The sequence below is a fragment of the Furipterus horrens genome, unplaced genomic scaffold (assembly GCF_987537825.1).
Source record: "Furipterus horrens unplaced genomic scaffold, mFurHor1.1.pri manual_scaffold_6, whole genome shotgun sequence".
Lineage (NCBI taxonomy): Eukaryota > Metazoa > Chordata > Mammalia > Chiroptera > Furipteridae > Furipterus > Furipterus horrens.
In genome coordinates, this window is record NW_028327176.1 from 24,446,528 (window position 1) to 24,590,706 (window position 144,179).

The window sequence follows — 144,179 nt, forward strand, 5'->3', positions numbered from 1 at the left end:
ATAATGGCGAGGAGAAACAGACTGTGTCCGGAGGAGGAGAGATGAGTATTAGCATTTAATCTGAGGATGTGCTTACTTGCTCCTCGGTCATTAATAAACCCAGGAAGTTCCTATTAGAATAGATACCACAGCAGAGAGGGTGAAGCCCCATTGCTGTTGAGCTGTTCATCATTTTTAAATTAAAGAAAAAAAATAATAATTTAAACACAGAAAACACTGTGAAAAAGAATATAATTGATACTCATGTACCAAGCCACATTTAACTGTTACCATTTTGCTATATCAATGCTGGTTCCTCTTCTTCCTTCCCCTTCTTCCTGCCTTTCTTAGAAATAAAATGCTGTGTGTAGTTAAATCTCCATATTTCTACCCCACGGTTTATTCCTTTCTCTTCCCATCCAGAGAGAACTGATATCGTAGCATTAGAATTTATCTTTCTTTTTCATTAAAATTACTTTTACTATATAGATATATATGCAGAAAGAATATGTAGTGTTTTTTGGGGGGGCCTTTTAATTTTAATCCTTGTAGCCTATTCTGTATGCTTTTAAAACATTTTCACGTTGGACATTATGTTGTGATTTATCCATGTGGCTACTAATAGATCTTGTTCAATTATTTTAACTGCTGCATCATATTGCTTTGGATGAGTAACTCCAAATTTATTTCACTCTACCCTGTTGATAAAACATGTTTTTCTCTGCTGCAACACATTCTTGTTGAGGTCTCCTCAGGCCCATGTATGAAGTTTTCTTTTCAGGGTCCGTTCCTAAAGCGTGGAATTGTTGGGTTACAAGGTAAACTTTCTTCAATTTTGCTAGCTATTACCAACTTATTAAACTGTGCACTTAAAAAATAGTTTACATAGCATTCTCCTAATGGTTAGACTAAAAAGGAATAAGCTGTAGGAGACCAATAGCAATAAAATGTTTTAAAAAACTAGTTGAATCAGGCGAATCATGTCTATTTCCTGTCACCTGGTCCATGATACCTATGGTTGTATTTTCCTTCTTGAAATAAGAATAGAATATGATCTTTATACTACGAGTTAAAATAGTGCCTGGACTAGCATCTCTGTATTATTCTACCCTACACAGACAAAAGGCAGGTAAGCTAGATTAGAGGCCATAATATATCCCTCTGAGCTTTAAACTTTCATTCCATGGCTTTATTTTCAAACTTAGTTGAAATATACACCCAAGTTGGGAAATTAGCTTCATTTTTCAAATAACCTAAAGTCCCTGGAGAAAGACAGCTCTTGAAAAAGGCAAGAGGTACAAAGCCCCTGGATGGTCTCAGAGCATCAGCTGTGGCTCATGGCGATCTCTGCCACCAGGAAGCGAAACTGAAAAAGGTATTTATTTCACGTGTTACCAGTTTGTGTGTATGTGCTTGGACACATTCATGCTAATGCTCTAGATAAATCTCTGTCTGCTTAAGCTGGATCTCTGACACCTTCCCCCAGAGACTCCCCTAGTTATTTCAGGTGTCCTCAAGGTGTTGGTATATCATGCATGCTCAGAAACAGGTTTATTCATGCGCTCTGGCTACTTTTTCAGGGGCCCTGGTCACTGTGATGGATGACTAGGCCCTCAGTGATAATGGGACCCCACTAAACACATCCATAGTCTTTTCTTCCTAGAAAGCCCAAGGTGCTTTGTACACATGGTAGGGTTGGGGAAGGGAACCCTGCTGCCAGCTCTGTCTCCTGGGCTCTAAAGCAGCTTGCGTGTGCCTAGATTTCCCTGCAGTCTTCCTAAAGCTTCTGGCATAATTCCTTTTTACTTTGAGATTCAAAATTTGTCCTTTGTGACAGGGTTGAGGGCAGCATGAGGGAAAACATTATCATCCTATTTTCCCTTCTCTTCCTCTAGACACCCCACATCAGCACTGCCCAACTTTGTCCAATCTAAGGCCAAAGGCCGCAGGCTTAGCACTTCATGCAGTGGGGAGATATAACTGAATGCCTCTACTTTCAAACATATCTAAATCCCTGCTGTAGTTCAAGTGAGACACCCTGTTACAATAGAGTCACTAAGGATGTGAAGAGGCCCTGGGGGGGACAGTCATGGCTTTGGCCAACCAACAGCAAAAGCACATGCAGAAACCAGACTTATTGTACATGGAAAACAGAGCTGTAGACGTATAGAAGAAAAAGCTTGATAACTACCCCTGCCCAGCCCACCCAACATTTCTGAATCATGTTTGAAGAGTTTCTAGATGTTATCTAGTTTGTCACCCTATTTTTGTTATTAACTGTTGTGTAACAAACCGCCTTGGGTTGTAGTGACATAAGATAACAATGATTTATCACAATTATGTGGTTTGGCTTAGTGGTCCCACTGCTATTTTCACCTGGACTCACTCATGTGACTGTATTGAACTGGGGTGTGTGTATAGTGGGGGATCCAAGATGACCTCATGTACTGGTCTGGCAGGTGGTACCGGCTGTCAGCTTGGGTGCCTTGTTCTTCTCCATGCAGTCTCTCACCCTAGTTGGCTAGACTGGGTTCCATACATGGTGTTCTCAGGGCAGCATTTCAGGACAGAAGAAGCTGCAAGGTCTCTTGGGGACAGGGCTTTGGAATTCATACAACACTTCTGCCACATTTGATCGGTGAAGACAAGTCACAGGGCCAGCCCAGATTCAAGGCAGAGAAATGGACTCCACCCCTTGATGCAAGTTGTTGCAAAATATAGTGGCCACATTTTTCAGTCTACTACACCACTCAGTCCCTGCTATGGCATCTGTGATATTGTTCTACTTGAAAAAGGCTGATGAAGGAATCCTTTTTTTTTTTTTTTTTTTTGAGGCAGCTTGCTTCACTTGTCCACTTTCTCCCTTGGGGAGGGAGTTAGTCAGAAAGAAAGTGTACCTGGGGCTATATATCTCAGGAAATTAAGTTGTCATAAGTAGCTGGTTGGCCTGAGATCCAGGGGAGGTGAGAGGATGCTACCATAGTTTTGGTCTAGTGCCTTCTTACTCACAGTGCATTCATTGGACCACCAGGAGAATCTTGGGCCCACCCTAGAACTACTGAATCAGAATCAAAATCTTAAAAAGGTCACTTGCTGGCCTTGAGAACCTTCCTGAGACTATTAATTCATACCCCATGAGTGGTCCCACATAAAACTGGCCTTTATTCCAATAAAGACCTGTGCTTGGGAACACTTATGGCTTTCTGAGAACAGAGAGGGCCCAGTCTCACTGTCTGGGGGCACCCAAGTCTAGAGCCCGTTTTGCTAAGCAGGAGTTCTTAACCATTTTTTAAAAAAGGCTTATTGAGATATAATTCACATAGCATGCAATTTATCCATGTAAAATTCAATATTTTTTAGTATATTCACAAATATGTGTAACCATAACAGCCAATTTTAGAACGTTTGCATCACCTCAAGAAGAAATCTTGTATCCTTTAACTACCTCCCCTCAGCCTTTCATTTAGCCCTCTTCTCCACTTCTGACTTGAGTAACCACAATCTTTCTGTCTCTATAGATGTACCTGTTCTATACCTTCATACAAATGGAATCATGTAATGTATAGTTCTTAACTACTTTTTGTATCACAAACTTTTATTGAAACTCTAGTGGAAGCCATGAACCTTCTCCCCAGAACATGCATGCCCAAGTATATTTATTCCAAATTTCATAAATTTTATGAATCCTCTGCAACCCTGGTCTAGGGAGCCAAGCGTAAGAATTCATGCTCTGTGTCCAGTTAAAATGGGTGGTTGTCACATGCAGGTCCTAATCTGGTTTGAGTGTCACTGGCAGAAGGGATGGGACCATGCAGAAATAGGTCACATAGGGTTTTCACCACCCCAAGGCAGAAAGTGATTTAAAGCAACAAGCAAAGGACAGGCCATTAAGTGTTTACAGAGCTGAAGAGACTGTGTTTATAACACATAGTTTGCCAAGGAGGGGGTGATGGTGAACAGATGTGTCATTTGCAATTATTCCTAAAGATGTTAATTATGCAAATAGAATCTCTGATTAGGGTTCTAAAAAAAGAACCCTATATATCATGGGGTGTTGGGTGTGCACAATCAGGCATGCTTGCTGACTGTTCCTCCAGGTAATCACGGTTGGTGCCAGACTCATCACCTGGGACTCTTGTTTTCAATGTGCCATCTTGAGAGTCAGAAAGGGATTCTGTGGGACACTTTCCAACTGCAGAACCTTAGAGCCGGAAGTGATCTTTGAGATCATGGAGCCCAGCTCTGTCCTTGGACAAAGGCAGAAATTGAGGCTCAGAGAAATTATTGTCATGTGCCACTAGCTAGTGAAGATAAGAGCTCACATGTTTTATATTATTGATTCACTTTCCCTTGCCTTCTTGATTCAAAGAGGACATAAGTCAGCTATCAATTTTCTAGTCAGGGTCTACTTTAACTGTATGTGGAGCAAGGGTCTCTAAGCTACTTAGGGTGGGTATGTGAGTCTATGTGTGGGGAAGGGAATAGCAAGTAACTAGAATAACACAGAGGTTATTTCTAAGTTGTGCTATTCAATGGCATAAACACTAGCCAAAACACTAGCCATCTGTGGCCATTTAAGTTAAAATTAAATAAAATTAAAACTTTAGTTGCAGTAGTCACATTTCAAATACTCAGTAGGTACTTATGGCTACTAGCAACCATATTGGACACCGCAAAACATTTCCATTACTGCAGGAAGTCCTGTGAAACAGCTTTTTGGAGTCTAGAACCAAATGTTCTGAGTCTGAATCCCAGTTCTGCCACTTGGAGTAAAAGCTCCAGTGCCTTATTTAATGTTTCTAAACCTCAGTTCCCTTATCTCTCAAATAAACATAAGCACGGAATCTGCCTCGTTGGTTTACTGTGAAGATTATGAACATAAATGAGATAATGTATTTCAAGCGCTTAGTAAAAGAAGCTTACACTTATTAAACACTAAATAAATATTATTATCACCATGAAGCATCTCAGCATCCTGCTTAAGACTGTGTTGTCTCTTTTAATTGGAACGATGCAGCTGGTTCCCTGGCGAAGTAAGAAATTACTTGCCTGGGGCACTAGGACCCCAGGAGGCCAACGTCTTGGTAGGTTGATAGTGGAAGGGGGCCAGGAACATGGAGATGGAGGCTGAAAGAGGTCGAGGTGGGGGAAGATGATCAGGGTTCTGGGGACAAGGAGAAGACAAAATGGTGTACGTTGTGAGAAATGATGGAGGGCAGTGAAGGTCACCCCACTTCATAGATTTGTCAGGGGCTAGCCTGACAAGTGCCACGAGTGGCAGACGCATCCATCCATCAGTCTGTGGGGCCGTTTAAGGATTTTTCACTCCTCATGTCCATGCGGCTAACTGCTTGCCTACTTGTCCACAAGGGGGAGACAAGGGAAAGAAGTGAAAGAAATCCTAAGTCCAGTTGGTTCCTGACCAAAGGTTTGCTGTCCAGGAAGCCGAAGTTCCTGATTAAAAGGAAACTTCCTTTCATGCAAAAGCTCACAGGTCTCAGTTGTGTCCTCCTCGAATCCATTACCTCAGTAGGCAGTACCCTTTCTGAAGGCGCTATGTTATTCAGAAAGTCATACTTCATGGCCTTCAGGGTTGGGACAATTTTCACACCCGGCTAGAGGCCGTGCCAACCTTCTAGCAACCCCTCCCCAAAACAGGTTCACAAAAACAGGACACAGAAGGTGTGAGCGAGGTGGAAAGAGGTGGCAGTTATCTAGGTAATTGAGCCACCGTGGCCTGCCACCACACAATATCAACCGCACTGCCAGGGCTCATACAGCATTGTGTTAGGCACTGGGAGAAGGTATTAAAAATAATTCTCTGTCCTTAGGGAATTTTCATTTAAGTCTGGAGCTAGGTAGCCAAGGGACAAAAGGGGCTTAGGAGGGCAGAGGGGCAAGAATACCACAATAGTACCTGTGGTTGTATATTATTTCTTGGTCTGCCATTAATTAGTAGCATGACTTTGGGCCAGTTATTGCAATTGTCTGGGTCTCCTCATTCTCATCATGAATAAATTTAAGTCAAATTCCAATTCAGATGTGGGGGTGTGAATATCTATGCCATGGAGGGAGATTCTTCCATTAGGGCTGTCAGATTTATCAAATAAAATTATAAGATGTTCAGTTTCATTTGGATTTCGGATAAACAATAACTTTTAAGTGCACATACCATGCAATATTTTTGGTCATTCTTATACTACCAAATCTGGTAGTATACCTGACTTGTTGTTTACCTGAATCCAAATCTAAGTGGGCATTCTTGTACATGATTTGGCAACCTCTGTCTTGCACCGAACATGTCTGTCCCTCTCACCATGTGGGGAGGGTGTTTCTGCCTCTCTCCTTTCTCTTGCTGGGACCTTCTGATCAGTCTGATTCATCAGAATTTGCAACGTTCCTTTGCCTGACAAGGATGAATGGCTTCCACTTCGACTTTCACTGCCTGGACCCAGGAACTAAGAGCTCTCTTCCTCTCCCTCCCCCTTGAGAGAGACCGCTGAGCAAGGCTGCCCATGGCAAAGAGGTTAGTAACTCTCCCTTTGTCCTGGGGCTCCCTTCAGACCTCATACATTCTAATGGCCGAGTGAGTGGACTTGTTATTGGTTCTGAGTGCCCATTCACAAAGGCATGCCTGAGTTTTCAGGCCCCAGGGTATAGATTTGGGGTGAGAGTAGAGGCCCCATTTATTCTAAAGGTTAATATTTTTTTCTCCAGTATAGCTTTTACCAATGAACTCTGCATTTGGGGCTTATTGGACACTTGCTGGCCTAGTAATAAGCTGATGCTTTTATTCCCATTGGGCCAATACATTTCTGTGTTTTCTAGTTTGGCCTAGAAGGAAGAAGCTTTGAGACTTAGCTCACAAGCCTCTTGACATCATTGTCATCTCTATGAATTAGACTTATTGGCCCATCTAGATTCAGCCTCACTGATTATTTTTTTAAAAAGTAGACAAAATGTGATATTTTTAGGCTGGAGTAGGAGAAAAGGATCAGATATAGGTCATCTTGAGACAAGTCTTATTTACATCTAGAAATGTTCTGGCAACTTTATGCTGTGAGGAACTGCTTATTGTATGGAATAACATGGGGAGGGCTCTAGCCTGGGTATCCAGCCCTCACACTTTTCATTACAGACTTTTACAATGAGATAGTTATTAGAAGATACCTCTTGAAATCCTTTGCCAGTGGATGCTGTCATCATAGTCACTGAGATGTTCATAGTTCAGGCTCTTATTTCTTGCCGAAACCATTGCCACACACAGCACTGTAACTCCTTGCCTCCTATACTTGGTTTTCCTAAACACAAACCCAATTATGTCACTGTGCTGTCTAAACACTTGCTCTTTCCTACAGAAGCAAGTCCCCACCCCCCTCCTTAGCATGGTACCCGAAACCTTCCAAGACTGATATGTCGTCGTCGGCAGCCGTCCGTCTCGAGAGACGATGGTGTAGCTTCTTAAGAGTCTATCTGCACTGCCGAGAATGGTTGTGCAGTCCGACTCGGGAGTGACACGGTATCTGTCTCCTCCCGTGTTGAATCGACATCTTGCGATGACGCTGGAGTGTCTTCTCCAGTGAAGCTGAAGCTACAGAGCCTGGGCAGGGTGATATGGAGGGTCTGCTGTTGCCCATGCAGCAGACCCCCCCTCTCTTCACAGCTGAAGGGTCCAAGGGAAAGACGGAGTCAATACAGCTTGGCTTCAGGTGCGCCGCAGGAGTTGCCGGTGTTGACTACAACGTCAAACCGCCTTAGGGACTCCGGCTCCGGATTTTTCTGTCGGGGTTTACTCCCTTAGCCTTTCCCCTGAAGAGGTATGCCGCAAGGCAGCGGAGGTTTTTTGGAGTCAGAGTTTTCCTTCTCTGATGTGCCCTGACTGGAAGATCGAACCAGCGACACTTAGCTCGCAGGCCGATGCTCAATCCACTGAGCCAAACCAGCCAGGGCTAAGACTGATATGACACTCTTTGTATTTCACCTTTTCTCCTGCTACCACCTTTCCTGCTCCCAGCACTCCAAGTTGTAGCCCAAATAAACTGATAGTTGTTTCCTAAACCTTCTCCTTCCCATCTCCAAAGCTGTATGCATATTGGTCCTTCTGCTTCTAATTCCCTTCTTTTCTCTCTAGGAATGTTTCCTTGTGAGAATTAACTCAAACGTCAGCTCTCCAAAGCTTCTTCAGTCCGCCTGTTCCTGGCTGAATGACTGTTCCCTTCCTTTGTGCTCTCAGACTCTACCGTCTTGCATGGTAAGCACTGGACCAACTACCTATTTCTGCCCCTTGTCCAGGAGCTCCATGAGGGCAAATGTCCTTTGTCATTCACCTTTGTATCCCATCTTCAGTGTCACATGCCTCTCCTAGTTCCACTATCGCAGCACCTGGCATAGCAGGGGCATTCAATAAATGATTGTTGCCAGCATGAGGACAGTAGAATGTGGCCCAGGTAGATGATTATTTAAGTTAGTTTGATTGTGTGAATTTTCAGATGAAATAAATCTTCAGGGTGGAAGTGACTGCATTGAAATGTTGCTGTAGGGACACACGGCAACCCATAAAAACCCAATACATAGATACTGTCATTTTAACGAGGGATATTAAATCTTTATCTCAAGGCACAAATCAGAATACAGCCACAGCGTGAGACAGTTGTAATAGGCTAACATTAGCATTAGTATTAGCATTCAGTAATTTTTCCTCCTTTTGATGACTTTTCCCTCCTTTTGGCTAGAGCATGTCTATTTGGGTATCAAACCAGATCACATCAACATGTGTTATGCATTATGACTTATGAAAGGAATTTTCTCCTTTTGTTGTGTAAAATTCAATGCATCAGCAAAATCTCTTTGTTGACAAGTGCTTTGTGAGAGGCTGTGAGATTGATCACAGGGATAAAAGGTATTTATTTGGTATTTTGCCTAAGTGAAATCTGGAGTGACATGTCTTCTAAACACTTTATTTCCTTCAATACACACTGAGCATAAATTTAGCTCCGAAAGTCTAAAGATCTTAAGGAAAACAAACCACAAAGCTGGAAGCAATCTAAAAAGCACTGAATTTGATAGCACAGTTCTAGTCCCAGCTCTGTCACTAAGCAGATGTGTGATCCTGGGAAGTCACACAACCCCTGAGGGCCTCAGTTTTCCCATCGTTATATTTCAAGGGGGGTCTACTAGTGATCTCTGGAGATATTTCTCTGCTGTATCAGTGGATCCTATGTGCTTCTCTGCAGGGACAAATTGTGAATTTAATGTATCTTAAGCATCACAAATATTTGCTTGTACAGTTTCTTCCTAAAACTGTGGTCATATATTTTTGTAAAGCTTCAAAGTAACATATTTTGATTGAAATGATTAAGAAGCTGTCTCTTTCTATTCCTCCTTTCCCCTCATTACAATTCTCCAAGTGTGGGGTGGCCTTGAAGTAGCTGCAGGCACTTTTGGGATCCAGATAAAGGGAAATTAGGTTGGAAATATGTTGATTTTGAGTTTAATGATATAGTTTTATATAATTTATAAAGTTCCAAATAAAAGATTTTTAAACAGGCCTATGCCTGTTATAGAATCAGCTCAAAGCCATCAGGATATTGTCGAGCAGGGGCTAATGCTGCTCTGTAACAAGTGAACCCACTTGGGGCCTGCAAAGGGACTAATCAATGATAAGGATTATTAGCAGAAGCCTTCATTTTCAGAAGTGTTGGCTGTCCTTGGGTGAGCACAGTGGGTGAGGGCCGTAGCCATTGGCACCAACCCTCTGGCCTCAGTGTTTCAAGGTCTCATCTGTGACCAGCCTGCAGGCATCATTAGGCCTTTACCCACTGACTTGAGCTTTATGGGGGCTTTCTCATCAGAGCCTTTGCCTGTCACCTTGGGAAGAAACACTGAGATAGCTGATTGCATGTTGCTTAAGTTAGAGAAATAATCTGACTTTTGGAAAACAATCTGATAGCACTTTCTGGAAACTGTGGGAGGTGGGCATACCCATACCATGAGTGCACTAAGCACCTTGCAGACACTGGCTCTTTCATTTCTTGGTGGGTACTTACTCACTCCCCCACTCTATTCCCTGCACTTGCCAGAGGCATAGATTCTTAGCTTAGTATAGATCAGATTGCATAAAGTTGTGCCTTATGAGGGCCTGTCTTTATCTTTGGCCACACACTCCCTACTTGCCGGGGAGCCCTCTTAATCACTTCTGAAATATGCCTCATTTGCAGGTTTAAGGCAGCCCATCATCCAAGATAAGGATGGTAAATTTGTTTCAGTACATATTCCAGCTCTGATTAATTGCTAGCATACGCCTGAGAGAGCTGTATGATAAAGGACTTTGAGGCCTCATAGGGGCTCAATAGGAAAGGGTGCTGTGATTGATTAGTGATGTCTGCCAAGAGCGTAGAAGGGAAGAATAGGGTAAATGGACATCATATTTGCCATCCTTCCCCTAGGATTTAACCTCATGTTCCAGCAGACAATAGATAAGAGTTATGCCTAGGTAGTTAGTAATTATCTTAATTTCAAAACTGTCTGACTGGTAGTATCTCATGTCTGTTGTTCTTATTTATTTTAATATTTTTTGGCACGTATATGTTCCCTGACTACTGACAAGAAAAGAAAAGAAAAACAATGAATATTTATTGAGCATCTACTAATGGTCAGTTTCTTCTTTTAGGAGTTTTATGAAATATATCTCACTATATGTTCAAAACAATTCTTTAAAATCAAATGACTACTCCCCTTATTAAAATAATGAAGAAATTAAGCCACAGTGAAGTAAAATATTTGCCTAGACCATAATAGAAAATTTCAAATCCAAAGATGATACTCATTCTGCTACTCATTCTGGGCAGTGGTTCTCCACCATGGGAACATGTTAGAATCTCCTGGGAGGATTTTAGAAACATCTGAAAATACCAATCACTGAATCTTGTCCCAAATCAGTTATGTTAGAATCTCTGGGATAGGGGAGGTTCAGTCATAGGAGGGCTTAAAAAATTGCCCAGTGTTTTTAATCTGCTACGCCAAATGAGTAGGAGGCAGGATAATTAACATTTATAACATGCCCACTCTGAGTCTAGCTTTTTCTTCTTCCCTCCCCATATTCTATCAAAGTCTCATACAATGCCTTAAAAGAGGCATTATTAGCCCCAGTTTCTTATGAGCAACACCAAGGTTCAGAAAACATGAGGAAATTGTGGAAGATCTTGCAGTAGAACTGCGATTTGAATGCAAATTCATTTGCTTCCAAAGCACTTGCTCTTCTAAGGCATCATGCTTCTTCAGTTCCATTTCTGAACCCAGGCTCCACCTTTACCCTTTGTGTTGAGTAAATCTGGATTCCACCTTGTTTTACCCAGATCTTACTCCAGTCTGTCATTTCCTTCCATGGAAGTGCCATTTATAGTCTTAGCCTTTGGTTTCATGGTAGAAAAATGTTAAAGGCACTCTCTAAAGTTACCACCATCTATTCTGTGGGTGTTGGCAGTTCAGGGTGAGGCTGTTTCTGAAGCACAGTGATCTTGCCTCAGGACGATGTCTACATCTAGGCCAGGTACATTTGCAGTCCCCTCTTTGGTCCCTTGGGAGTTCAGAGAGGTATGAAGGACTTGTGGTCTGACTTCCTAATTCTGTGAGTTGTGGGCATGTGTGTTCCTGCTTTAGCTATTCAGATGTCACAGTGATGTCAACTCCTTTGGCCAGAACCACAAGTCTCCATGAGATAATTGAGTAAACCATAAGAACCTTAGGGTTGGAAAGGACCTTCAAATAGACCTAGTTCCAATGCCTGCCTAAGGCAAAAATGCCCTCTCTAGCGTTGTTATCAGAAAGGAATTACTTAAATACTCCCCAGGGAATCACACAATCTCTTGCATTAATTTTCATAGTGTTAGGCAGTCCTGGTAACTCAAAAACTTTGAAAAATTAAGCGCGTATATTGCTCTCTCTAATTTTCAAATTTTTCAGCTGATTGATTTTCCTCAGTCTTATTAAAGTCTGATTTTTATAAACCTGATCCATCAACCAAGTATTTTATATAAATTAGGACAGATTAAGCAAGATTAGTTCCAGGTAAAATTATCAATAAGGTTTTCCAGTGGAGTTTATTTTCAGTGTTCTTTTTCTTTTAAAAAAGATTTTATTTATTTATTTTTAGAGAGTGGGGAAAGAAAAGAGAAAGAAAAGGAGAGAAATATGTGGGAGAGAAACATCGAACAGTTGCCTCTTGCATGCCCCCAACTGGGGACCTGGCCTGCAACCCAGGCATGTGCCCTGATCGGGAATTGAGCTGGCAAGCCTTTCAGTCCACAGGCCAGTCCTTAAGCCATTGAGCCACACCAGCCAGGGCATATTTTCAGTGTCCTTAATCATGCAGTCTTTTTAAAGGTACAGCCACTCTCACCACCACGCAGCTCTAACTTTTCTTTCTCTATCAGAATTCCAGCTGTTAGAAAAAGTTTGGAAACTCAGCCAACATCAGGTGTAAGTGACTGATAAAACATAATTGCCCCTCCTAAAAGCATTAAAGGTTCATTAAAGATGAAGCTTCGAAAGGTTTGGCAGGAAGAAAGAACAGATTCAAAATGAATCTTAGTCAGCAGGTAGTTTGAGGGGGTGTGGGGCTTGTGGAACATAGCTTCCCAGTGCTTTTGATACTACCTTGTGTCAGGACACCTGACTTTCCAAGATGTACCTGCCCTATGTCTCTGTCTTGGGGCTACTGACTGGTCTGATGCTGCTCTTCATGCTGTGAACACTGGGGCCTCCTGGGAAGATGAGGTGAAGAATAGGGAGATTAGGGACCTGTGTTATTTGAGGTCTAAATGCAATAGAATGTGGCCTGTTGGCTTAAATTAAGGTCCTGTAGGATTTAAATAGCCACCCTGGGTTCGACTGATGGTCTGCTTTAATTCTCTCCTCAAAGATGCACCTCCAGCAGTACAGTCTCTCCTCGACCCCTCCCACTGCCGAAATTGGAGTCCGTGATCATTTGAAGGGAAGTTTTGCTCAGAGCAAATGGCTGTCTCTTGATACAAGGCATAGACATTCCTTGAAAGGCTTTCTGTTTGAAGCAGGCAAGGTCCCCAGCCCGCCTTCCTTTCAGAGAGATGAAAATATCACAGCCCGCTGTGGTTGAGGCTGTCCTGGAAACGAAAATCTTTAGCCCTGAGATACAGGAACGGGCATGTGTGTTTTATTTATCATTCACTGAGAAATCTGTCCAAACACTGCATTTTCGGAACTGGTAAGAAACCCTGATGAAAATATGAGCACCTGCGGCATAAAAGAGCCTTTGAAACTAGGACAGACTTTCCTTGGAGCCTGCCTGGTGTCTGTGGGGGAGGCAGTCTGTCTGCACTACTCTCTCATCCTTACAAATCAATTTTTAAACTTGGTTTAGGCTCCAGGAAGCAGTGAATTTGGGGATTTCAAATGAGCCTCTCTGTGCAGATGTGTCCATAATAAAAAACCACTGGGCAGTAGGGCATAATTAACAATCTCTCCTTCAACGAGTCCACAGAATAGCATTAGTTTTGCCAACTGGGCTTAGTGTGAATTGGCTAGAATGTCTGAGTTGATTTCCAGCTGCTGCTCATGTAGCTCTGGCTTCCAGCAGAATTTGCATTCCAAATAAAATGAGGCCTGAAATAGATGTGTGATACATGTTCAAAGCTATTTTTAATCCATGATCACTGGGTTTGCTGTGAAAGATTACCAGCAGGTCACAATCCATTAAGGATTTTGCTGCGTCCTGCAGAACTGATGTAAACACACACAGACTTCAGCTTCCCTTGTGCTTTGTCAGCCCATGGATAAAGGGAAGGAGGGCTCTTGAGTGGATAGGAGTAACACAGATGTGCTCATATTTCAAGTACCAGAGCTAAAGGGCCACTTACTTGGGCTAAGTCCCTGTTTAAGTTTTCCCAGATTCCACAGAGAAAGTTGGTGGAGCAATCAGAAGCTCGAGGATTCCGTACCCTGAATATTCATCCTGAAACTCACCCTGTTACTGTCCAGCAAACCAATCAATTTCAATTCATGGAAGAACTCAGAAAGAAATGTTTATTTTTCCTTAGCTCCCTTTCCCCTGCCCCCCACCCATCTAGCTGTGGGGATGCTGTGAGCAGTGCACATTTCTTTATAGACAGCGTCTTCCTGGAAGCTTGTGATTTCTGTAGGGACTGCTGCCAATATCACCCACTAGTTGTTGTTGTTGTTTTAGATAATAGCACCTTACATTTATTTAGCATGCTTACTGTTTGCAAGCAAGTCTATAATCGCATTTGCAAAAGGTATTTACATAGTATAAATACTTAAATACTTATGATTGCATATTAACTTTGTTTAACAGAATATGCTAATATTATCCGCCCCCCTTCCTATTTCTCCCTTTTGTTTTCTTCTATAAGGTGTTTTCCATCTTGATCCAGCTCTTCTGATTTTTTTTTTACACATGTGTTGGCAACTGTATGTTAGCTGCACCAGTTTTGATCCCTAGGACCATTAGTTTTAATATCTTATCTTACTACTTAATAAAAACCTCTCTTTTACTTTGAATATTTATTTTGCATTTTGCCCTTATTTTCTATTCTTCCCAAATATTAATTTGTAGCTTTCCAAAATGTTTCGTTGAGGTTTATTTAGCATTCAGATGTGGCCTTGTCATTTTTTTTAATAATAATATTCTCAGATACATTTCTTTTCTATTTTTAATTTTATAAGGATTGATCTGTCCATTTGTCAAGTATACATGACCTTGGTGATAGAGGAACTTAGCCTGGTTTATTCACCATTTTTTCCTGAGTCCTGGCATAAAGTAGATGCTCAGTAGAATTTTGTGGTATGAATAGAATCAGTGAATGAATACACAAACAAGTAATCTGAGTTCAGGAGGATGAGAAGATCTGGGCAGTAAGTGGGGAAAGTGTTCTAAGAAAGAGACAATAGAAAGGAGTGACAGAGACAGAAAGCAGCACTTTGAGTAACTGAAAGAAATTATGGCTGGATTGTGAGGCCGTGAGATTGAGAAATGAGACTGAAGAAACCGAAGGGTCAGGCACTGGCGGTCTCTTTCTGTGTTAAGAACTTGGGACATTATTCTGAGGGCAACAAGGAGGTAATAAGGGAGGAAAGTTATATAACTGTATGTGTAATTTTTTAAACAAAAATATAAGCATATAGTACACATCATTTTTAGAAGCCCATTGTTTTTATAGTAAAAGTATTAAAGTACATTAGAAAAATACAGAAAAGCATCATGACAAAATTATAAGTCACCTAAAATTCTAAAACCAAGTAATGTTCTCTGTGTGACTTATATAATAGCAACCATCACAACAGCTAACTTAGATTTAGTGCCTACAAAGGTCCAGGCATTGTTCTAGGTTCTTTATATTTAATAACCCATTTAGTCCCCCTGGCAAAACACAAGTCTGGATGGAAGATAACATATGAAGTATTAGGGCCATTTGGTATAAAATTTTAAAATATAGAACTTCTTCATATTTCTTATTAATGAAGATGACTATATTGTTCTAGATGACTGTCTTTGGGGAAAAGAAGAACTTTTAGTTAGTTATTTTCCCAGCCCCATGAACAGTTTAGACACTGGTAACAAAAGTCAGCATTGAACAACATCAACTTTTGTTTTTAACTTTTTACTTTGAAATAAGCTTAGACTTACAGAAGAGTTACAAAAAGAATACAGAGACTTCCCATATACCTTCCACTCAATTTCCTCTAATGCTAATGTTTCACATAACCATGATGCAATTATCAAAACTATACAGAACAATTAACTGAACTGCGGATTTTATTCAGATTCCATCAGTTTTCCCACCACTGTCCCTTTTCTGGCTTAGGAGTCAGGCATGGTCTCATTGCAGGTAGTCTTCTCCAGTGTGTGACAGCACCTCAACCTTTCCTTGTCTGCCATGACTTGGGCACTTGAAGAGTCTGATTGGGAATTTTATGAAATGCCCTTCTATTTGGGTTTTCCTTGTGTTTTCTCATAATTAGATGCAATTATACATTTTGAGAAGGATACTATAGGGACTATGTACCCTTCTCAGTGCATTGTATCGGTAGATACATGATTCACTATATTTTATTACTTGCGATGGTAACCTTAATCACTTGGTTAAGGTGATATCTGCCAGGTTTCTCTACTGTACAGTTACTATTTTCCTCATTGTAATTAATAAATAATTGTGAGCAATATTTTGTGGCTATGCAAATATTCTCTTTCTCTTCAAATTTCCACTAATTTGAGCATTCATCAGTACATTTTGTAATGATAACAGAAGTGTCCTAATGGTGATTTTTCTGTTTCCCTCATTCCCTCTGTATTTATTAATTGGAATTCTTCTGTAAGGAAGAGTTGTCCCTTCCCCATTTACTTATTTATTGCAGATGGACTTGTGGATATTCATTTTATTCTTTGAATTATAACCCCATGCCATCAGTATTTATTTTGTTATATAAGTTGATAGAGCTTTGGCTACTGGGAACTCTTTCAGATCGGCTCTTGTGTCCTTCTGACATACCCACATTTTGGGTTTGAGAACTGCCTTAGTTATAGCACCAAAAGATGCTAGAAGACTGTTAGAGCAGTCTTAGGTTTACAAAAAGAGTGAGCAAAAAGTACAAAGAGTTCCAATATGCCCCCAATAGTAGTTTCTTACTATTAACATCTTGCATTCATATGGTATATTTGATACAATGGATGAACCAATATTGATAATATTTAATCTATTTAGTCCACAGATTAAATTAGGGTTCGCTCTTTGTGTTGTACAATTCTACAGGTTTTAACAAATGATTAATGTCACATATCCACAATTACAGTAGCGTAGCAAAGAGTTTCTCTGCCCTAAAAATCCCCTGTGGTATCCATCCCTCCCTTCCCTGACCCAGACTGATGGCAATCTCTGATCTTTTTACTGGCCTATATAGAATTGCCTTTCTCAGAATGTCATATAATTGGAATCATAAAATATGCAGCCTTTTTAGACTGGCTTCTTCCATTTTGCAATAGGCATTTAAAGTTTTTCTACATGTTTTCATGGCTTCATAGATTCTTTCTTTCTCTCTTACATTTTTGCAATTATGAAGTTTTATTTCATGAAATATAAAGATACCCATGTGCCATGCAACATTTACAAAAACTGTCCATATACTAGACTATAAAACAATTCTCAATAAATTCAAATATTGGTAATCTATAGACCACATACACATACAGCAAAAATAAATAAATCAATAACCAAGGGTAGCTAAAGGGTAATGAAAAGAAAGATGGCAGGCTGGAGGGAAAAGGATTTTGGGGAAATAAATATCAACTAACAATGTTTCTGAGAAGCTGGATGTGGACAAGCTCAATATTGATGGCTATACTTATGGAAAAGTCTTTACATCTTGCCTGGTTCTGAATCAGGAGTTCCCTTGAATTAGGCTAAATTTGGCACTTCTGTACAAACTTTCCAGAATTCCCTGTAACTTGGGCAAATTACTTATGGATGACTCTTTCTTTGGAATTCATAAATAACTGCATTTTTTTTTCATTGTCCTAAAATCCATAGCATTTTAGCTTCCTAAAAGTAGCACTGGCCACTGGGTCTGTCAAACTTGTTCTGAGTCTGGGTCATCTTTGGGATGCTTAGGGCTGACCTGAATTTAATTCTATGGCTGGAAATAGGGAGTACCTTGGATTATCCTGGTCTAGGTGTTAATTATTTATACTTTTTTGCTGTGTGGCTGGCTGACATGGCTGTCTTAGGGAACCAGAAATATAGCTCATTTTCCATTGCTGTATAATATTTCACTGTCTGGATGATCCATAATTTACTTACATATTCACCTACTGAAGGATGTTTTGGGTGATTCTACATTCTGGCAATTATGAATAAAGCTGCTATAAACATTTGTGTGCAGGGTTTTGTATGCCAAAAGTTTTTAACTATTTGAGTAAATATGTAGGAGTGCAATTGATAGATAGTATGGTGAAACAATGTTTAACTTTGTAAGAAGCTGCCAAGCTGGCTTCCAAAGTGCATGTACCATTTTGCATTCCCACCAGCATGAATGAGAGTTCTTGCTGCTTCATATCCTTGTCAGCATTTGGTGTTGTATGGTACTTTGGATTTTAGCCATCCTTGTAGCTATATACCAACTATAATGTTTAACTAGTCAAATCCAGTAAGGGATGCCATCTGAAATGCATAATGGAGGATATGACTTGAGAATCAAATTTCTTGGAATTGATAAAGTATCCAAAGCAGAAGCAAAGTTGCAAAATGAGAAAAAGGGACAAAGTCTCAATCCAGGAAGGCAAGATCTTCCTGAAAGCACAAATAAAACTTAGTTCCCAAGCCTAGGTCAAACCTGAGGAAAGGGATGCCACTACTATTTTTTAGTATCCGGACATCTCCTTTTTTATATATTAATTATGCTTAGCTGGACTTCTTCTCTGGTACATTTTTCAAAAAAGATAGGTGGATAGTATATTTTCTGATCCCATGAATATTGGGAATGCCCTCAGGCATAGATGACAAGTATGTTGGAGTGACGGAACATCTGTTTTACTTTTCTGTTCAGCATCCTGCTTTTTACAGCTGAGAAACATTTACTCCCCCAACCCATGTATTTTTGGTGCAATTATCGCTTGAGAGTGGGTACATACTTGGACGTGGTTGTGACAATATTGCCCACAGCGATTTATGCAAGGGGTGGGCATATAATCCAAACAGACCAACTACGGCCCCTGAATTAAATTACATGTATGGATTATGAACCGTATGGATTTAGGGTTAGGATGCCAGTGGCCATCTTTCCTGTCATGTGAACAGAGCCCATCTATGGCAAAAGAGAATGAGACCAACATAAATAAAATGAAACAAACAAAATAGAAACAAGCATATCTGAGAGATGGAGAGAGAGAGAGCTGGAGGGTAGAGATGACTGATGATTTTATGTTCCAATAGGAATTAAAGTGAGCATGGGTCAAACTGAATTGCTTGAGATCTTTCATCCAGCTGTTTTTGAAGTCTCACTTTTGGACATTTGAGTCATACGATTCAATACATTTCCTTTATTTTTCTTAAAGATAGTTTGAGTTGATTTTCTATTCTTTACCACTGGGGGAAAAAGCCTAGAATTAGTGCCATTGCTAGAAACAGATGCTACAATGAGGTTTTGGGTGAGTCTGTGCAGAGCACAGAAAAAAAAAAAAAAAAAAACTGTACCGAGGGCAGAAAAGTTGACAATCTTTGTTATGATCTTCTAAAATATATAATAGAGTGGTCACCTGTTGTTTATTTTGACTCAGACCAAGTGCCTGCTGAGACTGGAGTGTTAGAGGAGTTGTCAGGATTTTAGGATATTGTCTTTCAAGAAAAGAAAAAGCTTCAGAATAAATTGGTCCCTCTGAAAGCAGGAAGGGAATAGTATATAACTTCGTTAAGAGACACCTTTTCCCTATTTGGATGTGAGCGATAATTTAAGACTCTGTGAGTCAGATAATCATGCACCTCATGGAACTACAAAAAACCAACATCCCTGCCCCAAGCTGAAGTTAGATTTGGCAGAGGCTGAGAGATGGGAGACACAGTGGGGGATATGACTGGGATTCAGGAAGATTATGGGAAATCTTGAAGCCTTATCCTTTAAGCTCTGTCCCAAACTATCCTGTTTAGCACTTGCTAATGGTGAAGGTAACAGTTCATTCCCTCGTAAATAGTCAATCAACAGGTTCAGCTAGAACAGAGCACTGATTAGTTCTGCCTCAACACCTCAACCTGACTCGTTTAGGAGGCATTTAGCTGAAGGCTAAGAGCTGCTGCTAAGGGACAGAAATGCAAGTGTCTGGTCTATAATCAAGGACAGTGGTTTTTACTTATAGAAGTAGGCACAACCAGTAGGCACTCATCAGTGCCTTCTCTCTTTTGAAATATTTTAAGTCAACTGTTTTGTTTGTTTTTGTCTAAACTCTGCATTTCTTGAGGACCTTGATCCAACTATCTCTTCTAAAACATTTTGCTTCATTCTTTTCCTAAGAGTTTTAGTGTATACCACTCTCTGACTTCTTTAAAATGGAATAAATGATCCCTTGAGACATTCTTCTGACATTCTTTAGTTACTTCATATTCCTATACATCTCCCATATTCTAACTCCATATGTTATCTGATAGGCAAGTTCCAAAGAAGCCAATTTGAGTTAAGAGAGTGGGAAAATTAGTATCTATCACTTTGCAGAGTTATGTTCTGGTAGTTTTATTGGTTCATTTCCCATTTTTTCCCAAGTTTTTAGGAAATGCATTCACGTGAATATTCTTCAATTCTGTATTATTCATATTAACTTCAAAGACTGTGATTTATTATTTCCAATCATATTGCCTTTAGTTGAAGGGTAGTCAAGAACCTCTTCCCATTCTAATGCTTCTTTTTATACTCAGGAAATTCACCACTTGAAAATATTTACTGATAACAACAACCATAGACAAATGCTAGAATTCAGGGACACAAAGGTAAACAAGAGACTGTCTACCATTTAAGGAACTCATAATAAGTAAGTTGTTCCTTTCTTATTTCTTTAAAAGATATTTAACTCCTTATAATTTTATAATCATTATACTTGGCTTCTTATATAAATGAGTATATACTCCTACATTCTTGGAATAATTCTTACCATCAGGATTTTTACCAATATTAAGGTGAAAAAAATTAGATGGGTCACAAGAGAAGTGGTTTATGGTTTGGGTATAATTTACTTAATATTTATATATGCCTATTTAGAAAATAATTGTTTCAAGTTAAACACTATGGTCAGAAATGAGAGTGGACTACTTGCTTCCTGTTAGGCTGCCATAATGGATATAGAGTGCCTATTTCAGAAACCTACAGCCAGCAGTAAGTCAACAGTTAAATGGAACAGAGAAGAGGGGGAAAAAATGTCTCAAGAAATCTTCTAAGACACTAATAGCCTTCGTGTGGAATTTTCCTCTCTTCTACAAGAGCTTTTGCATTTAGAATGCAGTGGGAGCAGTCCTCACAGAGCCTGTGGATGGTTTCTCCACAGCTGCCCCATGCGCTGCTATTTCCCTTACTGCCCTTTGAGTTAGAGCATGGAAGCTCCCTCCCCCATCAAAATAGAAATCTTTACCCATAGAATTTTGCTGCTGCAAGGGATATTATAGATCATTATACCACAGAGGTTCCCAAGCCTTTTCAAATGTGAGAACCCCTTTTCAACCTCAACATTTCTCAGATTCCTATGCAGTAGCGCTTAAACTTGTAGCATCCATAAAATGATAGTATGTCACTATGAACTGAATAATCATTTTATGTGAATGTAAACTTTATTTATAAGAACAGCAATTATGTATATTTGAAAACAAACAGCTATATCTATGAGTGAGATATGTTATTTGTTTAATCTATAACTTACTAAGCATACACATGGATTTGGAAACCCTATGGATTTGGAGCCTCTCAGGGACCTGCATACGGGAAACACTGATCTAGTCTAATCTCCTCTTTAACAGCTGAAGATAAATATGGCTTATGGATATTAAGTGACTTTCCAAGGACACAAGTATCTAGTGATAGAGTCTAGTTCTTTGATACCTTTTCTATTGCACCAAAGCTGTCTTAAACTTTTAAAAAATCATTATTCATCCAAATTAGCAGAGAGATATATCATATGAACTAGTTCAGAGGAAACTATAATTGTGTACCACATACAGGAGAACGCATTCCTGTATTTTTTTTTCCCCAGGGTCTTGATCCACATTCCTGTATTTAATACAAGAAAAAAAAAACCCACCTTTCAGTTAATTATATTGTCTATAGAATTCTTGCATAACTCGTCCCACTTGATAATTAAATATCTCTTGAGAATTGCACGAAGGTAGAGACCCATGATAGGTACTTTTTAAACCATAGAGTAAACTTAAAAAATATTGAATGTCTAGTCCAAGAAAATATGATTCCCCCAAAACAAATGCCAAGAAAAAATTTAAACACCTTAAAGATTATGGATTTTTGGCAATGTACAGGCACAGAAGTCAGCAAGAATGGACATCCTCAACTCCTGCCAACTCAGAAGAAGCAGTCTGGCTGCTGAGTTGAGAAAAAAAAAATGAGAAAAATTACCAGCCAAGTAATACATTATAATATTGGCAGGCAGACATAGGAGGAGGAGTGTGTCAAAGATATTAAAAAGCCATTCAGTAGTAGAATAATTTGATTCATTTGGGGAAAGATGAAAAGAACAATTAATATTTCTTGGATATTTTTTATCATTTAGATACAAGAGGGTCTATCAAGAGTAGCCAGGTCTTCAGCCCAGGGTTTCTCTGAGTGACTGATATGAAGTGAAAGATGCTGAACTGAATACTGTTCAGATCCACGCCCTCCCTGGATGACCCATTTCTGCTTTAGAAAACTTCAGGGGTTCAATAATTTAGCTTTAGGCCTCTCTTGATCTGAATGACTCTGGGGAATCTGAATTGATCCTGATCCCCATTAAAATTTGGGTCATTTTGGGGTAGATCTTGCATGGTAAAATCATATCTTTTATATGGATATGATAATAATAAGGGTTCATTCAGCTAGATTCAATAGTGTCTTAAGAAGTTCAAGGCTGATTATCTAGATATTACTATGCATGTCTATTTTTTCATAGATAGAGGATCTATCTTACAAATAAATGTTATCTTCAGCCCAACCAAATGATTCAAAACTAAAAGTTTCATAAGGAAAGTTAGGGAGGATAGGGCCAAAACGTGAGCAAATCCACTTCCACTACCAGAAGATGTAACTCACCCTGCTTTGTCTTTGGGGGACAGCACATCTGAGTCTTAGAGAAGCAAAGAGTTGATATAATTGGTGTTGACAGAAAAGCTGTACAAACAATTCATGATTAATTATACAGTCCCTACAGCTGAATATAATCAAACTGGGGTCCAGGGAGTGTTGCTCTGTATCCATGTTCTCCCACCCTTTCACTTTCAAGACTCCCAGGCACCGTAGGGAGGGAACCGTGTTTGCCAGGGAGCAGAATCTTTTCTCTTCCCATTAACTCTCCTTTTAGAGCTGCAGTGCTGGCAGCAGTCCCCAGACAGAGACTGGCTTTGAAAAGTGGGCTGGTTATCAGGAGCGTTTTTCACTGCAGGCGGATTGGGTTGCCTTGGTGAAGTCCCCACGAATCTGAAGAGTGGCTCATCTGTTTACAGCCAGGGATCACTTGTGCTCACCCAGGTGTGGCCCCACAAAACCAGGGAGACTGGTGGGCTGGTGCCAGTTGAACTGTGAACCCTTGAGAATAAGCGAATACTTTCAGCCAAGATGGAGGCATAGACAGACATGCTGCATCTCCCTCCACAACTAAGAAGGAATACAACTACCTCAAAACTAGAAATAACCAGAAGTTTCAGAAAATCAAACTGCATGAAAGTCCAGCAAACAAAGATATAAAGAAGAAACACTCATGCAGACAGGTAGGAGAAGCAGAGAGGACGTGGTGTGGTGGTGGCAGCAGCAGTGGCAGTGGCAGGTCAGCAGAAAGTACAGTCACATGTTTTAAAAAGTCAGGAGGGACACCTGGAGAGCATCCCCAGCTCCTTCCCGGACCTCGAAGCCACAGTCCCAGCACCGGAGAAAATCAAGCCTCATTGCTTCTGACTGTGCAGATCAGTGGGGGTTGGGGTGGAGGCAGAAACTGCTGGTCTCAGTGGAGTCCACTTGTTTAAAGGGCCCCCATGGTCCTAGAATGTCCACTGACCCACTCACTCTGGGAACGATGGCCAGGGCAGCAGCTAGAGGGACACTAGTTTGGTGTGGAGGTAGGAAAGGTGTCTGGAAAAGGTGTGAGTGCTGTGCAGGTGGCATTGTTCCCTCTTGGACCCCTCCCCCGCATACAGCACCACAATGTGGTGAAACAGGTCGCCCTGTACTGACGAATCCCTAAGGCTCCGCCCCTTACAACATAACAGGAGCAACAGCTCTACCTGGGACATGGAGGCAAACAAACACAGGATCCTGTCAGAATGAGGAGACAGAGAAGTATGGCCCAAAAGGGGGAATGGATCAAGGTTCTAGTGGGAGAACTAAGCGATGAGGAGATAGCCAACCTAACAGACACAGAATTCAAAACACTGGTGATAAAGATGCTCACAGGCTTGACAGATATGCTTGAGTATGGCAAACGCATAAGAGAAGAAATGAAGGCTATGCTGAGAGAAATGAAGGAAAATTCACACAAAAACAATGATGAAGGGAAGGAAACCAGGGTTTAAATCAATTATTTAGAACTAAGGAAGAAAAAAACAAAAACAGTTAACCAGTGCAGAATGAGGAAGCAAGAATGGAAAAAAAGAAGAAAAACTTCACAAATTTTGCAAAGGAGGTGGCCATACAGGTCCGGGAAGCACGGAGGGTCCTGGGCAAGCTGGACCCAGAGGGGACCACACCAGGATGCATCATGACTGAGATGACAAAGGTGAAAGATAAAGAGAGAGTCCTTGGGGCAGCAAGAAAGAGGCGGAGAGTTGCCTACAGGGGGGTGCCTATGGGACTATCAGCCTGGTTTCTCAGAGGACACTTTGCAGGCAGGAAGGGACTGGCAAGAAGTATTCAAGGTGATGAAAAGCAACTTACAATCAAGATTACTCTATCCAGCAAAGCTATCATTTGGGATGAAAGGGCAGATGAAGTGCTTCCCAGACAAGGTGAAGCTACAGGAGTTCATCATCACCAAGCCATTGTTATATGAAATGTCAAAGGGACTTATTTAAGAAAAAGATCAAAACTATGAACACTAAAATGACAACAAACTCACAATTATCAACAACTGAATCTAAAAAATAAGAACAAAATCCAACTAAGCAAACCAGAATAGGAACAGAATCATAAGTATGGGGATCATCTGGAGGGTTATTAGCTGGGAGGGGGGAGGGGGAAAATGGAAAAATGGTGCAGGGACTAAGAAGCATAATCAGTGGGTACAAAATAGACAGGGGGAAGTTAAGAATAATATAGGAAAGGGTGAAGCCAAAGAAACTGTATGCATGACCCATGGACATGAACTAAGGGGGGTGGTATTGCTAGAGGGAAGGGGGGTACTGGGCAGAGGGGAGCAAAGGGGAAAAATTGGAACTACCATAACAACATAATCAATAAAATATACTTAAAAAAGAATAAGTGAATAAGGTAGACAATTTTATTCATTATAATTTCAGGAGAACAAATTCTGAATTTGAGGGTTTTGGGGGTGGAGAGAAAAGCAGTCACAAAGGGGTTTTTGGTGTCAGGGGCCTGGGGTAGGAATGGCAAGTTGAGAAGGAAGAGAAAAAGTGGAAAATGGGACAGAGCAGTAAGGGGACTGGGGTTAAGTGGGGTGAGAGAATCTTAGCAGTTGCCTTGGGTGGAGAGAGTTATCTAAAACAGACTTTAAGGATGTAGCCTTTATGATTTGCTGCATAAAACGTCTGCCCTGCTACTTTGAGTAAGAAATTCACAGTGAAGATCTATATTCTGCTCTTTCCAGTGTGGGAGTCAGTAGCCATATGTGGCAGTTGAGCCCTTAAAGTGTAGTTGGTTCAAATTGAGATGTGTGGTAAGTGTATCATACATGCTAGATTTTGGAGACTTGATATGAATAAAATAATGTAGATTACCTCTCTGATTTTTTTCAACTTGAATATTTGTTGAAATGATCACATTTTAAATATATTGGGTTAGATAAAGTACATTATTAAAATTAATTTTACCTAGTTATTTTTATTTTAAAAATATTTGGCTTCTAGAAAACTTAAAAATTGCCTATGTGGCTCACATTATGTTTCTGTTGGACTGCATTGAACTGTACCATTCTTCAGAGCTTCCGGGGTTAGATCTGCGTCCATCGTGGATTGGTGTAGGTGATGCCATGGGTTGTTCAAGCCAAAGCTCATACCCATGTTTACCGATGGCCAAAATGGAAAGGAGGGTCAGACTTGATATATCTCAGGCCCCCAAAGGAGCATTTGCCAGTAGTCTTTGGTAAGTACATGTATGTACTGAGATCTGCAGACACTTAAAAAGATTCAGAATCAGAGAAACATCTGGGGGAAATGGTGCCTGACTTAAATACGTCAAAAGGAGACTAAGTTTTCCTACAAGAATGAAACTGGTGTTAACAGAGGAACCTCAGGGGGCAAAGACTGGAAACAAAGAGCAGCCTGAGGGAGGATCAGAGGGAAGATGTGGCCTTCTCTGGGTGTGACCACACATGTCCTGCCTCAGTAAGAATGCCTAAGAGGGAGTAGAAAGAGGAAAAGAGAAGACCAAAGGAAGAGAAGGGGAGAGAAGGAAAAAACAGAACTGCATTGGGAAAAATTGCTGGGCAAGACTAGACACGAATCATGTGTTTTCTAATAGATCGTGTGAGTTGGAAAGAGCCTGAGAAACAACCACTCCACAGAGCAGAAATCCTCTCTAAAAGCACCACAATTTAAGAAAAACACAGGTTTCCTAAATGTCCAGTAGCAGCAGTCTTGAGTTTATTTTTTTGAGAACAGGCTCTTAACTAGTCTTAGTTAAGAGGAGATTGAGGAGAAAGGAGTATTTGCATAAGTGATTAGACCAAGTGGCTCAGGGGGTCCTCCAGGTCTGGATGCCTCCTTTGGTGCTCGCTCTTCATTGAAGGTCATGGTGTCTGGTCTGAGGGCGTCCCTGGCTACATCTGTGGCATGGTATCATTATGCAAATTGTATATAACTTAACTATCCAGAGCACAATTGGGCCCTTCTATTAACCAGAATAGTATCCTTCATTTCACTTTAAGGCAAGAAAAGACACTCATTCCAAATGGTTTGTAGAAACACATAAAACCCTTGAACAGAGTTTGGCCTCTGCTCTGGGTCTGAGCAAATTCAGTGCAATTTCTTATCCTGTAACTCGTGTGTCTATGGAACTGGGCAGTGAATTGAATGTTCTAAATAATGACCTGAGGCATTGCAAGGGTTTGAAGTGCCTCACCAATCACCAAAGAAAGATTAAATTAGGTCCTGTCCTCCCCAAAGCCAAAAAGTGAACTATGTAATAATATCTTCCAGAAATAGTTGCTCAAGGAGCTAAAACTAAAAACTAAGAACATGGCAGTGTTTAACCCCAGTTTAAAACATCCAAGTAAGCAAGGGCCTCACTCTTAAAAGTTTTCCAGTTAAGTGAAGGTTCCTTTGCTTGTATATGTTAGATATTCTCTGAGACAGAGTGGTTAACCCACACCAGCTGCATCAGTCTACCCAGGACTAATTAGAATTACAAATTCTCAGGTGTCACCTTGTGACCTACTGAAAGGAATCTGCATTTTAGCAATATCTCCAGGGGATTCACAGGCCCACTGAAGTCTGAAGCATGGTTCCAGGGGATTGATCAATCTCTTGGAAATGGAGGAATACCTTTTCCTTGAACAGGGCCTCTGGGGACCATAACTACAATATTCCCTCACTTATCGCAGGCATTACATTCTAGCTCCCTCCCCCCGCGATAGGTGAAAATCCACGAAGTAGGAACCTTACATTTACTTTCATATTTATATATATTTTAAGGCTTTATATATCCTTCCCACACACTTATACTGTAAACTGTTCTCAGTCCCTTATTAACCTTTCCCACTTCCTTATTAACCTTTTCCACACTTTTATAATGTTCTTAAACATATTCTACACTCTTAAACCTATGTAACTTTAACAATATACGTATAGTACCACAAAATCCTGCGATATAGAGAAAATCCACGATAAATAATTAAATAGAATATTTTAAAAAATCCCGCGATACAGTGAGGCCGTGATAAGTGAACTGCAATATAGAAAGGGACTACTGTATTTCTTCAATACTTATTTTATGTTCTAGGCTCTAAGCTAAGAACTTGACAATAACATTTCATTTAATAGTCCCATGGAGACAGTATAAAAAGTAATCTCGTTTTTTTTATAAGATTTATTTATTATTGTATTTCTTTATTAGATTTTTTAAAGTATATTTTATTGACTATATTGTTATAATGATTCCATTTTTTCCCCTTTGCTCCCCTCTGCCCCGCACCACCCCTCCCCCAGCAATCACCCCCCACCTCAGTCCATGCCCATGGGGCATACATACAAGTTCTCTGGCTTCACCCTTTCATATATTCCTCTTCTTTAAAAAAAAAAAATTAATTATTTTAACAATAAAAAATAACAATCCCTCCCTCTCAGATTTAAGACCCATTATAATCTTATAAAGGACAATGGGCGAAGGTCTCGAGCTCCTCTAGCTGCTTCAAGCTGGACATGGTCATTGTCCTACCTACCCTTGGGTCCAGGAATCCCTAATAAGAGTGGGGGTGTGGTGGGGAGGGTAGCCTTCCCAAATGGGGAAGGATCATGCAGACTCCAGGTCAGTGGGCTGTCCCCGGACAATGGTGTGCTTGATTTAACAGGCTGGCATCCTTATTGTATTCTGGGGGCAACAGATTTGGCAACAAGGTTAAAAGACATCATTCAATCCATAACCACTAGATGACAAAAGGCATGTATTAATTTTTTAATGTCCCACATTAGGGAAAAAAAAAGGCTTCTTTGGAGGAAGGTGTGCCAGGCCCATCTCACCTGTCCAAAACCCTTTTGCCCATTATACTTAGTTTGGGCTGAGGGAAATATTTTAGGTTTCATCCTCTCAGATCTCTGAGCTCTTTCTGTCCAAGCCATTAGGATAGAAAAGAGAAACCAGTTTTAAAGTGAAGCCCACAGACCACCCCATTCTTCACCAACCCAGCCACTTAGTTCTGCCAAACCATTGAGTCTCAGGAGGCATTGATGCAGACGGGATTAAGTGAGGCCTATACGTACAGACAATCACTCAGGTAATGAGATCATAGGCTTATGCCCTTTGAAAACAGAAAACACATGTTAATTTATGTAACATAACCCACATACAAGTCTCTAAATCTGTAGGACTGTCTTGTTGGAAAGACATCCAGTTGCAAGGCATTTGACATTCTTCTTGCCTGTAAATTAAACATCTTTGATGATACCACAGACATAGTTTAACTTTCAAATGAAAACAAATTTTAAATGAAAAGAAACTTTAAAGACGGTTAGCTGCACTACTTTATAGTCTACCACTGAGCATTGTGATTTTCCTTGAATCACAATTTTTTTCTTTAAGGTTACCTTCCTTGTCATTAAAGGGACTGCATTAAGTCCATTTTTAATTTATCCTGTTCATTTGCATAAACACAACAAGAGCAGCAAATGATCACTTATGATCTTTAGTTCTCTTTTGCTGGAATTTACGCAAGGTACATTTAGGGTGACCTTCAGTCTGCCCTTCAGGGCACAGAAGCTGAGCCATGTACCTGCCATTCAGCCTTGCCTGTAAACACTCATCTTTTCCAAGTCCTTCAGGTTTTCCATTGTGCCTTAAGGTCCCTTCTAGACATCTTTCAGGAAAACAAACTTCATTCCTTGCCTGGAAACATTGCTGTGGATCACACAACCAACCAAGGTACCAGGGCTTTTATCTCGTGGGCTTTTATTACCTTTGAAAGTCAATCCTAGTTCCTCAGGGCTTTTTGGTAACAACCAGAGCCCAAGCATGTCTCCTTTAGGCATGACATTCCAGTCAACGTCTTGGTAAAAAAAAACAAAAAAAAAACCTCTATTAACAACTGGTCTTATTAGTTTTATGCAAAGAACCTTATGTCATTACTTACTTCTTCAAAATGCCAAATTCTGGAGGGATCAGATAGGGAGAAAAATATACAGTGTGAAGGAAAATCCTTGTCCTTCTAATATTCACTGAACTTGCATTTTCATTCTTTATATTTTCATTTTTCCCCCCATTAAAATTTTTTTTTCCATTACAGTTGTCCCACTTTTTCCCCCCTTTGCTTCACTGCACCCTGCCCCCCCCTTCTCCCACAGTCAGTCCCCACCCAGTTGTCCATGTCTGTGGGTCATTTATACATGTTCTTTGACTACATCCTTCCCCTTCTTATCCCCTTCTCTCCCTCCCCCTCCCCCCTTGTTACTGTTAGTTTATTCCTTATTTACATAAAATTAATCTCATTTTATAGGTAAGGAAACTGAGAAACAAAACCATGAAGCAATTTGCTCAAACCCACAAACACTAAGTAATTAAACTAGGATTCACAACTAGACTGCCACTTATTGGCCTTATAAGATACAGAACATTATTCAGCCTATTGTACTCAGATGTTGAGCCATTTACAAGGTGGGTAGATATCAAATTCTGTGGATCTTAACCCCATGAGTTTTCTTCATCTTTTCTAGAAGGCCTGGAATTTCCTGCTTGAAATTCCCACAGAATCTAAATGGTGGAATCACCTCCCAAAGTCACTCAGTTAATGGCAGAATCCTGGGTAGAGTACAGGCCTTCTGACAGTTCCTCTCACATGTTACAATAAAAAAACCAAACAACAACAACAACAACAACAACAACAAAAACAGAAAGAAAACAGGATATAAAATGATTTGAAACCCCATCTTTCAGAAATGATGTCTGTTACATTAGGAGATTTACTCTTATATAATTCAGGCTAGCTCAGCTACCGGGGATTTATTTAAAAGTGAGGGGAGAAGGGATACAGTGACACCCCTTCTTTCACCCATCAGAGACTTACTTTGAACCCATTCTCTGTTTCTCTGTTCTGTTCCTCTCCTTTCTGCTGACAAGGCTCTCTCTGCTTACTCTTCTATTTGCAGGTGAAAGAAAATGTCCACTCTGGTCCCCAACTTGACAATATCCTTCAGTTCACATGTCAATAATCATATGAGCATGGTTTGTGTCTCTTATTTCCAATTTCCAGTTTGAAAATTCCAGACTATTACATCAATCAGCCAAAGTCAAGTTGTAATTAAAACAGCCAGAAAGTCCACCCTTTTTGGTAGGAATTGTGGGTGGGGGTAATTCCAAATAACGCATTGTATGCTAGGCAGCCATGTCCAAATAAGTTTACCACAATTTTTAATATAAAAATGAGATTATACCTCTTGTAACTATTTTTGTCACTTAATAATTCCCTGTCTATTAATATTACTGTACCTCATCAGTTTCATTGACAGTGTAGTACCCATTGTATGTATCTGCCTGAGTTTACACAATCATCTGTTAATGCTGGCTATTTTTTCCTCTGGGTATTTGCCAATATGGTCAACATTGTTATAAACAATCTTGTGATAACACTTTGTGCCCAATCCTAATAATTTTTTTAGTACTTAAAATTTATTTTCATGTTTATTGATTTTAGAGAGAGAGGAAAGGAGAGAGAAATATCAATGTGAGAGAGAAACATCGATTGGTTGCCTCCCATATGCACCCTGACCGGGGACCAAACCTAGGTATGTGCCCTGACCAGGAATCGAACTCCCAACCTTTTGGTATACAGGACAACACTCCAAACAACTGAGCCCCACCAGTCAGGACTTAATCATTTTATAGCATAAACTCTTAAAAAGCAAAATTGCTAAGTTAAGAAGTTCGAACATTTTTAAGGCTTTAGATATATATACCCAAATTACCTTCTGGAAAAGCTGAACCTGCTCATACTCCTACTAGCAATGTAGTAAGAGCCTATCTTCCCACACCCTCACCAGCACTGGGAGTCACTCTTTTTATCTTTGCCAATTTGATAGGCAAAGAACAAGTTCAATGTTTTTTACATTTCCGTTCTTTTGCTGAGGTAGAGCAATTTTTCATGTTCATTGGCCTTTTGTATTTCTTATTTTGAAACACACTTCTTTTTAAAAACTCAACTGTACTTTATGCTGGAAAAGCATTTCAGCAGTTGTCATTAACTGTCTACTCGATGCTTGTTTTAGTTGGAACTTGTGGCTTCTGTTATTTGATTAACCCCACCTAAGGATAAACCCACATCACATTTTCTTCCTTAAGATAATACTATTTGAGTCTGAAAACAACATATAGGGCTAAGCCTTTGGTTTGTTACACATCACTGTCTCCTCAACCCTTTATAGGGATGTTCTAGAGGTGGAGAATTGATCTTTCAAGCAACGTGATAAAATGCCTGAAGGGGAATGCTAGGGTTGGGGTGAAGGGAGAATGTAAGAGGTGTTAAGTGCATCTATTCCAAGGCATTTGAAGTTCTTAAATGAAGAGAGTTTTTCTTACCATGGTTTCTAAGAATGGGGAGAGAAATTTGTATGGGGAGTTGACATCTTCTTTTTAACACTTCCTTTATATCTAGCTTTGAAATGTTGGACCCCTATCCCCTATTAAAATTGGAGTGTGAGTAATTTTGAGTCACCTCACAATTTCTCCTGAGACTTTGAAATAATTCAGGATAGAAAACATCCCAGATATCAGATCAAGGAGAGAGAAGGCTCATTGAGAATCACAGGCCAAGGCAATGCAGGGTGGTACACCTTGGCTGCAGAGCACAGAGATGTCCTCTATAGGCAGTAGCCTCTGTGATTTGATTCAGGTGAGTTTCCCAAGCTTCTCTTGTGATAAAAGTCACCTGATACATTTACTAAAAATAGACTTTCCCAGGCTCCATCTGAGACTCACTGATTCAGACTCTTCAGGAGAAGGTATGATAATTCTACCACCAGAGAAGTGTGGAAAACACCAATTTAAAAGGTCTCTGGGAAGGCCTCTTGTAGGAGCCAGCTTTTAGGATGTACATCCAGCCTGTAAGATCCTCACTAATACAACTTCCCTCCTGTAGGTAGGCCTCTAGCATTCATGTGTAAGCTATGTCACCCCTATGTCCATGGCCATGCAGAGAACAGAGCTGTACCAGTCAGATTATCTCTACACAAATCTCTTTCACACACACACACACACACACACACACACACACACACACACCCCTCTGTCCAGAAAGTATCCATCCATGTAATATGAGAACTAAAGACATTTATTGAAGAAGATACAAGGTACAAGAAACATTGTGCATAAGACAATGACGCCTCAGTCCCCTTCAAAGTAGGCACATTGGGACTTCACACAGTTCTCCCAATTGCCATCAGCTACCCCATCATATTTTCCTGAATCTTATCAATGATCCAACATCTTTTCCCTTTCAAAGGTGATTTTAGTTTTGGGAAAAGTCAGAAGTCACAGGGTGCCAAATCTAGGCTGTAGAGGGGCTGAGTCTCCTGTGAGATTTGATGTTTCACCAAAGAACTCTGTACAAAACATGATGAATCAGCAGGCACGTTGTCATGATATAGCTGCCAATTGCCAGTTGTCCATAGCTGCAGCCTTCTGAATCATCCGAATAGCTCCTGGATAGGAATGTTCAAACTTAATGCAAAATTTAGTGCATATTTGTTGCTCTACTCATTCAGTCATTTTCAATGTGAGGGCCCCACACTACACATGCTCACTCAACAGCATCTTCCACCCCCACTGACTAGTACAGTGAAGTCATCATTGTTCATGCATGCACATTCCAGTCCACTCTCCTTGGCTGCCAGGTTACATTGATGTCGTGCAAATCATTCTCATTATATTAACAATTGCTGGACTTTTTCTGGACAGACTATATATATTTAGACTATATTTCACTAAAACCTTTAGGTTGAAGATCAATTGAAATTAATGGGTCTTTTATTTCTAAAACACAAATTATTTTGGAAAGATTTAGACTATCAAACATTCATAACTTAATATAAATTACTTCAACCAGACTGCTGCAAACTGAGGAAAAAGGAGTGTTATTTGTAGGGAGAAGTTTAGTCAAAAGGCAGTGAAGTTGATGTGGGGAGGGCCAGATGAGGTGATGAGTAACAGTAATGGCTTTAGAGACCAATAGAGGAGCATGAAAACCGGATATGGTCATTTGTATGTGGTGTGCACATGTTTTCTCCTTGTGGTATTGATTATGCAAGTATTTTCAATTTTTGCTATGTCCCCCATCTGTGACATAGTGTGGATGTCAACATGGCTTTTAGGATGTGTCAGATTGTTTTTGTTGCTGTAAACAAAACCTGGTTAGAATTCTGGAATCAAAGCTTAAAAGCATGGATGGGTTATTTGAAGACCACTCAATGTGCTCAGTAGAGTTGATACGGTGTTCATTCAACTAGTTAACTCATTGTACATTATGTCTAGTCCTTGTTCCTCACTCAGGGGCAAAACAAATTCTTCCTCAATAGAGATTTGGCAATGAATGGTTCCCTAATTCTTAGAGCTGGGTGTATATCTCTTCCTGGCATCTTGGTTTATTGTTCTCTTTCATTCATGATTAAAGGACTTAGGGACTTTTCTGGGAAGTTGTCTCAGTCTCCCATTATGATTACAATTTGTAGACTTTCTTACAGAGTCAAAACGTTGTTAAAAAGTTACCTTCTGGTTCCTGAAATTTCTCTTCTGCTTTCTGAACATTTAGTCCACTTTGATTTTACTATCTCCTCTTTTTCCCACTATTCTCCTATTTATTGTTTCATACGTGGAGTATGTGAGGGGAGAGACTCTTTATTATCTCCCAGGAAGGCTTGTTGTTAAAAAGGAAAATACCTGACTTCCCAGGATCTCTTTAAGGTTCTTCACATTTTTCTTCTTTAAAGGAAGCCTGAAAAACCTGGCAAGAGGTGAAACCGCTGAACTTTGAAGATGTCGGCAAACCTTTTAGGATCTGATGCATTCCTGCCTTTAACCTTTTATTGCCACGTCAATGATTCGTTTTGTTGTTTGAAGGGCTTCCCTTCCTTTGCCAGGGAGATAATTTTGAATTTCACCCTAAGATCCCCAGAAAGCTGAACGTATGAGCTTAGTCTATGTTGTTTGATGCAATTACAATTTTATCTGATGATCTGTGTGATACATTTAGAAAAGGAGTGTCTGAGGGCTGGTCCTCGAAGTCCAGTCCTAGATCCCTGGCTGAGTTCCCAGGGAAAATACACTGCAAGGAGGACATGTCTGATCTCTTGGCACCAAAAGGACCCTGCGGCTGCATTCGGCCTGAGAATGGCTGGCTGTGGCGCCCTGACACTGACCGGTTCTTGTGCTATGGGATGGGAAGGCATGTGAAAATGAAACTTAGACAATCTCTGTTTTTTTGATACCTTCCTAATGTGGGGTGGACATATGCAGGATTTGCATATGTAATAAGTTCTTTGTTATTAACCCTATGTAGATTTTCAGGGCAATTTGCAGAATGAACTCCCAATTCTCACTACATCTGTGCATTATTTCTCTCGTTGACGGCTGGGCAAACAGAAGTGTAGAGAGAGGCAAGGACTTGCCCGAGATCACCAAGTTGGTGCCATAAGCTGAGCTGACGGACCGATTATCCCTTCCTCACCCCTTTCCCAGCTAGTTGCCCTCACACTTTATCTTCAGCTGTTGATCATAATACCTGAGGAAAATGGAAGTTCAAACACAGTAGAAGGAAAAAGAAACTGTTTCAATCCAGTGTTCTCTTAACATTTAATCCAAACCTCTGCTGTTGGGCTAACACCACCTTCCTGATTTAATATCATCATGGTTAAACTAAATCTGAAGGCAAAAAGTATAAGTACAAATATACTAATACTAATGCATCTTTGGGGAGAAAACTGCCGACTCAAGTGAAATATACATTTATTTCCACCACGTGAACTATAGTGGCTGCTATTTGTTTCTTTCTGTTCACTCAGGGATTAAATTGAGTTTAAGCAGCCTGGAACAGGCCCATATTTTTCAGCCATGGAAGGTGCCAGGTGTCCTGCCTTCAGATTCTGACACCCTATCTGTAAGCATAACAATCCACAACTGAGATCCTGTGGCTCTTTTGAGACCTCTCTGCAGGCTGATTTATGCTAGAATTACCAGTGACTTGAGAATCAGAATGGTAGAGAGCTAAGAGCATGAGCTTTGGGGTCAAATGCTCGTAGGTTCAAATTCTGCTACTTCATAATAGTGTGATTGGGAGCTCCCTGAGCATTCTATTTCAGGTGACGATTAAACAGCATATGGCAGGTGGATAATAATAATGATAGTAGTAATAATGATAATTATTATAATAGGTACCATTACATGAGTGCTACCTACACACCAGCCACTGTGCTAAGTGATCTGATTTAATCTTTACAACAACAGTAGAAGGGGGTACCACTAATTAATGTATATTTAACCAAAATCAATTGCTTTCTTCCTTGACTGAGCAAGGATTTACTGTGTGCTGGTGACATTCAGACATTGTACTAGGCACTAGTGATTCAATGCCAGATAGGTCATGATCCTGGGGGTGGGGGAAGACAATGGAAATACAAGGACAATGGCTATTCAGAGTATGATGGGAGAAAACGGAGAAGAGACTATGGAACAGACTTAGAGTCGGGAAATGCTGAATGCTCAAGGTTATATAGCCAGAGAGATTGCTGGACTGATGGAGGTCATGAGCTTCTGAGTTCAAGACCAGTGCCCTCTACTAATAATCCCTGCTTCCTGGATGGGCATTGTTCTAAGACAAGTCTGTGAAGCTTCTTCCTAAGAAAATGATAAGGTTAAGAAATAAGCAAAACATGCTGATAGTAAAAGTTTTCAAATTCATAAAAAACAGATAGACTAGAATAATAGACTGCTTTGTACATGCCCAGATCTGACAATTATCAACATTCTTCCCCATAAACTATGTGAAAAGGACACTCTTATTAGGGATAATTCTGCAGCAGACTCTGCTGATGATTCCAAAGGGACTGAATAGATCCCACTTCTATTTCCCCTTATCATATAACCATAAGCTGGTTCCTCTCCCCTCACTCTGTCATCGAGACACCCCTCGATTCCAACATGGGAGTGAGTGTAGGGCCTACAATCCAACCTACATCACTGTTGGAGTAAACAGCCCACACATAAGCTGTTGAACAACAACAAAAAGCATTATTTCTGCTGTAATCAGATTTGCATTCTAGATATATGGTGCTTTTTTTTTTTTTTTTTCTTTTTAGATCATCCGTAATGCCTGGTTTGGTGAACAGTGCCTTAAATCATCATGTGGTCAGTGGAGTATGAGCATCTTTAACAAGTGGATTGGACACAATGGGCATCTTAGTTAAGATGCTGGACCTGATCAGGTAACTGTGGTCACCTACATCTATTGCTTGGCAATCATGTGGTGAATGCTAGATCTGATTGCGAAAACAGACTCGGACTTTGTCTTTTTTTTCTTCTTTTTCTCCATCAGTCCTGGTCTGTGTCAGACAGCATGTCCTGAATGGCGATTTTGAAGGCAGAGAAAAATTTTTTAATACAAAATGAGTGCTTAGACTACTAAACTGTGGAATTTATTTGGTGATGCATGTTTTGGATTACAAAAGAATTGATTGAGCATTATGAAACAAGAGTAAGTCAGTCGCTTCAGGAAGGGAAATCCTTTTCAGCATTCAGTAAAGAAACTTACTGAAGTTTACTAAGGTTAGGTGGAATGGGGCTGCTTTTGTTAGAAAGGAAGTGATTACAGGAGGAAGCATTTGGGATTGTTCAGACAGGGGTCTTAACTCAAGTCCTGGGCTATGCTTTTGCTGAGCCAGGCATTTTGCAAGGCACTTTCCACCTCTAAATCTTGGTTTCCTTATTTATAAAACATGCAAAATCTTTTAGTCTCTGATATTTTGTGACTTTTAAGAGGGTTTAATGCAATGTAGTCATTAAAATCAGGGTCTTTAGAATCAGCTAAAGCTGGGTTTTAGGCCTATGTCAGCTGTTTGGTAGCTGTGTGATCTTGAAAAACTTAAGATTTCTGTTCCCCATGTTTGTCATCTGTAAAACTAGTACCATAATACTAGCTAGAGCCCAGACTTCTTATAAGATTAAATGCACTGTGCTTAGCATAGTCACTAGCACATTTAAACTCTCAGTAAATGAAATCTATTATTATTATTTTTATTATGCCTCCTTGTTAATATTAATACCATATTCTACTTAACTAATTAGAGATCCAGGCAGAAAAGCAAACCCTCAAACAAAATTTCACAGAAAAATGAAGCACAATACTTGTCTTCAGATAACATTACTTTCAGAAGTACTTTGCCCCGATGTAGTGCTAACATACATGAGGAAATGATGCATTATTAGCATGGTGCCTAGCCTATGGTTCATTCTAATTTCATTCATTTAAACAATCAGCCAGCATTCACTGAATGTCTTCTAGGTTCTTGACATTTTACTCACCTCAAGAATAACAAGGCAGCTATACATCTTTCTCACTCTGGCAGGGCTAGAGAGGGCAGAAGTAGACTTCAGCAATATTGCCCCATTGCCTTGTTCACCAGGTCTTTCTTTCCTTGTGCTTTATGAAATCCACTCATATCTGGAATTCAGAGGCTGGTGCCAGTTTTGAAGGTTTCCCTGAAGTCAAATTTCTCTGTGATCTCCTTTGGTTTGTATGTATCACTGCTTATATTCTCAGTCCACACAACTTCAAACCTCCGATGTTGAAGTCTGCAATCGATAGGATTCTTCTCTTTCCAAAGAGTTAATTGGAAAGAATATTTGAAACAAACTGGGAAAATGTGCAGATGTTTGTACAGTTGTCTGAAGTAAGAATGTAAGCAAACAAAACATGAGTGAGCAGCTGGGTTCCACTTTAAAAAATAGAACTTAGTTAACTTATACTGCATACTCACTATATGTAATAATTCATTAATCTTCACAATAACCATGGTAAGTGACTTCTAGGATAAGTCCCATTTTGCTGGTGAGAAAAACCAAGGGATAGATCGGTTGAGTACGTAATTTGCTAGTCAGACAACTGGTATATGGCTAAGTTGGGATTTAACCTCTTGCAGTCTGACTCCAGAATCAGGCTCATAGCCAATAGTTTCTGAATGGCACAAGATACTTGTAATAATTTTCTATTGTTTTATTAAATATTGAACTCAAGAAAATTAAATCACTGCTGACTGCAAAGATAATTCAAACTTTTTTTAAATGTCAGAATATCGGATCCTTAGATGCATTCTACTTCTGGGCAGTTATCCAGGTTTGAAGCATATATTTAAGTATTTGCTGCTGTGATTATTGTATTGACTTATAGTGGCAAATCAGATTACACAGTGAGAAGAATTAAATTACTGACAGACACTCTGGGGAGGACGCCTTTTGATCTTGGTATGTGAGTTCAGATGTTGCCTTATAACCAGCAGGCCTTCTCCAAGTCTGAATATTTCTTTTGAACTACCCGCTCTATTAAGAGAGTTGTCATTTCACTTGGAACTTGTGAGTTCTGAAAGGGAAATTGATTCTTTTTCCTTCAACAAGGTTCACACCAACTGTAAATAAATGTTCTTGGTTTGTGAGTAAATTTATAGCTACTGTCATAACAATTTTCTGTTTAGTTTAGAAAATGTAAAATTACTAACTACTCTACCTTTTTTTTCTTCCTAAAAAGTCTCTCAAACATAAGTTTTTTAAAATCCTTTCTGGAGCATATGTTTATTGATTTGAGAGAGAGAGAAAGGGAGAAAGGGGAGGAGAGTAACATTGATGTGAGGGAGGAACATTGATCAGTTGCCTCCTGTAGGCACCCCAACTAGGTATTGTGAGAAATGCTCATAATAAAAAACTGGAACACAGGACTTGAGCAACAAAGCAAGGTGTTTATTCATGAGTCTGCAGAGTCAGGTGCACCGCCAGCCAGGAGCATGTGCACATGAAGTGGACAAAGAAAACTGGTTTTATACTAATGCAATTAGCTCCCCCTTCCCTCTCCTTCTCCCCCATTTTTCTATTACTGGTTAATCTGGGTTCACAATCTAATGCGATGAGCTAAGGGTGATCTAGTTATAGGTCTATCTCCAACTTATTTGCAAAGTTATCTTGCTACATCTTCCCATTTCTCTGTGTTTGGTGACAACAGTCTTCCTCCTTTTGATCCCAGAGATATATGTAAGTAGCTGCGGAATGTCATTCCCTTGCCCGTTTCCCATGATTCATCTGTTAATTATCTCCTACTGGTTTGAGAGTCACTGGCTTACTTCTTTATCCCTAACAGTAAGGAACTCACAACCTTGGTATGTGCCCTGACTGGGAATTGAACCCACAACATTTTGATGTATGGGGACAAAGTCCCAACCAACTGAGCCACCCAGCCAGGGCTCCAACATAATTCTTTTTAGTGGAAATAAAAAAGCTGTTTCTGTCTGTCTTACTATCCTATAAATAGTCATTTTTAAAGTCTGATTCTCCTCCAAGACATCCACATCACTTAGTTCTTATTCCTCCCTTTCTTCTTCTGACTTTGTCCTCTCTAACTCCTTTAAGCTGGATTTTAAATGGTCTCAATTCCAAACTCATGTTCATTTTAGCTCCAAAATCAGTTCTGGCAGGAAGTGTATTAGCCTCACTTTGCAATCAGTTCCCATTTCCAGCCTGGGTGTCCAGTGACATGGCCACAAGGGCTGGGTTCTGAGCTCTCCCTCATCACCCAACACCAAGCAGCAACCTCCTGCCTGACATTGCAACTGAACCTGTCCTAAGAATCTCTTGCTACCGTGTTTGTCCCTTTGGGCTGACGTCCTGCATGTCCACAAACTCTGACCTGTGCCTGACTTCATTATGTCCTTGGGTGATCATGCCTTTAGGCTGACTTTCGCTGCCTAGGGCCAAGGGCAAAGTGTAAGCTGGGAAGGCTGGGCTGAAGGCTCTGTTGCCTATGGGAGCAGTTACAAGAATGAGTTCCAAAGATAGGCTCAAGAGACCATGATATTCACACTTCCAGAAAACCAGTTTAAGCTTCACCTAATGAGGAAGGAGAAGAAACGCCAGCAGCCTAGAGGTTAAGGAGTGTGTTGCTGTACAAGAGAACAGGTGCAGAGAGGCTCCCAGATTGAAACTGGGGCTGAAATGAATGGTTGGCAAGCACAGAGGGCAGGCAGAGATTTGACCAGGGGTGAGGTGGGGATGGTAGTGGGAACAGTGAATCTTGCAGGCCTGTGACCCCTTTACACGTGGGTGAGTATGCACCTGTCAGACTGGGCTCAGGACCGTCAATGTTGCAGCTGGCCCTGCTTGTACTCCGGTTCACGATGCCCATTCCTGCCTGCGCTTTGCTGCCAAGGCCTCAGCCAGCCTCCTGCCTGCCTGCCTGAGTCTGGGCTCTGTCCCATTTTCTGTTTAATAGAATTGATGTTACTCAGTGCTCCCAGGACACATGGCATTGCTCTGTTTGGCTCTGGCCCTGATTTCAACAGAAGGGAAAAAGAAAAGAGGACTGCCAACAAGGCCATTTCCTTCAACTGTAAGTCCCACTGTGCCTCCTGTTTCTTATGAGTGACAAGCCTGAAAGATTCTGAGTACTATTTTTGAATTAAAATATTTTAGTTTATGTTGTGTATCATAGAACATAGATAGTGGAAGGATGAGATCATCTTTCATTAAATGCTTAATATTTATCAGTATTACATCCATAACCTTATTATAAAAGTCACAGAGGCAAAAATAATATAAAATGTGGTTTCAAACAACAAGGGTGTACCCAGAGGTCATTATATCTTAAAAGCATCTAATGAATATGAAATGTAACTAATATTTGTGTGGTTCATAGATTTAGGTGTACAATGGGTCCAGTTATGCCGACTGAAAAGAAACTACACAGAGAACCTCTCTTTTAGTCTTACTTTACAGCATCAGTCTTTACAAGAATTCTAACTTTAAGCTCTAGAGTTCAATGAGTCCTTACTTACACACACTCTCTCTCTCTTTCTCTCTCCCTCTCTTCTACCTCGTCTTACTAATAAGTCAGATCAACCATAAAGCTGGCCACTGAATAGCTATGACTTGCTGGATGATCAGCCCGTACATTGTTTGGCAAATTGGATCAAGCCACAGAAAAGTAGCCTCAGATAAAGTGAATGATTTAATATAATTTACTTTCTCATAGTGAGGGGCTCTATTTAATTTTCACACCCCTGTCTCTGATGTCTTTTCATGAAATATAGTCATCTACTTTTCAAAACTTCCCTGCTGGTGAAAGACGTGTCCCTATTTTTTTTTTTTTAATACATTGTTAACTTCTGATCCATAGGAATAAACCATGCCTCTGGGGTGGGGGAAATGCATTTCATGAATACACTTTGTGAAGGTAAACACACAAAGGCATTCTGCTTTCAGTTAATTAATGATAGCTAAGTGAAGTTTTTATAGGAAACCAATTTTGCTTTGAACACCAGGGAGATCTTTGAACATAAGGAACATTTCAATTTAGAAAAACTATAGCCCAGCCAAAAGCCCAAATGTAACAGGTGAATTACAGTTGGTCTAGAAAACTGGATGCATTGGAATTGGTCCATGCATACAACTAGACCCCTGAAAATATTTTCTCAAAGCTGAAGACAATTTCAAAAGTTGGAAATTGTCCCAGGATTTTTCCAGGCATTGAAGTTCAGATACATAGGCTGGGACTGTGGGAGCCAAGAGGCTGAAGGTGTGAGCAGGCCACTGAGTAGAAGTGTAGTGTAGCATTGCCAGTGCCTCACCTGGCTGGTGAGAGTTCAATATTCCCTGTCTCCAAATGGAGACTGAGTCTGACCTTTGTACGGAATAGAAGTTTTGTCTTTCTCTTGTTTCTATTCATTAGAATGTTCTTTACGAATGCTCACTAACTGTGACATGACCTCCTCAGTATAAGTAAAGCAACCTAGGCTGGTGTCAAAAGTTTCATTGTACACACAGATGCTGCAAGTCAGCAGGAACATAGAGTTTGACAGGGGGAGAGGTGAACCATGTGAGGGCTGAGTCATTCTGCAGAGCCTGCCAGATAACCCCGCTTATGCAACGAGTTCTATTCCAGGGCCGACTCTGCTCCATCTAGACTGTATCTACCTGGGGCTTGTACATAATTGTCAGCATGGAGGCTCAGTGAGTGGGAAAAGACTGATAAAAGTCAGGCATGACAGTTACTTAAAATAAAAACAACTGTCTAGTTTCTCTGAGCCTTCCCAAAGGTGTCTACCCTCTGACTTCCAGGAATCAACTCTACAGAAATACTCAAACAACTGTCCACAAATAAATAACGATGAAGTTAATTATAATGATAGCACCACATATAAGAATGACAAACTGGAAATAACCTGAATGGGAGGGGGCCATAGCTTGTGATTCATTCATGCAATGGAATATTATATAGTCAGAAAAACAGCTAGATAGTTTATATGGGTAAAGATGTTCACCATCAATTGCTGGGGAAGAAGGATTAAATTATTTATAAAAATATGTTAAGGAACTAGTATAAATGACCCATGGACATGGACAATAGGGTGGGGATTGACTGTGGGAGAAGGGGTGGACAGGGTAGTGGGGGAGCAATAGGGGAAAAAGTGGGACAACTGTAATAGAAAAACAATAAATAAAAAAAAAGCAAACCATGATACCATTTCTCTATTAAGAAGTGTGTATGTAATAGTGCCACCTTTGGGGGTTGGAGCTGGGGCAAGTGGGGGAGAGAACATCATTGCTCTGGCTCTCGATGTTTGTGTTACTGGAAAGTTTGTAATTAACATGTATTACTTCTGTAACTAAACATATATTTGCAAAAGGAGATTAAATAATTTAAAAGCTTCCAGTCAAGATTCCCACAGTAATCCTGGGATTACACAGTAGCCAGAAAGAATAAATCCATAATTACCAGCCGAAGTTTTCTAGTAGTTCTAGGCTACTAAATGAAACATTTCTTCCAAGTGTATTTCTAGCATATGTGTTCTGTCTTCTGAAAGAAAGTAGGATTATAAATCTGAGGGCCCCTGTATTCTATTATTAACATACATCGTTCGCCTCCATGTTATATTTTACCAAGCACTTTTTACTGGAAACTTGAATAATACAACAACGCTGCGAAGGGGTACTGTTATCCTCATTTTCAGGAAAAGTAATTGAGGTTTAGGGAAATTAGCTGACTTGCTCTAAATCTCACAGCTATTTGGGGCGGAACTGCAGTAGAAGGCAGATAGGGATTGCATCCCCAGTTAGCCCTAGAGATAAATCACTGTTTTTCTAGGTCTTAGGTTCCTCAACTATAAAATGGATGGGAAAGTTTTCTGAGGATAAAAGTATGCAATTATTTAAATATAACCTAGTAAGTACTTCCTCCCCCTCTTCCCCAGTGAACTTTGGGACAATTCCATGAATGTATTTAGAGATACTTAAGTTGTAAAGACAGGGCAGGCATCCTTTGTATTAGCATATTCAGGTATAAGGTAAAAGGCTGTGTATTTGTGGAGTGGTTTAAAGGACAAATTATTGCAGATTGGTTGAAAGGAGCCCAAAGTGATATGGTCGCAGCATTCCTGCTGTGGCCCTACCTCCCGGTTGCACAGATAGGAAATCGAGAAGCTTGTGCATATTGTCTGTCTGTACTAACTCAGGTGATCCTGGCCCACCAGAGGTGAATCGTGGTTCTTCTTTCCGGGCCTTGGGAATTTCAGCTGCTTACATAAGGATTCTATTTGAATTAAAGAGATGGTTTCACACAGATTTAGTTGGTACATGGTAGCTCTAAAATGTTTGCTAAATAACGGAATTTGCAGTGTATTTGGCAATGGGTAAACTGAGTTAAAAAATGACTTTTCTTATGACATCATCTTGGCTTTTTAGTACCATCTCCTAAACAACTGAATCCTAATCTTTAATTAACCTAATTTTCTGGCTTTTTAGTACCATCTCCTAAACAACTGAATCCTAATCTTTAATTAACCTAATTTTCTTGAACCTGTGCTCACAGAGCTGTGTTTTAAGACATAGGTTTTGTTTTTATTCAGGTATGGTAAGGTCATAGATCAAGAGATGGCTGCCATTGAAAAGATAGTTTGTTGCAGCAGTCCCTCCAGAGTCAACAAGGCCCTAGATGTCACAGCTTTATACAGGCTGATATAAATTAGGTTAGACTTAAAAGAAAGCAAAGAATTGGCAAGCGAGACTGTTAATAAAAATTGGATGTACAACCTATCACTCTGTATAATATGTGTACTAACATATAACACTTTCATTGCAGGTTACTGGTTTGCCATTAATAAGTATGGGAAAGGCTTATGTCTCTTTTTCTTCCAAGACTTTGTCATTTGAGATAGTCTATTTTTTTTTTAGTTTTTCTGAAATTAAGCTATACAATTTAATTACCAAGTGACAGTGGGCTCTTAATGGTGGGATTTTCTAACTCCTTCCATCACATCTTCATATACATAAACACACACATTATTAACTCACTTGTCAAGTTATGGGCAGTATATACAGTAGTCCCTCTCTATATCGTGGTTCGCTTATCGCAGCCTCACTATATCGCGGGATTTAAAAAAATATTATATTTAATATTTATCGCGGATTTTCATTATATTGCAGGATTTTGCACTACTGTATACATATGTTGTTAAAGTTATGTAGGTTTAAGAGTGTAGAATATGTTTAAGAACATAAGTAGTGTTTATAAAAGTGTGAAAAAGGTTAATAAGGGAGTGGGAAAGGTTAATAAGGGCCTGGGAATTGTTTATAAATGTCTGGGAAGGGTTTATAAAGCCTTAAAATATACATAAATACTAAAATAAATGTAAGGTTCCTACTTTGCGGATTTTCACTTATCGTGGGTGTGTGTGTCTAGAACGTAATACCCGTGATAAGTGAGGGAATCCATCGGCAGCCGTCCGTCTCGAGAGACGATGGTGTAGCTTCTTAAGAGTCTATCTGCACCGCCGAGAATGGCTGTGCAGTCCAACTCGGGAGTGACACGGTATCTGTCTCCTCCCGTGTTGAATCGACATCTTGTGATGACACTGGAGTGTCCTCTCCAGTGAAGCTGAAGCTACAGAGCCTCGAGAGACGATGGTGTAGCTTCTTAAGAGTCTATCTGCACCGCCGAGAATGGCTGTGCAGTCCGACTCGGGAGTGACACGGTATCTGTCTCCTCCCGTGTTGAATCGACATCTTGCGATGACGCTGGAGTGTCCTCTCCAGTGAAGCTGAAGCTACAGAGCCTGGGCAGGGTGATATGGAGGGTCTACTGTTGCCCATGCAGCAGACCCCCCCTCTCTTCGCAGCTGAAGGGTCCAAGGGAAAGACAGAGTCAATACAGCTTGGCTTCAGGTGCGCCGCAGGAGTTGCCGGTGTTGACTACAACGTCAAACCGCCTTAGGGACTCCGGCTCCGGATTTTCTGTCGGGGTTTACTCCCTTAGCCTTTCCCCTGAAGAGGTATGCCGCAAGGCAGCGGAGGTTTTTTGGAGTCAGAGTTTTCCTTCTCTGATGTGCCCTGACTGGAAGATCGAACCAGCGACACTTAGCTCGCAGGCCGATGCTCAATCCACTGAGCCAAACCAGCCAGGGTAGTGAGGGAATACTGTATGCATAAATGTGTGTGTGAGTACAAGTTGATAAACACCCAACTTTCATTGTCTACCTTTCTTCAAGGTACAGGAAGGTACTATGGAACTTCAACAAAAATGCATTTTAAAGTTGAAAGAGATATATCACATTATTGCCCCTCTACTGTCCTGCCCTTGTCTAGATAGGGAGAAAAGGTCTCTGAAAAGTGTACAGATAAGCACACATCATTCATTTTTTCAGGAATGATTTATGTTAAGATATCATCAAGATCAATAGATTTGTTTGCTGTATTGCATGGTTCCATTAAGTGAGCCTCTATTAAAAATCAGCCCACATATAGACAGTTGAACATTGATTTGTTTTTACAACGAATGATGAGTGCTACTGCCGTTCTCTTCTCCATGCACATGCCTGGGCAGGGACACCCTGCTGAACACCGGGAGGTGGGGCAAGTCATAGACTGCCACCAAAGCTTGTGCTTGGGCTGGGCTCCACCAAGACTAGGGTGTTGAACTGCTTGTTGGCCTGTGTGCAAGGATTCCCTTCCATGCAGAATGGGCAAGACAAGGCTTATATGCAAACACATTTTTAGATGACTGCATCCATTTTCTTGTTCAGCCAGAAAAGTAACAGGTCTCCAGGCCAGAGGCTCTCTTTGCTGGAAGGGTTCGAATTAACCCTTTAGTCATAACCGATTTCTTTCTTTCATAATCTCATCCATGGCTGTACAAGCAGCTTTCCTCCAAACCCCTACTCAGATATCCTCTCAGAATGGTGCTAACTAGATAGACACAGGTAGTCCAACTTCAAATAGCTAATGTACTTCTTTCTTATCAGAGCATCATTAACAAGGGAAACAAGCCTCGATGCTGGGGCAGCAGAAGCGGTGTTACTGAACAAAATGGGCTTCTTTCACGTGGTGCCTTGGTGTAAAACCCAACGATTAGTGTTGAGGAAAACAGGTCTTTATTTACAATATTGCAATCTGGGTGGGGATGTGAGTACTCCTGCTCTGAACCCTGTTCTCCCACAGGACCCAGTACTTCCCTTGCTCCGCAAAAGGCTATTAGCCAAAACCAAACCTGATAGTTCCCCATCCCTTATCTGTCAGCTGTCTCCTTCAGGATCTGGGGTATGATGTCATCAGCCTCCCTATAACAGTCCAGGAAAGCATGCACCATGTTGCACCGGATCATGGTGAAGTCCAGGTTTTAACAGAGTCCTTTTCGCATGTAAAAGTCCAGAAAGTCCAGGTCTGCAAAGCAGAGTCCTTGGCAGCTTCAGAGTCAGCTGGAGCAGCACAATCAAAAGAGCAGTGTGCCTGCTTTCTTACTAACCTAGGCCCCATGGCCGAATTATCCCTGTGAACCGCATAGCTGCTCCTTTCTTCTCTCAGACCACATGGTCCTTTGTCTCTACAAATGGCTGCTGCCTTATTTTTAAATCCCCGACTGTGGCCTGTGATACAGTGGGCAAGGTAACCGGTTCTGACCATTCACAGAACCTTGCACAAGCCTTGCATGCTCTTTGGTCACCATTCTATGGTCAAAACCCCTCCCATCTCCTTGGGGCCTTGGAAGGCCATGGCTATTTGCACAACTAAGACACTAGCTACCAGCCATAGATATGCAAAGACATCTCTTAAGAAAAAAGACTGTGCTCCACTGAGTCCCATCCCGTTCCCCAAACCACAGGCTGCAGGGAATTTGGGGATGGCCTTTTCCACCCTGTAACAGTGGCGCAGGTGTAATTCGGCTTCAGTTGAAGCCTCTGCATTCTATACCAGGACCTCAACTGTGTTCTTGCCACCTTTCACATTTATGGTGCTAAGAATATAAATGTTCTTCAGTTTCTCCTTCTTTTTGTTTTGTTTTTTAGTTTTTGGCTGTTTCTCCATAAAGCATTCATGAACTTTCCACATTCCCCCCCTAAATTTATCCACTTAGCTTCTGTTATTTCTACTAGTTATCCTTGATGTCTTGTCTTCCTCCTGTACAATAAATTCCTCCTCTGATCAATACTGCTTACCCAGTATGTACCTGCCTTAGAAGTAACTCTCAGAAAACTTGGAGTTTTTGTCAGAATTCAAAGGCGGTCTCTAAGGCCTTGATCACTTGACTTCAGGTAATTAGCGTTATAGCTACATATGCTTCATTCTGTTAAATGCCAGGTGGAAGAAATTCATTCTGACTGAAATCAAAGTGAAGTGGAAAAAAAAGTCTCTGCCCTTTGTTATAGAAACAGCTCATGATTCTGCACAAACCTGACACAACTCACCGAATGCATCTTTTCTGTGACTGTTAGACACAATCACTTGCACCCAGGCTTCTCTTTGGCTTTCTGGAGCACCCCCACAATCATTTCTATTCCTGGATGGCAGATAGAGTAGCACCCTGGGCGAGGGAATGAGTGCTCAGCTGAAATAAATGCCTGAAGGAAAAGGAGCCTGGCGCTAGGAGAATTGGCGCAGACATTCACTCTCCAGCTGTTAGGAATTTTTATTGTCATACCTTTGGAATTCAGTAACCCCTTAGAACATGATTAAAGAGGGAGCAGGGGAAGGGAGGAGGGGAAGTAGTGCTGAGCTGTGGGCTACCTGTCTAGGAAAGGAAGCAGTTACCACTGTATTTGTTTCCGATTGCTGCTATAACAAATTACCACCACCTTAAGGACTGAAAACAAGACAATTTATTATCTTACAGTTCTGTGGGTCAGAAGTTCAAAATTAGTCTCACTGGACTAAAGCCAAGGCACTGGCAGGGCTGAATTCCTTTCTAAAAGCTCTAGGGGATGATCTGTTTCCTTCTGTTTCGAGGTTTCCTGTATTCCTCGGCTTACTTCCTCTATCTTCAAAGCCAGCAACAACGCATCTCTACCCATTTTTCCATTGTATGCCTGTCTCTGAGAGGTTCAGAATAAAAAGGCCTGCTTAATACGGGCTGATGTAAATTAGGTTAGATTTAAAAGAAAGCAAAGAATTGACAAGTAGAAGTGTAAATAAAAATTGAATATCTAACTTATCACTCTATATAATATTATGTGTGCTAAATATTACGCACTTATTGCAGATCAGAGAGTTGGCATTAAGGAGTATGGGAAAGCTTAAAAATGGAGAACCAGGAAAGGTTTTAAGAATGCGTGGGATCAGACTGGACCCACCTGGGTAATCCAGGATAATCTCCTCATTTCAAAATCGTTAATCATATCTGCAAAGTTCCCGGTGCCAAGTAAGGTAACATTTTCATCAGCTGAGGGAGGGGAGAGGGAACTAGTCTATCTTACTACAATTACAAAGTTGATGTCCTCGCTGAGATACAAAGTAGAAGCCTTTACCTTTAGGTCTATCTTTTTTTTCCTCCGATCTAATGGCATTTCCATAGAGTTAAAAAAATTTTTTTTTTTTCTATTTCACATCACACTAGTCTGTGGCAAATGAAATTTTATTATAGGCAAACAATAATATTAATGATACTATATTTTTTTCTTATTCAAATTAAGACTTTAAGTTTTAGGGGTAACTTTGATTTTTCCTTCTTCATGGCTGTTCTTCAAACATACATGACCTTTCTCAGCCTTCAAAATAATTCATTTTCCCAACTCTCTAGGGACAGAATGATTCCTGTTCCTCCTTTGATTGCTAAAGTTCTCCAAAAATTAATCAACATGTATTACTACCCCACCCCCACCCCCACCCATTCATCCCTCTTTAGGACACTGACCTGATGAAGGCCCAGGGGTCATGGCGCCGAGGCCCCTTTTCTCTCTTCTGCTGTCAGTAGAATGTTCCTGCAATTCTCAATACACTGACCAGGTCCGTCTTGAAACTTCCCTTGCTGGCGGGGGTGGCTCTCCTGATTCATTCACAACATGCTGCTGGCCCGTGGTTTCTCATCCTCTACCTTGCCTTTGCCTCCACACATGACCTCTGCTCTTCTTTCGATACCACTCTCAAAAGACTTCTCAACAAAGGTGCCTCTATGTGGATACCTGCCAAGTCTAACTACCTGGTGGACACTTTTATACAGATAACCTTTAGTCCTCTCAAACGCAAATGGCCAGTGCTTATTAAATCTCCAAATTTGTTCTCTCTCCTGATTGATTTACTCCTTGCTTATATAAAGGTTATTTATTTTTGTCAACACATCCACCTTCGTCTTACTCATCTTGGCTTGCATCTCCAGCATTTGTGGCCCCCCCCCTCCTTTAAGTTGACCTATTCACTATTTTTATTCAAATTGTTTCTGGCATCTCTGCTTTTGTTTCCAATGCTGCTATCATGACCCTCATCAACCAGGCCTGGGTGAGCTGAACTTCTTCTTACCAATTACTTTACCATCACCGCTAGATTAATTCCTAATCTCTCTTCTTGTATTATGTGATTCTTCTTTTCTTCATTGTCTAAGAACTCAGTGTTGTTTAAACTCTCTACAGTCTTAATCTACTCAATATTTCCAAATTTATCCTAAACTTGTCAATTTTTTCAAAGAAACCCTCTGTGCTCACTGTCTTGTGAATCTAACTTATTTATTAGTGTCTCTGGGTTCACATGGTGTTCCATTCCTGAAATACTCTTCCTCTCTACCAAGTTACTCTCATAGATCTTTCAAAGCTCAAGTTCCAATTTCCCTATCAACCTTTTTTTGGGCCATCTCTATTTATAAGATTTCTCCTCCCTCTGAACACATTAACATTGACCGAACATATTATAGACCAGCAGAGAATTTCTGTAAGGTCCAATCATCCACCCACCCATCTTCTGGCAACAGCTGCAATGTCCTTCACTTTTTCCACTATTACAACACAGAAATTCTGCATGCATCTAACTAGGACAACTTCTCCCCTCGTCACTCAGATCCCTTCCCTCTTACCCATTCACCCAAGAACTCTACCTTGCTAAATCCAGTGCTTAATTCTCAGTTCTTCTCTTGCCTGACTGATCAGAAACTTTGAGACCTTGATGACTTTCTCCTGTTTGAAACACTTTCTTCACTTGGCTCCTGGAACCCCACCCTCTCCTATCTCTCTGGCCACTCCCCCTTCATTTAATTTTGCTGGTTCCCACTCATCTCCTAGACCTCACTTTTGCATGTCTCAGCCCTTGGCCCTCTTCTCTTTTCTATCAACCCTCCCTAGGTAACATCATCCGGTCTCATGGCTTAAAGTACTATCTATATGTGGATACTGTTGGCTCTTAAATTTATATCTCCAGCCTGAACCACCGCCCCCCCACCCCCCGCTCATTCAGCATCCCCACTTAGATATCTAATAGGCATCTCAAACCTAGTGTGCCCCCAACTGAGCTCCCGTAATTTCCATAGCCTTCCCCATGCCCGCTGATGACCCCTCTGCCCAGTTGCTTCTTTTTCCTCTCTTAGCACATGTTGTACACATCAGAAAATCCTGTCAGCTCTACTCTCAATATCTCTCCAGAATCCAAACCACTTTTGTCACTCCACTGTTATCACCTCATCTCTGTCATCTCTCTATAAATGATGCAAATAACAGTAAGAGTGCAGGCCCTGGAGTCACACCTCGCAGGCTTTAATCTTGGCTCTGCCAAATCTTAAGGGTATAACTTTGGGCAAGTTATTTACCTTCCCTGTGCTTCAGATTCCTCACTGGTAAAATAACAACAGCAACACAACAACAGCAATAATAATACTACCACTACAATTGTTGCAAAGATTACATGAGAAAAACATAAAGTGCTTAGCAGAGTGTCTGGCAAATAGTATGTGTTCAACAAATGTTAACTACATGTTATTATTCTATAAAGCTATAAAAACTCCATGACAATAGCTGGAAAGCAGTAGACAAGAAGATCAGAGAAATGTGAAAATGGCCATTCTCCTAAGCATCGGCCATCCAAATACCTAAGCCCACACTGAACCAGGCTGCAGAATTATTATTCCAACCCACTCTGATCTATGCCTACTGCTTAGTATGCTGCTTATTTTGCACAGCTTTTACCTATAGATTTAGAGAAAAATACAGTTAATTCTTGAATAACCCAGGGTTTAGGGGACACCAACCCCCATGCAATAAAAAATCTACATATAACTTTTGACTCCCTGAAAAGTTAACTCTAGTTGTTCCTTGGTATCCACCAGGGATTGGTTCTGGGACCCCCATGGATGCCAAAATCTGCAGATGCTGAAGTCCATTATACAAAATGGCATAGAACAATGCATAAAGTTGGCTTTCTTCATCCATAGACTCCTAACCATGGATGGAAAATACTAGTATTATAAATCTGTGATTGGTTGAACCTGCAGATGTAAGCACTGGGGACACAAGGGCCAACTATATATTTATTGAAAAAAAATCACATGTAAGTAGACCCATGCAGTTCAAACTGTGTTGTTCAAGGGTCAACTGTAGTGTAGCTAACATTTCTTAATCATGCATTATTTGCTATTGTAACCTCTTTTTCCTTTGTCTTAGTAGTAATTTCTATAGCTCCTCTTCTCCAAACTTCCTTTGCAGTCCCAGGAACCTCTGACAGTCTTAGTCTTGATCCTGGCCATATTCTGGTTGACCTTCCCCTTCTAAATTCCATATTAAGTTTGCTGCCATTGCTACAAATATAATATTTAAATGGATGCTCTATAAACCCAGTTAGCAATACTGCTGTGAGAGCCATTTTCAGTTCTTATTTTATTGATGCAAAAAACAAAACAAAAAAAACTGGGTCTCTTGGCAAAAGTGGTTTATATGGAGGGGAAAAGGGTAAACTGCTGAGTGAGAATGGAAAAAGCAAGTAATTAAAACCATGCCCCACAAATTCAGGACAAAAAGAGTCAGACAGCTTTCAGAAAAGAAAATTGAGAAACTAAAAAGTATTTCGCGAAATATGCAGAAAGTAACCATTTGAAGTGAGGATTAAACTTCAATGTTTAAAACTTTGGGGATTTCTTCTGGCTAAATAGAAGGATCCTCAGGAGAAAATTCCCTTTTGTTGTTCTTTTGTTTCAGCAGGATTCATAAAGGCACATGGTGACCTGGTTGGAAAACACTAAGAGACATCTCCCCACTGCCAACCCCCTCCCTGACTTGCCACTCACATAGGCTAGGGCTCTTGATCACATACAGATTGCAGACACCAGATAAATTAGGCAGATGGAACTCATACATCAAAGCCACCTACTTGGATTCCTTTTTGGCCATTGGTGCATTTTCTCTCTCTCTCTTTTTTAATTAGCCTCATAAATCTGACCCTGACAAAGTCCTACCTCTCCATACCAGTAGTCAGAGGTGAGATGGTAATTTGCCCTTAAGCTTTCATTTACTTCTCCACTTGAGTGACTGTCAATGCCATGTGGCACCCATTCATTACAGGGGCTCAGGTGCGGCTGTGGGAAGGCGTGTTCCAAGTCCTGCCAAACTGGATACTCCTTCCAAAAGAACAGGATGGTTCTCCAAGCCCCGTGCGCATCAGATGATCACACTCCACAGTGCCTGCTGAAATCCTGGCATGCTGAGAGCTGTAAAGAACGTTGTTACGTAGTCTTCAGAATACCTGATTCATAACAGCTATTCATGTACTTGTGAATGATTACCTGGACTCAAGTAATTTTTCAAGAGGCTTATCCAAATCAAGAATTGAAGATAGGAACAGAGTTGTTCAAGGTGGGGGCCTTGCTCTCTGAGATGGGGCACCTATGTTGAATTCGTCATTTTCAGGGACATCTGTCTCAATCTCTGTCTCCTGGTCTTGACAACATAAATCTGGAATGTTGACCTGGCTCATGTGGGCAAAAGTTTGGATCTCTATTCATTTGTGGAGAGCTACCTTTTGGCTTCTAGTAGCTGCATTTTGGCTAAGTCTTGGATCCTTCCTGAGTCTTTACCCTTTCCTCCCCACCATTCTAAGAGAGAAACTACCTCTTTCTCTTGCCATCCAGATGCTATCCACAGGTAGCTTAATGTCCCCTTGTACTCTCAGGGCTTCCCCAGACCCTTGAGTAGAAAGGAGAAGGTCCAGGCACTCCCTATATTTCCCTAACGTCATTTTTACACCCTCTCCCCAAATATAGTAGCTATGAGCAATCATTTTCTGCAGAGGATTTTCTATCTAGTCCATTTAAAGTCTTTGAGAGATGGAGATACCTTATTCTTCTCTGAAAGCTTATTTCGGCTATTCACAAAGCAGTGTTAAACCCCCTTTATGGGCTCATAACAGAATAGCCTATTGAGGGAGCATAATGGTTTCTCACACTTTTGAATGCCTACCATTCCACCAATACTACAGACAATTTATGTTTTTAGGGGCCTCATGGTAGGCCTCCATGCTTTTCATCAGGACACAATTCTTGGGAGAATAATGTTCCAAAGATCATGGCTTGCAAATGTGAACAGTCACCAGATATTGTTAGTGATGATAAATAACAACAACGACAAGAGCTGCCGTTTATATATGGAGCACTTATATGTCAGCCTTTACATTCACTCGGTTGCTAAGTGCTCTATATTCACAATGCTTGATTCTCATAGCAACCCTAAGAAAAATATTATGACTCTTATTGCCATGTCACAGGTGAAGAAATGGAGGCTTGGAGAGGCTAAGTAAACCCCTCTCCCCGCACCACAAAAGAAGTCACACTAGAATTTGAACCAAACTCTGTATGACTCCACAACCCAGACTCTATATTGTCCTGTCACGATGTCATCATAGCATGTCGTTAGACTTCCCTGTCTTGCCGTTGGGTTTGTGCACTTTTCTTGGTTTCCCTCCTACCTTCTGTCCCAGTCTCCTCTGAGGCACCACATCTCGCAGTGGAGCTCTAAGTGCTCAAGCGCCCCAGAGCCCACCTTGACCTGAGCCTCTTAGCTTTTCTAGCTACACTTTCCCCTAAGCATCTCATCTAGTCCCAAGAATTTAAATATAACATATGTATAACACCTCTCTGCTGACATCTCTAAAATCTCGATCTTCATTCCAGACTACTTCCTTTGCTTTCAGTTTTATAAATCCAATTGAGATTTCTAAATGGCATCTCAAACTTAAGTCCAAAAAAGGTGTGAGGTTTTTTGTTGTTTTTTTTTTGTATTTTTTTTTTTTTTTTTTACTTCTCTCTAGTATGTTCTGCAACTCAGTGCATGATACCACCATTCAAACCTTCAAATCAGAAGTGTAGGCATGGGTCTTGATTTCTCCTTTTCCTTATGTGGATTCACAGTAATTCTGCAACTTCAGTCTCTACCCACTTGTCTGTTTCTACTACAGACTCTTTAGTCTAAATGACTAATACCCCTTTCTGGACTATTGTAATAGCCTCCTGACTGGTTCCACCCTCAGCCCCAATTCATTTTTCACATAGTCTTCTGAGCAACATTCAAAACATGAATCAACTCATTCCCCTCCCCTGCTTAAAATTCTTCAAAGATTTTCTTTTCACTAAAGTCCAAACTCCATAGAATGAACTTCAAGACCATGTATGATCTGACAGTTGGCTAACTCTGCAAGTGAATCACATACCACTTGTTGTCTCGTTCATTACTTTCTACCTATGGTTGTCTTATTTCAGTTCCTCAGTGGTACAAAGCTTTCAGGCCTCAGGACCTTTGCACTGGATGTTGCCTTTGCCTGGAATGCTCTCTCCCTGGCCCATAAGGGCTCAATAAATGTTAACTAAACAAATGAGAATAAGTATATTACATATTTTATCAACTATAATAGTAGATTATTATTACATGAATAATATAAATAATAAGTAATATTAAAATTATGTTAATAACTTATTGAGCCACTTGTAGTTATGACATTTAAATTATATGGGCTTAATATAATTAGTCCATGGGTTTTCTAAAGCATGTTTATATATTTACATGGATGGATTAGGGAGGAGAAGGGAACAGCAGTGGAGGAAACATATTTAGCATGTGATAGTCATGAATCTTTATTCCTGTGAGGTAGATGTTAATATCCCTGTTTCTCAGAACTTAGGTAATTTGAAGAAGTCAGGTAACTGGCTAAGAGAGAATGGAAAGGAAGCAGTTGGTCTGGAATATACAGGTGATCTGACTCCAGTGCCCATGTGTGGTCCCTAGGTCCTTGTGTCTTGGAGCAGACACAGCTGAGAAATGAGGTTTGAAGGGAAGAAAAAGGGGACACACCTGGAAACACTGGCTTTTTTGTTCACATGGGAAGCATCACTGGCCACTATGAGACTGGACATCTTAGTTATATTTAATTCTGCCTCAGTTGTCAAACACAGCCTGCAGGAGCTGAATTAGGCCCCGGCTTCAAAATTCAGTATCCATACACACAGATAAGGTGGGCATACAGTTAGGTATGACAGTTAATAAGATGCCATCTGCTAAAACATCACACACTGAGTGGGACTTAACATGGTTATGGGTTTCTTTGAACGTTATATATATTTTTTTCTTCTTCACCATATGTGCTTAAAGTCTCTAAAAAGGAAGTAGGAATGTGTAAAAGAATGGCGACATTCTGTAGTGTGTCAGTGGAATGAGAAACTTATCAGGCAATGTCTATTTCTGGGGGTTTGTGGTATTTTATGGTTCCAGACTTCCAGCTAGTGACGAAATGGCACTGCCAAGATGACTTACCACATGTGTGGGCTAGAGAAGAGCACCGTGGTGGGTGCTACTTCTAAAAGTTACTTTGGCTTTGCCCTGGACTAAGCTGACATACATACAGAAAGTTCCCCTTTTCCTTCAAGGCCTAATGAAATAACATCGAATTTGCTTGGTTTACACATATTTTTCCCAATGGACAGCAATCTCTCTGTCCTAGGTTTTCCTGTCCCATTTTGTTTGAACCTGTGTGAGAGCAGTCCTCCCAGGCAATCCCCACCCTACCCTCTTGCATTTCTGTCTTCCTCCTCCACCAGCCTACAGCTCCTGAGGGCACTGGCCATGGTTTCTTCATCTTTGCATAATCCAGTGGGGCCTAGCACAGTAACTTACATGGGAGGTGCTCAATATATGTTGCTGAATTAAAAAAGAATTGTTTTAGAAAACAATGTAGAATCATAACTTTAACACAAGATACTTCAATCATTTACAGACATGACATACTGTAGATCAATAACATAATGCTAAAAAAATGACCAAGAAAAGAAATCTCCACTGATGATGAAAGCCACTGTGTGGTTTAGGTTAAATTTCATGGTGTAAATTCTGTGGAATACAGATGTTTGAAATAAAGAAGGATATTGCTTTTGGTTTTGGCACTGGGGCAAAGGGTGAAAGCCTTTTTAGCATATTCAGGGTTAGCCTAGTATAGGTATATCAATAAATCATTGCCATGGCTCTGTGATAATCGAAATCTTTCAATCTCTCTCTCTCCCTTTCCCTCTCTCCTCCCCCTCCACTGCCCTCCCTGGACCTTTTTATAGGGAAGTATTTATTTTAAAACTTCCTGACTGTAAAGAAAAATACAATAAATGTCATAAAGCACCTATCTACATATTACGATAGTATGTTTAGAGCAGGCAGAGTATTTTGTTTTCTAAATATTTAAACACGGCCAACACATCAGTTGAGGTGTTAAAATGCTATGAGAATACTGGCAGAAACAAAGAAGGACTCTAGAGTAATAGAGTAGATAATTCTCTCTAACCTAGAAAGGAGAGTTGGGAGACGAAGTATTACATAATCAAAGTAACATTTCAGGAAGATGCACTTGGCAGCAGTATACAGGATCACTGCAGACCAGGTTGCTCCTGGAGTGGTGGGGACCAAGGAGGAAGCTGTAATAATAATCCAGATGTGAGGGGAGAGAAGCATAGTGACAGCATGTGCTGGAAATGTAGAAAAAAAAAAAGGATATAAAAGACATGTCAAAGGAAAAATCCCCATGACTTTGTGAATGCGATAGATAATTCTAAAGATTGAGTCTAGGTGACTTGAATGACTTGTCAATACAGAGTAAGAAGTGGGGAGGGGCAGCTGAACCACAGGAAGATATGAGTTCACTTTTGGGCGTACTGAGCTCAATCATACAGTGAGAAAGCTGGGTGGAAATTCTCTGACTCCAACCCTGTCATCTTAGGACATTGTAATTCTCTGAGGGGTGCATTGGGGGATAGCAGATCTGGGGACAGCAAAGAGATATTTAAGACAAGGAAAGAACAAGCTAAGTTTGCAAATGTTGAGGTCACAGCACAGCCTCAGCTGAGACATGCTATAGTGCTCTGGCTGGATATTTGATCTCACAGCATGTTGACTCCCTGCCAGGCTAAATGCCCTCATACATTGACTGTATTCTGGCTTAGATTTCTGCTTCTACTCATCTACAAGTATTTAGCTTGTAGTCAGGCATTACAACATGATGACTTTATAATTTAAAACATGTAAAAACAGTTCTTACGTTACAAAATATTGGAGCCTCCAATTTTGGAAAGTAGTCACGTAAATCAAAGAGTTAATATTCTGACTGTAATGGCAATATGCCTGATTGAATTCTCTTGGTCAAGTTTACTTCATCCTTTGATAACTAATTCAAAACTTACTGTCTCTAAGTAGCCACTTGACTCCCCCAAGCAGTTAGTTTATTTCGTTGTCCATGTTCCCACAACACTTTGTTCTTATTTTTACCAGAGCACACAGAACAGACTATGTGTCTGTCTGTTGCCACTAGGCTGGGAGCATCCTGAAGATGGAAACTATTTATTTGTCTTTGTATTCCCCACTCTCCTAACAGAGTGGGGGTTAGTGGGTGGTACTTCATTGTTGGAAATACCCAAAAGAGAAATGTTAAGAACACGGATGGAGCAATGTGCAGTTGCCGTAGCGAAGCCTGGGTACGCATCATATGTCACATCCCTGCTGATGGCGTTATTGCTGCACCAGCAGCAGCCACACGCTCATTACATGCTGCTGGCCCATATTTGTAATGTGTGACATTTTTTAATGAAATACTGTCAAGGGTAATTCATCATATAGTAACTTTTGGATTATATTCTGAGGCTGGCCTTAAACACAGACATATTGAACTTCAAGGATAATGCTATTTTCTGAAGAGGGTATGATCCAAGGGTTCTGGCTAGGAAAATGAGGCAGAACGTTATTTCCTTTTAAGTTCATCAGATGTGCCTGAAAAAGAGGTTTCCTTCCGTCTGCTCCAGCTGGGGACAGGGTTATTATGTGAAGATAATCAGGTGACTCTGAAATATGGTGGAATATTTCTTTCCTTTAGAACATCAGTTTGAAAAGGGAGTGAAGACTTGCTAAAGGTTTGTAATCACTTTATCTAAAGAGGCATTAAAAAATAAAAGGACACATGACAAGTTGAGTGAATTTCAGATGTCAACTGTGGCCTCACAGTCAAAGTTCTCTCTGCGTATCCATAAAAATCTACGATTTTTACACATATTATAGAGTATAAATAAAAGAAAGCTTCTAAATCCCATCATTTTTTTTGTGTAAGAACAGATAAGACTACTTTGATGAGCTTAGCATTTCCTTTTAAGGGAAAGCTTATAGGTGAGAGAAACACTAAAATTATAATTTTTTCTCTTCCTTAATTAGACTGAAGTTTACCATAGATCTTGTTGAAGCTGTGAGGAAATCCAGGCAATAATTCACATTGTCAGGTCAGCAGAAATGGGCATGGGGGTCCAATATGACTGAAAGATTTGCTTAAGTGATCTATCTGTGAACTGAGCAACTCAAAAGGGGCACAAGTCTTTATTGGAAATATATCCTCTGAAGATACTGAGCACAAACAGCAATGAAAATAAAATTGAGCAAGATTCTTATACCACCTTTACAGATGTCATTGCAGAGGAAATATATAAATCACATTAATACCAACTGATGTGGGGTGCTAATTAATAAGTCCCATTAAATTGTGGAGTAATGACATTTAGTATCTAATGAATGCCTCATAATCTCTTGATCATTAATATTTCATGGCATAAGAACACAAGAATTGGCATCCCTGGGCTCATGCAGCACAGTTTTCTGTCTCTGGGCACTAAGTGGCACAAGGGTATTGCACCTCTGTTGTAAGAATACACACATAAGCAGTTAACTCTTTCAGCACCCTGGTTCCTAACATTTCCTCATTTTAGAAAATGTGAATCTGCCTGCCATTCTCAGAATTAACATCTGTGACTACTGGGTGCCTTGGAAGAACAGAAGGGAGCTAACATGTTGACTTTGGTGTGTAGCATTGCTTTGTTGTTGACCCTCCCCACCCATGCAAGAAACTTGCACAGGAGAAAAATCATTACTTTGATTCATTACCAGGGCTTTCTTTATTCAAAGGCAATAATCACCTCACGGAGCAGGTGCCATTGCAGGGGTTTATTGATCCTATTCCCTTCTAGAAATTCCAGGAGGATGTCACTCTGGCAGGAGATGGAGAAGGGCAAAGAAAAAGAAGTCCATCTCTGAGCAGGCTGAATTGAAGTGGGAGAAACTAGCCATCCATCTACCGCTCCAGTGACACTTGGCATCTCTTTTCAGAAGAGGGGCTGGAGCAGAAAGACTCTCAGAGCTTGCAATGGTTAAGTGAGAGGGAAAGAGGCGACAGAGAGCTGCTAAGGGTGGGACAAAGGGTCTTGAGCCCCCAATCAATATTCCAAAGAGTTAACTACTACCATGCAGCCCGACCTGGATGGGATTTGCTTCTGGGTACAAAACGGGGCACTGATCAAAATCAAGTCGGACAAGTGACAAGACTGAGTCTGATGTTGGTGGATGTCTTTGAACGTTGTTGGAGGGCAGAGGACGCGAGACAGTGTGCTCAGGGGTAGTTGGAAAGAAGCATCAAGTCCAGGGAAGGGCCATAAAGGGACAGGGAGCTAGAAAACAGAAGGACAAATGAGCGGGGCGGAAAGAGAGAGGAAGAGTTGCAGAAAAGTAAGGGGAAAGTAGGGACAGTGTTAAGGGAAGAGAAGATAAGAGAGAAAAGTGAGGGCTGAGGGGAGGGACTAAAAAAGGAAAGGGGATCGCTGGAGAAAGGGGCCGACAGTTCGATCTGGAGGCGGGGAGAGGGGCAAGGGGAGTGAGCGCGAAGGGGGCGCAGAGAGCGAGCCGAGGGGGCCGGTAGAGGAGGGCAAGAAAGTGCGATTGGTGAGGGGGTGGGCAAGAAGACCCGGGCCGGAGAGGGGGCAGGCGGGAGGTGGGAAGGAGAGATAAGGAAGGGAAAGAGGGAGCCAGCGGGGCTGGCAGCCGGGGGGCGGGGAGGCCGCGGGAGGGAGGTGGGGGGCAGGTGGGGGAACGAGGGAGGGAGCGTGGAGGAGAGCCGAGGCCAAGTGCATTGTGTCTGGCGGCGGCGCGCGATCCCACCGGCGGCTGCAGCGGGGCGGGAAGCCATGGAGCTGCGAGCGCTCGTCACGGCGCTCAGCCTCGGCCTCAGCCTCTGCTCCCTGGGGCTGCTGGTCACAGCCATCTTCACCGACCACTGGTACGAGACCGACCCCCGGCGCCACAAGGAGAGCTGCGAGCGCAGTCGCGCGGGCGCCGACCCGCCGGACCAGAAGAACCGCCTGATGCCGCTGTCTCACCTGCCGCTGCGGGACTCGCCCCCCCTGGGGCGCCGGCTGTTCCCAGGCGGCCGGGGGCGCTCGGACCCCGAGTCCTGGCGCTCGCTGCTGGGGCTCGGCGGGCTAGACGCCGAGTGCGGCCGGCCGCTCTTCGCCACCTACTCGGGCCTCTGGAGGAAGTGCTACTTCCTGGGCATCGACCGGGACATCGACACCCTCATCCTGAAAGGTGAGCGGCAGGCGTGCCCTGCGCCCTGGGCGCCCGCTCGTGGAGCGCAGCCCGCAGTTCCCCATGGGCGCGCCGGTCCCTGCGGCCACCTCCCCGCCGCGTCCCCTCGCTCCTGGCACATTCATTCTTTCGTCCTTCCCCGCCGCCTGCCTTCTTTATTCTTCTCCCTTTCTTCCCCCTCCCTCCTTTCTTTTTCCTCTCTCACTCATCTTTCCGTGACTCTCTTCTTTCCTCCTCATCCTGTTCGTCCTTTTCCCCCTTCTCACAAGTCTTTGCCTCCTTATTTTCCTCTTCCTTCCCTCTCCTCCTCTTCTGCCTTTGTACACCTGCCTCACTTGGAATGCATGTGTAGATTTTCTTGAAGGTGCTCCCCACTGGGTTCCTTCCTTGGAGTTGTGCTTTCCTTTTAGAAATACCTTTGGAAGAAAAGTGCCGCAAAGCTCGGCAGAGGGGGAAAGGGGCTTTTTCTAGTATTGAGCCGATGTTGGTAGCAGATGGAACTATGTGGTGGCTGGCAGGTTAATGGGAGCTAAGAAGGCCTGCGGAACCTTCCTCCAAACCTCCTAAGAGCAGGGTTCCTATGGATTAGACCTCAAATATACCATCAATGCTTTGGTGGCAGCAGCTGAATGCAGATCGGACATCTATATTTTTTCAACCTCGGTGATGACTCGGCACACCATCCTCAGTGCCTAGGCACACCAGGGTGAGGAGAGGAGAGAACCTGCCCAAACCCATGGAAGCGGAGCTTTCGGATTTGCGCATGGAATCTCTATACAATCACTCTCTTTTACTTCTGTGCTATCTTGTAAGGCTGTTTCAGTTGTTGTTTTGTAGTTTAGCACTGAGTTGTAGAGCATCGATTTGATCTTCTGAAATCTACGCAACACCTGGACCCCATGTATGTAATCAGATAGTTTGATTTTTAAAAATAATTTCATTTATGTAAAAATATTCGATGTGACAGTCCTATCGAGGAAGCTCCTTTCTAACTTTCAGAGTTCCACCCTTAACATAAAAATTTTTTGAGATTAAAAAATAAAACAAAAAACCAAAACCTTTTTTTCCCTCGCACTAGCAAAAAAAAAGAAAAAGTCTAAAATCAGTACGTTTTAGTATTTAATAGCCATTCAGATAAACAAATGAACAGACTTGTGTTGAATTCCAGTTTGGAATGGAATTGCTTAGAAAAGAGGGGGTTAATAATATTTTGGCCTTCAGAATCTTGTTGGCATATTCTTCATTTCTCAAATGTGTCAACTTCCTCCTTCCTATGGCTAGCTCAGCTGGGGACTGCCATCTGAAACCTGTCTGTTTGTGGAAGGACTCCAGAGCTTTTGGGGGGATTATATACAGTAACCTTCCTTTGGGAAGTGCACCTTTTGCTTTCCTCTCCTAACTTGCATCCAAATCTGATTTCTCCTCAGGAAGATGCTGCATAATTAATTCTGATAGTAGCATAGCACATGAACAAACTGTAAAAGCTGAATTTGGAGGCTCAGTTATGGAATGCTCATTTAGGCAAGGCAATTTTGAAAGCTAAGCAGTGCAGTCTGTCTTTGGAAATGACAGAGCTGCACTTCGTTACACTCTTTCTGTGCCTAGAGTATTTGATTGCATGTAAATTGGATATAAAGTAATGCCTATAACATCAGGACAGAGTCCAACCCAACCACAGGAGAGGTACCTCTATAGGACACTGCCCATTCCCCATCTCTGCAGGTGCTGTGGCTAGCGGAGTTGCTCAGCTCCTGGTCGGTCCAGAGTCAAATAATCCTAGAGAGAGAAGGGACTTTAGAGGTCATTGAATCCAACCTCCTACCTGTTTTTCAAACTCCCTTCTTCTACCACCTTTCTTACAAATAGCTATCTAGCCTAGTACTTTCATAAGACAGAATTTGTATACTTTTTTTTTAAAACCACATTTAAAAAAAGATTTTATTTCTTTATTTTTAGAAAGAGGGGAAAGGAGGGAGAAAGAGAGGGAGAGAAACCTTGATGTGTAAGAGATACATCAATCAGTTGCCTCTTGAAGGCCCCCAGCTGGGGAACTGGCCTGCAACCCAGGCATGTGCCCTGACTGGGAATCGAACCTGTGACCCCTTGGTTTGCAGGCTGGCACTCAATCCACTGAGCTATACCAGCCAGGGCAGAATTTGTATACTTTAAAAGAATTCTATTTTTCTAGGCATGCTTGTTTTAGAGTAAAACCATCTCTGGTTTATAATATTGATGGTGTTTAGCTAATCCTTTGTGCAGAACACTAAAAAATCCTAGGCTACAGTCAGAAGACATGGGCTCCATTGCTGGCTTTGTTGCTAAATTGACGTATAGCCTCCAACAGGTGGCCAGGCCTCCTTGGCCTTCAGTTTCTTGTCTATAGCATTAGGAAGGCTGACAATTGTTTAGGGAATTTTCTAGTTCTGAATTCTATCATTGTTGTAATAATAACAATGTAAATTTCACTTCCTGGGGAGTTAATAAGCTGACATTATTAAGACATGAGGAGTTTGGAAAAAATGACAGACATGAGTACATTATATAATCATAACTTGTTTGGAAGATGACCAAAAATGCCTCAAGTACTTTCAACATTGCTACTAACCTACCTTGGGCTAGTTACCTAAGTTTTTTGGATCATAGTTTCATCTTTGAAGTGAATGGGTAAAATGAACAGCTTTAAAATTCTATGAATAATTTGAGAAAGGAAAATGCTGACAGATGATTTTGGCATCTGCATTAGGTAAACATTATTACCTTTGTTTTTACATCTGACATTAGTGGTTGTGGTATGAATTTCTTAAATGAGTTGTATATAATTAGAAATTCACATCACATCCAATTTTAAAAATTGGATAACTAGGGTCCCAAGTTCCGTTCGTACTTCCCTCTCTGAATTACATTGCTTATAAGACCTAACATTTAGAAATTTTAATAATAGGGAATGAAAAAAAATGTAGACTCAGTTGGGAGGTGTGGGGAGGGGTGGGAAAGGACTGCAAGGACCACCTGGCATATTTAGTAAGCTTTGGAGAGAAAAGGAGGTCTACTTTACCTCACTTGGACTTAGAGGTCAAAGCCAGGATGTAGGTGAAAGTTGCAGAGGAAAATGGAGAGTTGGTAGTATGGAAAACATCCTCACAATTGGCATTGATTGTATTTCCTGTTACTGGAAGCAAGTATTTTTGAGAGGTGTAGAAGAGGTACAGTCAATATGGACAGTGAGAAATCAGTTTAGAAATTAAATGTGTAGACTCTATAGACTTAATCTACTTAAGAGAAATCACATGAGCCAGAAAAATATTGATCTCAATGGGAAAAGTAGTTGGGAAAAATCATCACATTCTGATTGTTAGCCCTTCATTATGATTCTTGTTCACTTCTAACCCAGAGTGACCCTTGAAGGTCTAGACTGAACCTTTAGCCCAAGGATCTTCAGTGAATGAAGGTGAAGTTATTGATAAACCCATTAAGAAACAAGACTAGAACCCTATGCTACCAGACTGACTTCTGGTGCTAAGGAAGGAAGGGTTGCTGGTCAAAGTAAGAACTGTCTTTGATAAGTATACAAATGAAATTATCTTCCACTCAGCAATATGAAGGTGGAAAAATTGAGGGAGCCTAGTGATAGGAACTTGAAAGAATAGGCTTAAAGCATGGAGCCTTAGGCCCCTCAGTTCCGCTGGGGCTCTCAGGGCTTTGAAAGTCAGAAAGCTAGAAAGGTGGCATGGATTGTATAAGGAGCCCAGGACATGAGAGGAGGTGACCTAAAGGTAGGTTCTTTATTCCACATTGTCTTCCTATCCTGGAGACTGGCTTAACATTAAATTATGACCCTACCACTGCTTCCATTACAAAATTCCTGAGTCTTAGTTAAGCTGTACAATGAGACTGATAATATTTATTTCATTCGTTCATTCACCCAGTTTATTTACTCAATAGATAATTATTGTGTGTCAGTAATTGTTCTAGGCATAGAAGATAAAAGAGTGAACAAAATGGATAGAAATGCCTGTCCTCATAGAGTTTATATCAAGTAGTGGAGTTATTTTCTAGTGGATTATACAGTAACTACTCTTAGTAGGTTATGGGACAAGTACTTCAGCAAGGCTGCTGGCATTGGTAGGCAAATGACAGAAAATCGAGTGCAAAATGATGACACGCTGTACCCTTCAGGGGACGCTTAGCCGTTCTGTTCCAAGTGCAATTTTTATGTTTAAACTACTGGATAAACAGTAAAATGAGAGGACAGATGGAAAGAGACTCAGTTAGAAACATTATATGATACTTCTTTCAGTTACTGAAAACATTGACTTTAATAAATAAACATTGATGAGATAGCGAATACATTATGTAGAACTTCGGAGAAATTAATTTAAAATAAGAATTTGTCATTGCAATTATATCAGAAGTTCCAACTGTTCTCGCTAGCCTTAACTTATTAAAATTTTTAATTAAGAATTTTCATTAAAACAATTAACATTACTTTTCAAATATATGTACCTTGTTTATGTAAATCAAATTTTAATATTATATATTGCCTGCAATAAACAAAAGGGAAATTAATATTGTAGTTTTGTTTGGACAAAATTTAAAATAATAGAATTTCAGAAATGTGAAGATTACAATTCTGTATGCCAAATGTTACCTTATATAAATCATTTGGGATTGAATTCTTGAAACCTGAAATAAAACATGTCCTTGTGGTTTCAGAAGCATTTTTTCTCTAATGAGATAAACAGAGATATCAAAGACAGTGAGACATAAAAACTTTGTCATTTTGCTCTCTGCAAGAACAAGAAAGTAGGAGAATTGGTAGGAATTTATTGGGTCTGCTCTTCACGCTGCTAATGATTTATCTGTTTCCCCTGTTGCTTATTTTCCATGAAATTAATAGTCTGTACAGGACCCACCAGGTTCTACCTGACACAGAAATAGATTGATGATTTTCTTCAGTGCATTTGTAGACCAAAGTATCACTTGTGTTGGAATAATTATCTTCCAAGAGCAGATGATCTAGGAATGCTGAGAGGCTAGCACTGTTTCTATTTTCTAACCCCTCAGTTCACATATTGTTCTCTGACCTTCTCTTGGACCAGAAGATGCTGCTGCAAAAGGCTTCCTCAGTTTTGGGGGTGCTGAGGATCACCTTGAGACTTTCTTTTTTTTCTTTACTTATTGAGGCAAGTGGTCTCCAAAATTATTTTGAACATTATCCTATATAATTTACACTTAATCATTTTTAAATCATGTTCATGGACTGTGCTAACATAGACATCATAAAACACAGACAAAAGCAAATGTTGAAAGGATGTGGTTATAAATAGAAATCAATGGAAGTTCAACTATTTCACCCCACATTCCAAAGAATTGCTTATGTACCACCCCCGCCCCCACCTACCCAGCATGTACACACTCCATTTTGAAGACTGCTTCTCTCACTGCTCATTGGAAAAGCCAAGTTTCTCATCTGAGCAGAGGAAGGAGTAATTTTTTTTCTATCATGGCTAAAATTTATAGTGGGTCTCCCAGTGCACTGTTACATCATACACATTTATCTTGTACAGGAGAGAGGAGAAGATGCATTTTATTTCTGTATCATTTCTGACATTAGACACAGGATTAAATGAACTCTTTTCAGTTAACTGCCAGCTCCTACTACACAACTCTTAATAATTAGATTTGTAGTTTTGTCCCACAGTATTTTGAGGTTCACCATACCCAAGTGTGATACTCTCTGTTTCAACACATTCTATTGCTACCACTCCTGAAGGATGTGTTGAACAGAGATTAAATTCTTACTTGCCATTCCGTGCTCAAAAAAAGATACTTGCTTCCATCCTTTCCATCTGAATACAAGAATGGTCTTTTAAAAGTAATTTATAAACACAAAAGTAGATGGTTCTTTAAGTGGTTTGTGATCAAAATTGCCAGAATAAATGGCATTTGTATCCACCATGTTTTATGGATAACGTTTAGCAATAGTCTTGGGGGGAAAGAAAGAAGAATTTTTGCTATGTCATAGAAAGTTCACATCAAATTATATACCCAACTTGCTGTGGTTTTTTTCCCTTAGCTACTGATTTTTCTCTAAAGCTCAAAAAGAGCCCTCAAACCGCATCAGGCAGACTGCTTGCAATTGCAAGTGTTCTTGATTGCCATAGAAGATAAGCTTGTGTTAGGGGAGCATCTGGACATTACATTTCACAGAGGAAATGACCGAGCCTCCCAATGTCAATGCAAAGTGGGAGACCACGAGGACTGGGGACATTGAATGAATTTAGGCTGGTCATAGGGTTTTCCCAACAGTTACCAAGAATGAACTCTCCACCTCTAAGTACACCTGCAGTATACCCCCGATTACTGATCTGGGACCTCTCCCAAGCAAGTGTGACCACGGATGGGCTGTCTCTATATACCCTGTGCCCACTTTCTTTCAGGAAGATGCCACTGTCCTTCTTTAATACTCAATTGTGTGAATGTCTGGGGCTCTTTTCCTTGTGTTTTTTTTTTTTGCTGGTTAAAAAGAATAAAAATAATCAGATTTGGTCATTATCTTCAATTCCCTCCCCCTTGCAAAACACCTTTTGAAATTGAAGGAAATAGCTGAAGACGACCAAACTGGAGGATTGGCAAATAATACAAATAGCAAATATGCCTATTTTGGAGTAAAACATTAGCTCAGTATTTTGGAGGCAATTCAGATTAGATCATTTTAACCATGTAGACTTGCTTTAAGTTTAAAAAAAAATGTTTTTTTTCCTACATTAAAAAAAAAATCACATCATTGATATTGTCTAAAGCTTTGCACAACTGGTTGTAAAGATTGTTATCAAAATAAAGGGATTTGTAAATAGAAAATGGACTTTATCTTCCAAACCTGGTAAAATTCATGACAGTTTATTTTTTTCTGCTCTCTTAGAGTGTTTCCCTGTGGCTAAATGTGATTGCAGTGATTAATCTGTTTTATTGCAAGTTTTAACTAAAAGGAAGTAACTGAACTTGGAGCAGGCGCGAGCCGGCAGGAAGCTGACAGCCTTTGTTTGCTGCAGAGGAAAGGGAAACTACACGCTGCTCTCCATCTTTCTTGTAACTCAGCCAGATAAGCTGATTGCAGACCAAACAATAATGTCATGGGGACACCCATCAGGGAATCTATTAGCAAGTGAAAAAAGGGGAGCAGTGCAAACCATATTTTAGTTCCCATTATTTGAACTACTGAGGACACACTGAATTATTTTCTATAACTTGCTGGATGTCCCCCAGTGGTTAGACTTTTTAATATTTTGTTCATTGGTCAAAATCAATCAACTCATTCCTCCTCTAAGGAGCTAAAGGGTGTAATATATTCCTTTTTGGTTCTCCAAGTTATGTGATACTATGCAGGTAGAGAGGGAAGAGGTTCCAGAAATACAAGTGTATAGATAATTCCGGAAGGCTTAATTGCCCCTTTACAACAGGTCGCTCCCCTGCAAATTAACACTGATGCTTCCATCTGCCTTGCCAACAAGCACTGATTTGCAGACTTAGGATCTATAACAGCGGAACAGACAGGGTAGGTGCAATGGGGTGTGGGACGCTATACTTGGCTTGGATCTCTTTGGACTACACTTTAAGGAATTTTTATTTGGTGTAGGGCATGTGAGCATTTGTTTCACTTCAACAGTCGCCAACAAATGTCACTACTGAGTGTTGGAAAAGAAATGCTTTTGAAGATAAGATGCTATTTGGTGAAAAAAATATGTGAAATGGGGTACAGAGTGAAAGGTCCCCAAAATAGAAATGTTCCCAGCAGCCCATGGGATGGGGGATGGGGGAAGGGATGACATGGTGATTAAGATATTTTGCATAACAAAAGGGCAAGCTGGCAGCTAGATAATAGCTGTGCTACCACCCTGGGGCAAAAGGTGTGTACAAAACTTTCAGAATGTATTCTGACTTGTGATATAGCCAGGGGAGGCAGAGCCTGAGGATCATTGAGTCACTCTTGCCCTGACTAAAAACGGCAGCCAAATAATGTAAACAATATGGGAAAACTGGCAAATGTAGCTCATTGTGGAAGGAGTTGGAGATGAGGTCACATAGGAAGTTCCAGGTAAGGATTGAAAAGAAGGGCGGGCAGCCTTGATGGGGAGAGGGGGCCATGATGTAGCAGCCAGGTGGGAAGCAGCAAGCAGTTTTGCAGTTCATAGGGATGACTTGGCCATGGGCCCTGGCTTAGTAAGAAAGCAGGCACACTGCTGCTTTGATTGTGCCCACTCCAACTGACTCCAAAGCCACGAAGGACTCTACCTTGTAGACCTGGACTCTATATGGACTCTTGGAACTCAGGACATACAGAGAGGACAATCTCTTAGGGCTTGTGCCTTTCCTGGACTTCACCATAATCCAGTGTAACATGGCACTTGCTTTTCTGAACTATTATACAGAGGCTGAGGACAACGTACCCCAGATCTTGAAGGGGAGAGCTGCTGCGAGAGGATGGTGACTTGAAACCCACAAATGTACCTTCCAAAGGGACTGGAGGACTGTTTGTACAGCTGGTTTAAATACAAATAAGGAGATGGGGAACTGTTGGGCATCATTTTGGTTCATAGCCTGGTGGAGACCAAGGGAAGTGCTGGGTCTCGTGGGGAAACAGGGCTCTGAGCTGAAGTGCTCCCAGCCCCCCACCCCCAAATCTCCACCCCTGAGGTTGGAATCTTGTAAATAAAAACCTGTTTCTCTCAACACTAACTGTTGGGTCATACACCAAAGCGCCCTGTGCATGATTACACGAGTGCTCTGTTCTCCTCATCTCATGGGATTGTGCTTCCCCTGACCACACCCAGAGCAGCGAGGAAGGGGGTTGGAGTAGGTGGCAGAGGGCTCTTGTTTAATCTGAGTGTGAATGCCATTTCCTAAGTTCTCACAATTTTGAAAGCTGCTTTTAGTAATGTGTACAGTTGTCATGGAATTTTAAGTATGTACAGCCTTTCAAATAGTACTCAACAGATCACCTGTTACGTGATTGAAAAATTATGAAACAGATCATCAGAGTAACAATTTGACATAGAAGATAAACTGTAAGGGGAAAGAAACCAAAAATGTAATGGGAATAATTGAGTCCAGGCCAAATTGGAGCTCAGTATTTGTTTTATGCCATTGATAATTAAGAATCACTTATCACAGGTGATTTAATCCTTAGCAACTAATATATTGTAGGGAAACTTTTGTTTGGTGTTTAGACAGTGCGAGCATCAGTTGAAGGAACCTAAAACTAACAAGTGCTAGAAAATAAAAGATAAGCTTAGCTAAAGAGTGACAGGAAAAACAACAATGACTACTAACATCAATGTCTCTGCACAATGCTATCTTTTTGTTCAGGTGCAAAGACCCAAGGAAACTGTTTAGTATTCAGCAGTAAAAGATAAAATCCAGCCAGAAGATGTCCACCAAAGAAGCATCAAAATCATGTTGTGTTTCTTTACTTCTTTTTTCCTCAAGGGTTACCTTTTCTTTCTGAGAGAAACTCAAATTGGTAAGAGGAAAATGGGTAGGCACATGTAGAATCAAAAATTCATATGGTAGAAAGAACATTGAGCACTGATTCTTACCCAATTTTTTTTTACTGTGATGCCCTTGATAGAAGAGTTTTACTTGCTCTACAAACTCCAGTCAAATACATCACACTTCTAGCATGCAACTCTAATTCCCCACCCCCTTTTCTTTCTGAAAGCCTATTGTCAGAATGCTTGTGAAGGAGGGGGTGTTATCAGCATAATCCCAAATTAGTTTTAATTTATAAAACAGAGTCTATCACTTGGACAGGGGTGGTTCTTTAATCTTTTACAGAAGAGGCTTAGGGACAATAGTCTGATTTGCAGTGCAGATGGGGACTTTATCCAGACTGTATATTTTTAGGGGTGGAGGCTGTAAGGGTAGCTGATGGGTATTGTGAGCATGGGTGCTTCAGAGTCCAAAGTCATCCCCAGGTACCATTGATTTGGAAAATTGGGAGCTCTGTAAATACTGTATTTTTTGCACTATAAGACGCACCTGACCATAAGACCTAGGTTTAGAGGAGGAAAACAAGAAAAAAAAAAAATTTGAACCAAATGGTGTATGAAAATATTTAATAAAATATAACAACAATATTTTAACCATGTAAAGTGAACAGCAGTCAACAGCGGTATTAAGGACCATCATCACTGTCACTAACAAATGAGGAGAGACTTTAAGGTTCAAGTACTCTTCTGGTTTTCTGGGAACCCCAATAACTCATCATTACTAGTGTCAGAATTTATGAAGCTCAGTTGTTCACAATCACTGATATCACTCTCTTCACTATCTTCATACTGACCAGATGCCCTGAGTTTCAGCAGTAAAGTGGGACATTTAAGTGTCCCCAGGGGTTTTGTGTGGGCCCACCGCTTCCTCTTCTAACAGCTGTTGCCACCGCTGACAGGTCAGGTAATATACATCACAGTCTGTGACATAATATTTGCTCCATAAGATGCACAGATATTTCCCCCCCACTTTTGGGGAAAAAAAGTGCATCTTATGGAGCAAAAAATACGGTAACTTATCACCTGTTAGTCTTTTGATCCCAACACACCTGAGTTGGAAAATTTTTTTTTAACTGATAGGAGAAATCATAAAAAGTCACAGTCTTGTATGCCATCTGAATGTGACAGAGTTGTTGAAATAATTATGCCTGAGAGCCCCTGAGAGACATTAAACAGAGTGGTTCCCTATTCTCTAAACCACAGGTACTCTGCAGTCATGTTTTGATTATGCCATAAGGGAAATTGAATCCTCCTTACTAATAGGCCCCAGATTTTCATTTTAGAAATTTGTGGCATGGGTGTTCTTTTAGAGCATGTTTTTATTTCTAAATTATCACAGCGTTCTTGTTTTAGCACTCTTCTGGTCTATTTGCAGGTTATAATGGCAGACATGTTCCAACCTTCCCCCACCCCCCAGCCAAGTGTTCTATATATGCAGTTTTTTGGAGTTGTTATTGTTTCGGGAAAGGTCAGGTATAGCAGCATTTCTGATTAGGTATGAAACATAATTCGGGTGGTGGACCTAATTTTTTCCAAATGTAATTAATAAAAGTGCTTGATAAACATTTATCCATTCATGTGGGTAAGCTTATCTGTTAAGGATCTTTTAGTGCCAAATAACAGAAAACTCAAATAAAAATGGCCTGATCTGCAAGAAAATGTGTTCTCTCCCATAACAAGACGTTTGGAGGAAGCTGTACCCGAGCTGATTAAACATTCAACGCTGTTGGGCTTCAGTAGCCCTAACAGGGATGATTTGCCTTCAGGCTTGTCTCTTTTTCTGCACAGCAGTGCCATGAATCACGACCTCGCACAGCAACAGTTCAAAGGCTAGGAAGTGAGATAGGCCATACCCCTTTTGTGGTCCTTTTTTTTTTAAACAATAAATGCTAATTCCCTAGAAATCTCCCTGCAGATGTTCCACAGGTCTCATTGGTCAGAATGAGGTTACATGATCATTCCTAAACCAATCCCAGACAAGTGGAATGGACTCATCATAATTCCCTCAGACCAATCAAGCTTCTTCCCTGCTGCTGGGGAAGGACCCTGTTCTTCCTAGGAAGCACTTGGCTGCCTGACACCTGAACAGAATCTGGTTTCTGTTAGCTAAGGAAGCATGGCTATTTATTGTGTACAGAACCCTGGTGCCTGCTATGCCCTACCTGTTAGACAGGACCGAGAGGAGCACCCAGATTTTCTCCTAGCTATTCCAGATTTACTACGTTCTCTCTCCACATCCTGACCTGATATAGGGGAGAAAAAACATCTTTCTCTCTCTGTACTCCTAGGTACCCTGGCTAAGACCCTATACATTAGTCTGACAAAAGACAGATTAACAAGAGAAAAACAAAACATGTCCATGGGAGCACTCAGAGAGGAGTAACTCAAAGAGGTGGTTAAAGCTTGGGCTTATACAGCACCACAACAGAGGAACAATCCACTTTTAGAAAAGTGACAAGACAAAGGAAAAAGTCATCGAGTTTCTAGAGCAGGCAAATTGTGGGAAGACAAACATTTGGGGAAACTAGTGGTAGATAAGGGTTAATTTTTGCAAAGTTTTTTATGTAGATTTCTCTGGGATGATAAGGGTCTAGAGTTGTCTCCAATGATCAATGTCTATCTTTACTGTTAGAGAGAGGAGGTGGAGAACATTTATACATTTATGTCCTGCTTTTAGCCAACAAGGAGTGTGATAGAGAGCTTTTTGTATTTACTTCTCAATTGCCTTCAGCTGACAATAATCCCTATGTCAAAGAGGCCTATTTGGGGTGGCATATTCTGCTACCCTTCATGGGCACAGGGACATTCCCTGAAAGCCCTGTTTTTTGCTTTCATGACTCTTTAATCTCCAGTGACTCACAGACTGCCTAGTTGTTTCTAAGGAGGCTTATTTATAATTGTACTTTTATATTTAAAGGGAATGTGAAATGTACAAAATTGTCCATTTTAAGGGCTATCAGTGTCCTCTAAGATTTGATTGTGCAATTACTCTCCATTTAATACACACTGATGTGGTGAGCTCGGTGTTTCGGTGCTTCCCAGCTGCACAGCCTGCCTTCCCCACTCCCCTCACCCCATGGAAGTGCAGTGCACTCCAGAGACAGCTTCATGGTGATCATAATATTCTGAACATGCCTCACCCCCTCCACCTTACGCCCAAGCCAGTTTATAAAAACCTCTTTACCACACAATATGACTTGTTTTAATTTTTTTACAGGAAAACAGCAGTGACAATACCATGTTTCATTCCTATCCTTTGACTGGTAACTGAGCAACCATCGTTACAACTTCCAAGTGCATGTCTAACTGTAGCAACTTTGGGAAAGAAAATTAGCAAGTCACGCTGTGCTATTATTGCCTGTGTCCTGATAGAAGCACATATTCAAAATTTGAGAAACTAACCAATTCTAGTTTGAAAAAAGGCTGCTTTATTTGCATCTGTATTGGGCTTGAGCAATACTTGAAATTTCTGTAAAGAATTGTCTGCTTTCAAATTACAAACCTGGAAGGCCACCTGAGAAAGTGGTTGTGCAGCAGTGAATGAGTCTGTGTTTGGAGGAGTGGGATGGAGGGGGAGGGCATTAGGTTGAACCCCAGACATCACAGCAGGCCTGCTCATGTCTAACCAGGCCAGGGCAACCTTGTGTTTCCTGATGGAGTTGCTGCGCTCTGCTGGGACCTCTCATTTGTGACCAGAGGTGTTTATTCAAGCTTGATACCTCTTTAGAGCAGGAATATCAGAGCTAGAAAACAATCTGAACTGCTGCAGATGGGCTGAGTGAGAGGGTTTTAGCACAGAAGCCTCAGAAGATGGGATAGAGCCACAAGGTTTGTGGGTGGACATATATTTGGGCCACCAGATTGCATGCCAATCTGAAGGTTCAAACAGAAAAAGACAAAAGAAAAAAAACCAAGGGAGAGACAGGAAAGAAAGGAAAGCAGGAAGAAGCAAATGAGCAGCTATTTGGTGGTTCTTTGGGGCACTGTCTCTATGGGACCTTATTTCTTTAAATATCTATTAGGTACAATTATCTTTCTAAAATATAATGGTAACTTTCCTTTTATTACACAGCTATCTGATGGTTTCCTCAATAAGTTAAACAAAGAATTGCCAAATGATCCAGCAATTCCATCCGTAGGAATATACCCAGAAGATTTAAACAGAGAGACTCAACAATATCTCCGTGAATGTTCATAGCAGCAGTATTCACATTAGCCAAAAGGTAGATACAACCCAAATATCCATCAACAGATGAATGGATTAACCAAATGTGGTAGACTTATGTAAGGAGATTTTAGTCAGCCATAACGAGGAATGATGTGCTGATTCATGCTACAACATGGATGAACCTTGAAAACATACTAAGTGAAAGACTCCAGACATAAGATTCCATTTATAGAAATATCCTGAATAGGCCAACCCTTAAAGACAGAAAACAAGGAGGGAGGAATGGGAAGTGATTGCTTAATGGGTACAGGGTTTTCTTTCGTGTTGATAAAAATGTTCTGGAAATAGAAAATGGGAATGGCTGCACAATGCACTGAATAAAATTGAATCGTACACTTTAAAATGGTAAAAATAAAAATCTCTCATGGTTTCCCACTGCCCACAGCTACCTTTTCAGCAGTCATAAAACAGCCTTCATTGTGTGGGTACAGCTACCTTTCTGGTTATAGACCCCAGACATCTCCCTGACATCTAGAATTAGGCTACACCACCCATCTGCCGTTCCCTCAAAACATATGCCCTTCACTCTGTGTCACTGTATGTCCTGTTTCCTCTGCCTGGGATACCATCCCCCCTTGCCCATCTGGGCTCTCTTCCCTGAAAGCTTAGTTTCAGTGTTATTTTCTTTCTAACTTTCCTTGACTGTCTCCTTCACCCCTCATTCCCTGAAGAATTAATTGCTTTATTAGCTGGGACCCCAGTGTGGCTCATACATGCGTCTATTATAGTAGAAGTGGTTTATTTTCCTGTCCACTTTCCTCTCCACCTTAAGGCCAGGGACAGCTGCCAGTACCTGACACATGGCTGCCTTTCTATAGAATGGCTGTTGGAAAAATTACATTGGATTGATTCAAATCAGTCATATCTGGTCCATTTTCTTCTCACCCACTTCAGTGTTTTTGGTTCATATTCCAGGGTGAGGAAAAGGAAGAGTTATTCTCAGTTTTCAAAGACTAGTACACTAAAAATTAATTCAAAGAAGACAAAGTATGTGACATTTGAAAAATATAGCAATAATAGTAGAAGTAAAAATACATTTGTGGTATGATTTTAGTTTTGAAGTATTCAAAAAAAAATCAGTGTAAAATTAATGGGGGTGATTTTCCTCATACAATGTTCTGAATCCTTAATTGAAAGACTATATTGTTATTGAGGTTTCCTTGTTTTTCTGGTTATCTCCATAGAAAGCCCCTACCTCCGAGGAACTGTTCTTTTGTTCCTTCACAAGCCCAACTAGGGTGGTTTTCAAATACTGAGAACTCAATACCTAGGTGGTATTTTGTCAGGTTCATTCTAAACATTTCCATGTGCAGTTTTGGCATAGTAAATATTTGTTTATTGTCAGTAAAGTTGTTGCAATTTTAATGGCATACTTCCTCTGGCCAGAAAGCAGAATCACTGGGATGAAGTGCTAAAAGCCTCTGGGTTGCTCCCCTTAAGCTCTTCACTGAGTGGTTCTGCTGTGTCAGCCTCGTTTCCAGGGAGGCTCCTGCATGCTCAAAAAGCCTGGAAAATAGCATGGGAAGCAATAGTTCTCTTCAGACTCTTCAAGCAGAGAGAGCTAGTTTTGGTGGTGGCACTGCTGGCTTTCTGAAGTGATTCCCCTCCTAGCGAATTTATTTTGCAATTTCCCTTATGTCAGAAGTCAGCAGACTTGGAGCATCGTCTTCCCTCTGCTATTAACCAGCTATGTGACCTTGGACAAGTCACCTGACCTCCACAGGTCTTCATTTTCTCATTTGTAAATATAGAGGTTGGATCTGTGTAACCTGTTGGGTCCCCGGCAGCATTAACCAGCTGTAATTATAGGCTGTCCAGAAAACAGCGGCTTAATTAACTCAGCAAAGTGTAAGGAGAGAAAAAGGTCAGTTCTCTCTAGAAGCAGGTAAGCATTAGCACAATCCAAGTTTGAGAGTCTTTTCCTGTTTTCAAATTGTTCACCCATGTGTCTTTCCATTGCCCTTTTAAATGCGACATGCTTTCTTATTGCTAATTTTCTTTTTCATTTCCTGAGGGTTTCAAAGGAGAAAGCAGGACTTTCTACAAATTCCAGGAATTCTCTTCTGTGGGATCATTTGGTTGGAAGGACTCAACTGTATAATTTTTTTTCCTCTTAGATGATTTCACAGGGAATTGGTAATATAAGTGTGGAAGAAAAGGGGCCACATGCGAAATCTAGCAAGCTCAGCAGAGGCATTCGTGGCGGCCTCACAAACTCAGAGAAATTAAAACTTTCTAACTAAAAGCAGTTCATGGTGGGTAGTCAAGTCCTAGGCTAGTATTTTTTCCTACCCAAGGTCAATCCTTGCCTTAACTGAGCTGGTCTGCTGTCTTTTTGCTTCTATGATAGCATACCTTTGAAATGTCAAATTTTCTTTTTTCCAGACCCCTCAAAGCACAGGCACCACACCAGGGGGAGAGCACAAATCCCCTCATTATTATTATGTTAATGGACTATTAACTATCCTGTACTCACCAGTGTAAAAGTAAGTGTCTATCATTTTACTTTTTATCCAATCCCAGAGGTCTCCCCCAACCTGCTTAGCTTTCTCTCACCTCCCTAATCTGTCACCAATGGATTTCAGGTAACCTCCTTACACATCCTCTTGATTGTATATATAAAATAAGGTGCTAAAATGCCATTCTCTGGAGCATTCCTCAGTCCATTGAGATTTTACCTCCCAACAGTCGTCATCAGTTTGACTCACATAAACTCACAAAAAGTTCTCTACAGGTTCAAATGTTTCTTACCTTGGCATAAGTAATAGCTGGTTTTAGGAACTGGAGTTAGAGTTTTTAAGAGAGAGCAAAAAGGAATACCCTTTAGAAAATTGCATAGTATAATTTAAATTTTGCTTTTGTTGCTCATTCTAAATTTTTTTGAAGAAGTTTTGAAAAGATCTGGATGAAAAAAAGGAACCATATATATTTTTTGTTACTACAGGAAAAACATTCTAGGTTTATTTCTTCTTTCCTTCATAAGGGTATTTAATACTCATAATCTACAGAAGTAAATGAGGATTCTACAATTGCGTTATGCTTCATTTTGTTCAAAAGTTTCAGAGATGTGCTTTCTGAATTTAGTAATCCACTAAAAGTTATATTTGATCACTTTAATTCATAATATGAATCTTGATTATTTATTTTAGTTTCTTTTTTCCCTCAAATGATATTCCAGTGGCTTGCCACACAGTGTATGTAATTGGACTAATAGTTAACCTCACTGAATAGTTAACTCCAAAAACTTGAACATGCAATGACTTTCTTGACCCCACATTTCCTCCTTTATGCAGAGGAAAACTAATCTTTTCAGTCATCCATGGTAATGACTATAATGGTAGATCCATTGTTCAACTTCTGAGGCTTGATAGGACCAGTTGTGTTTACTTCAATCGTTCCATATGAAGCAGAGATCAGGCAGACAAGTCAGTCATCCACATCACCTCTTCAGGGTCAAGCTTGTTCTTACTGAGAGAGCAAGTGTGTGACTTTCAGAAGACAGACTATAGGGTCAAGGCGTGGAGTGTATCCCCTCACCTTTGCCTGTCACGAGCATTTGGGTCATTTGGAACACTTACTTAGAAGATTATGAAAGAGAAGGAAAATAAATCTGTTCAAAGAAGGTTGCTAACCAACACTGAACAGAGATGGGGAAGATGGGGGAGAGGCAGCCCCATGGAGAACGAGAGGAGCGCCATCGCAGAATGGTCTTAACTTCGGTCTCTTGGTCTGGAATATATTTCTTGGAAAGTTTCTTCATGCTCTAGGGATTTTGTGTTTGTTTCCTTTTACCAATTGTAATAATAGGAAGAGCCTTACAAAATCTGTGGGAGATGATGAACTAGGGAAGTGAAATTACCCCAGAGTAGCCATGTGACCAGAAGTGCAGTACTCATGGAATATAAGACAGCACCATAAATGCACACAGCACATTTCTTCCATATAACTTGAACCCGTTTTCACAGAGAGGAAAAGGAGCTGTGCTCCCTGACTAAGCGTATGTGATGGAGGAGAATCACATTGGAACTGCCATTTTTTTATAGAGGGTCATGTGTCCGTGTGGTAAGGTAGCTGGAGATGAGGAACCCTGGGCTCCGGGAGTTACAGTTCTGGTCCTGGCTCTTCTCGCTGCAGAGGGGAGCTTGGCAAGTTGTTAAAACCCCTCTAGATCTCAGTTACTCATTGTAAAAGGGAAGGGAAAAGTCACACTTCATTATTTCTATGAGTTTTCCAAATTATTACATTTTATGACTTATTTAGAGCATCAGGAAATGAAGGGTTTTCCAGATAGCTAAAATCTACCTTTCTGTGTGTTAAAACTTATTTTTATTTAACTGAATATATATTTATTCAAAGCATTATGCACATTTCTGCTCTCCTAAACCGAGAGCACTGGATTTAATGTTGACTTAATGATTCAAGGTTATCATTATGAACTATCAATATGATGTAATACTGAGGTCCTTAGGGAATATAGAGGTGTGTAGACCTATTTGCTTTAAAACTATTGAAAGGCTACTGTCCTTTAAAAAAAATGACTGTGCTTATTCTGGTTTTCTAATGCTTGCTGCTTTTCTAAATAATCACTTCCTTCTGCTTCCTTTGTCTGCCTCTAGCTGTTTCTTTTCATATTCTGCTTTTCTGCTTCGAATGACCTAGGAATGGGGGTCCATTGATGAACCAAACTGGAATTAAGTCTGAAATTAGGGCGGATAGTCTTGAGGTGAGGTTTCAGGAGGTACTCCTGTGAGTGAGACTTTGGGACTTGATTGTTATTGCCTGCGGCCTTTGGGGTGTTCTGTGTTGCAATAAATGCATCTCAGACAAGCACAGTATCAAGGTATATGGCACTTCCTATTTAAGGAATAATGTAAAGTTTGTGACCATTCTTACTAGAGGAGAAAATGAGAGTGAGAGCAGATTAAGCCTGAGGGACTATTCAGAAGGCTCAGAAATAGAGAGGGGTCACCAGGAAGGTGGATGGTTGGGTCTGCACGTCCAGATGATTGACAGGCATGGCCAGGTCTTATTTGTAGGTGTTCCACTCAGTCGTCTTGTTCATAGCCTTGGCTTGCCAGCCAGTCTCTCCTATGCTGGCCCATTACTACCTCCTTTAGAAAAAGCAAATACAAGAGGATTGGCTGTAGCAAGGTTGAATTAGAACCCATGGATGCTGAACTTCTAGTTAATTGTTATCCTATTGATCCTCCAGGCCACTTCTAGTAGATTAAGAAAATCTAAATTGGTTATTCATTTTCTGTGTATTTACATGTAAATGCCACTTTATTGGCTTGCAAAATACAGTATTGTCCAGTTCAGCATAAATTTGGACACTGACTAATTTGCACTTGTTTAATCTGCAAGCTTGGCAATTTTGGGAAGCCTCCCACCTCCTTCTTACTCCCTCCCCATAGTCTCACCTCACCTTTTCAACAAAGCTAAGAATCATTATTTTAGGCTAGAAAAAAGACCACTGGGTTTCGCTAAGCTTCTCTGAAGTTTTAATATAAGTAAATAAAAATAAGTGTCACATAGGCCATTCTCCCTTGGGGCAATCTTTGCTGTGTTTTCTGGCTATCCATGGAAGAGAAGCAGTCGGGCCTGGCGCTATCCTGGGACCACAGGCTCCCCTGCCTAGGACAGGGACAGGAACTCATTCTAGGCAGGTAAGAGCTGGGAGGGTCTTATATCTGTAGTTGGGGCTTCATGTGGGATTGTGTTCACGCAGCTCTTGAGAGTGATGGGAAGGAAGCTGTAGGGGAATGATCAGTAAAGAAAGAAGCAGGACTGCCTGTGCTACCTACCACTTTCGCATGGGAGTGAAATGAGCCACGATTGTGTATGGCTTGTTAGCTTCATCCTCTCTTTTCACACCATCAGCATGGGAGAGGATGGGCAGGTCCAGGGTGGAAGCAACTTCTGCTTTCTTCCCTTCTCAGGCTGGCCCCTCTTCACTTCTAGAAAATAGTGTCCTAATTGAGCTCAGGATTCTGGAATTAGGGTCCTTGTTGCAGTGTAGCCTGTGGCCTTATTTATTTAAGGCTGTGTGTAGATTGACTTTTTTATTTTTATTGATCTAGGCTGATAATCATGCAGTCTGTTGGGCTGTCTCTAATTATTTTGGCTATCTTAATTATTGGATTGTGCATGATCCGTTCTGTTCAAATAATTTCTCAGCAGAAAGAATTGAACCAGCTGAGGAGTGCATGCATCTACCTAGTTCTTATCTGCTTCTGCTTCTAGCCCTTTGTGTCATGTTAAATGAATCATTTTGCTTCCCTGTTTTTCATTTTTCTTTCTGTGAACACAGAGAGAATGATATTTATCTTGTGGCTTAAGATTTAGGGTCACTAAATATCAGGCACCAGCAAAATGTAAATTGTTGCTATGTTGAATAGGGCCATCTATGCTGATTTTATGTAGTTCAAATCTTTATTTTTTTCTAATTCTGAACTTTCATAAACACATGCTCATTGTAGAAAATGCAGAAAACTGCAAAGAAGAAAATTCATCTATAACCCTGCAACTTAGTTATATAACCCTGTTAAAAATTTGATTTATTTTCATCCAATCTTTAAGCAAATATATACACAAGCACCTATTTGAGAGAATACAATATATGCTGCTTTGCATCTAGGAGTACGCCACAAGAATTTTCCAATTTTAATCATTTTTTAATACCTGCACAGTATTTTAACTGTGGATGCATAGCCTTCTAGTTAACAGATCTTCCGAGCTCCCATGTCTCCTCATAGGCCTTTGTGCCCAACTGACAGAATCATCCATCGAAAATGAAACTTGATCATATCACTTCTCTGCTTAAACCCTTCTGTGGCTCCTGATAACTTCACTGCAAGAGGCCTTGCAGTGCAGGGGAAGGAGCTCTTCCTGCCCGGTCTCTGCCGGCCTCGCCTTAGAGCTCTCCTTCTCATCATTTTCCCTCTCACACTTCCTGCCCCAGCGACACCAAACCTCCAGGCCCTATAAACAATCTTTACTTCTATACCTTCGCTTTCACTGTTCTTCTGTCTAGAATGCCCATTCCTTCCCAAATGCCACCCAGCTCCTGGCCTTGACCTTGCTGACTTGGGCACAGGTTTCAGATTTACTCCTGGAGGCCTTCTCTGTCCTGCCCTCACCGGGAACCTGTCTCCCTGGGCTGTCCTGTTGTGGTCTCTGTCCCTTCAGTGACTTCTGGCCCTCTCCAGTCTGTCATCCATGCTGGGGCAAGAGTGAAGTGTTTTATGGTTTTTTGTCTTAAAAAATCAATTTTGGAGACTTCTGGCCAAGATGGAGGTGTAGACAGACACGCTACATCTCCCTCCACAACTAAGAAGGAATACAACTACCTCAGAACTAGGAACAACCAGAAATTCCAGAAAATCAAACTGCATGGAAGTCCAACAAACAAAGATATAAAGAAGACATACTCATCCAGAAAGGTAGGAGGGGTGGAGCCGGGGTGGAGAGGACGTGGTGTGGTGGTGGCAGCAGCAGCAGGCTGGTGGGAAGCACAGTTACACGTTTTGAAAAGTCAGGAGGGACACCTGGGGAGCTTCCCCAGCTTCTCACTGGACCTAGCAGCTCACTGTCACAATACGAGGGAAAATCAAGCCTCATCGCTTCTGACTGTGCAAACCAGTGGGGGTTGGGGAGGAGACAGAAACTGCCAGTTTCTCAGCAGAGTCCGCTTGTTTAAAGGGGCCCCATGGTCCTAGAACATCTACAGACCCATCCACTCTGGGAACAACAGCCAGGGCAACATGTAGAGGGGCACCAGTCCCATACAGAAGTGGGAGAGGTGCCTGGAAAACGGGTAAGTACTAGACAAGCAGTATTTTTCCCTCTCAGACCCCTCCCTCACATACAGCACCACAATATGGTGAAACAGGTCGCCCTGTACTGATGAATTTCTAAGGCTCTGCCCCTTACATCATAACAGGAGCGACAGCTCTACCTAAGACACAGAGGCAAACAAACACAGGAGCCTGTCAAGATAAGGAGACAGAGAAGTATGGCCCAAAAGAAGGAACAGATCAAGGTTCCAGTGGGAGAACTAAGCGATGAGGAGATAGCCAACCTAACAGATGAGGAGACAGCCAACTTAACAGACGTAGTATTCCAAACACTGGTGATAAAAATGCTCACAGGCTTGACAGATATGCTTGAGTACAGCAAATGCATAAGAGAAGAAGTGAAGGCTATGCTAAGTGAAATGAAGGAAAATCCACTCAAAACCAATGGTGAAGGGAAGAAAACCAGGGTTCCAAGCAATGATTTGGAACATAAAGAAGAAAGAAACAGTCAACCTGTACAGAATGAGGAAACAAGAATTGAAAAAAGTGAGGAGAGGCTCGGGAACTTCTGGGACAACTTTAAGCATGCCAAATTCTGAGTCACGGGAGTGCCAGAAAAGAGCAAGAAATTGAAAACTTATGGGAAAAAATAATGGCAGAAAACTTCCCAAATTTGGGGAAGGAAATAGACATACAAGTCCAAGAAGCACAAAGAGTCCTGGGCGAACTGGACCCAGAGGGGACCACACCAAGACACATCATGATTAAAATGCCAAAGGTGAAAGATAAAGAGAATCTTAAAAGCAACAAAAGAGAAGCAGAGAATTGCCTACAAAGGGGCGCCTATAAGACTATCAGCTGATTTCTCAAAAGATACATTGCAGGCAGGCAGGGACTGGCAAGCAGTATTCAATGTGATGAAAAGCAAGGACCTACAACCAAGATTGCTCTATCCAGCAAAGCTATCATTTAGAATGGAAGGGCAGAGAAAGTCCTTCCCAGACAAGGTAAAGCTAAAAGAGTTCATTATCACCAAGCTATTATTACTGTATATGAAATGTCAAAGGGACTTACTTAAGAAAAAGTAGATCAAAACTATGAACACTAAAATGACAACAAACTCACAACTATCAACAACTGAATCTAAAAAATAAGAACAAAATCCAACTAAGCAAACCAGAATAGGAACAGAATCATAGGTATGGCGGCCATTTGGAGGTTATCAGCTGGGAGGGGAAAGGGGAGAAATGGGGAAATGGTCAGGGATTAAGAAGCATAATTGGTTGGTACAAAATAGACAGGGGGAAGTTAAGAATAATATAGGAAAGGTGAAGCCCAAGAACTTACATGCATGACCCATGGACATGAACTAAGGGGGTGGGATTGCTCGAGGGAGGAGGGTACTGGGCAGAGGGGAGCAAAGGGGAAAAAAATTGGAACTACTGTAACAACATAATCAATAAAATATACTTAAAAAATCAATTTTGATCATGTCTTCTAGTTTACAATCTGTGGCTTTCAATGGGGCTCACAATAGAAACCCCAACTCAACCTGACTCAGGTGCTCTGTGGTCTAGCCCTCACTTTCTTCTCTAGCAGCATCCTCTCTGACACCCCCTCACACTGTATCCCGGTTCTGCAGGCCTTTCTCTTCAGAGCCCTGCATCTGCCCTTCCTCTGTCCCACAAGGACAATCCTGCTCGTCTTAGGGACCTCAGCCTTCTTGGACTGCTGCCTGCTCTGTGGTGTTCTTCATGTCAGAGCTACAATTTTACATCTACAGTATGTGCTATTATTTCAATAATGTCACTGTCTTTTGTTAGATTCTAAACTCTCTGAGGGCAGGGCCTGTGTTTGCTTTCATTCAGTTTGTAGGTGGGATTGGATTGGGGTAAAATCGCTAGGCCCAATAACTGAGGTTAAACAAGCTCTTCAACAAATCAGGCTGGATAGGATGGATTAGTTCAAGTAGGGTGATGCAGGAAGCATGGATTAGAGGTGATCATGCATAAAGAGTGCCTGGTCTGTTATGGTTCTTGGAGTATCACATGACATTAATGTTACCAGCCCCATTTTACAGATTAACTAAGGCTCAGAGAATTTCATAAAGGCAGCAGGTGGTAGGGCCGTAAGTTAATGTTCAGCCGACCTCCAGGAGAGGGAGGTGATATGGAACGAGGAACACGCTAGTCCAGGTTGTTTGTAAGGAAGTGATGGACGGCCTGATGTGTGGTTTGCAGAGTCCCACATGTTCATGAGTGTGTCTCTGGATGTGTTTCGGCAGCTGGTTGGCTCATTGTGTGGCCTTAAACCAGCCAGGCAGCCAAGTGGTGCAGCCAGGAGCAGAGAGCACTGCACAGGCAGATTTCATCTCTGCACATTTGCGATCCTGGTAATTAATGGTGCTTTCTGAGGTTGGCTTTGCTCTGCACAAGTAGGGACAGCTGCTGGCCCGAGTGCCAGGGTCCTCAGAGGGCACTGTGCTAAGTCCTGAGCAGGAAGTCCCTGGGTGCTCAGGCTTCAGGAAACTCAGGTACTTGAGCCCTGCAAGGAAATGGGGTGCCTTTTGCATCTAGTCCAGGGCTTTTTGTTACCCCCCAGGGTTGGCTGAGGAGTGGGATGACCTGGAATGTCAGATATCTAGCCCTGGGCTTTGAAAACCAAACAAAGCAAAACAGAAGTCACTGGTAAAAGAGAAGAATCCATAAAGGATATTGCTAGAGAGTTTAAAAGAATTTCCTCAGAAGTTTCTCAAAATAGATTTTTCCTTTAATTACCTAGTTATCCTTCAGAAACTTGGAACAGTCCCATTTCTTATCAACATATTCCTTGTCAATTATGCACTGGCTCAGGCGTATGGTGCCAAGGGTGATGCTTACCTACAAGGCAACTGGAAGTTTTTCCCCTTGGGTTGAGAGGAGTGATAAGAATGCTAATGTGCTGTGCTGGGCTGAGCTGGTGGCACAGGGCCCGGGGGTGGGGTGGGGAGCAGATGGGCAGCAAGGCGTGGCAGCTGGGAAGGCCTGCTGACCCACAGGGTGAGTGGGGGCTGGGGGAACCTTTAATTTTTGTGATTGTGCTAAGCTCTGCCTGCCCTCCGGTTCTTCATGCTGTATCCCCAAGTAGCTGATTTAAGTGATGCTTAGTAGCATTGCTTATTGGCCCTTCTTTTCTCTGCGCGATTGTCTGTCATTTGTGCTGCTTGATGTAAAATTAGGGATGGAACATTCTGTGGGCATGTTCTGGTGAGATGTGGGCTGAAATGTGGTGTGTGTGTGTGTGTGTGTGTGTGTGCGCGCGCTAAGAGGCAATGAAAATGGTAGTACAGTATAGCTCTGAACTAAATGCAGGTTACCTCATCCTCTCTTTGTTAGGACTAGGTGTGATAAGCACAGGTGGTAAACAGAGAGAGAATTACAGCTCCCCTTCACGCTGTCATTGGGACTGGACTAGAAGTACATTTATATTTCAGGCTCCAGCACATGATGGTTATTTTGACTGTTTGAACTATGGGTTAGGTGGGTGAGTTTTGGTAGGAGGAAAAATGGGGGTGTCAGCATGCAGATGGGGTGGGTACAGGGCTCTTTCCCTGCACATAGAGAGTTTCTCACCAGGAGATGGCAGCTCCACTTGGTCAAGGGTGAGGTTTTCCCTTCCTTCCTGTGAAAAACGCTCATGATAAAACACCAGGACACAGAACTTCAGCAGCAAAGTGAGGCGTTTGTTTATTTATGGGTCTGCAGAGTTGGGTACAGCCAGCCAAAGGCATGCGTGCGCGAAGTCGACAAAGAAAACTGGTTTTATACTAACGTGATTACCTCCACCTCCCTAAAGCGATTAGCTCCCCCTCCCCTCTACTTCTCCCCCATTTCTCCATTACTACTTAATCCGGGTTCACAATCTAATGCGATTAACTACTTAACTAAGGGTGTGATTAACTAAGGGTGCTCTAGTTATAGGTCTATCTCCGACTTGTTTGCAAAGTTATCTAGCTACATCTTCTAATTTCTCTGTGTTTGGTGACAACAATCTTCCTCGTTTCAATCCCAGAGATATGTGTGAGGAGCTGCAGAATGTCATTTCCTGGCCCCTTTTCCATGATTCATTTGTTAATTTTCTCCTACTGGTTTGACAGTCACTGACTTCTCTGTCCCTTACATTTCCTCCCTTGTGGTGTTAACCACTCCCCTACCCTCATCCCCAACCTTCCATCTGGGGCTCAGGGGTTACAGAGAGGTAGAATCTCTTCCCTTGTGGCCCTTCCCCACCCTGCCATTCTTCCAGCACCTTCTCTTTCCAGAGCCATCCCTCTGTCCGTTCTGCTTTTCATTGGCCTCAGGCAGGGATTTAGGCACCTAAAAGCAAGCAGGGAAGAAAATTTTTGTTTGGAGCATTGGGCATTTGCATTCTGGAATCTCTGTCTCTGCCTCCTGCTGGGTGGAAGGCAGCGTGAGAGCCCTGGAAATGCACAGATTAATGTTGTGATGGAAGCAATGCCACAGGTCAGTCCCTGCCTGCCTGCCTTGTCCTTCTCCACTTAAGGGAACTTATTAGTTATGATCAGATATAGTCATAGTGATTCTCATCTGACAAAATCTGTTAAGATACCTACAGATGGATGTTGGGGAGGCAGTTGCAAATTCATGCCAGCTCTGTCACTTGTTTGCTGTTGGACTTCAGGCAGATCATTTAACTTCTCTGAGCCTTAGCTTCCTCCTGTGTAACAACAGAACATATCTCATGGGGGAGACATGAGTAAAGCTGTCAGCATAGAGCCTGGCTTGTAGTCTGCCCTCAGTAACTTATCATTACTATTTAGATGACTTAAGTGGTCTGTGCCTTGTTCTCCTTATTTGTAGAAAGGGGAGGATGTCTGCCTTGTGTAACTTCCAGAAATGTGTGAGAAGGCACTTGGAATACAGCCTCAGAGACTATATAATAAATAAGAGTGTGATTATCCTTTTCCTATAACGACACTAACGCAGTTCTGGTGGTCTCAAAAGTGTGCTTATCTGCTGCAGATTTCTGTCCTGATTTACCGATGCCTGTGGAGCCGTAGGAGGAGCCAGGGCACATGGGAAATGGTGATAAAGGCTGCCGAAGACAGAGGGCCCTGCCCTGGAATCTCTTGCAGCTGCTGCAAATGGCTTTGGGATTTGGCTTCCTCCTGCTAGAAGGTTTTTGCCCCTGGAAGGTGATGAGTGCCATCTTCCGCTCTTATTAGAGTGAATCCTTGATCATCCGTCCAATTTGGAAATTTCACTTCTTGTGTCTGGTACCTACCAGGCCACCTAACCACGAGAAGGTGGGCTGAAGAAATTAAAGGAGATGAAATTCAGACTTGTCGGTTTTGTTTGACGATTGCTTAGCCTTTATCATAACTTAGAAAAAGTAGGAAATATTGTTTCAAATCAGTTTATACTGTTTTTAAAGATTGATTTCCATAATCTATCAAAGCCCAGGAGTACAGCTCCATCAGCCACAGAAAAAGCTCTCTCTTTAGAGCCTGCCGACTGCTTTCATGGGGCTCCTAGTTTCCATTTATCTTCATATGTATTGGTGACACATCCCCTCATAAATCCAGCATCCCATCTGGCGAGGGGACATGAGAACATTGTTCACAGTAACAAATACGTTTAAATTTTTTTCACAGTCTGAGCAGAACTATTGCCCTTGCCTATATCTTCATATATTAGCTCTAACAAACATTGCTTTTCTAGTCTTTATAATTTCCAGTAATTAGCCAATTTAGCTTGATCCAGGGTTCATTTTCATAAAGGAAATAAACTTCTGAAAGTATAGCTCAATTAGGAGGATTCTATCAAGGCACCTGGAAGGGGCCAGTAGTGCACTGTTTTTAAGGATAATTTGCCCAAAACACTGCCAACCCACTCTGAAATGGGCAACGTTTCTCCAATGAGTTGCTTTTTAAAGCAGTTTGGAAAATTGCTTAAGCCATTGGTGTTTATAGGTTTATAGGCCATCATGTGACAGGTGGAAGACCTTCCCAACCTCTCCGCCTCCCCCCTCTCCAATTCAGAGTCCCAGTTTAGTTTCACTTTGTTTGTTTTTTGTTTTTGTGATGTCGTATTCTAGATCCAGAAAGTAGGTCCTCTGTCTAAAAGGCACTCGCTAAATAAATGTTTGTTAAACAACTGAATAAACAGATGAGTGAAAGAAAGAATAAATGATTGACTTTTGATGGCAAAAAGTAGTGATCGAGACTTGGCAACGTGCTTCCTCCCAAATGCTGGAGATGAGGATGAAACTACAAATACAGTTGACCCTTGAACACAGGTTTGAACTGCTCAGGTCCACTTATATGCAGATTTTTTTCTAATAAATACATTCAGCCCTGCAATCCATGAGTTCCCCATCTGCAAATTCAACCAACCTCGGATTGAAAACAGTATTTCCACATTCCTGTATGTCGTTCCCAAATGTAGATGGAAAATACTGTTTTCCATTGGGTTCTAGGTTAAATAGGGGATGTTAAGGGCCCACTGTAGAGTCAACAGTTACACTGGATTTTCAACTGGGAGGGGTCCAGAGCCCTAAGCTCCCCCCATTCCCACTGTCCTCTCCCCCCATTTTTTCCCAATTCCTCACCCTCACACATTATGCAAAGGTCAACTGCACATTCAATCCTCATGAGAATTCTAAGAGATTGTATTACCCTTTTTCTACAAATGTGGAAATGGAGGCTCAGAGTGGTTGCATTTAGTGCTCTAAATCAGACAGCTTGTTCCAAAGCTAATATTCTAGTTTATACCCTTGCATGCTGCTTCTTACACACACATATTAAATGCAGGGGGGAAAAAAAAAAACATATTGCCAAGTTTCTCTCAGTGTTTGAGGGCACACAGGCTTAACCTTTTGATTAAAAACATTATATTCATTGATGTTCACACTAACTGAAAAAGTCATGCTGGAGAGAGAAGAAAGCTTAGAATTGCTTCCCACACTGACTGAATACAGGAGGTTTTAATTTCAGGTGTGTGTTAACAACAGCGTTAGACCCATGTATGATTAAGACAGCTTTTGTTCAGATTGTATTGATCTTGGGGTCAGCCTGTTGTGACCAGAGCAAGAATAACCACAGTAACTGTCAGTCTGTCCCTGTAACTGGGTATCCCCTGTGGGAAGGAAGTACCCCGGTGTGCTGTGGTGGAACAGCCACTGAGTCGATGGCTGTATTCGGTTTCACATGGGTTTGGGCTCAGGGAACCACATATGGGGTTGGGTGTCTTTGCCTGCCTGTGTCTGCCTTCCAGACATAATCCAATGGCATAATTATATCCCCTTTCCCACCCTGGCGGCCTGCGAAGGAGAAAAAAAAATAGGGACTGTTTCCACACTGCGGTTCTCCCGTCTCCTGCTAGAGAAGAAAGGTGAAGAGAAGAAGGCAAAAAAGAATGGGGCGGGAAAAAGAAGCACAGAGCACTCAGCTGGGCTGAGATCCCCAGTAAGCCACATAAAATCACATCCTCTCCAATCATGAATACCCATCCCATCAGCTAAGTCACCAACTATATATGCCATGATGGTTCTGAGAAGCTGAGAGTCTCTGGTTTTAAAGTTTTAATATTTTATTAGATTTTACTGTAGAAAAAAAAAAAAAGAAAACTACATTAAAGGAAATTTAAAACTTAATTCAGGGTGCCCTGACCAGTGTGGCTCAGTTGGTTGAAGCATCCTACTGTGAACCAAAAGGTTGCAGGTTGGATTCCTGGTCAGGGCATATGCCTCATTTGTGGGTTCTGTCTTCAGCCTGGGCGCATGCAACAGGCAACGGATTGATGTCTCTCTCCTCCTCTCTCTCCCTCCCTTCCCCTCTCTCTAAATCAATAAGCATGTCCTCGGGTGAGGATTAAGAACAAAATCTTAATTCTGGGGAAACCAATCATCTTTCATTACCCTAAATGAATGACAATTTCCACTTTGTACAGATCATGCCTATTTGAGCACAGTTATTTCTGGTTTTCTCCACTGCCTCTTAAAGAAAGAAATTTCCTGTGATAATGTTTACTATTTCTGCACTGGTGGAATCAGTCAGACTTGTCATTGAACCCTCCATCTTACTGAACCCTAGAGATGATGTGTTTATTGTTCAAGGAACTCACCTGAGTCTTGCCTTTAAGAAATAATTCCAGGCTATAGGCTGATCAGAATGGAAGGTGGAATGGGAAAAACACCTTAGGACCCAGGTCTTGAAAAATGCTTTTTGATACACAAGGTTATTAAATTTAAAAAAGTAAAAAAAAAAAAAAAAAAAAGTCCAGTTGTCTGGCTTTGTTCAGGTAAATAAACTAATAGTAGCAGTAGCAGTAATAATAACAATAGAAGCTAATGCTAATAGTATTATATGAGTGTCTTATTTAATCCTCCTATAAGGCAGATGAACCATCACTGTCATATATTACAGCTGAGGAAACTGGTGCCCAGGGAGGTTAAGTTACTTTCCAGGGGCACATAACTAGTGAGTGGTGAAGCCAGAATGCAAATCCAGGCTGTCTTGCTCCAGAGAGAATATAGAGTGAGTGTAGCTACTAATGTATCACACATTACTAAGAAGCTCATTCTGCATTAGTAATAAGAGATAATTTTAGCAGAAAAGGATAGTATATTGTGGAAAGAGACTCTAAATAAAGAATAACTTTCACACCTTTCAGGCACTTCCTTTATCAAACATTCTTGCTTTCCATTGCTTTTACTATAATTGGAGTGTTATTCACCTTCACTGGAAATCTCTTCTCTCTAGTACAATAGCCACTGGTCACATGAGACTATTGAGCACTTGAAATGAGACTTGTCCAAAAGGGGATGTACTGTAAGTGGAAAACACACTTGATTTTGAGGACTTGGAATGAAAAATAATATATAAAATATCTCAATTTTCAAAATGTCGGTTGCATGTTAAACAAAAGTATATGAAACTTAATCTCACATGGATTTTTAGTATGACATTTAGAATATTCAGAATTGTATATGTGACTTGTGACTTGCACTATATTTCTACTGGACAGGGTCACTCTAGACTTACTCATTTTATACCTCTCCTCGTTCAATTCTGGAGACTTGATGAGGGGTTTGCCCTCAGGGGGCTTCACTTTCAGGACTCATTTTGGTCATTTGAGACTTAAAGGCAGCACTGAGCCACTAAACTGGCTGTACTTGGTTTATTTACTTAAGTGAGGGCTGTTCATACTCATGAAAGGAAGCGATGAGGAAAACATTCTCTTTTTTGTCTAACCCCTGATTCCTTTGAAATTAAATATCTCTGACAGGGACATGGCAGCCACTCTGCCCTGTGACCCCACGATGGATCTTCCCTTTTGAACTAGGGCATGTGCCGACGTAGCTGGCGGGAAGAGTCCTTTACTTTTCTGCTCGCGGGTCAGTTATGGAATTCCAACTTGCCTTTGAAATATGTTAGGAAACAATGCAGGCTGTTCACTAACCCTTTCGTCTGCTAGAGATTCCGAAGCCTCAATTATAGTGCTGTTGTCAGCAACTGTCATTGACATGTCTCTTAACTGTCATGAACCTAGGAAAAGGTCAGGGTCTCGACTCCTAAGGAACTTGGGAAATCCACAGGGAGGCAGACTTTTTTTATCTATTAGGAAATGACAAAGACTTCGTAATCAAGAGCTAGATTCTGTGGCTCTGCCTCTAACATAAAAATGAAGTCAGAGGAGGGAGTAAGCTGCACGGGCTCCTGTGTTTGGGGAAGGCCTTTTGAATTAAGGCAGTGGGCCTGGGGTTTAGGAGGTTTTGGATTGTTCTAAGGTGTGGGTGTAGGTAGGGGAAGAAATGGGCACCACAAGGCCAGGGCACGGTGTGGGATAGCCCCTGGAGATCAGTCATGGGTGAGTGGAAGTGAGGGGGTTGGGGAAGGGATAGATGTTAGCCACCTAGAGCCTGTTTGATTCAGGGGGAAGCCCATGGAAGGGGCAAGACAGAGAGCGGCGAAGAAAACCCAGGCTTACTGCTGTCAAGGACCACCAGAGATGTTTTCATCTTCTACTTGCCTAGGTGTGGAAGTTGGCCCATTGACACAGCATTAAACTCTTTAATGAATCATTATGTAGCACTTACTCTGTGGCACTTTATTTTTAAATAAATACATAATTACATAACTATTTCCTACTTATAGTAATCAATTTAAAGAAACATGTTAAGTTAATGATACCATAAAAGGCAGGTGGACATAGTAAAATCATAATGGTTTTCACGTCGCATGTCACAGATGGGTGACTGAGGCTCCAGAGGCTCCGCATCCTCACACAGCAGATTTATCAAGCAGAAGCATGCAGGGTGGGTCGGGGGGTGGAGAGAACAGTGGCAAGGAGGCCGGTTAGCTAACCTTCAGGAGTGAGAATGGAGAGGAAACACAAGAGCCATTGGTTGAGCCATTGTTCAAGCAGCTGTTTCACGTGTCTGCCTGGATTCATCTGTGATACCCACTTCAGGTACGGACTCCTAGTGTGTGGCAATGGTTCTGTACAGTGAACGTGGGCAGGTACCAAGAGATGACTCATGATTGAGTGGTGACATTTATTTAGTGCTGAGAGTGAACCACCGCCTAAATACTAAGTCCTTCGTTCTGCCCCATAACCCCATACAGTACCTGCCGTTATTCCACTTCTTTTACAGGTGATGGAACTGAAGCTCTGAGAGGTTAAGTAATTTGCCAAAAGCCACACAGCTGAGATTCAAACCCAAGTTGGTCTGACTGTAAGGCCTGTAGCTGAGACATACGAGGTCTGTCTGGGAAAAGTCCAGCCACTGTTAATAGAATGAGAACGGTTTGCATGACACGAAGGGGAGTGGACTAGAATGCATATGCGTGAACAATGACTTCACTCTACTAGTCAGTGAGGGCAGTAGATGCCTTTGAGTGAGCATGTGTACTGGGTGGCTGTTGCATTCAAAATAACTGAGTGAGTTGAGCAATGAATCTGTATCAGATTTTGCATTAAGCTTGAACTTTCCTCTATGGAAACTATTCTCATGATTCAGAAGGCTGCAGCTGTGGGCAACTGGTGACTGGCAGCTTCATCACCACAACATGCCTGCTCATGCATCATATCTCGTAGAGAATTTTTTTGTGAAACATCAAATCACCCAGGTGACTCAGCCGCCATATAGCCCAGATTTGGAACCCTGTGACTTATGGCTTTTCCAAAAACTAAAATCACCTTTGAAAGGGAAGAGATTTCGGACCCTCGATGAGATTCAGGAAAATATGACAGGGTAGTTGATGGCGATTCCAACAAAGAATTTTGCAGAATGTTTTGAACAGTGGAAGAGATGCTGGGAGAGCTGTGCGAGGTCCCAAGGTGCCTGCTTTGAAGGAGACAGAGGCATCATTGTCCCATGTATAATGTTTCTTGTATCTTCAATAAGTGTCTCTGTTTTTCATATTACATGATTGGATATTTCCTGGACAGACCTCGTCATATACTGCCTCATCGTTGATTGGCACTGATGACATTTTACATCATGTTCTCTTGTTTCTCACATTTGTCCCTCATTTAACCTAGAATATAGGTTTCCATGACTAAGCTTGGAATTTGATTCATCTCTCTAAGCACTAAAGACAACAGAAATTCACCAGCCCATAAACCTTGTTCCTAACCCCTGTGCAGCATATTAATAGATTTTATTCTATGGTTTATATCATCACTTAAGTGGCTCCACTTGGCCCTTTAAGAAGCTCATTAATCACTAAATATAGACCACAACTTGTTCTTTTCAACCCTCTGCATGTTTCTTCCCCCCATTGTGTGATGCCATCTGGTGCTATGAGATCATGCTTCTTGTGTTCCTTCGCAGAGAGCCAGATTCATTGCTCTCTACACCCGGAAAGCCAGTTAATTTCTAAGTTTGCAAGCATGGCTTTGAAAAAATTTGAATCTAATGCCTCCTTGTGGATTTTCACAGTATCACTCTTGGCAGTAACATTGCATGGACCTTTTGTCTTTACCACCATCGATGTGCATATAGATACTCATCTTTTTATCCGAAGCACCTAATTTGTCTTTGGTACACCATCAAGAAACTACTGCTCTTTTCCTGTCTGATTTGTGTCAAGTTTCATTGTGTCAGCTGTACGTGTGTGATGTAGGAAGCCAGAGCTTAATAATATACTTTCCTCTTCGGATCTATTAGACCTCCTGCTATGGCAGGGGAATGAGTGTCTAAGACCACGGAAATAGAACAGCGAATGGCAGGCCTGTGACGCTGCTGCTGATCTGTCCTTCACTCCCACTTGCTCTTCTAATTCTGCCTGAAGTCCCTAATCGTCTCCAGGGGAGTGGAGCACCAGGGCTGGAGAACATTTTCTTGCAGACTCAGCCGTGGAGCCCTGGGCTCACCACCAGACTCTCCATCTTAGGGATCTTGGAGGACCGCTTGTTACAGTTGTCCAGGAAAGACCTTAATTGCTCTCCCCACCTCCTCTCTCTTCTCTTTTCAGGGATCCTGGCAGTTTAAACTTAGCCTGGGAGCCTGGTGGGGGAGGAAAGGTAATTTGGTGATATGTGCACTGCCTACCTCATTCCTGGCACCAGCCGGGCTCCCTTGGAGGAGGGGGAGAGTACTGGGCGGGCTGCTCACCTCCTTTCTGCTACCCTCCCTGCCCACTGGGATCGTGCCTGGTCCCAGCAAGGGGCAGAGGAGATGGGCCCTGAGAATATTCGCAATGATGTAAAAGGGGCCCACACATTTCCCTAGCTCATGGGTTGTTCCAGGACTGGCCCCGCTGAGCCTAGGAGAATAATTTTTCCCTCATCCGCACCCCATCTCCAACATTAAGTATTATATTTACTGAGATTTCACCAATTAGAGATTTATTTGCACCTTTAAGGATTTTTTTTTTTTTTTTTTTTAAATAGCTGCTGGGCTTAAAGGATTAACATTTACTCACATCTCTTTAAAATCAATCTAATCAGATTGCATTTATCCAAACAACTGACCAAGCTGATTTACAATGAGAGAAGTACAAACTGTTGTGTTTTAATTTGAAGGGATGGTAGATACTTTTATGGGATTCAGAAGACTTTAGGGGGGAAATAGGCCCATATTAATTTATGCAATAGAAGTATGGGTTGGGAGGGAGGCTAGGAGAAAGTACTAGATAAAGCAATGGGTACACATACCCATTTCAAAATATTGTGCCTATGGTTGGCCATGCTACCGGGAAAGGGAGGGGATTTTTCAACACTACACTTTGTCTCAAGGACCCAGAATTCAGGTCAGTGAAACTTGTATTGAGGATTATATCAGCTAGCCTGGGGTTAAATAGGCTTTTGTGGGTTGCCTGGAGACCTAATCACCACCTAAACCACCATGTAGAAGGTTGTCTTTATGGAAAAATGTCTTCTGGTTTCCAGAAAATACACTTCCTAATCAACTTTTTGATGCAAACCATTTGAGAGTTAGAGATTGGATCCAACTCAGACAAGTGTAATTTATCTGTGTTAACTTAATATTTCAAGCTGATTTCTCCCAACAATCTGTATACATTTAGGGCATTTCTCCTTGAGGAGTTTTACATTTAGTTAATGAAAACTCAATGTTGCAACACAATTAGGGGAGTTTAGATCCTTATCAAATTTAATACGTACAAAATGAAATGTGATTTTTAACTAGTTACTTCATGTTTTAGTTTTTGCTGCTCTGGCTGGCCTCTATTAATGAGAATAATCAAGAGATTCCTATCCCCTCCCGCAGTCCATCCAGTTTACAATACATTATTTGGCCTCAGGTCTCCAGAATTCTATTACAAATGCAGACTAGTAAATCGTATCTCTTATTTCCTTCAAGGTATTGCGCAGCGCTGCACGGCTATCAAGTACCACTTCTCTCAGCCAATCCGCTTACGAAACATTCCTTTCAATTTAACCAAGACAATACAGCAAGATGAATGGCACCTGCTCCGTGAGTATTTCTGGGAACAGGTCAGAGAGGAAAAAAGTGTCTTTCCAAACAAAAACCATTCCCAACAGCCTTCATAGGTTTGGACAGAAAGATGCTGTGTTGATCATACACGGGCCTTGGAGCCCAATTTGACTTGGTCAGAGACTCAGGGAGTCATTTCACTATCCTGTGGCCACAGCTCTTTTACACATCCAATGTGTGAAAATCAGGCACGAGGCTTTGTGAGACAGTGCAATGTGCATGTCTGCCCTGGTGGCATCTGTACACAAGTGGCTTCCTGAGTCTTTTCTTGACCAAGTCATCAGGTATAAGGACCTGAAGTTATAAGGATGGGCTCTGCTACTTGTCTTAATAAACAATGGAGATTATACCTTAGGTACTCCTATTTTTTTTTTCTTGTTTATACAGTATTCATTTTAGCTACTGTGTCTGTCTCAGACTTTGGTATTTCTGTGAAAAATATCTTTATGAGTGTATATCATAATTTTCTCAGAGGGTGTCTGTTACCTCTACATTTCAAAGACAGATGCTACCCTTTTTCATTGTTAGGAAAATGTGAAACTCTAGAAAGGATCATGCAATGTGATGCTTAAGAGGGCTGATATTTACTTGAAAACTGTTGGTTTATGCTGCCTGGTGATAGATAACTCTTCCAGGAAAGCAAAAACTAGACTGAATTATTTTCAGTGTTTACCCTAATCAGAAGTTGACATTGTCATTTTCCAATGAAACAAGCAGCAACAACTTTGACAATCTTGTCTGGTGTCCAAAACCACTGCAGAAAACCAAGCAGGGTCTCATTTTCTAAATAAATCTCTCTGGCAGATCAAAAGGCTCTGTTTTGAATCTCAAATGAGTAAAAGGAAGCTCTCTTACAGTGGTCTAATATGTAAATATCATGACTGGCAAATTTAGGACTGGGAAAGTCATTGGCTAAAATGGGGTTTACTTCCAAATGGTATGACTTCCTGAAAGTTCTTTCTTGTCGGCTGATCTTAATGGTCATTTCTCAGCAGATCTGAGTTAGTCTAATCTAAGCCTTCTTATGTCTTAATTCTTTATGAGCATGTTTGGATTTCTTTACATCTGTCTAGAAAGCCACAGAGTCCCTGGTTTTAGATCAGAAAAGATAATCACAAGATCCGGACAAAGAATCTCATCTTTTTAACAGGTTGTACTCTGTTATTGCCCAGCAAGACAGTATCTGAGTGTTCTCTCTTAATCCTCTTTGAGGTTCTCGTGAAAGATGCTTTTAGTCTCACCCATGGCTCTTCCTAAGAAAATCACACATGGTGATTTGTACCATATTTACCAGAGAAGCTTAACATGTCTGGTACTAATGCGAATCCCATGTGGATTGTATCTGAACTTTATGCCTTTGAATGGTCATAGAAAATAAAACTTGAGCCACAGGGAAGTTAGGAGGTTTTCAGATAATCGTCGGCAGCCGTCTGTCTCGAGAGACGATGGTGTAGCTTCTTAAGAGTCTATCTGCACCGCCAAGAATGGCTGTGTAGTCCGACTCGGGAGTGACACGGTATCTGTCTCCTCCCATGTTGAATCGACATCTTGCGATGACGCTGGAGTGTCCTCTCCAGTGAAGCTGAAGCTACAGAGCCTGGGCAGGGTGATATGGAGGGTCTGCTGTTGCCCATGCAGCAGACCCCCCCTCTCTTCGCAGCTGAAGGGTCCAAGGGAAAGACGGAGTCAATACAGCTTGGCTTCAGGTGCGCCGCAGGAGTTGCCGGTATTGACTACAGCGTCAAACCGCCTTAGGGACTCCGGCTCCAGATTTTCTGTCGGGGTTTACTCCCTTAGCCTTTCCCCTGAAGAGGTATGCCGCAAGGCAGCGGAGGTTTTTTGGAGTCAGAGTTTTCCTTCTCTGATGTGCCCTGACTGGAAGATCGAACCAGCGACACTTAGCTCGCAGGCCGACGCTCAATCCACTGAGCCAAACCAGCCAGGGATATTTCAGAAAATAGTGGCTGAACTATTATTACATTTCCCCTGCTCAGATGTGGATGTCTTAAAACAACTTTTACCCTTAACATTAAACTCAGCCCCTTTAAATGATCACTGCTCCTGGTCCCTCGTTCTGTGGTGTCTACACTTCCATTAGGAAGTGGTGTCCTGCTTTAATTTAGATGCTTTAAGTGGAAATAAAAACTTTCCTTACAAGAAAGGGATGGTTTATCCATGTGTGACTAGGAGTAAGACCGGATGCTGCCATAATCCACCCTCTATGGAGCACTCCTAAGATGGGCAGCAGCCACATGAAGATCTGATGAGGTGGCGGCTGCCTGGACACTTCCACCTTAGCAGAGCAGCCCCCACATCAGACAGTGGGGAGTGCCCCTTGTCTTGGCCCCATGTGTGCGCAGGTGTCTCCAGTCCTGTTGAATGGCCCCAGGGGCTGCAGACCTAGCTTTGGGATCTTTGGTTTTAAGAAGGGTCAGAGAAATTTAGTAACAATTTTAAAAATTGGCTTTGTTAAAAAAAAAAGAAAAGAAAAAGAAAATAAAGAAGTTAAGATAGCAGGACCATCACCTTGGCCTTATAGACCCTAAGCCTGTTCATGGAACTTATTAATTTTCATAACATGTACAAAGGTCTTCATTCCCTAATTTCCAATGACTTTCCTTCTTCTGCTTGCTATTGTGGATGTCTCTTTGTGTTTCGAGATTAGATTTGAGAAGAATCACTGCCGGCTTCCTGGGCATGGCGGTGGCTGTGCTGCTCTGTGGCTGCATTGTGGCCACGGTCAGTTTCTTCTGGGAGGAAAGTCTGACCCAGCACGTGGCTGGCCTCCTGTTCCTCATGACAGGTACGTGAACCCCTCAGATGTCTCTCCCAGCAAAAGCGAAGGCTGCTCTGTACGCAGCCGGCTTCACTTTGTTATCTCTCCATGTATTTTGTTTTCACATGTGAGAAATTGACCAAAGGTCATTTGGCTTTGGTGGGTAACACAGAATTTAAAGAAACAACAGTATTAAAAATACATCCCCGATTTCTTCATTATGGCCCATTAGAAGGTTAGATGGAAATGTCTTGGGTTTTATCTCCATACGAGTCAGCTCTTATTTTTTTGTGCCATTTTTTCACACTGCACCCTAACCCCTGGCCCAGACTCTTGGCAAGCAAGGAGCCCTGAGGACTAGATTAGCCGAGCCCAGTCTCCCGCTAAGGCTGAAAGTCAGCTCCAACTACATCTGTTAGTGATGGTGTCATTGGTGTGATTTTTACACACAAACCATTCACTCGTTCCACTCCACAGAGAGTTTCTGAGGACTTACTATGTACCAGACACTGTTCTGGGTACCACAGATGCACAATGACCTAGGCAGACAAAATCCTTCTCCATTTTTGTTGTGGGGAGATGTAAACAATTTATGAGAGTGGTAAAAGCTACGAGGAAAATAAACCGGGTGGCATAGGGGACCCACCTAAACTGTGAGAAAAGCAGCCAACCAGTGGCTGGGAGTGTGCTGTGGGCTGAGGAGGCCGGAAGTGCCGAGCTTGAAGGGGGTGGGAATTGGTGTATTTTTGCCACAGAAGGAAGACTGGAGTGGCTGGGGGCAGGGAAGGAAAGGAGAGAATCACAGGAAAAGCAGGCAGTGGCTTGGATTTTAGTCTACGGGTGATGGAAGCCACCAGAAGGTTTTTTTTTTTTTTTTTTAAGTATATTTTATTGTTTATGTTGTTATAAGAGTCCCAATTTTCCTTCGAATCAAGTGTTGCTGGTTTGATTCCCAGTCAGGGCACATGACTAGGTTGCATGTCAGGTCACCAGTTGGGGGCGTGAGTGAGAGGCAACCACACAGTGATGTTTCTCTCCCTCTCTTTCTGCTTTCCTCTCTCTCTAAAAAAAAAAAAAAAAAAAAAAAAAGTCCCAATTTTTTTTCCCTTTGCTCCCCTCTGCTCAGTACCCCACTTCCCTCCAGCAATCCCACCCCCCTTAGTTCATGTCCATGGGTCGTGCGTATAAATTCTTTGGCTTCACCCTTTCCTGTATTATTCTTAACATCCCCCTGTCTATTTTGTACCAACCAATTACATTTCTTAATCCCTGTACCATTTCCCCATTTCTATCTCTTCCCTCTCCCAGCTGATAACCCTTCAAATGATCCCCACACCTATGATTCTGTTCCTATTCTGGTTTGCTTAGCTGGGTTTTGTTTTTCTTTTTTAGATTCAGTTGTTGATAGTTGTGAGTTTGTTGTCATTTTAATGTTCATAATTTTGATCTTTTTCTTAAGTAAGTCCCTTTGACATTTCCTATAATAATGGGTTGGTGATGATGAACTCCTTTAGCTTTACCTTGTCTGGGAAGCACTTCATCTGCCCTTCCATTCCAAATGATAGCTTTGCTGGATAGAGTAGTCTTGGTTGTAGGTCCTTGCTCTTCAACACCTTGAATACTTCTTGCTAGCCCCTTCCTGCCTGCAAAGTGTCTTCTGAGAAATCAGCTGATAGTCTTATAGGCGCCCCTTTGTAGGCAACTCTAATTTTCTCTTGCTGTTTTTAAGATTCTCTTTATCTTTCACCTTTGGCATTTTAATTATAATGTGTCTTGGTGTGGTCCTTTTTGGGTCTAGCTTGTTTGGGACTCTCTGTGCTTCCTGGATTTGTATGTCTGTTTCCTTCACCAAATTTGGGAAGTTTTCCTTTATTATTTTCTCACATCAGCTTTCAATATCTTGCTTTTTCTCTTTTCCTTCTGGCACCCACATAGTTCGGATGTTGGCACATTTAAAGTTGTCCCAGAGGTTCCTAAGCCTCTCCTCATTTTTTTCAATTCTTGTTTTCTCATTCTTTACTGGTTGACTGTTTTTTTCTTCCTTATGTCCCAAGTCATTGATTTGAACCCCAGTTTCCTTCCCTTCACCTTTGGTTTTGTGTTTTTTTCCTTCATTTCATTTAGCAGAGCCTTCACTTCTTTCCTTATGCGTTTTCCATACTTAAACATATCTGTCAAGCTTATGAGCTTCTTTATCACCAGTGTTTTGAACTCTACATCTGTTAGGCTGGCTATCTCCTCGTCTGTTAAGTTAGCTGTCTCCTAGTCACTTAGTTCTCCCACTGGAACCTTGATCCATTCCCTCTTTTGGGCCATACTTTTCTGCCTCTTCAACTTGACAGGCTCCTGTGTTTGTAGAGCTGTCACACCTGTTAGCCACCAGAAGGTTTTAAGCAGAGGACTGACTTGATCTTAAAGCAGGAAATTGGAAGGGGGTGGGGTGGGGTGTAGGGTGGGTGTGGAGACATGACTATCACTTTTTTGATTAACAGGTGAGGGACATTTTTTTTGTGTGTCCAGAAAGGAGTCAGGATCTGAGTAGATGGGTAACACTGACTGCAGGGAAGAAGTTTTTTCTTCTGTTCCTTCACAAAATATTAGTGTATTAATGATTAGTGAATACCAAATTGACAGTTTTAAGAAGTATGTTTGGTATGAGAACTAATGTTATTCTAGTCATTTGGAACAAGCTTATTTCAACTCACCTGGAGTTCTGTTACTCAAGGGACCACAGCTGGGCTTTCTGGCTGTCATGGTCACTTTACTCAAGCCTTGTTAACTGGAGGTAGCAGCACCCCTCCGTGGCTGACACTGTTTTCTAGATGTCTTTCAGAGATGATAGGTAGGTGGTGCTTTGCTTTCTGGCATGGTCAACCAGTCCACCTAAAAAACTCCCATCTGCCCCTCTCCTACCCCGTGAGTGCTGTGGGTCATCATTGTCAACATCCTGACAGAACATTTGGAAGTCACACGGCCCCTGTATAGCTGTGAGCAGAAAACCCATTTAGGTTTTCCAGACTTGGGTGAATCCACAGTGGCTGCCAGGACCGTGGCACAGGAAGGCCAAGACTCTAGTTCCTGCAGTTTGGGAGGAGGGTCTGAAGCCTCAAGACCATCGGGTGCCTGTCTAAGGGATTCATTTAAAACCCAAATTATAGAATAGGTGGGCCAGGACAGCAAAGAATCAGAGGCCTGTGCTGCCCAGACAATTCCTTTATGTCTCTGCTGGGGCTCAATGGTCGTTAAAACTCTTCCCCATTTTCCTCCCTCCCTTTATTAACTGTGCCCTCATTTTCCTGACTCTTGTCCCCATATACGTGAAAGAAATGCGAATCCTCTCTCTCACCCCCAACCCTGGGAAGGCCCGCATCACTTTTGTTAGTCAGGAAAATAAGCGAAGTTGAGGACAACAAAAGCCTCAGAAGGACATGCCTCATTTTATTGCCTTTCACTTTATTGCGCCTCACAGATGTTGCTTTCCTTACAAACTGAAGGCAAGACTTCACCAGCAAAAAGATCCCCACTGACTTATTGTGACACTCACTGTAGTGTGGTGGTCTGGAACTGACCCACAGTATCTCTGAGGTATGCCTGCAGTTTTTAAAGGACACTTTTATATGGGTAATACATAAATAATTTAGGATGCGCTTAGCCTATAAAACAACTGTTAACAATAAAATAAATCACAGGGCCATAGAAGCCAGGCCTTGGGAGGCTGAAGGGCTGATTTGGTATTAAATGAAAGAGGGGTAGGAGTTCAGCATGGGTTGACTTGAGCTTGGAACCAGGTTTCCTCAGCTGGTTCCACCTTTCCCTGCTCAGTCCTTATTTCTGACCCGCATGTGGACTGTGACTTGGGGCCAGACTGGCTCAGGGGTCCTCCAGCCCTATCAACGAAAGCCTCTGTGCAACTGTTAAACAAAAACAACAAAACAATAGCCACAATAATAAAAAAACCCCAAACTTATATAAACTTGAAGTTTGATGACCAACCCTGAAGGACTAAGAGACACAACACAACATTGTTTTTCTTCTTGTGCTTTTGGTTGCCCAAACGACGTTTTTAAAATAAAGGGAAAATTCACTTACAGATCTCATCACCCCCAAAATCAGTTCAATTATGTTTCTTGTTCATATGTTTGATCATTAAAAAAAGGGGGGGGGTGAGGGAGAGAGAGAGAGAGAGAGAAAAGAGGAAGAAAGAAAGAAAAAGAAAGAAGGAAAAATGTTCACAACCATCATCACGTGGAATGTATCTGGTCTCTGGGCTTCCACTTAACATCATGCCATCAGCATTCCCCACGTCGTTACATGGTTTTGTATCAGTTTTTCACAGCTGCATGTTCTTCCGTGGAGTGGATATGCTGTGTTGTATTCATTTGTTCCCTTACGGTGGGGTTTAAGGAGGTTTGTTTTATTTTTCTATTGCAGATGCCTCTTCATTACCTTTGTAAACACCAAGATAACAATGTTAATCCACTGCATGAGATAAATTAGCTGTAGGACCTTCATGTGCAGTAGCAGGAAAGGAGAGGCATAAGGGTTAAAAGAATTTACTTTAATTAAGAAGACGTGTCTTCCGCAGCCCTTGTCAGCATCACTCCCACAGATTCTTGATGCTAAACTTAGCCCCTTCTAATGTGCTGGCGTCTTCATTCTCCACCTGAATTTATTAGCCGAACCTTCGATGAAGAACATCAGCGATGTGACAGCTTGAGAGCCTTCTCCTTCTGCCTTATTGCATACAGGCAGTTCTTGATTACACATAAGTGAAACAGCTGAGCTGCCGGCTGTCAATTCTCATCAGGGAGCCACGTTCTCTCCCCTTCCTGCCCCCATTCTCTTTCTTGGGGCCTCTCAGGGGGCCCTCCAGAAGAATCAGGGCCAGGCCTCACATACCCCAAGGGCTTCAAATGTAGCCCTTTGACTTTATGTCTTCTCAGCTTACCCATGTGGTCACAGAGGCATCAGAGGACAGAGGGAACAAGACACTTATCTTCCAGCTATAGATTGCTGCCCATTACAAGAACACACTACTTTCAGGGCACTGTGAATAAATATTTCCATCAATGTTAAATGATATGTTCCATTTGATAGTCATAGTCATATAATTATGATAATAATTTGTTATAAATATTTGAGAGGCTTAATTTATTCAATGTAAAGATTTTTTTAAATTTTTTAATTAGTTTACATTCAATATTATTTTGTGTTAGTTCCAGGTGTATAGCATAGTGGTTAGACAGTCATATACTTTTCAAAGTAATTTCCTTGATGTTTCCAGTACCGACCTGGCACCATACATAGTTATTACAATATTATTGACTGTATTCCCTATGCTGTACTTTACATCCTCAAGACTGTTGTCTAACTACAAATTTGTACTTTTCTTAAAGATTTTATTTATTTTTTATAGGGGAAGGAAGAGAGAGAGAGAGGGAGAGAAACATCAATGTGTGGTTACCTCTCTTGTGCCCCCAACTGGGGACCTGGCCTGCAACCCAGGCATGTGCCCTGACTGGGAATCAAACTGGTGACCCTTTGGTTTGCAAACCAATACTCAATCCACTGAGCCACACCAGCCAGGGCCAAATTTATACTTCTTAATCCCTTCACCCTTTTCACCCAGTCCCCCGACCCTCTTCCTCTGGCAACCATCAGTCTGTTCTTTGTATCTATGAGTCTGTTTCAATTTCCATGCAAACATTTTTAAATACAATTTCTGTGTCTTGTTGTAGGGTCTTTAATATTTTATAATATACCGGGAGTTTCAAAAGTTGGATAAAGCTTGGTCCTTCCTTGACAGGGTCTCACTGCCCCCTGAATCCATCACCTTTACCCTGGGCGGCCACTCCTGACCAGGCAGGGCTATCTGGCCTGTGTTGCAACAGCAGATAAAGCGGAGACAGAGCCCTGGCTGCCAAGTTTATCTGTTGATTACGATTCAAAACTACAGGTCCTTAATGCCTTATCTGAAATTCTTGGGGCTAATTATGTTAAGGGATTCAAGATTTCAAGTTTCCTTTCAGAAAGGTAACATGGTGCATATATTATCTAACACTTTCAGCAAGGTCTGAAATCAAATACATGAATGTGTCTGCAGCAAAACATATCCTACGCTGGATCAATAAGGACTATAAATAGCTTTTTGTCCCATCAGGTCAGGCTTTGCCTTTAAATGAGATTCCTGCAATCTTTCAGGAAAAGAGTGGATGTTTGCAATTTACTAATTGCACGTTGTGGATCTTTTATTTACTTTTTTTTTTTTTTTTTTTGGCAAAGTTTTGTCTGTTTCTATCACTCCTCAGTCATTTAGTTAAGACAACGTAGGAACGACTTTTTGAGCTACCTGTATGAAAGGTAGCATAAAGCCTTTTTTTTAACTGGAATTGCAAAGAGACCAGAATGATGGGCAGGTCATTGTTTGAAGTGGGGGAAAATGTCAATGTTTAGGCCTTTGGGTGTTGCAATTATGTTATTTATCAAGCAGGATAACTAGGGTGAAGTACCTTCCACTTCTGTCAGCCTTGTAAGCACATCAAGGCAGGATAGTCCAAAGAATGGGCCCAGCTACCCTAATGACATCTTACCAGGTGGCCACCGGCACCATGAAGGGTTTAGGGAAAGAAATTAGGTTGATGATCTGGGATGGCAGTATACATTTTCTTCTGTCTTGACCCAAAAATATCCCTTCCAGCCCTATCATTTTGTGATATCATAGTATTTTCTAGTTAAGAATATTGGCAGAAAACCTTTTAATATTTTCTTAGAAGCGTAGCCATATACAGGGCTTTTCAGAACCAGTAATTATTCACATATTTGAAGATGCTACCAACAATAGCCAGGACTGAGCTTGGAACTCAGGAACGTCTCTCCCTGGGTGCCAACCAGCTGAGCTGAAGGATATTAGTGGCAGCCCCAGGTAACACCCAGCTGGTTAGTGGAAAAGCAGAAGGGAAGGAGGAGCCTGTGAGAAACATGGAGAGGTGACCTCTGTCCCCATGGGTTTTCAGGAAGGACCATTAGATTTGGAACTTGGGAATGCAGGGTGATACCTTATCTTTTTAGGCCCCCATCCCCTACCCGGCATTACCTAGACTGCTACTGATAAAACTGTAGCATTGTTTAAAATAATTTGCTATATAGGTGAGACCTATGTGGGGCAGTGGGGGCTGAACTGGTGCTTAGGTTGGAAGAAGTCACTGTATTGCAGAACTCAGTTTTGTTCAGCTGGTTTTCTTGGCTCCGTATGTGCAGCTATATTAGACTCTATGGGAAACCTATAGGAAGTCTGGGAGGTCTCTGCTGCTTTTCCCTGAGGTGAGTGCTGAAAAGTGGAGTAGAAAGAACCTTTGGGATTCCTGATCACAGCCACCTGGTATCAATTAAGGCTGTGACCGTAGGAACTTGTTCCACTAAGCTACCTCTAAGAGAATCAGAACTGGGTCTCGGACATAAATAATTCTTGACTAACTGATTAAATAACATCTTAAATAGCAAGATCTTGCTCAGGCCTATAAAAGGGATAGAAGTATACTTCGTACATGACCACACACGTGTATGCACATGTCGTCGTCGTCGTCGTCATCGTCGGCAGCCGTCCGTCTCGAGAGACGATGGTGTAGCTTCTTAAGAGTCTATCTGCACCGCCGAGAATGGTTGTGCAGTCCGACTCGGGAGTGACACGGTATCTGTCTCCTCCCGTGTTGAATCGACATCTTGCGATGACGCTGGAGTGTCCTCTCCAGTGAAGCTGAAGCTACAGAGCCTGGGCAGGGTGATATGGAGGGTCTGCTGTTGCCCATGCAGCAGGCCCCCCCCTCTCTTCGCAGCTGAAGGATCCAAGGGAAAGACGGAGTCAATACAGCTTGGCTTCAGGTGCGCCGCAGGAGTTGCTGGTGTTGACTACAATGTCAAACCGCCTTAGGGACTCCGGCTCCGGATTTTCTGTCGGGGTTTACTCCCTTAGCCTTTCCCCTGAAGAGGTATGCCGCAAGGCAGCGGAGGTTTTTTGGAGTCAGAGTTTTCCTTCTCTGATGCACATGTACACACGATGTTATGGGCCTGAATTGTGTGTCCTCAAAATTCATATGTTGAAGTTCTAACCCCTAGTACCTCAGAATGTGACTATATTTGGAGATAGGATCTTTAAAAAGGTAATTAAGTTAAAATGAAGTCATAGGGTGGGCCCTAATCCAATATGGCTAGGGTCCCTTATAAGAGGAAAATCGGCCACAGTGACAAGACTATATGAAGGCACAAGGGGAAGATGGCCATCCACGGGCCAAGGACAGAAGCCTCAGAAGGAACCAACCCTGTCCACTCCTTGACCTAGACTTCTACCCTCCAGAATTATTAGAGAATACATTTCAGTTATTTTAACTCCCTCCCCCTGTCTGAGGTACTTGGTTATGGCAGCCCTAGCAAATTAATTAATACACGTGAGCACTGTAAGATATGTAAGATGTGCATATAGAACCAAAGTGGAATTCCACAGTATAAGAATTGACCTAAGACTAATAATCCAGGTACAGCAAAGATGTTTTCATCATTTAGACAACAGTTTTTCTTGGTGTTTTTGAAGTTAGGTGGTTTTATTTTTACCTTTTAAAAATATCTGGTAGGTCAGGTCTCTCTTACAAAAGCTTTGGAAACAACACTTTGTCTACTCTCAGTACACTTCCTGGTAATAATCAGAAACAGCCCTGCCCACCCCACAAATAATAGCTATGGCAGCTATATATTTATGACTTTTTTTTAGAGATGCTAGCCTCTGAAGCGGAGGAACTCTTAGATATATTCTTTTGTTAATGTTAGCTTTCCTCTCACTCTGAACAACTTTAAGGACATCTTGGAAAGAGAAAAAATGTCACTAAAGAGTAGCCTATGGGGGCATTTGTGGGAAGGGGGAAGGGCAGCCAGGGGCATATTCGTGGGCTCCTAGTAACCCTTTCTATCACTTCCAGCTGAGTGAGTAAAGGCCTCAGAAAATAAAGCAGGTTTTCATCAAGGTTTGATGAGTGCCCTATTCCAAAAAGTGGCACAGAAGTGCATATAATATTTCCTGATAAAATAAATGCAAGTAAGTCATAAAAATAAGATAAGCAATCAGGTTTGCAAGGCAAGATGGATTCAAGGGTGAGCATAGGAGCAAAAAAGCATACCTTAAAGTCCCTGACTTTTGCTCATGGTGGGCCACTGATTTAGTTTTAGGGAGTTTCAGCTTTCTGGCCACTTGGTCAAACAAAGACATTTCATCAGTGACATTATTCACAGTGCCCATGAACCAACACAGACCAAGTGCCCCAGGAAAGCACAACCATTCATGACACTAAGGGCAGAGAATATCAGCCTCCTGGTTAAATCCTCAGGGCAGACTTTCTTATATTCCTTTTCTGTTCAGTGTGAACTGGAGGTGTTATGCTAAACTTCATTTCACCAAAAGCAATTTTATGGAGTTGGCAGGGGAGAGTTGTTAATAAAATCAACATATAGTATAAAAATCAAAGGGAATATAGAGAAAGAAAAATCCATGACAATCTATTTTTTATTCAATTGCATATTACTAGGTACTAGATTCACTAGGACGTTTGGGACATGTTCTTGCTTTATGCCGTATTTTGGAATAACTAAATCACAGAAATTTGACACTGTAACCAAGTCCCGCATTTTTTTTTTCTTAGATGAAGAAACAAAGTCTCACAAAGCTAGATAATTTCAAGGTCTCACAGTAGATGTGGGGACCAGAATCCCCATTTCCTGCACCTCAGCATAATGCATTTGGATATCAAAGGATGCTTAAAAGTCTAAGTTTGAACTCAAGCTTTCAGAGGTCATTAATACCACAATACTTTTAAAAAGCCTTGCTTTTAGGCATTCAGCTGGGTGCAGACAGTTAAAGGCAGAATGGAGTTTCTTTTCCTGCAAATGTGTCATTTTTCTATTATTATATATACCTGTTGATACTCCAAAGATCAATTTTTTTCCTAAATGCCTTATTCTCCTTCCAGAATTTGTGAGAAGGACTTTGTTATATATAAACACTGTCTTTGTTTTGGTACCAGTGAAAACATTCATGTGGATGTAAAAACATTTGCTCTTGACAAGATTTAAAAAGAGCAGAGAAGTATTATTTTTTTTGCCTGGTTCATTCCTTTATGAAAGAATTCTTCCTATCATGATCTTTCTTTGGAGAACTCAAAGTGATGTGTTTGTCATTATATTCTGGAGCAAAGAATTGGAAGACAAGCTTTTATCCTTTGTAGAAAAGCAATCACTTTAGAGTTTAAAAACAGAATTAGGCAGAGTAGGAAATATCAAATTATCTCAAATCAAGCATCCTTTTAATTTAAAACATTTCTTTTCTAAATGAACATTTGGAAAAGGATTCAGGCTATGTGCTTTTACATGATTTGAGTGGAGGCAGAATTCTAGCACCTAAAAAAAAAACCACATTCAGGAGATCTTTATTTCTTCCTATTTGCTGCCTGCTCTGAATTTGCTTCTGATAGTGTTTCTGATCCCCCAAAGCCCTGTTTAAAAAGGGGTGGTATTTTAGTTTTAGCTCTTTCTTTTCAGTTGCCAAGTCTGTGTCTCTGTTCCCTATGGGGAGGCTGCATAGATCCCTAAGGTTACCAAAACAATTTTTCAGCCAATAGGTGCAACCCCCACTGCACACAGGGATAAAGCAAGAAGGAAGAAGACGTGTGTAGGACTCGGACTAGAACTGGGCGTTCCCATACGTCACTGGGGCCAGTGTCTCTGCCCCTCCAAAAGGAACATTTTCGAGGGTCAATTGTAGTGGAATAGGAGCATCTACATCCTAGGAGCATCGCTTGAGTACTAAAAAGCCTGTGTTTGTGGGATTTTTATTAAGAGTCCCGATTTTAGTGGAAGGACAGGGAAAATTTGGGGCCTGTTCATTCATATGACCCAAAATGCCTACATTCTGAGTGGTTGAAGTATATGATCTCCTTCCTCAGCTATTTTTACATCATTTTTAACTCCCTGGATTTAATTTATATTAAAAACAAAACAAAACAGCAGCCCTTACTGGGTTGGCTCAGTTGGTTGGGCATCGTCCTGCAGAGCAAAAGGTGATCGATTGAATTCCTGGTCAAGGCAGGTACTTGGGTTGTGGGTTCAGTCCCTAGTCGGGGTGTGTATATTTCTCTCTCACATCGATGTTTCTCTTCCTCTCTTTCTCCCTCCTTTCTCCTTTCTCTAAAAATAAATAAAATCTTTTAACCCCCCGCCCCAAGATTTGTTGAGGCTTTAGTATGTGCCAGGCTCTGTGGCTTAGAAAATGACTTAGACTTTGTAAAAATTCATTTTAAATATTACTTACAGGCCACATGACAAATACTAATGCTAATGGCAATTGAAAAAGAAAGTAGACTTTGTATGATGATTGCAACTATATAAAAATGTGATAAATCAGGTATAGAACAAAGGGAAATGAAGAATTTTATATTAGGTTTGAATGGTTATAGAAGAGTTCTGTCCTTGAAAGAAATTGGAATCGATATTAAGTTATTTTTAATAATAAAAACAAATATAAATTTAAATATACATACCATTCAAACAAGATAATTCTGAATAATTCGAGTCATTAGAATTTTCCTGTGTTCTTCACTTCTATATCTCCAATGCCTAGCCTACATCTGATTTTGCCAATCTTTGTTGAATGAAGTAATTCAAATAAAAAAATTACAGACCCTCTATTATTTGAGGTGATTGCCTCATTGATTGATCTGATTTTCACAAAGGACTGTCTGGCATTTGCCTGATAGCAGGCAGAACTGTAACTGATCATCCTGTTCTCTTTGTATTATTTATAGGAATATTTTGCACCATCTCCCTCTGCACTTACGCTGCCAGCATCTCCTATGATTTGCACCGCCTCCCGAAGCTAATTTATAGCCTGCCTAATGATGTGGAACATGGCTACAGCTGGTCTATCTTTTGTGCCTGGTGTAGTTTAGGCTTTATTGTGGCAGCTGGAGGTCTCTGCATTGCCTATCCATTTATTAGCCAGACCAAGATTGCACATCTAAAGTCTGGCAGGGACTCTACGGTATGACTGTCTACACTCAAGTTCATTGCTCGGTGGCCCGTCCACAGCGCAGACGACTCCTGAGGGGAACAGAGCGGAGTTCGCATCAGGATCCCAAGCACAAAGCGGTCTTTTACATTCCAACCTGTTGCCTGCCAGCCCTTTATGGATGACTGATATAAAATCATGCAAAACCTCCATACCTTTCTTCGGACAAGACTACTGTGGATTCAAGTGCTTTAATGACTATTTATGCTTTGACTGTGAGAAATAGGGAGCAGTGCCGTGGGACATTTCTAGGTTTAGAAAAAAGAGGAAATTGCAATGGAAAAATTTGTATGGTTGCCATTAATTTCAGAAAGTTTGTATATAACAATTACCTGAGTCATTTCTATTTGCAAAAGGATTCATAACAAAGCAAATGTAATTTTCTTGTCATTGTATCATGCTTGTTAAATTTCAATGCAGCATCTTCGGAACTTGTCCTAATGGTGTCTACTGTCAGCACCAAATGTTTGTGCTTATGGCTGTTCTTTGTCATAGAAAGATTCTTCTTCTGTTGCCGTATTTATTTTTTTAAATTGAAGTCTCTTCTCTGTCTTTGTACTGGAATCAAAATCATAAGGAAAACAGATCAACCATGTAAGAGCTAATCCATGACACTATGCAGTGTTGTTTGAAGTCCCATCTGTTGTCCAACCTCTGTCTCTTTCTGTTAACTGGGTTTGTGCATTAAACAACTGCCCCCTTGTTAATCTGGGTGTGCTTTCCTGTCTTTCTGCTGTGGCAATAGGTTTCCCAGCCATACAGACAGATGAGAACCTTGTTTTAATAAGAATGTAGTTAAGCCTTACTAATCGCTCCATTTCAATTAGGTTGGTTGTTTTTGCCTTTCGTATGTAGCAACCACACACTTGCTATGCAAAAAGATGTCATTTTCAAATTAAAAAAAAACAAAACACCTTACCATAGTATTTTAAATTCCCCACTCCCCCCTCTCTTTTCCTTTACCATCTGCCTGATATTTAGCCAGTAATGAGGACACAAGGTCTCTGACTTTCTCCCTGGACCACCTAGGCCAGTAGATGTCAACCTTGGCTGCCCATCACAATCATCTATCCAGCTTCCTTCCACTGTACCTAAACTGAACCTCACCCCAGACAAGTTGATTCAGAATGTCTGCAGCTGAGCCTGAACTTGACTATTTTTGAAAAACAAACCAAAAAACAAAACGTCCAGATAATCCTGATGTGCATCTGGGCTTGAGGGCCACTGTTCTGGGCTGAAGTTGTGGTCACTGCCTTAGCAGCTAACATTTATTTAGCTCTTACTATGTGCCAGTAACTGGACTATGTTTTTTTCCAGGTATAATTTCAGACTTAGAAGGCTTGTTTCCTTTTCCTATGTGTGGATATAGTACCAATGTTTAAATTCTTCCATTGTGTCTCCTTATCTTAAACGGAAGAGTGGGCACTAGCTCACTATTCTAAACTTTTTTTTTAAACTCCAATATGATCCCCTATTCTGTACACACTGGGATAAAAATGCTCTTTAAAATAGAGAAAGATGCCAACTCATTTGGTACTCATAAAAGGATAATGATAATCTACCCTTCTCCCCTGTCCAAGGAAGCCTGATTTACAAGTGGCATTGTCCATATAATGTGCCATAAGCCTTTTGGAAGAGGTTAGGTGATCCTATTGCCTGACCACAGGAGCCCGGCCGAGGCCTGTGGGATTATACTGTGCAGATGACCCCTGGCGATCTCTCAGGCCTATTCAATAAACCTGTCCCTCTGGAGGAGATCAGAGATATACAGAAAGGGGCAATTATTTTTATTTATTACTTGTGTGGGAAATTTTCAAAGCAGGGGAGCTGTTCCTTTGAAGTCTTCTTTAAAGATCCCCATAGAAGATGTCGAGACTCTCAAACATTTATATTCCAACCACCAAGCAGTGTCTGAGTGTCTGACTTTTGAAGTTTCTGAAAAGCTTCCTGGGGGTTTGGGGTGAGAATGGAAAAAAAAAACTCAGAGTGATAGAATGTTGAAGGGTTCATGTACCAGAAAAATTTGCCCAGAAGGGGGAAAAGTTCAGTTAGAATTCAAACGTGTTCTGGCAAGAAGAAAGCCTCACAGCCTTCCCGCCAAAGTAAGCTCAGAGCAGGAGAGACATGCCCAACGTTCCTGGCTTTCTGTTTACTGTCAGGGAAGGGTGATCCAGTGTTGCCAAATTTGAGCATTTAGCCTGCAGTCCCTGGGCTTCTCTCTTAAAAAAAAAAAATTAAAAAAATAATTCCTTGGGCTTCTTTTAAGGTTATTTTCTTAATAGGCTTGTGATTGAAATGGCTGCACCAGCCCTGCGTGGGGCAGAATAATTTATAGAGACAGCTTGTTTTTTCTCCGGTTCTCTCTGTCCCCCTCTAGTTGCATGCCTGTAGCCAGACTAGAAAGAGAAAAGGATGGCACTCGTGGGAATGGCTGGGCCTCACGCTCCCTGAAGGTATCCGTGAGGCAGGATAGTTAGGTGTTAGGAGAATGTTTGACAAGTGGGAAAAGGGAAACTGACAGATGATTAGACAAATGGGGCCAAACGAGTCAGGCAGTTCACAGCCAGCTAGTAAATGGCAATATCTCATCTTCCCTAAACCAAGGACACGTGGAGAGCAAATGGTTTGCACCTCTCCTCTCTAACCAGAGAGTAAATAGCTGAAATCACTCTGGTCAGGGAGACAGATAACAAGAATCCTAATTAGTGTCTTTGGTTCCAGAAAAATCCAAGAACTGATTAAGTCAGGGGCATAAATAACAACAAAAACAATAATAAAAACAATTATAACCAAACAAATCCAAAATGGAGGCAAAGCTGACCAGAAGATGACCCTGGTCCCTGTATGCACTCCTTTTGGTACACCCACACATTATTAAAATACACACCTGGAAAACTGATGACTATTCCACTGAGACCCTCCCCTGAGCCCTCCCCTGGGGTTCCTGCCCTCCAGATGGCGCAGGCTCTCTCTGGAGCATGCTCACACCCTTTTTTTCTTCAGCACGAACTTTCTCCCATGAGACTCACAACCAGGGGAGCAGCAGGAAGCAAGCGGCAGCTTATCCCGGGGCTTGCCCCTTAACATGTTTCCAAAGCCCCCTTTTCTCCAACATGTTTGGAGAGCCAAAGCAGCCCCTCTTAGGATCTCTCCTGTGCTTCTTCTATCCTAAGTCCTTCCTTTGTTTCACTGTCCCCAGTTTTAATAAATGTACCCTCAAAATCACCTGGACTTGTGTTGTGAAATCTTTCCTGCACAAAGTCAAGAACCCACACACTATAGGCCGGCCCAAGGCAGACTTGCTTCAGGCCCAGTCCCATTTCAGTGACATCAGGACCTCAGAGGATGGCTGTGTGGGGCATCCAGGGACAATGGGGCCCTTGGTACAGTGGCTCTCATGCTCCAACCTTGAGTAGCAGAACCAGTGGGCTGGGAGGGACCAGGCCTTGGAATAAAGAGTTTCTCAGTGATAGCCAGCCTGTCCCTTGGGAGGCCCAGGGACATTGGCACAACTGTGTTTGTGTGTTCTGAATAACAATTGAGGGCAAATTCCCTCAATCCTGCAAGACAGAGCTTTGCACAGAAAGTGAATTTACCGAACAGCTGGGATTGCAAACTAAAAATCATGTCCATCTGCCACATAGACAGCATTTACAAAAAAAGAGAGTTTACAACAGGCTCCACAGGCCCGTCATTTTAACAATGTGTTTCTTGGTTTGTTTGCAGGGTTAGAACTATTATTGCCTCCCACTCTTAGGGAACTCTACTCCTCCTTCTTGGGAGCACCAGGGACCCTTGATAGTTAAGAGTCCAGGAGGTGAGAAACTTACATAGAATGACACTTCTCCATAATGTTATTACATCTTTCGACAAATATTTACTGAATGCCTACCATGTGGCAGGCACTATTCTAGGCACCTGGGGAACAACATCTAAGAAGCAAAACAGCCCTTGTGAAGCTTATTCTAATAAAATGTACTAAAGTATAAGTAAGAAATTAGACACTCTTTCAAGCCCTAAATGTTACCATAAATCCAGGATTTAAGTAATTTGATAGTTATTAAAATAAGTTTCTTTTGAATCACTTTTATTGCCTATACATTTTACTTCATATCATTCTGATTTGAATTTATCCTCAGCAACATAAAATGTACATTAACTTTTTTTTTTTTACCTTTTAAAGACTTCCTATTTGAAACTTAAATCCAAGAATGACAAAGGTATACTAACTACATAGGTAAGCCTCAGCTGCCTGAGCTAAAGATGAAGAGGAACCTGGGATCCTGAGGGTTCAGGAGACTACAAGGTCAAATATCAACTACCTACTGGAGACCAGTGCATGTGGGATGCTAACGATGCCCATTTACTGCCTCCAGGGCTTTGCTCTGCTGGGGTTGCCCACTTCTCCGCTGCCTGGCTCATGTCGACTTTTCCTTGTGACTCAGCTTCAACACAGCACTTCTGGAAGCCTGCCTTGAACATGCCACACTGCTTTAACTACTTTCCTGACCAATATGCTGCATCCTAATCACCTGTTCACTCCTAACTGCATCAAAGACTCTTAAAAGGTGGAAACTCTGTTTCACTCGTACCGTGTTTCCAGTACTTAGCCCTGGAAAACAGTAGGTGCTCATAAATCTTTGTGGAATAAATGTATGAATTCACAGTCACAAAGATAAATGTCATTTTCCCTGGACAGAACTCTATGTTAGCACCAATTTTAGGGAGCTCATAAAAAATATATACAGTAGTAAAATAGGTTAAATGGGATGAGAATATAGCTTGGTAAGCAAGTAAACCTCATTAGAATAATTAAAGGGGCTATTAACCCAAACTAACCCAGATATAACTTGAAATGTGTTATGAACTGAGCACTATGGAATATTTATTTGATAGCTCGAATGGCATTAAGTTAGTAACCCCAGTGTGGTTTTACACCTCAATTGAAAGCTTTTCCATTTATGTTCGGGTATGTTTTAAATCTCTACTTGAAATTCTGAAAGGACTGCTTCAAAAAATGACTTCCTTTAAATGCAAATGACTATACTGACCAAGAACTTTGAAAAATGTAATTATTTGAATTTCTTCAGGCTCTGTCCTTTACCAGGAGGGGAGGAAGTTCTTGCTGTAGGGCAATCACCAATGCATACTGGGAACATGGCTAGCCAATATATTTCCTCTCCATACGCAACCTATATTTTGCCAGTCTTCAAAGCAAGATTTCTAATTGTTCTAAAACCTATTAGATTATGTCTTATTAAAGCTCCCATAGAGGAAAACAAATTAGTTGGCTGTAAAATAATGTTCTGTCTTTATGCCCATTCTTTCCCCATCAGCACATAAGCATTGTAAAGTACTTCCTGCTATGTGTAAGGCCTTGGGTTTCTCATGGGCCTCCCTCAGGCCCTCTGGTGGGGTCTCTCGGCCACCAGGAACTGAGAGGAGACTGAGGGGCTGAAGTGGAGAGAGCAGGAGCAGTGGAGCAGGTGAGATTGGCAAGACGGTGAGCCTTGCAGACAGCTGTAAGAAAGCTGGGTATTGTTCTGGCAATGGAAAGCAACGCAAGTGTTTAGAGAACAATCATGTGACCTGATTTCCACTTTAAGAACATCAGTATTGCTCTGTGTAGAGAATGGTTGGAAGAAGCCAAGAACAGCGGGGAGGAGTCCAGTTAAAAGGAGTGTGTTACAGAAACCCAGGCAACACAACTATAGCCTGGACCAGGACGGTGGACAGGAAGATGGGAAGCAGTGGGCGGGTATGTTTTTGAGTTGGAATTGACAAGACCTGCTGGTCAATTAGATGGAAGGGTGGGGAGAAGGAAAGGGGCATTATTAAGAATAACAACTAAGCAGTTTTTAGAGTTAGGTTATTTACTAAGGCACTTATGGTTCTTGAAGAAAAGAAGGGGATAACTTGGAAAAAAAGAACAAAAACTTAAGTTTCGTGGTAAGTCCAGTGTCACATAGGATGGAATTTGTCCTTTACTGTGTGGAGCCCAAGACTGAAAAGCTATAGTTAAGAATACGGTCCAATGTGCCCAGTGCTTCTTCTCTCTAATTTTTCTAACTGCCAGCCTTACCCTCTTTGGTTTCTTGTTGTTCTCCACAAGCTACCTCTACCAGGGTTGGCAAATAGGGATTCAGTTTGAATGTGAACCTGGTCAATCGCTGGAGACTGGGAAGACTTCAGTCCGGGCATGGGGGAAAGTACATAGTGATTGTGAGTGAAAGGGAGAGGCAGATGTCACGCACTGGCCACCCCCTAGCTTAAGACCCCCTGGCCAGACTATTGGCCTGCTTTCATTAAGCCCCAGTCATGCCTTAGGGCTGGCATTGCCAATGTTCACAAAATGCACAGACCTCTCGCCTTATGATCTGCTGATCTTGGATGGCCAAGCCTCTGATGATGCCACCATGGTGAGTTTGGGTTGTGAGGATGTAGGAACTATAGTTCCCTCTGGCTCTTTAGGAAATGTTCTAAATCTATGCAGGAACTTAGAGGTAAATTCTCTCACTATCTGGGGTGACATCCTCTGGGAATTCTGGAACGTGAGCAGAAAGCTTGCTATAGAAAGGGTTCACGGGGGCTTTGTTTGATTCTGACAAGCGGGGGCTCAGACTCATTGTGCTTCCAGAACATGACAGGGCCCTCACAGTCACATCCAGATGTTAGGCTTGGGACCATTAGTTTTTGACTCATAAAACACCTTTTATTTTTATCCATAAGGCCTTGCCTGTCTGTCAAGTTGGCTGTGATGAGCACATAAATACTTGCTTTAGAAACTTGGCCTGAACTACACTCTGCTCAGCTGTGGCTTCATTGGGCTTCAAATTCATTCCTCACAGGTAATTCACATCACATCTCATCACACCAGTAGCGCTGCTAAACATAAGAATGCCAAGGAAATCCAGAGGCCTGCAATAATTGTTAAGCTTTTCATCACCCCCTAAGCCTTGGCTTTCCATTTGTTAGTTCTAGACTCCATTGGGTGCTCATAACAAACAAACAAACAGAACCTCTCTCTTTTAAAGCACTTGATTCTAAGAGGATAGTGCTAGAGTCCCTTCCCTGTCAATTCCTAAATCTCCTTCATTCTTGTAAAGGTTAGATATAAAGAAGTGGAAAAGGAAGCTCTGATTCTCAAGTCCCCTCCATTGATGAGAAACCAAAGGGACAGACTCAGAGTTTCCTCTGTGACTATTCCAAACCATGGTCTTCACAAACACCCCACCTTTATAGATGGAGAACTGAGGCTCATAGAGGTTAAGTAACCTCCCCTAAGGAACTAAGTGGCAGAGCCAGGGTTTGGATTCTGGTCTGTTCACTCCCAAGTTGATTCTCTTTCCACTCTCTCCACTTTCTCGGATAAAAGATATGGATCACTTACCTGAGACCCAGTGAAAAAACAAAAAACAAAAACCAAACCAATAGTGCATTTTATAACAATATTTGAACTTATTTCTCAGAATTTTATATATCTGGATGGGTTCACATTTCTTCGTTTTTCATGGTTCCCCTTGGAAGTTACTGTTCTGCAGTTTTTAATCAAGCTGCTGTATTTCTATCCCAGAGAACACACTGTCCTTTGTAATTCTATAAAGAACGCCAGACCTATTTTTATCAGCACAGAACCTCTTCTTACGAGACTGGCCTTCAGGAGACCCTGAACTCTGCAGTAGCCTAAAGGTATGACAGCAATTTTAATTAACTTCTTGGCACTCCCCCGCCAGAGCATTTTAACAAATTCCCATGTCACCAGAGTGGCTCAAAGATTAATATTTAAGTGGGTAAGTCCTCCTTGTTTGTCCTGTAAGAGCATTCCCGGTGGCTTTAAAAAAAATTATTAAATGAAAGCAATTATTCAAGAAAGGAGGCTAGATAAGTTTGTGGTTAGAGAGAGGGTGAGAACTCAGAGACTCATGAATTTTCATCCTCGTTTTGTGACTGTCTTGATGTGTGGCTCTGAAAGTCGATCATCTCTTCTTTAACCTCTGGAGTTGTCTGTGGGCTGATGTGCTTTCCGGGGGCATTGGGCAATCACCCTGCATTTAAGAAGCCCCCAAAATACTTTGAACATCTCTACAAACTATTTTCTTTCTCCAAATTGAACATGAACTCATTTATAAAACATAGCATGTAAATTACATCAACAATGTAATAAGGCCATCTGATGTTGAGTCAATGCAGAGGCATCTTCCCAGTTTTTTAATTAGGCATCAAGGAGAGTACTTCATTCTATACTTTCTTTTTGAGAGATGGGTTGCTATGCAATGACTTAAGAACAAAACAAGACAAAAGCTCCAGACAGGGAGGTATAGGAAGGTTCTGATTGTCATCCCTGTTGACAATGGAGGACACTGAGGCTGATCATTAACTCAAGATCTCTCAGCCCATGTCTAGCAAGGTGTCTCTCTCCCCAGCAAATGAGCTAACTAGAGTTTGAGGCCGACATATCTGAGTAGGTATCCGTATTCCTGCAAACATGTCGATGGAGCATTAGCCTTTGCTTTATATGCCTCTGCTGTGACTATAGTATATCACTATCATGCCAACATGTTTCTTACATAAAATGGACTTGGGAATTGAAACTAAGTCAACTGTGAAAGGTAAAGTGGGGGAGATAAAACAAATGATTAAGTGTGGTATTGATTTAAAGAATGAGCCAGTTCTTAAACAAAGAATTTTCCAAATAAAGTAACAATTTAAAGGGTGTTTTCAGGAATGGGGAATGGTTTTCAAGAGATTGAAGTGAAGGTGAGGGAAGAAAGAGGGTGAGCAGAAGAGAGGCATTCAAGAGGCAGGGAGCCGCATGGAGCCACGTGGAGCAGGACTCATGGACTCCCTCATCACAACCTGTCAAAAAAAAAAAAAAATTCCAGTTACTGAAGAAAGCCAGAAGAGTGAAGAATGCAATGGGTTAAGATGAAACTTAGTACAATCTCATTACTTTTTAAAGTAATCAGCCTGTGGGTCTGTGATACGCCTGCATAACAAAGAAGGGTGTCACAGAAAATGTCAAGCTTCTACCTAGTAACGACTGAGCAACTGGCTCTGGGCTGCAGGATTCCAGACATTCCAATGTCACCAAGGAGAAAAGGAAAAAAGGAAAAAAACCTTCCTTCAGGGACTAGTAGTTTTAAATGTTTTTCTTTTCCTTTTGTGACACTGGAATACTTAAATTTGGTCAAAATGAGAGGGAGCTCAGTCTAGCATCCGGGGACTTTCTTTCTTTTTTTTTTTTTTAAATGTTTTTTATTGATTATATTGTTACAACAGTTCCAATTTTCTCCCCCTTGCTCCCCTCCACCCAGCACCCCCTCCCCCAGCAATCCCCCCCAAGTCCATACCCCTGGTTCGTAAAAATTAACTATCCCCCCCTCTCAAATATTAGGGCCCTTTGTAATCTTGTAAAGGACAATGGGCGAAGGTCTCAAGCTCCTCTAGCTGCTTCAAGCTGGACATGGTCGTCGTCCTACCTACCCTTGGGTCCAGAAAACCCTAATAAGAGTGGGGGTGTGGAGGGGAGGGTGGCCTTCCCACATCCGGGGACTTTCTGACGCTGTTCACTTGGTGGGCCGGTGACCATGAGGAGTATGAGGAGTAACCTGCACGTGGTTGTTATATAAATATCTGATCTATATTGAGCACCTAGTATAAGCCAGACACTGACTTCAGTGTGGGGGGTAACCAGTGAGCAAGCCAACAATGCCATCAATGTAATGCAAAGGGAGAGACAACAAGCAAACATCTGTGGTGGGGACAGGTGCTGTAAAGAGAAATGGAGACCCTAGGAGAATAGGGTGCGAAGGGCAAGGGGGTGGCTCACCTAGATAGGGAGGCCAGGGAGGGCTTGGCTAATCTGGGGACATTTGAGCAGAGAGCCTGAGCAATGCAGGTATGTGGAAAAATGTCCAGGGGAGGGGACAAAGGCCTGAGATGGGACCAAGCTCTGCATATTCCAGGGTCAGGAACGGGCAGAACGAAAGGAGATGAAATTGGAGGGGGATCAAGGGCCAGATCAAGACTTTGAGTTTTATTTTAGGTAAAATGGAAAGTTATTGGAGGGTTTTGAGCAGGAGAGGGATATAATATGACTTACAGAAAAACAATAATCAAAAACCTCTGGCCCAGTGAATTAATTTTCCTTGGTTCTCATGCTAATCCTCAGGGGCCAGTACAGTACTGGGCCTTTGGGGTCCCTTGATAGAATACGTGGTTAATATGCACACTCTTACAAGGTGAACTCAATCTCAGACAGTGTCAACATCTCAAGGGCGGGAGTCACAAAAGGGCAGCTAGAGGGATGACCACTAAAGGGTAGAAATAATGTGGAAAAGACAGGGTGCCAGATAGGGAGGGACCCAGAGTAATTGCTCTCATTTGTTACACCCTTGGGAAAGCAGTTCTTGCCTAAGGAACATGATGAAAACTGACAATATTAAATGGTTGTGGCACTCTGATGGCAAAATTGTACTTCCAATCTCCTGATTCTCTTGAATGAGCTCGTCTGATTTAAAGCTAAGGTCTTCATGTACCTAGGTAAGTTTTCAGTTGTTTTTTTAATCTCCCAACAAGTCCCTTATTTTTTACTCTCAAATATTTTCCTGGGCTCTGTTCCTTTTTCTCTGTCAAGCTCTTTTAAAGAGTGGTTTCATCCCCCCATTTCCAGAAGTCAGAAATAATCCTATCTCTCAAGAGCTTAAACTTCTGGCTGGCACCCTCCCATCCTACTTTCCTCTTTTTCTAGAAAGCTGTCACTGCAGCATTCCCCGCAAGATCGGTTTACCAAGGAGCATCTCCAGAGCTTGATGCATTGCAAGTACTCAGTAAATGCTTGATAACTGAATGAATGAAGGAGGAAATGAATGAGTGAAAGAATAAGAGAATTGAAAAAGCTACAGACACGGGGGTATTATAGTGTATAATATGCATAAAAATACTTGCCTGAGCTGCCCCTGGCTGGTTTGGCTCAGTGGATTGAGCGTCGGCCTGCGAGCTAAGTGTCGCTGGTTCGATCTTCCAGTCAGGGCACATCAGAGAAGGAAAACTCTGACTCCAAAAAACCTCCGCTGCCTTGCGGCATACCTCTTCAGGGGAAAGGCTAAGGGAGTAAACCCCGACAGAAAATCCGGAGCCGGAGTCCCTAAGGCGGTTTGACGTTGTAGTCAACACCGGCAACTCCTGCGGCGCACCTGAAGCCAAGCTGTATTGACTCCGTCTTTCCCTTGGACCCTTCAGCTGCGAAGAGAGGGGGGGTCTGCTGCATGGGCAACGGCAGACCCTCCATATCATCCTGCCCAGGCTCTGTAGCTTCAGCTTCACTGGAGAGGACACTCCAGCGTCATCGCAAGATGTCGATTCAACACGGGAGGAGACAGATACCGTGTCACTCCCGAGTCGGACTGCACAGCCATTCTCGGCGGTGCAGATAGACTCTTAAGAAGCTACACCATCGTTTCTCGAGACGGACAGCTGCCGACGACGACTTGCCTGAGCCCTGACTGGTGTGGCTCAGTGAGTTGGGCATTGTCCTACAAAGTGAAAAAAGGTCACTGGTTCAGTTCCCGGTCAGGGCATATGCCTGGGTTGTGGGTTTGGTCACGGGTTCAAGCGTCTGTGAGAGTAACTGATTGATGTTTCTCTCTTACATCGATGTTTCCCTCTCTTTTTCCCTCCCTTCCCCTCTCTCAATAAGTAAATAAAATTTTTAATTAAAAAAAATAAAAAACTCACCTGAGATTTCTTAATTACCATGATGGCTTTCTGAAGCCCTTGCATCTCACCTGACTTGATGGCTTTCTGCACAGCTCCTTCAACAATCATATTTATCTAGAATCCAAGTGAGGGGTTCCTCTTTAAAATCAATGTATTTGGAATCCCTGATGAGGCTTAGCTTTCTAGGTTATGTGGAAAGGAGGCGTCTCCCCTGACAGCCATCTCTTGCATGAGTTTCTTCTCAGTGTCCCTTTGACTTATGGTCCTCAGGTATACAGGCCATTGTTCCCTTCGGTCAGAGCCAGTTTAATTTAGTTCGAGAAATACTAATTGTTCTTGTATGCCACACTGTGTGCCAAGGAAAATATTATTATAAGATACCTATAAGATATCCTCACATTTTGGAAAAATTTTCCACAAGCTTTTTTTCTCTTATGCCTTTGATAAAGATGTTCCAGCAGAAACCGACACCATGATTTGATCCCGTGAGGTACACTAAGAATTTGAATCACTGCCCCTTATGATCTCCACCGCTGTCATTTAAGTCAATGAAGAAACACATTTTTCTACCTGTCATTTGCTGTCTCTTGGTTACATAAACAAAAATGTTCACCCCCGTACATATTTTTCCCTCCTAAAGATGTAAATAAGGCTTAGATACTGAATGAAAAAACAAAACAAACAAAAAAACTGTATTGTGCAAAGTCTTTGAGAGGTCAAAACATTAAAAGTACTTTGGCAGGGGTTGAGGGGTGGGGATGGGCAGAGCAGCCAAAGAGTATACAATTAAAACCTGGGAAATAAGACCAAAGGGAAAATGCAAAATATACGGCACACTCCACCGAGAATGGGCTAGGCGGGTCTGCACGGAAGGCAAGGCTGCTTCAGCAGCCTTGGTGTGTGGGACAGGGTGCCCAGACACAATCAACAGAATCTACTCCACGTAGTTCAGCAAAAAAGCAGTGTGTTTAAAAATACAGTAAGATGTTTAAGAGGGCCAGGAAATTAGTCTGGGTGGCAATCCAACCAGGAGGACCATCCAAAGCATACGACAGGGCTATTGCCCGAATGACCCATTGCAGCCTCTGCTGGGCACCCTCAGCACAGCTTGTACCATTGCTGTTGGGCCCTAAATGCTGCCCTCTGTCCCTGCTGACCCCTGAGGTCAGATGCTTCCTCTGTCTCCCTTCCAGAAAGTGGATTCCATTATGGTGCCTGCTTAATTAGAGATGATCTGGTAACAGATCATATGGTAATAGGTACCCCTCCCACTTTCACCCATTGGCCCTTTATTCTGACTTTGAGAGAAAGCATGCCATCTATTGGTCATTGGTTCATTGCCTACCTAGCATCCTATAGGAAAGCATCATACCCTCTCAAGGAATTCTCTATCTGCTGGCACAATAATGGAGTGTTTAATGGGCTGTTCCATCACCCCATAAGGACTTCTGTTTCAGGTAATGGGGTACACGGTAAGACTAGAAATCCTATAGGCCTATCTATAGCCTCACATCACTATAAGTCAACTCTGGTGGGAAGCATTGTTGCATAGAAATAAATGATAGTGAATAGGCAATTTGGTAAGTCCATGAAAGGTGCTGCTGGCCCAGGGAATCCAAATCCAGAAAGAGTAGTTTTTCCAGTGAGGGCAAATTATTGCCCTCTCCACAAGGGAAGGGTCTCCACTATAATTCCCCTCCTGGATGTGGTATTAGAATAAGTCTCAGAGTTAAGTTACTGCTGCTGAAAATTAACCGGCCCTGGTGAGAAGTCCTTAGCGGGCCAATGCATTATTTCTGTTTCTGAGACCAGGGCCCCTTTGTTCATGAGGCCACTGAGTTGAGGCGGCTGGGGAAGGGGAAAGACACCGGGAAGGCAGTCACCCGCCTGCATACTTCGACCTCCTCCACAGCGGGAACTCGTGACTATTCTATTGGGACACAAATATTCTTCCTACTGGGGCTTGTTCTGAGAGGTCCATCCACATTCCACTTTCTCAGACCTCCTTTCACATTGCTGACCACCCTCTCAGAGTGGAAGCCAGTGCCCATAATATGGTGAGCATCTGTCTCTCGGGCCTTCTCTCCTTGCAGGCAAAGTACACAATGCAGATCACTCTCAGTCTGTTCCTCGGGGAGGTTTCATTTTTCCACTGTCCCTCGGCCCCAGTGGGACTGAAATGCCCCAGCAGTTCAATTCTGGCTGGTGCCAGCAAAACTTGCAGAGCTATCTGTAAACCAGATTTGACCCTCTTTCCTCCTTGGCCAACTGCTCGTTGGGAATTTCCCGTGGGAAATGGTTGTGAACGCGGGTAGCACTGAGGCAGGCAGGAGGCACATCGCAGGATGAGGGGCTGACTGCTCTCACATCTCCAGAGGACCCTCAGGCACAGGGAGTTCAGTGCTGACACACTCCGCTTCCAACTGCAGAGGGCATGCTGCAGGGCTGGGCCCACTGAACTTCCGGCTTTGTGGATTAAATCACTCAGTTCAAGATGGCCAAGGTCACCTAGTGTCCTGTGGTCAAGCCCTCAGTAGCAAGCCCCCGCAAGCAGGTCAAGAGCTATTTCCAAAAGGAGAATAATTACTTGCAGAAGAGACCTTGGCTTTGCTCCAAAGGCTAAGAGGCTGCAGCTGTACCTCCTCTATGAGGACTTGCTGCAGGGTCCACACAGCATCCACGGTCAGCCACAGAACTCTGAGCACTGTTAGATCCCCTGAGTCACAGGGCAGAAATGCAGAGCTGTTTACAGTGGGCTCAGACCAGCTGCAGAGCACTCTCTTGCTCAGGCCTCCATTAAAAGTAATTGAGTCAAAGCAGCAAACCCAGAGGTGATGTAGGTTGCCTTCAGATACCAGAGTTCCATCAAGCATCTGTGCCTCTGTGTGGCACTAATAGCTGCAGTTTTTACAAAGCGGTGGCACTGCTTTTTATTTTGGCCATTTTGCTTGCCAGGGGAGCTTAAGGAGGATGTGACCTTGACTCTCCAATCCCAGACACCCTTACTCCATGGGTCGGAAGCCATTGTGGGGATTCTGCAGTCGTGAGGGGAGCTGTTTCCACTTAGAATCAGAAACTGGGAAAGCTACCACACACTTTTCCACTGAGAAAATGGGAGCAGTCCGCAGAGAACTTCCACAGTCTACCTCCACCCCTCCTGCCCACCTTCCAGCATCTGCTCCCACTTAGGGTCTGTCCTCCTACAATTAATCTTTCTATAATGGGCATTAACTCCAATATAAGGCTCAGTTGGCAGATGATGTCACTATCATGTGGAAATTGGGTGGGTTCATAAGTGATTTTTTCCCTCAGTACATTAATATTTTATGCCAACAGATAAGTGCAGTTGAATGCCAAGGACAGCAGTGGAATGATCTAATTAGCAATTGCAGGAGAACGAGGTACTTTACATGATGCCTGGTCACTGCACCTGCCTCTTCTTGGTTCAAGGTGGCCACAGGTTCTGTCCTGGAAGTGCTTACAGTACAACTCAGCAGCTTCTACCCTTCCTTCTATCCAATTCTATCACGCTGCCTTTACCCTTTTCTTGGAAAGGTGAAATTCTTTACTTACTGATGTATTTATTATATCTATGTTTTTTTAAAAACTATGTTAATTGTTGTTTTTGTTAGTGTGCAGGTTACAAAGCTTGATGGGTCTGAAATGGTTGGCCCTAACCTTATTTTTTTCCATAAATGGTTATTTTCGGTGCATACATTTGAGAATAAAACATTTTTCAGGGGCACATTTATCATGTTATTGCAGAAATGTCTGTATACTGCCTTCCTACTTGTAACCATGGAGAAATTATTCACGCTCTTATCGAAAGCTAATTCCTCCGTGTGTGGACTGCCTTCATTGCCTTATTCAAGGATACTGCTCCAGTATTTATCCCCTTTTTCCTGCTTCATCAGTTTTTCACCTTTAACATTTCCATCAACATAAAAATCAAAAACAAAACAAAACATCCTGCTACTCGTCTCACTTAAAAAAAAAAACATTCTCTTGATTCCACATGCCCTACCAACACACTACCTCCATTCTTTGCTCCCTTTTTAGCAAAACTGGTTGAATGAGTTGTCTGTGTTACCTCTAGCTGTTCTCCTGTTTTCTCATATGCCCACTCCAGTCTTGCTTTGCTTCTCCTCCACTCCACCAAAACTCCCACTGTTAAGTTCACGAATGACCTTCATTGCTAAAGTCAATGGTCAATTTCCAGCCCCCAGCTGACGTGGCCAGTTAGCAGCATTAATAGTTCTTCACTCTCTTCCATACCTTTTGTTCCTCTGCCTTCCAGACAACCATTCTTCTTCTTCCTTCCGCCTGCCTTGTTCCTTCTCAGTCTCCCCTGCAGAGCCCTCTTTTCCCAATGTCTCAGCCCTGCTCCTCTTCCTCCCTCTCCTCCACAGTCCTTTGGGGATTCCATACAGTTTCATGGCACCTATGTGCTGAAAATCCCCACATGTGTATCTCCAGAGCAGACCTTTTTCTTAAACTGCATTCCCACAGGTTCAGTTGCCTACTCAACATCTCCACTTGGCATAATACCCATCTCCAAATAGCAAGTCTGAAACTGAACTTCTGACATTTTGCACCCACCCTGCCCTTTTCGTGGCCTTTCCCCTCTCATTTGGTGGAAACTCCATTGCTCCAGGGGTTTGGCCAAAACTTGCCATCATTCCCGTCTCTTCTCCATCCATCACACCATACACACATCAAATACATGAGCAGTTCCTGCTGGTTCTATCTGGAAAATACACCCAGAATCCAGCAGCCTCTTACACCTTTATTGCTACCACCCTGGGGCAAGCTACCGTTTTCGCTTGCCTGGATTATTGCAAGGAACTCCCAACTGGTCTCTCTCCTTCAACAGTTGATTCACAATATAGCAGTCATAGTGATCCTGTAAAATGTATGTTAGATTGCTACCTGTTCAAAACGCTCCAGTGGCTTTGAGTCAAAGTCAAAATAGCAGTCTTCAAGGTCTTATATAATCTAACCAGCCACCCCCACCTGCCACTCACTCTGCTCCAGCCACCTTGGCCTCTGTGCTGCTCCTTAACACAGCAGACCCCCTCCTTCCTCAGGGTCTTTGTATCTGGCTGTTCCATTTGCCTGGAATGCTCTTCCATATTCTTTAAATATGTGCTCACATCTCATATTCTCATGATCTGTTTAAAAATGTAAAACACTTCTCCAATCACTTTACTCTGTTTTCCTTTCCAAATCCATCAGTTTTCACCTTCTTACTTCTCAAATAAATTACTTAATATGCCTATCGTTTCTTATCTGTTTCTCCCTCTAGAATGTTTAAGTCTTACGAGGGTAGGGATATTTGTCTGGTTCACTGAGGTGATCTAAGACCTTGTACGCTGCTGTGGCAGATATGGCAGGTATGCAATAAATATTTGTTGTATGAATACAAGATAGGCCCAGGTGCCACTGATCTTACTGTGAGGTGCTCTCTGGTCAAAATTCCACTATCACCTGTGGCCCAAAAGCCCCACTCTGACCAGAGGACCTTGATACTGGGCCTAGGTCACATGCCCCACCAGAACTGGAAAACAAGTTTCTTGTTTCTACTTTGGAGAGGTGGGATTCACAAGGTGAGAGATTCCCCGAATATGGAAAGGTTCAAATGCCACTAAAGCAACCAAGAAACTAAGCTACTAGATTAGGTTACTGAAAAGAAGAAAATCATATTTCATTAACTTCCTGTTTCTTCTTCTCAAGTAACGCACACAAGGAATGCATTTAATTTACATAAGAATGAGGTGACAATTTATTAATGTTTTTAGAAAAAAACTATTTTCAACCATGTTGAAGGATACTGATTTATTCATATTATTATTCTCACTGATGTTTTACATATTACAAGACATAAAACATATAAAATGTATTCGTCGTCGTCGGCTGCCGTCCGTCTCGAGAGACGATGGTGTAGCTTCTTAAGAGTCTATCTGCACCGCCGAGAATGGCTGTGCAGTCCGACTCGGGAGTGACACGGTATCTGTCTCCTCCCGTGTTGAATCGACATCTTGTGATGACGCTGGAGTGTCCTCTCCAGTGAAGCTGAAGCTACAGAGCCTGGGCAGGGTGATATGGAGGGTCTGCTGTTGCCCATGCAGCAGACGCCCCCTCTCTTCGCAGCTGAAGGATCCAAGGGAAAGACGGAATCAATACAGCTTGGCTTCAGGTGCGCCGCAGGAGTTGCCGGTGTTGACTACAACGTCAAACCGCCTTAGGGACTGCGGCTCCGGATTTTCTGTCGGGGTTTACTCCCTTAGCCCTTCCTCTGAAGAGGTATGCCGCAAGGCAGTGGAGGTTTTTTGGAGTCAGAGTTTTCCTTCTCTGATGTGCCCAATTACCATACCACTACAAAAGGTACTGGGAACAGATGGCTTTAGAGTTTGATTCTATCAAAACTTTAAAGAACAGATCATTCCAACAATAGTTACATTATTCCAAGCTATAGGGAAATATTAAAGATTCTCTCATTTAGTTTATATAATTAATACAAAAATCCAATAAAACACAGAAGGAAAAACCATCGCCTACCCTCATTTTGATACAATAGTAGCAAATAAAATACAGCAACGCATCGAAAGAAGACACTATGACTAAGTAAGTTTTATTCAGGGGTGATGCAAATATCAAGAAATCTACACATAAAATTGATTGCAATAACAGATTAGAAGAGAAAATTCATGCGGTCCTATCAATAGATGCTGAAAAGGCACTTAGAGAAGTTCAGCAGCCATTTTTCAAGCAGTATAAGCACAAGTATAAGAATCAACTTAAATATGTTACAGGTTGTTTACAGTTTCATTAGCCAATAACATCCTCAGCAGCAAATCACTAAAACCATCTGAAACCAGACAAGCGCGCCAGCTCTGCCAATAGGTTTTTTTTGACAATGTCTTGGAGGTTTTAGCAAATACAATTAGGCAAGAAAATAAAACAATTGGCATATTTATTAAGAAAAAATAAAATTTTCTCTTGCTAATGACATAACTTTCTATCTACAAAAGGAATATAGCAAAGGAACTAAAGGTAAGGTACATATCTAAAAGTTAATAGCTTTTCCTTATGCTGCCTTAACAGAGAAATGACTTTTAAATGCTCTGTTCGTGAGAGTGATAAAATCTATCAGTACAGAAGTCAAGAAAATAAGTATAATGGTGAAAGCACGGTATCTCTACAAAGAAAACCTTAAAATGTATGGGAGCACTGGCCTGGGTGTCTTGGCTGGGGCATGATCCCATACACCGAAAGTTTGCAGGTTCGATCCCTGGTCAGGGAGCCTAAAAGAGATGACCAATTGATGTTTCTCTCTCATATTGATGTTTTTCTCTTTCTCTCTCTCTCTCTCTCTCTCCGTCTCTCTCTCTGTCTCTCTCCCTCCACCCCTTCCCCTCCAAATCCAATGAAAAAAATGTCCTCAGGTGAGAATAAAAGAAATGTGTCTGAAAGGTATAAAATGAGTTTTCCAAATAAAGGGAAAATGTCTTCTATGGGTGAGAAGACTTATTATAAAAATTAATCCCCCCCACATAGTTATATAAAGTTAATGTAATTTCAATTGAATTGTTGACAGAATTTGCTTCACCCTGAAAATGGATAAAATTACCTTAAAGTTCATTTGGAAGAATAAGTAGATGAGAGTTAACACAGAGAAACTTGGAAGAAAAACACGAGGACTTCTTTTTCCAACTATCTGAACCTAGTAACAAGTTACTACATTCCAATCGATATTCTATTGGCACAGGAATCAGCAAATAGATCCATTAGACAGAAACAAATACAGAGTCCCCAAAACAGATTTTCGTTCCAAATGAAAATTTAATATATGACAAAGTTGGAATGTGAAGGAGCATGACATTTATTTTTTCAAGAATATGCTCAACTTCTTATCAGGAATTATCACGTGTGGGTTGGAGAGGGGAAAAAAGTCAGTCAGTCAGCGGGGACGGGGAAGGAGAGACAGAGGGAAGAGGCAGGCAGATGTAACAACAGCAGCAGTAACACGAGCACTTCCTGAGCTTTTACTCGTTGTCAGACCCTATTCCTTAGATAGCTGTAGACATATATAGACACGCATGTGTATATATTCTCTACATTCGTATAAGCACACATTAGGTATGTATGGTCTCCATATATACAAACACTACCCAGTCTCTCTAAATTACACATATATACTGGTAACAAGACAACAGGGAAGATATTATTAGACTCTATTACTAGACGCTGAAACCGAGGCACAAAAGGGAAGTTGCCCAAGTTCACAAATCCAACAAGCGGCAGCATTGGGATTTCTCGGGCCATTGGGTCCCAGACTCTGCCCTTAACCACCGAACTCACTGTCTGCTGAGAAGGAGAGCACTGCCTGGGCTGGAAAGGGCGATGAAAACCACCTCCCGGGAGCACCTGCTTGAATTTCGCTCCCTAAGCACCTTGGCTGACCCACGCCGCTCGAGCCCTGCCCATTACATAAATGCACTTATACATGTATTTGCACAAAAGAAACTTCTGAAAAGATACAATGATATCCCTATTGCGGACCTGTAGGGACGGATGTGACATTGACAGGAGAAAGGGCAGGTTGCACAGAGCAACAATTTGATTTCCCTGAAAACAAACAAATACATGAAACCAAATGTTAAGTGGGAGCCTGTATCACACATGTTCAGACTACAGATAACAGAGGTGAAGAATCGGTTCAACGGGCACCCCACCAGAAAGATGTGCAAACAAGTATGAAACGGGGAAGGATTTACGAGGAAGGCCAGACTTCCTCAAGCCATTCCTGTGAGGAGAGCTGCTGCCTTCCCATCAGTTCCAGCTCCCGATTCACCTGGGCTGCCTCTGCGCCCATGTCTGCCCCTTTCATGGTGGCAGCATCGTCACTGTTTGTCTTTGGGAGGGGAAGACGAGTGTGTTGACTGGGTTGTCATTTGTATTATGTCATTTTGTCATGAATTTGGTGTCCATTTAGAATAAAAATGGGTCCCCAGTCCCACCCTGGGAAGTCATTCAGGAGACACTCCCTTGGCCTTCGAGTGACTTGAACATCTCTGCCAGTGTCACTTTGAATATGATGAACTCATCCTTACGTTCCTGTCATCTATGGGCCCAGAGCCCTGACGTGGAGCCCTGGCATCCAGCAGATGCCTCTCCACCAGCTGTGAGACTGCAGGGAGGCCGCTGAGCCTCTCGCTGCTTTGAGTCGTCGCTTCTAAAAACGTGAGGGTCCTATGAATTGACGTGTGAGACCAGAAGAGGTCAAGAAGAGCTTGTCTTTGCTTTTACTCTTCCCAACTGAAATGTCTTCCCTCTCTTCTCCACGGGCCCAGCGGTCACAGGTCCTTCAGGCCCACCCCCAAGGAGCCTTCCTTAGCTCGCAGGCCACGCAAACCGCTGCCTCTCCGACTGTGGGATGCGGAGGGTCAGGGCCGGAAACCCAGCTGTCATGGGCCAATCTTGCTTCTCCTGCCCGTCTCACAGTGGAGCTTCTCCTCCCTTCCTGTGCTCACCAGGGCTGTGCCCGTCCACACCTACGCGCCACAGGGCGTGGCTCCTTGACCTGGGCTTGGGTGGGGAGGGCCAGATACCAGGGCACAGGCAGGGTGCCTCTGGGCCCGTGGCCTGCTCTCCATGAAACCCTGAGAGCCTCAAGCCACACATTCCATGAGTGACATCACCGGGGAGTGATGACCTCACGGTCTGCATCCCAGGGTAACTACGGAAACGTGAGAACCTTTCCTACCATTTCTCTAACGGACACCAACCTGTTTGGTTGCTCCAGAGAGAGAGAGAGAGAGAGAGAGAGAGAGAGAGAGAGACAGAGAGAGAGACAGAGACAGAGACGATGTCGATTGACCGCATCATTTTCATTCAGTGTAACTTGACCACAGTCCCCTGGGTGAATAGCGCAGCAGGTAGGTCTAAGCTGGGCATCTGTACAGGAGGGATTGGTGTACACACAACCTCACCCACTGGGGCTTGTCTATCATACCTGAGAACGACCCTCACTCTAAGTAATGCCAGTGAATGGCCTGGGTCCCCATCAGAGACCCACAGTGTCCTGCTCACCACTGAGGACAACTACAAGGTCATACCTGGGCAAGTGTTCAGAAAGGTCCTCATCTTATTGATGTAGCCTCCCCCTTTGGGCTACAAGATATTTCCATTCAAACCCTTTACTGGTTGGCCTCTTAGCAAAGTCAAGTACATTTTCATCGGCTCATGATAAATAAAGAAGTTTGAAAAAGAAGTTTGGACGGTTCTTTCAAACCCAGTCACCTTCACTGTGCTGTCATGTACACATCCACAGGGGCCCCCTCAGATACGTCCCAGACTGAGCTGCTGAGTACTGGGGGGAATGGGGGAACTTACCCATGGGAAGAACGAAAGACCCAAGGGAGTGATGAAGTGATTCTGAGACTGAGGGCTGAGGAAATGGTCTCCCAGAAGGCTGTTGGGTTGATGGAAGCCCACACTTGGTACCCAGAATGCGGTTCTGAGCCTCCTGGTAACTGTTCGAGCATGTGGCCTTTTTCTCATCTCGATAAAACTATCAGAGGACTAGCGTTCAGTGTGGCTGAAAAATCAGCACCAATGGGGCCTGCGAGGAGTTGCCAGGGCAGAAGGGGGTTCTGAAACAAATTTATATTAAATTATTTTTTTCCCAAAACTTGGAAGGATTTTATTTCCTTAAAGCCTCAAAGTGACAGGTTGTAAGAAATTATTTCTCTGTTGTGGGAGAGATTAGGGGGCACCCAGTTTGCAATTATTTCCGGGTTCTGTTTTCTCTGGGAATGGGGGAGATATTCTGGTCTGCTGCTGCCCTAGGCCCCCAGCAGCCCCTCTCTAAGGGACGTGAAGTGAAGTGCCGAGGCTGTGCTTGGGGTGCCAAGCAGCTGAGAAGGCTTCAGCAAGAGCCTGGGAGAGACACGGGAGAAGGGACGTCCCGGCAGGACAACATACAGCACAAGTGAGGGGTCAGTTCTGATCTCTTTCCAACAGGTGTGCCTCGCATCTATGGCTCTACACCTGGTCGCTACCATGTCCCCTACCTAATGAGTGGAGACACCCAGGTGGGCTGGCATGGAGAGACATATTCCCTGGTTGGTGGATATCGATGCTTTGGGGACCCTGCTTTGGCCACCCCAGCAAAGAAGCCAGCCAGACGAGCCCTCAAGAGACGCCATCCCGAGGAAGACTCGGAAGAAGAACTCGGCTGCCCCAGTCCCAAACGTCAGCGGCTGGAGCACGGGTACAAGGAGCTGAGCCACCAGAAGCTCCCCCCAGCCGAGGGGGTGGCGGACAAGCCAGCCAGACGGGCCATGAAGAGACACCATCCCGAGGAAGACTCGGACGAAGAACTCGGCTGCCCCAGTCCCAAACGTCAGCGGCTGGAGCACGGGTACAAGGAGCTGAGCCACCAGAAGCTCCCCCCAGCGCACGGGGTGGCGGACAAGCCAGCCAGACGGGCCATGAAGAGACGCCATCCCGAGGAAGACTCGGAAGAACAGCTCGGCTGCCCCAGTCCCAAACGTCAGCGGCTGGAGCACGGGTACAAGGAGCTGAGCCACCAGAAGCTCCCCCTAGCAGATGGGGTGGCGGAGAAGCCAGCCAGACGGGCCATGAAGAGACGCCATCCCGAGGAAGAGTCGGACGAACCCCTCGGCTGCTCCAGTGCCAAACGTCAGCGGCTGGAGCGCGGGGCAAACATCTGAGCCCGCACAAGCTTGCTGGCTGAGGCACTCTGCACAAGGGACAAAAGTTTCATGGCCCAGGACAGCCAATGTCCCTTTTCTCAGTCACCCCTGTGCTCACCACTGGCCATCACAACCTGAGCCATTGCGCCTGAGCCTTCCTCAGCCAGCTCCTTCCACCTTGACAGCCCTGGGCAGGGAGCCTCACACACCGAGGTTCCCACGGGAGACACCGCTGGCCGTCCCAGGGCTGAAGCCGGCCGGGCAGGAAGCCTTGTGCTTCTCTGGTCATCCTCGACACCTCCTGCTTGGGCAGAAGAAACACCAGCCTGCCCTCTGAGTCCAGCAGAATCCAGCAGCAGAGAGTGCAGGGGGGCCTTAGCAGGGCCCCCCCGGTCTACCAGATGGACTCCTGCCCCGCGTCATTGCCAGCGGCCACCAACACAAACTACGAGACTCCTTGAAGCCGTCTGTGGTAACTCGGGGAGCCCCCAGCGGGTGTCTCGGGAGCAGAATAGGGAGACTTAGGGAGGGTCTAGTTACACGAGGTGGTCAGGGAAGGCTCCTCTGAGGAGGTGCATGTTCAGTGCAGACGTGAGTGATGGGTCACGTGAGGAGCTGGGGGGAAGAGCATTCCTGGAGGGCCAGGTGGCAAATGCAAAGACCCTGAGGCAGCAATGCGGCCGGCCTGATCCAGGACCCCCAGAAAAGCCAGGTGAGGCCAGGAGGGGGGAGAGAGTGAAGACCTGACGGGGGAGGTAGCAGAGACTACATGGGCCCTGTCACCCAGGGAGAGGAGTGTGGATCTTGTCCTAAGTGGCCCGGGAGGTCTGGGTGGGCTTAGAACAGGGTGGTGGCGTGGTGTGAGGGACAAGATGCAGAGGCCACTCGGACTGCCGTGGGCCGTGGCAGGGCGGTGCTGGCTGGTAGCAGTGGGCGTCTCTGCAGGTAAGGCGACAGGCAGGCCTGGGGAGTGGGGGGCGTGGGGGAGGGGCGATATCAGCAGACAAGGACGAGCCATGGTTTGGGGGGCACTGTCAGCAGCTTGTGGCCCTTCGGCGGGGCTGCAGTCACCCTGCCTGTGGACAGCACACTTGTCCTCAGGGGCCACTGCAGGGAGACTGTTGTGGCTCCTCCCCCGACACACACCCTCAGGCCAGGGAAGGTCCTGGTCACATAAGGACTTTTCCTAAGCTGGGTTAGAGGACGGAGGCACACGCACTGGGGCCCCCCAAAAGTTCCCAATGGGAATCTCAGTTAACCTACAAAAGACAGCTAATGCATCTTCCCTCACTGACCACCCCACTGCCCACCCCTGGAGACGGGATCCCTCCTGTCTGTGTCTGATACGTGCTGTGACCAAGGCTGACATTGGCTACTGGCACTCAGGCGGGTCGGCAGTGCCCAGACACGAGGCACACAGACTCAGACCCACACGGGGAGCTCAGGGAAAGGAGAGACTCCCAGCACCCCCACCAGGCCCACTGAACACACTTTAGGGCGGGCTCTGGACATGTGCACTTTGAAGAGCTTCCCGGAGCTACCAGTTTGTAGGGACCACAAGCGACAGAGAAACATGGGAAATGACACCATGGGATGCAGCCAGCAAATTCCACAACAAAACTAACAGACAAAGGATGGGATTTTGTTCACAAATAGATTACAGGGAAGAACCTTTCATCAAGACGGCAGAGTAGGTAAGTGCTGTGCTCACCCCCTGCACCACACCCCCCGGTACCACCTCAAAATTACACCTAAACTGCAGAACAACACCCCTCGGGAACGGCCTGAAGACAAGCTGAACACAAGTCCTATACAGTGAAGGACACTCAGAAGAAGCCACGAGGAAATGCAGGTAGGAGGGCTGGCGATGCGGAAGGCACAGGCCCCACACCCACCGTGTGGCACTTAAGAGACGATGGGGGGTATGCGGGCTGCAGGGGTCCCCTTGGCAGGAGCGATGATGAGTAAGGGGTCCCAGCCCCACTGATGCTTCTCAGCCCAGGGTCCCAGCGGCTTGCTGCAGCCCCAGCTTCCCCTCAAGGGGCCCGTGCAGGGATGTACTCACCGGCAGACTCAGTTGCTCTGAGCTCCAGTGTTGGGGCAGGAGCTTGGAGAGTGTCAGGGACATACAGGGAGGAACCACATGGTCTGGCTTCAGTGAGGGCTGGGGAGCAGCTTTCTCCCACACAGAAGTGCCAGCAGAAGCCATTGTTTTGTCATTGATCCTCCCCTCACCCAGCTTGCACACCTATCAATAACTTCTATCAATGTAAATGGTTGAAATGCTCCAATCTAAAGACTACATTCCATTGATACACAAATGAATAAAGAAATATATACAATGGAATATTTCTCAGCCATAAAAAAGAACAAAACCCATTTGGGACAATAGGGATGGATAAACCGAGAGGACACCATGCCAAGCGACACAAGTCACACAGACGAAGACAAGTACCATGCAACCCACCCACATTTAGGATCCAAAACACAAAAGAAATGAACAGACCGAACAGAGACAAACTCACAGATACAGAACCAGTTGATGATTCCCGATGCGAGAGCTTTGGGGAGAGGGTGGCAAAAGGTGAAGGGATTAATAATTAAGAAACTGCCAGTTATGAAGTTAGTCAGGGAGATGTAATGGGCATCATGTGGAATAGAGTCAATAATATTCTAATAACTGTGAATGGGGTAACCTATCTAACAGTAAACTGCATAGACATTAAGTGTATAGCTTCATACATTTTTGCATGGTTCCAGAACCCGCAAAAGTACCTTCATTTCCCCTCCTCATCAATACTCCCCCAATCCAGCCATTAGCCTAACAGCTATCACCATAGATCACTTGTGCCCGTTCCTGAACTTCAGGTATACACGGGATCATGGGACGCACGGAGTCAATGTTCTCTCACTCAACACCATGGCTGTCAGACCCACGCACGTCTTTGCACGCACTCATTGCTACATCTCTGTCCTCATCTGATCACCATCCACTGTATAAATACCCTAAAATTCATTTATCTCTTCCACTGCTGGTGGACACTCTTCCAGGTTGTGGCTGTCACGCTGACATGAATGAGTGGCCAAGGGAATAGGATCCTTGGCCCGGTCACATGTCTCAGATGCCTGCACAGGTTTATCACCTCAGGGAACCAGAAAGCCTGCTGCCCACAGCCCTCGCCCATCCCGAGTGCCCCCGTGGGAGGTGCCCTGCAGAGCTGAGTGAGCCCTGACCAAGGCCCATGGCGCAGGTGCCCTGTGCCCTCGGGGTCCCGTCTGCGCCTGCATCACGGGGCAGCATGTGAAACACCTTCTCCCCAGCAAAAGTCACCAGGCAGTCCCGGTCCGCTGACATATGCTTCCTCCCAGACTATCTTCTAGCAAAGCCAAGTGTGTTCTGAGAGCTGATCAGGGTGTTTAAAATGGTAAATTAAAATGTAGTTCTGCTGGGAGGCCCCTCTCCAGCCACGGTCACTGGGGTGATGGAGGTACTCAGCTGGCAAAGCCAGGAGTAACTCGGGTCTTGCTCTGGCCTCGCAGCTCACGTGTGCGGATTCTTTGACGACTCCGCTGGTCAGGGCTGAGGAGAAAAACAGCTCCGCGTACCTGTCCATCGCTTGACTCCGAGGGACTCAAAAATATGACAAGAATGAAAGGAACAGTGTGCCCAAAGTATCTCAAGTGTGGGGGACTGCCTCCCGGGTGGAGATTTACAGAGGGAGACAGACAGGGTGCCGCGACCCCGGGAAGACAGAGGCGGGGACGGAGGGGCAGGGCAGGAGCAGGAGAGGAGCTTCCGGCTTCTTCATTTATTCATTTTCTCTCACCACCACCAAAAAAATTGGAAGTGGCTTTCTGCAAAACGTGGCAGATCCTCAAAACTAAGGGAGTGAAAACTTAGCTCTTACAACAAAGCAAAAGGTAAAGTGAGAAGACAGAATTATAATTAAATACAAAAATCAGCCTCAAGGAAAGTTACCAAAAGGGCAAACCAGCTCTGAGCTTCCAGAAAGCCTAGCAGAGGGAAGCATTGCATGTCACGTAACTTCTCTGGTTTCACAGGACGCCTTGGGAGCAAGGGACCTTCCTGACCGCCAGTGGCTACCCCTGTGCCCAGCCCGTCGCAGGCAGCTCCTGGTATGTGTGCTGATTGAAAACATGTGCCAAGAAGCCTGCAGGTGTTGCTCATGGGGAGTCTGCCAAACTGGCATTACAGCTGGCCAGCAAAGCCATGTCTGGACCCCTTTTGCAAGAGAACAGCTTATAAGATTTTACCTCGTATGATTTCTTTTGTTGATTTGAAAGAAAGTTACCAAACAGGACATTGAAAAAGGAAAGTGCACAGATATATGTGGGCAATTTAAATACCGAATATAAAGCACGTGCTCTGCTACCAACAGCCAGGGGAAGAAAGAGACCACCACCCCCACATCCCCTCCTCAAGGGGCAATTTACCGTTGTCTTCTTTCTTTACAGTTTTACCGCCTGCGTGTTTAAAACCTAAAAAGGACAGTCCTGTTTCTGAATGAATGGAATTACATTGAGGTACGAGTTCTGTGTCTTCATTCTTTCTGTCTCTTAAAAAAAATCCTCATTGAGGAAATGTTCATTGATTTTAGAGAAAGAGATGGGGGAGGGAGTGAAGGAGAGAGGGAGAGAAGAGAGAAACACTGATCCATTGCTTCCTGTCCATGCCCCAACCAGGGACCGAACCTGCAACTTCCAGTGCGCGGGACAACGCTCCAACCAGCTGAGCCGGCCGGCCAGGACAACGTGTTCTCGTTCTTTTGCTCAGTGTACTGTTTGGGGGACTCTACCGTGTTTTTACAGCTGCACTTTGTCCTTTGCTTGTCGCAGTGTATAAACCACACCTGATCAATACTTCCTCCTGTCCGTGCACGTTTGGTTTTGTTCCAGTCTTTGGAAGCCTGCCCGGGTTTTCCAGCCCACCCTGGGCTCTCACTTCTAGTTGACCCTTGCTCAGGCTCTCCTGGCCACCAGCCGCTGCCCAGGGAAACCCCCTCCGTTTCTGCCCAGTAGCTCCTGGCTCGGTCTCCCAGCCAGCCCCTGCACCTTTAGTTCTGGGTACCAGTCACTGTCCCGTGACCTCGTGCCTAGAGCCGTCTCATGAGCTCAGACACTTCATTAGCTTTGACTCAACTTTTACTCCCTCTTCTTCTTCTTCCTGGATTTCACCTCTGCTCTCTTTTCTAGCTCCCGGGCTAACGGCATCCAGCCCACCTGACCACTGTGGCCACGCCTGGCTTCCCGTAATTGAGACTGCGAGTGCGAACTCAATGTCTGCCACCGTCCTTTCCCCGATCCCCACTCTCTGCCCGGGCTCCTTGAATTGGATCAAACAGCCTTACTGGGTTGGAGGACCTGAACTGCGTCTTTACAGCCACTGAAAATAGGACCCATTGGCCAGCTTCAATAAATTCCGAAGTCAAGAGATACAAATGTAAAATGGACCCACTATTTCCCACAGCCAATACTGTTTTATTTCCCACCAAACTTAAGTCATGAAGGAAATTAGGTCCATGAATTCAATTGAGTGAGTTTCTTGTGCATTTAGTATGTGTCCTGGGCACCCTGTCAAGTGCTCTGAATTGAAAAAGTTGAAGAAAGACACAAAAGGTGGGCAGTGTAGCTTTTTGATCGCAGTCAGACCCTGCGCTCTAAGGATGACGCCAGAGCTCACACCCAGAATATTCTTGCAGTGAGCTTGTTCCTTCTGCAAAGGCACAGCCCAACCGGGGCAGTTGGGAGAGGCCCAGAACTGTTCACATATTCTACCAAAACGTCATCTTCTTCGTGGGAGGGTAGCCCCGGGATGCGAAGAGATTCGGTGTCTGCAGCATCCAGGAGGGACGGCTCATTGTTAGCTGGGCTGCATAAAATCAAAGGCTGAGGGGCCGGAGGGTGGGGGGACAAGGGACATGGCGGCAGGTCCACCAGCACAGACTCACCCAGAACAGTGGGCAAAGCAAGAGGCAGAGACCTGGGGAGATGGAGAGTATCTGGGGGGCCCCGCCTTCCTCTGCACACACATGTGGCGGCTTGGCTTACAGTTATTTGACTCCGGTCTTGTGGGTTAAGCAGAAATGCATATGGTGGAGCCCCGCGCCCTCAGGAGCTGAGAGTCCCAGTGGAGAAACTAATCTGCACACAGATGAGCAGAGCACCCTGTGCTGGGGCAGGACGCTGAGCACCTGGTGCACCTGGGAAGGCCTCCTGGTGGAGGCAAGGCCAGGCAAGTCACATGCAGAGGTGCTAGGGGGGCAGCAGCAGCAGGAGAGCGGGGAACGCCAGCGTTTCCGTGCTGAGTCCGCAGCCCTTTTACTTCGCAGCTTCTGTGCTCTGCCTTCTCTTTCCTTCTGTAGCTCCGGCACGTCCGTGGTGCTTTGCAGAGGGTGGGCACCCGGAATGCAACTGAGTGCCCGGGTCAGCGCCACACAGGCCACTCTAGCAAGAAGGTGAAGGGGGCAAGAGGCCAACATCTTAGCCCATCACATGTTTCTGGACCAGTAGTGGGGCCCTGTGTCTATCTACCCCCGGCTGTGATGACCATGTGGCCTTCTGTGTGCTCCGGGCTCCCTAGCGCAGTGCTGGTGACACAGTGGGCCACCCCACAGTGTTCCTGTCCTGGCTGGAGCTTACTGGTCCTCTCCTTTCCTATCTCCACCTTCCAGGGGCTTCCTGGAAGATGCCCCCGAGGGTACCTGCTTAAGGGCTGCTGACCTGGCTGTGACAGAATTAGCGACCGGCCGGGCTTCAATTCCACCTCATCCGTGGGAAGCTGCTCCTCCTCCAACTGGCAAATGACTTCCAGATGCCACAACAGCTCAAGTTTTCATTGCTTGCTGCAAAGACCAAGTCTCCTCTTCCCCATGGGCAAGGCTCTGTGTCACTGAAGCACTTTTGAAAGGAGAGGACAATGAAATCCATTTTTGGTGTCATCCTACTTGGCAACAAAACAAATACAAGTCCTTTCAGCTGACAATGCACTGTGTGCTCTGATGGGGAGTCAGCCTTCCTTCTTGCATGAGCTCTGTTAGGGACTCAGGTCTTCACTCAGAAGGCATGGACTCATCTTTCTTTGACTTACTTTCTCCATTTACAAACTAGAGATAATGGTGTAGTTCCCAACCTCTCTTGTCCTACAAGGGTATTAAAATTCACACTCTTGACCAACCTCACCCACAGGTTTCCCAAGTTCTGATAGACACATGTTTGGACAATGATGTGATGATTCTCCTAGACACTGGCCGGTGCCCATCTGTGACTGTCTGCTGTCTCCTGTCATCCAAGTTGTCGCCTCCAAGCTCTGCCCACCTTGGCTGTACCACCTCCCACCCTTCTCTGCCAGCGCACCAGACACACGCACCCTGGGCCACGGCATCTGCTTCCTAACCAGCCACCTCCTCCTGTGGTTTCTCTTCCAACCACCCTGTGACTACTGCCAGAGTCTTTCGGACATCTTCCTACAATGTCCTTCTTGACAGATTGTCCCCCAGGGGTGATTGTGTCCCCTAGGGGACATTTGGCAGTGCCTAGACACATGGGTGGATATCACAACTGGGGTGGGGGTGTCACAGGCCAGGGATTCTGCTCCACCTCCTACACCTCCTACAACGCCTCCCCTGATGAAGACTTCCCTGGCTCACAACGTCACGAGGGCCAATGTCGAGGAACTCTGCCCTAGACACACACACACATACACACAGATACACACACATTCAGCGGCTTCTTAGAACCTATAAAAAAAGTCCAAACTTAACCTGGATTCCAGGCCCAGCACAATCAGACTTTTACCACCTCTCCAAACTTGTCTTCCTTTAGCTCCCAGCGTCCATCTATTCAGTTTGAGACCTGCCAGTTCTCGAAGTCTTTCCAAGCTCACACAGAGCTTCCCCGCCTCTGAGACCATGTAGCACTATTTGTCTGTTCCTTTCCTCACAGGACATCCTACTTCCTGGGGGCCAGGGACACTAGAGCCACTGTGCTAACACAGGGACACCACAGCGAGCAGCAAGGACGGCCATGGAAGAAATTCCTGAAAAGAGGAATGAGCCCTCTGGACATGCAATTTCATGTCAGTTTGGACAATCCATATTTCAAATGCTTAACAGCCAGCAGCTTCTGTATGGGACAGAAGTTCTGGGCTAGAATCAAATAATATCTTCATACTTCGGTAGGCTGAATTATCAACTTGTCTTTTGAGTACAGTGTGATGGATCCTTAACAGCCAATTGGGCTCCTTGACAAGTTTCAGAGATGGAGTAGCTTAAACAACAAACATGTATTCTGCACAGTCCTGGAGGCTGGGAAGTCCCAGGTCAAGGCGAGGGCAGG

General features: G+C 42.6%; 1 protein-coding gene across 1 annotated transcript; it reads left to right on the plus strand.

Moving 5' to 3' along the window:
• The first annotated feature begins 61,507 nt into the window (after positions 1-61,507).
• Positions 61,508-113,093, plus strand: TMEM178A (transmembrane protein 178A). The gene is made up of 4 exons (XM_090280227.1): positions 61,508-61,970; positions 97,373-97,486; positions 100,173-100,310; positions 112,124-113,093. Exons 1-4 carry the CDS (start codon positions 61,571-61,573, stop codon positions 112,363-112,365), a joined length of 894 nt encoding a protein of 297 aa, XP_090136353.1. The 5' UTR covers positions 61,508-61,570; the 3' UTR covers positions 112,366-113,093.
• Positions 113,094-144,179: the final 31,086 nt, after the last annotated feature.

What these genes read in the sequence shown, in the direction of transcription:
- TMEM178A (XM_090280227.1), top strand. Translation starts at nt 61,571, where the DNA reads ATGGAGCTGCGAGCGCTCGTCACGGCGCTCAGCCTCGGCCTCAGCCTC. An exon ending in CGACACCCTCATCCTGAAAG is followed by an intron (nt 61,971 to 97,372) that starts GTGAGCGGCAGG and finishes ATTTCCTTCAAG; the next exon opens with GTATTGCGCAGCGCTGCACG. An exon ending in AGATGAATGGCACCTGCTCC is followed by an intron (nt 97,487 to 100,172) that starts GTGAGTATTTCT and finishes TTTCGAGATTAG; the next exon opens with ATTTGAGAAGAATCACTGCC.